This window comes from Mastigoproctus giganteus, chromosome 12 (assembly GCF_048544385.1).
Source record: "Mastigoproctus giganteus isolate SK-2022 chromosome 12, ASM4854438v1, whole genome shotgun sequence".
Lineage (NCBI taxonomy): Eukaryota > Metazoa > Arthropoda > Arachnida > Uropygi > Thelyphonidae > Mastigoproctus > Mastigoproctus giganteus.
In genome coordinates this window covers 140,684,927-140,829,105 of record NC_143586.1, presented here as the reverse complement: position 1 = coordinate 140,829,105, position 144,179 = coordinate 140,684,927, and the positions used below count along the sequence as shown (strand labels likewise).

Genomic DNA, 144,179 nt, shown 5'->3' with positions numbered 1-144,179 from the left:
AAATCCGCAGAAGACTGTAATCATGGCGTACTCGCTCAAAAAATCGCCTACGCTCGTACACCCGAAACTTAATGGCAAATCTATCCCAGTTGTTGAGACGCGTAGAAATCTAGGAGTAACATTTGATACTAAACTTACGTTCAAGTCGCATATTGACCTGATTGTAAAGAAAATGAACTACTTACGTTGGACAACAAAACAGCACCTCTTGCACGTGAAACAGACTACAACAACCGCATGATATTTAAGAACCACAGTGTATTCGGCCATTTTGTATGGCGCCGAATTGTGGGCGTCAGCCACCCCTACCCACATTAGGAGAATATATGCGAGTGAATTCTGGCTGCTGAAGTGGGAAAACCATAAGCACCATCTCCCTCAACAGTTAAGGACCACGCAGCTCTCTGAACAGCTCCAGCGTTTACCAGACATCATTGCCTGGAAACGGTTAATAACCACAATCAAAATGATGACTGGCACGATATCATCACCATGCTTCTGGCAGCTTTGTGAGTGGCACATCCCGCCATCTGCATTAAGAGGCACCAAATCCTTGAGAATGAAGACCAACAGACTGAAGATGGCCGACAGGTCTATACCCGCCAGTGCGTTAGAATCAATTCAGTTCCTAATACAAATCGGAATTGACCGACTAAGGTTCATAGAAGATCGGAAATATAGGAAACAAACCGCAGTGTGGTTCGCTGAGGCTACTGTTGCCTAGTAGTTGTGTGAATTTCTGTCAATAACTGTGTGCACGCAATGGAATAGTATATATGATGTTAAGATGAACTTTTGTATTGCAATTTCCAGGACTCTAGACAGAAATGTAGTGATGAGTAATGTAGTTTATATTTCATCTTTTCGTGTATATTTAACCTTTCTTGTATATTTTAGACATTATTTTATTCACATTTTATAGTAATTCCCTGGCATTTTCTGCCGTGAAGGGAATTTGCTACTTACCAATGTACACCTGTATTTTTAAATTTGGTAGGACAAATAAAGACTTATCATTAAATATTCAATGTCTATCCAGTATAATCTCCATTTTCGTTATTAACTAATTTGCTTATTTTTTAACACCTATGTAGGGTATGGTGAGAACTTCATGAAACCACGCATCTAGAGTCTCGTGTTCATTACTCAAGCGGCTGGAGGGAGGGGGGCATCATGATATGGGGTATGTTCTGATGGGTCCGTTCATACCGTTAGAAGGTCAAGGTCGTGTTATCTCCAATGAATATTTATCCGTCGTGTCGGACCAACTTAACCCTGCAATGCTTCATCTTTACCAAGATTTCGATGGATTGCTTTAAGACGGCAACGCAACTATCCACCGTGTAAAAATTGTATCTGAATAGCTCGAGGAACATTCCCAAGATTTCCAACATCTACCCTGGCCGCCTAGTTCTCCAGAACTGAATCCAGTTGAGAATGTCTGAAATATGGTGTTAAGGGTAGTTCAGTTTTGCAGTGCTCTACCCACCATATAACAAATATCAGCAGATAACAAATATCCTGATTGAAGAATGAATAAATCTGGAGCTGAACTTTCTCAGACACCTAGTAAAATTCCATTCCACGACGTACAGGCTGTAATTCGGGCAAAAGGTGGCCTTAATAGATAAGGAGTAAAAGTTTCTAATTTTTTGGCCAGTGAGTGCATAAACACTGAAAATTTTAAATGAAATTAATAGAAATGGTTCTCTTATGTGTATATGTATGTGTAAATAGCATCGTGAAATATAGACGAAAAACATATCCCAACGCCATGCTAACTATCCACGCGAAACGATACATAACAAGTGAGTTAATGTACGAAGTGCGTTACATTTCAGACGCGTTATGAAATAGCAATAATTCATGATTTGAATATAATAAAAAAATGGCAAAAAGGAAAGACATGTGCGAATCGAGCACATTTCGTTTGTGCGAACCGCTACTAACATGTATGATATATTTTCATACATGGTACGTATGAAAAACAAATGAATAAATAACAGTTGCCGATATCTATTCATCCAATTTTAATTAAATTTAAGAGGCCGGACAAATCGATCTAAAAGAGTGAAATACAAAATTTTGAAAATCCATCTACTAGAAGTGGAGTTACTACATGCGGACGAACGGACAATGAAATAATAAGTACCAAATTTCAATTGATCCAATTTTAATGAACTATTTATCTTATTCATATTGACATATTTATCTTATCTTTCGACATATTTATCTTATCTTTCGACTTATTTATATTGTTAAGATAAATGATATAAAATAAGTTTTTTTTTTAATTCATCCACTGAGAGTCGAGTAAGGCATGAGAACGGAAAAAAATAATAACAACACTGGTCGGTTCGGCATCACTTTCCTCCTTGAAATAATTTCAACAGAATCTCGTAGGAAATATGTTCAAAAACTCAGATATGTCTTAAAAAGTTATCATCCTCAGTTTTAAAATATCGTAGGTTAACGACCGAAAACCAAGACTTGTAGTTGATTCAATCATTTTTTCTATCTATTTATTATTTATATTTTTTATTTTATTTATTTATTATTTTTTTTTTTTTTTTTAGATAGAACATTCGGGAGCTTTCTACAATGCTCGAGAATGTTCCGGAGTGTTCTAGGATTTTTTTTTTTAAGTGCAGAAGAAAGATTGAGACGTTTCTGGAAGGTTATAGAGCTTTCGACAGAGTTCTCTAGAAACTTCTCTACCGGTATATTAGCGGTTTCCGCACCAAGCAAGCATTTTCGTATTTCAAAAAAAGTGTGTTTCAGAGAGCGAGTGATGAACAAAGTGAACAAGTCTATGAAATGAATTTGTGTTTGTAAACAAGTGTTGTGTGCATTAGTGTAAATCGTGAACTGTCTTTAAATTAGAAATAAAAATCTACCTCAACCGTACATGAAATATATCGCGTTCTTGCCGAAAGAAGCCTGATAGCTTTTGATACATTTGCAGAAAAGTGGTATTGAAATCGCAGCAGAAGCCACTGTCACAACTCGTGAGAAAAGCCTGTGAACTCTATTTTGGATGTAAGGTCGAAGATCAAGATAAAGTATGGGCTCCAAAGATTTCCTGTAGCTCGCGTTTAAGGACATTAACAGGCTAGCTTAAAGGTAGTCATAAATCGATGCCTTTTGCTGTTCCGGTGATATAGAGGAAACCTCGAGACCACATAAACGATTGTTATTTTTGCTGACCAATATTTCCTGTTTTTCTGGAAAATCCAAGTATAAAGTAGAGTATCCCACCATACCTTCTGCTCTTTAAGGCCTGTCCAATTACTCTAAGGCTCAATTACTAGGATCACGGCTGCAGCAGTGGAATCTTCTTAAAAACGGTGTCAAGGTGTCTTTTCATAGGAAGAGGCAATCTAACATAACCATTGCTATTACTCCATGGATGGTGCTTTGGCTTATTATAACAATGTCCAGGAATTAATGAAAGAGTTACATCAGAAGCACGTCCCCGAGCAGTGGAGGCTTTTCATTGATTCATCCAAGGTCAGTTTGAAAGCAGTTTTACTCCATCATGGAAATAAGTATCCGTTTATACCATTGGCCGTGCATATTTGTATAAAAACATTATGGGAATCCTGCAGTTCACATGAAGGAAACGAAAGAGAATCTACAGGTTCTTTTACAAAAAATATGCTGTCAAGAATACAAATGGAATATCTGTGCCGACCTAAAAGTGGTAGCTTTGCTGACTGGGTTGCAAGGTGGATACACTAAATACCGCTGCTTTTAATGCGAGTGGGATAGCCGAGCGAAGGACTGCCACTACAGGATAAAAAAAAAAAAAAAATGGCCAGACAATTCATAAACTACACCAGGCCAGAAAAATGTAGCACATCCTCCTTTGGTGGATAAGTCAAAAATCTATTTACCTCCATTGCATATCAAGCTAGGTTTGATAAAAACATTTGTGTAAGCGATGGACAAAAAAGGGAAAGGATTTTCCTGTTTGAGTCAAAAGTTTCTTCGAACCAGTGAGGAGGCTAAGATAAAAAGGGGAATTTTTGTGGATCCTCTAATCAAACTGCTATTCCAAGATGAGGAATTCACTAAAAAATTAAATGCTACAGAAATAAGAGCCTGGAAGGCATTCGAGAAAACGACTGCAGAATTTTTTAGGCAATGAGAAATCACGAAATTACACTGAAATTGTGGATGAGCTAATTTGAGCGTACAGCGATGCAACATGTTGTTAAAGCTCTCCAATCAACACGGGGAAAGGTTTCAACGAGATATTTCTAAAATAGAAAAAAAAAAAAAAAGACACCAGGGGAAATGGAGTCCAAATATGTCGGCAGACTACTGTTGGAAGCTAGTACGGGAGACACCAATGGACGATTATAAACGGCAAAAAAACGACAAAATAAGTGTTTTGTTATGAGATACATTTTTGTAAATCGAATAAGGTTAATAGACCCATTGTTCAATATTTAATACTATATGTAACATTTTCTTAAAATATACGAAATCTCTTTTACTAGAAACTTAAGTTTTTGACTTTAATCCCTTATCCCTTAAAATTGGTGGGTGTTACAGCTATATGGGTGCCATATTTGAATTCAGCAATGTAAAATCTAAAAGAATAACCCTAAATTTTAAAAGGGTCCTATTGGTCCGATCTTAATGAAATCTGTGATGGCTGGACAAATTTTCCTAAACGAACTAAACATTTTTTTTTTTTTTTGGAAATCCATCCATTAGGAATCGAGTTGTTACATGAGGACGGACGGACGGATGTAGTGAAGACAATAAGTGCATATATGCTAACACACCTAAAAATCGAATATTACTAAAAACATTATTTATTTATTGTACTATGCGGTCCCAGCAACCCCCGCAATCTATTTACAATGCCATACCAGTAACAATGTTGATGTACAATTATCTCAGATTCCCTAGTAGAGGGACATTTCATTCTCAATGACATTTCACAAATAAAATACCATGAAGGTATCTGACACTATAAAGTTTCAACTTTTAAAGATTCAAAATGAAAAGTCTAATCCAGGAAGTAGATGTCTAAACCAAGAATTATGGTCACAACGAAGAAGTCAACTTTTCCTCAAACCTGAACGTTCCCAACAGCACAGCAGTTAACAGTAAAGAGGAATACCTCAATCAGTCTCCACATAGAGTCCCTGGAACTACAATAATATCACAGGTCATCCATCGAGGACGTAACCACAATGCCATCCAGAAAGCTCAGAAGTTAATGTGAAACTGTTTTTTTGACAAGCTAGTTTTAAAATGTTATGCAATTATAACTGTGACAGAATACAAACAAGACACGCGTGCGTGCGTATTTTTGTATAAAACAGTCTAAACAGCAACCTTTTCACAATCAGCCTGTTTTAAGTCATTGACATTATATAAAAACATTATGGGAATCCTGTTGTCTCGAAAGTTTACTAGACATGTTGGACAGACAACTTATGTGATCGAGACCCGCTATAATTCGTAAAATCGGATAGATGCTAAACTACTGTGAATACAAATACAAATGGAATATTTTCTCTTGTCTGAGTCTTCATTTTGAATTTAAATCAATGTTTTTGAATTTTCAGTTTCGAAATTTGTGAAATTTAAATTTCAAAAACATTGATTTAAATTCAAAATGAGGACTCAGATTCTCTACAAGAGAAAATCACAATAGTTTAGCATCTGTCCGATTTTATGAATAATAGCGGGTCTCGATCACATAAGTTGTCTGTCCAACATAACCAGTTTAAGTGTGACAGAAGGCAACGGTATACTACCATCGATTCTGTTAAATCACCAGTAAAAAAAGATATTTCACAACACGCGCATATAAACACCCTTCGCAGGTGATTTCCTAATCTCACAAGTCATCCCTTGCATTTATTTATTTACGTTACTGATGAATAGATATGGTGATTCAACTACATAATAAGGCGTTGGAAATTACAGTCCCACAATTTTTTCTCCTATGAATAGATCTCTTAACCTTGTCTTGATACACCCCTGAACTCCATCCACTTCCGCAAAAAAAAATAAAACTAATATATAAATAAATGTAACCTGCACTGTTCCGTGTTATTTAATAGAGAAAAACAAATTACACAAAGTGGTTAATTGAATGTAACAGCAAGGTCAACCCAACCAACAATCATCAATAGACACGATATGATGTACGTGTTGACAGTTACGTCATCACCTTCAGCCGATGTCATGGCTGTAGAACTGAATAGGCTACTTTTCATTTTCAAGGTTCCGTGCCTTCCAGCTTGCTTTGGTTATCATTCCACTTTATTTAAAATTTATGGATATCGGTAACAGCAGAGGGAAGAAACGATTGTACTTAAGGCTTCAAACGGAAGGCTGCGGTCGAAGGGCAATGTACGTGAGAGAAAGCACGTTGAAGGAACGAGTCCGTATTCTACCACAAAAGAAATGCACCACCCACTGTATAATTTTTATAACTGGAGTACGGAATTTCATTGGAGTTTCTTCACTGCAGTTACAATAAAATTCTGAACTCCTCTAGCAGCAATAACTAAAATGCAAATTTATGTAAAGTAATGAAATTTATTCTCACAATACATTCTTTCAATTGACCTTGGTTTATGCAAGACTTGTCAAACCGCGACTGGTGAGCCCATAGGCGCACTTATGGAGGAGGACAGAACATCTAAGCCCCTTCCCGGCAAAGAACATCTTTTATATTAAGGAGTTTATTTATGCATGGGTAATGCACACATCATTTCTACTACCAATGTAGTTTAAATGCATCGCTTTAATTACATCTCATATTGCATGAGATATAATTGAAGCATTACTTGTTCGAATTAGTGCAATACCATGGAAACTCGTTGTGAAGGTATTCACAATATGAGATATAATTAAAACGATGTATTAAAACTACCTTGGTAGTAGAAATGATGCGTGTCCATTACCCATGCATAAACAAACTCCTTACTCTTAGGTATTAGCCAAGAAATATCTTTGAGGTCATATATGATTAAGTTTGCAAATGCTACCAATGTGAACATATAAGCCTCCCATCACTGTGTGAGCCGGAATGGCATTAAAGAATATGTTCTGAAACTAGAACTAGAACTTCATGGATTCATTCCAGGAGATTTTTATTTTTTTGATTTTTTATGGAAAATGGTGGGTCCAGGATGAGGGCTATCGTTCCCAATTGCCCTCCCCAGAGCCTAAGCAATGTCATAAAACACACATTTCATGATATTAATTTGTATGATCCTCCATGACAGCATAGTGGTTTCATCACTCGTTTGGAAATATCTGGGTTCAATTGTCTTCGATTACAGTAGGAATTTTTAAAGTTCTCTTCAATCGAGGCTATAGTAAACCAATCTAGAATTCGTACAACATGCAAATCGGCTCGTGAACACACTTCTCAAGACATACTTGTAAGACACCTGGGATCCGTTAACTTAATAATTACTGTCATTGTATTTTATGTGTATTATATAAAAGCTGGTTAAAAATTCAAGCTTAATTTTCAATTACTGTGAGTCACATACAGGGTATTTCATAACATGTAAGCCATACTTCAAGAATCTGAAAACAAAGCCGCTCCTCTGACCATGTAGTCATCCTGGAGTATAAACAGAAAATTCAAATTCAATTCAAGCAAAAAAAAAAAACATGCCATATAAGCAAGCGTCCGATTCCGAACGTTTATTGAGCTATGGCTGTCTGAATTTTAAAAAATAGTTTTAAAAAAAACAATTGAGTGGGCAAAATTTAAATTCAGAAATCGTAATATCTAAACGGCAATACTTAGTCTGATTTTAATATCAATTTCAAAAACTTCGGCCCAAATGACATAAAAGCCTAAACCTAAAAGTAAGCGAGACAGACTGGTACCTTTTAAATTACGCACCCTGTATAATTAATTATTTAGTAATTTTAAATGTTACAGGTTTCGCTATCGTCTTTATACAAATGGCACCTACCATACAACTGAACTTCCTCAATCCGGCACTACTTATTTTTCGGATAATACAGTATATTGTAAGTATTTTAATAATAAATGGAATAAATAATAATAATAGATTGCGAATAATGTTGTACGTAATAATAATGATACATATAATATAATAATGCAGCGTCTGGAGACTAGGCACCTGCGAGGTGATCTAATTGAGATATATAAGACCTTGAATGGTTTGAGCAAGCTCAATGCTGACGGGATTCTTCCTCTTGCTCAGATTACACACCTGAGGGGACATAAATTCAAATTGAGGAAAGACAGTTGTAGAATAGATGTGCGGAAATTTGCCTTTAGCCAGCAGGTGGTTGATTGCTGGAACAAACTTCCATCTGTCGTGGAAGTTGACAGCTAAAATAAATTCAAGGCAGAACTAGACAAACTTTTGGAGTGAACGGCTGGGTGAAATGGGAAGGGGTTTTTTTGACTGATGCTGTATAAACTTGCTTTCTTACATCGTATGCCTCTACTAATGCTAATGCATAGGGCTCGTCACCAGAAGCTCATCGTATCTATACAGATATTAATTCCAGAGAACTTAGGAATTCTGGTAAAGGTGGCAGGCAACTTTACTGGAATAATTTATTGCTCAAAAAAAAAAAAAAAAACTATTCATAACAAAAAATGGGTAGGGGAAGCCCCCACAATAACATAAAACTCGCGAACAGAAACTGAATGTCTACTGATTTTAACATCCAATTATATTTCAACAAATTCACGCTGTCTAAAGCATTAGTGATGCAGCATTTCTTAAAAGAGTTCTCGTCTCCCGGATTTTCTTCCAAGCCGCTGAAACCCATTCTGCAAGCTTTAATGCCGGCGCTTTCTTTATCTTACTAGAAGGTGTCAGCGGAAGGTTTCACTCAACAACTAGGGCTCATATTCCTTTCTTAAATAGTCCTTAAATGATTTGTCAACTGAAACGTCGAGGGGGTTACATTTGGCTAGTCGTGCCACTAGGAATAGCAACCAAGTCACTACATTATTTGGCCAGCTTATTCTTTAACTGTACAGATTTGTGGACAGAAATGTCCACGAAACGCATCAAGAACTAACATACTAGGTGGGTTACGTAGAGCACTCGGACGTCTATTCCAGACGACATTTAGCTAGTAGTCCATCAGCTCAGTCAACATCCACCCTTTTTTTTTTTTTTTTAGTCCAGGCACAATAACATCTTTGGGGAAGATTTCATTCTTCAGAATCGGTCACTCTTGTTTCTTTGAAATTTTTTCATCTATTCCGAGAAATCGGCAATTTCTCTGCTTTCAGTTGCATTGCTTGGCGTGTAATAGGCAATCCTTTTGCTGTCCTTTTGACAGCAGAAGGCAAATGTTTTAATTGTATCTCGGTAACAAAATGTAATACAGCTTCATCTATTTGTGGATATCTTTCTTTCTCAGGTCCCGTGAAGAACTTAGTTGTTGTTTTGCAAGAAAATATGAAGTTGTCATTTCACCAAAGACGAATATTTGCTTCACTAATATCAAATTTACACAAGTTTTCCCTGCAATGCGGCATCATGGTGAAATCTTTTTGAAGACATTTAAACGGCTATCAGGGGACTAAATTTTAGTTACACGTGTACTAGCACCAATGAACATAACTCAACTGAAGTGACAACAAGATGAACAGATATGCATGAGCTTGCGCAGGCACTCCTGCATTCCTGGCGATCTCCCTCTCACAACTTTCTTTTGACCGCAATTGTAAGGTGTCATCGATTATAAGACGCACCCCAATTTCAGGGACGTTAAAAGGCGAAAAAATGTGCCTCTCGGAATCGATGAAATACGGTATTTATCAATTAAAACTGACAATGGAGTGCGAAAATGACATTGTAAAGAATTAAATAACCTTCTACTGTAGCAGCAATATCAGAAGAGACAGCAAAAGTGCATCAGTAATTTGCTATTTAACGATGCTATGCCCTTGTCCTGCATCATTATATTATACCAGGGGTCGAGATCTTTACACGAACAAAGAGCCAAATAAAAAAAACCCAAGTGTACCCAATACGCACGAAAGATGTTTTATGTGAAAACATCCTTTTCACATAAAACCTTTGCTTGGAAGAGGTTGGCGAAATTCATTTATAGAATAGTATTTTTTGACATCGAGACTACATCGGTTCAATCATAAGGAGAGTCATAGTTACTCCTGCCGTTTAAAAATTAAATAATTTTTAATTCTTTTTTTTAATTGTGTTCAATTACTTTTTTAATCGTTTAATTTATTTTAATTATTTTGCGGTAATATTTTATTCGTTTTAATTTCTGACGTTAATTTCGAATTCGTTAATTCCTGGTGTTTCACGATGAAAGGACGACCAGAATACGGTACAAACAGCACGAGTCTATCGACCCATCCTTCTAGGTGTCAATGCAGACTGGACTGGTGGTGGCGATGCAGTGGTATTGGAAAGCTTTGGTGGTGCTCACTGGGCCCTTTGAAACCAGTTTAGTAACATTTAGATGCCACAGGTTTTCTGGAAATTGTTTCCGACAAGCACATCCCTTCATGGCTGCAGTGTAGCCATCTGCGAATGGGTTCTTCTAACAGGATAATGTACGTGTCACAAGGCCAGAACTATACAGGACTAGTTCCAGAACACGAGAGTAAATTCAGCCTACTGAGGTGGCCTTCCCAATCATCACGAGAACTTAATCGAATTGAGCACCTCTGAGATGAGGTGGATGGAGTTCTTTGGAGTAGAGATCCAACAATTTGCAGAAAAGCATCTCTTCTAACACCTCGTTCAGTCCATGCCACGAAGAATCTAGGTTGTTCTGAGAGCTAAAGAGGACACGTACTCTGTTAATGTACCTAATGAAGTGGTAATCGATAAAAACTGTTTTGTTTTTCCATTCACATTAGACAGCATCCGAATGTTTGTTGTTCATAGGACTCATTTCGCTTTACAAAGGAAATAAACGGGCTATCAACACTTGTATCATTTTTCTCCATACTTTTTATCCGATATTGCACTGTATCGATTTATTACATCAACTGACATCTCTCTCTCTTTCCCCCTTTATTTTCACTGCATATATATTTTAAAAGTTAACTGTATTTGTTCCATTATTTCTTTGTCAGTTTTTGTTTTTTGTTTTTTTCGCTCTCTTGCATTCTGTAAAAAATGCAACATTAACTTAAATAGTATATACATAGTTGCGTACCAAATACAAGGTTGCCTAACTTGGAAACATCGCTCTGCACAGTAACGCTACAAGTAATTCAAACTGCCTAATTCAAGGTGTGATCCTGGTTTTTAAAAGCAGATCCCACTCTTTAAATGCTAAATGATAAGAAGCTTAAGCTAATTCCTACACACATCCGGATAATGGACACAAATGAATTCACATACACACATCCGACCTTACTGCATATCACATGCATAACCATGATTTCTCTAAGTCAGTAAGGTCTTTGTGTCGGGAGCATTTCTCTTGGCAAAGAGTAAATTGAGTATTCATAACCGATACTTATTTGAAACCTAACTGCATATGGATTCACGAGTATTCTAAGGCTGTTAAATTGGTTTCTCAGAAAAATAAAACTACCGCAAATTTTTAAACTTCTTTTCCCATTACGCGTATTGCTTGTTGAATTTATAATAGACATCTTTTCATCTTCTTGGTCTTTCTCTATTTCGTGTGCCGACGGGTTTCCAGTTCTTTAATATTTTTTGCCAACCATTCATTTTCCATCTTATGTTTTCTCCATTTCTTCCCTATTATATATCCACTCATTAATTGTATTTTACATAGTTTTCTGATTTTCTCACTTGTATCACTTAGTATTGAATAAAATTGCCAGGCCTAAAATTCTTCTTCATAGCATCAACAGAAGAAAACTCAAATTTTTGGATACATAGCAAGGAGAGAAAACTTGCTGTTGAAGAATATAATGGAAGGAAAAATCGAGGGGAAGAGGAAGACCTGCAACTAGGTGGAAGGATGGGATCAGTGAACTTCTAGGGCATGAAAGTTTGTGATACCGTTCGTAGTACACAAGATCGATGCAGTTGGAGGCCACAACAGCTCTTCAGGTAGCTACGTGACTGGAAGATCTCTTACTGTTTTATTATTTATTTTCCATAATGTTTTTATTTCTATAATTTCATTTAGTTGTTTTATTTTTGATGATATAGCTCTTGATGCATATGTTATTAATAATAATAAAAAAAAACTTGTCATATTAGGGCCATTCGAAAACTAATTCATCTGCCCATGTGCAATATATCCATAAATTGGAGTGTTCTATGGTCGATTTGCCTGTTTTGCTGGACGAAAAACCCAAGTTTCCGAGGGTGAAGACCTTGCTATACACGCCTGAGAATAGACTAATGCAACCATAAGAGTTCCTTACGTTATTGACGGGATCCAAACCCGGGCCTTTTCCACCCGTTGTAGGGAGAATGGCGATTATAACCACTGTACTCGGGCAGAAGTTTTTATATTTTTTTAACTTTAGAGTCCTGATTAATGCGTCAACTTTTTTCAAATTATTTAAATCTCCCCGCCGATATTGTACTCGCTTTTAATGCTTGTTCCAATACTTCTCTTGAGTTATTCCTAAAATAGTCCTATATAGTTCCACTTCATTACTTTCCTACTTCATCTTTCCTCATCCTCCTTCTTTTGCCTACTTTGACTCCACCACTTGTTATTTTCCCTTCTAATTTATATCTCTGTGGTTTTTTTTTTTTTTTTTTTTGTTAGGCCGAGGATAACCGTTGATACAATGGAGAAACCCAAGAAGAAGGCTTTGTTTTCCTCATGGATATTTCTGTATTTTTTCTTTTTAGTAAAATTATTTAGCATTCTTTGAAAAACGTTTCCACTTTCAGTCATTTCATCACTGCATAGCTGATTATATTATTTTACCTATACGTGCACTCTTCCTATTTTTTCTTTAATTTCTTTTATAATATTTGCTGCCTTCGCTGTATATATATATATTTTTTAAAATAATTTCCCACGTAACTGAATCTGTTATCAAACTAAGAAGATTGTTCGATCTAAAGATACTGACGCCAATTAAGGCAAACCAAGACCCTCACCAAATCTCAGAACAGCTAACCTCCACTCTCTCCTCAATATGTATCTACCTCAAACAATTTGGTCTGCATATCACTCCTGAGAAGTCAGAAATCATGGTCTCTCGTTAAAGCAACAGCCAACAAAAATCTATCCAGCCCTCAATAGAGCCTCCATCCCGCTTGTCCAATATCACTTAGGAATCAGATTCGACCCAAAGCTTCTTTTCGGCCAGCATGTAGACGTACTCCTCAAAAAAGCCGCCAGACTGAGATGGATATGCAAGCAACATCTGCACCATATAACAGACAAATCCACTATGGTGAGATACACTTCGACAATAGTGTATCCGCCACTTCTCTATGCTACAGAGATTTGGGCATCTGCATCTCCCTCTACCACCAAACCAATTTTCTCATCCGAGTATTGGCTTCTCAAGTGGGCGTGCCTAAACTTAGCCTGCCTCCCCAGCTCCGGAACATCGCTTTGGCCAACGCACTTAACATCCCAAGGCTCAGGTCGCTTATTAATGAAAGGAGGCTCGTCGCAGCAGTCAAACTCATGACCGGTCTCATCTCCTCCCCTCCTTCTGGGACAACTATGCATGGAGGATCCCAGTGGCAAGTCTACAAGCAATTCCGCAGCTATGCCCTCTGCAAAGACGCCTTCACCTATCGGACCGGTTTCTTCCGCAGCAGATGCTACCTCGTGTACAGGACTTAGATGTCGACTTCAACAAGTTCTGCCAAGATCGACAATATGGGAAAATAATACTCAGTGGGATGGCAAGGCTACTACTATTATAATATGAGTCTTGAGCAATGTATATTCTTAACCCAACCAACTACCAACTATGTACATATTTATGCACTCCAATGTACATCCTTATAGTATGTATTTTGAAACCAATGGTTGTACGCTCACTTAATGTTCTATATATGTAGTATAGTCAAGTCATTTCTCCATTTTCCTGTACTTTATTTCAATTATTTATTATTCATGTATTTCTGGCATATTGAGGCAATAATGTCTCTGTAGTACATTGTTAACCCCTGGCCACTGTGCCGTGACGGGCCGTTGCAACTACTATTATGTAAATTATCATTCTAAACGTTGCAATAAAGATTCTTCTAATTAAACTCAATGAACAATCTTATTCAAATTCACTGATGCGATCACTATCAAAACACTGGTGAATCGCCAGTTGCATTTCTGTGAATGCTCATTTTTCCAGCTCTGTAAAACTTGTTTGTGGAGATCTGCTGGAGATTAGTGGAAATCTCGTTGAAAATTGGTGTTGGCTGGAACATTTGATCGATGCATCCCATGGCGCTATATCTGAATGGAAGTTATTGGTTGTTTCTTGTAAATAGTGCATTGTTTCGAATCAAGGACTGCGAACCAGTTCAAAGAGCAGATGGTTGCGTCCATTTAATGGGTGATAAGGTCGGCCAGGATATGTACATTTCTGGAAGTAATGATAAAGTGCCATGGAGGAATGTTGAGTGTGGCGTGGAGACTCTTGAGGACATAAATGACTGTCTTGTCACTTTTTTCAAACACCCCAAGTTATAGAGACATTTAGTTGCATAAGGAGTAGTTAAATTATGTTCTATGATTTATTTGGCTCCTATTAGATGGCCGAGAGGGAAATTAATTTTAATTGTGATAGCATTACAGTGCTTTAAGAAGTTTAGTGCATAGTCCCAAATTACTCAAATCGCAGTGAGAAGGGGTTTCTTTTGGATGACCTTGCCTTGAACCCATTCCAATCCTGATGATTGGAATGAGTTTCTTAACGAACGCCTACTCCCAAACAGTTCCAAGTATTCTAACCAATCTTGTGTTGCAAGTAAAAATATTTCAGCTTATTTTGTTTGAATTAAGAGTGAGTATTGGAGGTAAGAATTAAGGCTTGTGATAATATTGGCGTTGTCTGCGTACAAAGTGAGATTGTCGTGGGCATTGACAAAGGGTTTCAGGGCGACGGCAAACAGTATACTCGAGAGAATGAACCGTGTGGTGCTCCTTCGTTGAAACTGTCATGATAGTGCTAATGTTACCTCAAACAGATAATTCAAGAATATAGATATTTTAACGGTTTTTTTAGCATATATACGAAAAAAAAAAAAAAACATTAATCGTATTGTGTAACGCTACAAACCAGTCTCATGTACTTATATAATAAATCGAGCAACCGCTCTCGTGGGTAGCACAGTTTGTATAATCACTGTCCTCCCCACACCAGGTGGAAAAGACCTGAGTTCGAAACCCATCAGCGACGTGAGGAATTTTTAGGTATTTTTCACAACGTGGCTGAGTTAGTCGGTTTCAGGTGAGTGTAGCATGATCTTTTAGACTCGTGTTTTTCGTCCAGCAAACGGCAAATCAGTCACAGAACACACGCAATTTACAGACATTATATACGGCGCAATGTGGCCTAAGTTACTGATGCGCCAAAATCCCTACAACAACCCAAACGCGCACCATCAGAATAGCCGAAATCTGTCCATATTCATGTATCAGTCGAGTTTTACGAGCGCACGCACACACTGCGAATTTCTTTCGTTTTATGTATTCTTACTTTGTACTGCATCCATTATATTACTCTTACAGCTAAATATTCTAACAGTTTTGGGATGCAGGTGTTGGTGGTTTTGTGTCGCATTAGCATCTTAGCCCATAGCATGCCAGTATATTATAGTAGACAGAATTTCTAAGGCGAGTCAAAGTCATTTATTGACTATTCCACTCCTCATCAACAGTCTCTACTTACATAAGCAGTGCATACCACGAACTAGGTGAGTGAAAGGTATACGGAATGAGAGAGACGAGGGCAGCTAGCGAATGACCTTCAACCGCCTCTAGCATTTCTCTCCACTAAAATCTGCAGGAGTGTGCAATTAACCGCCGATTTACACGATGCACTCCGACAAATATGAAATAATTCATGGGGAGAACCCACTCTCTAATAGTTCCAAGGATTCGCACCAGTCTTGTGTTTGAAAGTACAAGCAGTTATTACTGTATTCAATACAGTTGCTACCTTTTCAAAATCTTTGAAAGACCATTTAAGAAATCATCTTCGGGTCAGAAACTTATGTAACTTTTATTACTTCAACTTTTTAATAAAAAATTAATTTTTTAGTTGTTCTTTCTTACAAAAAAAATGCTACAATGTTTTTTTAAAGCAGTCCATACCACGAATTAGGCCCTGCATAGTTTAAAATACTGTGGTACATTATACAGATCAATGTACCACAACGTATTTCTGAATGTGTGTGTGACTTACTTTTGTAAGTAGCGTACATTCTGAAATACGTATATTATAATAATGTACAATATTATCACATTCGCCTCAAAATGAAATAGAAATTTTATTTTTTCTTTACCATTCTATGCCTCGGAGAAACGAAAAGAAAACTTGGTATGATTCCTATCAAATATCTCACCTGTGCACTCTTTCTGCTCGTATATTTTGGGAGATCTTGAACAACTTTTGTTGAGCAGTCGACAACTTGGTAAAAAAATCAGCAAGACCTTTGAGTAATAGGAAAATATCAATAATAATTATGACCAAGCAACATCAAGGAAAAGTCAATGAAATTCAATACCTCATAAACGAACATGCACTCAAGAAGCAACATAAGCAGTACCCTCGATAATATAACGAAGAACAAGTAGAGGAGCGACAGTCAGTCTCTCTCTCTCTCTCTCTAGGAAACCGTATTGATTACATAAGCGACTGATAACCAAGTTGTCGATAACAATAACCAGTGGTTATAATAAAGTTTGGTGGCTTTATTGTATCATTTCAGAAAAAGTAAACATTAAAAATTTCTCATATAAAGATAGGCAATCAGTATCAAAAACTTTATCGTGTTTTAATTTACTTATTTATTATTTTTTTGGGAGGCAGTTAACTCAACTACTCTGAAATTCTTCCATTCATTTAGAATTTCGCAGGTTTTACAATGAAAGTGCGTGAAGGGAACTTTTTTTCTCAGTATTTATATATTTTATATTTGAGACTAGTATATTAAACAGATTTGTTAAGCCATAAGAAACTTCATTAAAATCGGCTGGACAGAAATCTGACTATTATTTCCTTGTCCGTCTGTCCGCATGTAATAACTCGACTCCCAGTATTGATTTTCATGAAATTTAATATTTGTGACGCTTTCAGAAAGATTTGTATACCCTACCCAAATTTAATTAAAATCAGACCAATAGAAATCCAGAAATTATTATTTATTACGTTTTTTTTTTTTCGTATACAGGCAGTTCTCGCTTTACGAATTTTTTTTCCCACCAAGTATCAACAAAATCGAAAATATGAACATTAATTGCAAAAAATGAATGTTAAACATTCATAAATACCGCATTCCAAACCACGTGCGTAGCTATACAATACAGTGTACCTCGCTTTACGATATTAATCAGTTCCAGAGACACCATAGTATCGTTAAAATACCGCAATGTGAACCCAATAACACATTATTTTTTGCTAATTCGTTTCAAGATCTCGAAGTTGAAATTTTCGCTGTAAAACTAAGCTATTTATCTCTCAAAAATGTCATTTTTAAGGTCACGAGCGTGGTTTGTAAATTATATTAGTTACCAATTCAAATCATTAAAATGCACTACACTTTCATGATTATCCTATGTTCCGTTTTAAGAATCAATTTTAAACGCCTTAGTGATATTTTCTAAAGCACATTTCTGGAGGTCACGACCATAAAACAATAAAAACAATTTGCACTTTCCGGTTTATTGAGATTTTCTGTTACTGCAAGCAATTATAAACTGGTAGTAAACTCGATGTTATTGCATTTGTGAAAATATCGATAGCTGGAATTGTGTGGTTTTTTAAGTTATTATGGTGAAATGTGTCCCCTTTACTGAAATCTTCAATCGTATAAAAAACATAAATACATTTTCAGAACCTTCTCTTCATTCCTTTTTTTTTAAGCTTCGCAAACTTGTTACTCCACGCGAATCGTGTTAGTTTCAATTTGTGTGTGTAGTTAAAAAATGCTTATGCATGCAATGGTGAAATTTATAATTAAAAGAGAAGATTATCTTGGAAACAAACGCCTCTTGAAGCATTTCTGAAGAAGACAACTCCTTGTGCAACAAACCAACGAGTGCCGAGCCAATAATGAGTGAACAACGAGTTTGCATTTAGTCTATGATGATGAAGAATAAACATTCTTCATCATCAATAAACAGTTGTAAGTCATAAATAATTTATTATTACAATTTGCTTGATTTTACAGGCTACGTTTCCATTTCTTTCGATAAATCAATCAGCTAACTAATTTCATTGTTGAGAACGTAACCCCTATTTTTAACCTTATGTCTATGAGAAATCAATTCCCGCTTTACGAGTTTTCGCTTTACGAGCGCGCACTAGGAACAAATTAACTCGTAAAGTTGAGAACTACTGTATATTAAATAAGCCAGGGGCGTCCAACCTTTTTAAGACAGGGACTAAAACAGATAAACTTCAGACGGTTGCAGCAAGCGAACTGCAGGTGCGAGACTAGATCCTTAAACTAATTATGCGTTTTTCGAAATAAATTTAATTTTTGTTATCTACATTTGTATTTAGTTTTTTCTATATTTAATTTTAAAAAATACGAAAATCTAACAATTATTATATAATACTAATATCATTCTATTATATGGATGAATAATAATTCATCCATATAATAGAATGATATTATAATATAATAATTGTGCTAAATTCTAAGAAAGATACACAAAACATAAGAAAGCAACCCCAGGGGCTCACGTTTGGTGAGTGTTGGCTTGGCACACCCAAGGTTCTGAGCTGAATATCATAATTCTTCTCTTTCTTGATGATTCCTCTCTCTCTCTCTCTCTCTCTCTCTCTCTCTCTCTCTCTCTCTCTCTCTCTCTCAGGATAACTCAGAAATTTTTTTTGGCTGGTACAGCATAAGCCTCAGGCTTTCTTGCACCATATGGCTAATAATAATAATAATAAATATTACTAAAAACGAATATTTTCCAAAGTGAAGCTATATTTTGTGACCCACTAGTTTTAAACTCGGGACATTTAAAATAATTCTGTTAATTTGATCCTTTCGTGCTAAAATTAACAATAATTCCAATGTAGATAGAATCCACCTTGAATAACACTTGAGGCTGCCTGCATGGATGCAGGCCACACAATGTGAAAGAGCAGACTGCAAGCGGAAAGCGGGTGGAACACCACCGACATAAGCCATCCATATACTGCAGCTGATGGATATTGCATTTCTTCAAATAGGCCTCAGGGGTTGGGAAAATAACACGTACCAAAAGCCACGATCCCGCTGGTATTATTTATGGATGAACGGTGACTATGAAGTTCTCCCGTTGACAAAGGAGGGTGTCGCCTTTGAAAGCTTCGTTGTTGTTTTTATCACTTTTAACTCCGTAATATTCATATATTTTTAATTTGGTCTATTTATTATTTTTAACCCTTCGAACTCCATATTATCAGTGTATTCTATTTATTTTTATATTAAATATACAGCCTTATCTTGTGTTTAATTTAATTTCTCGATTCACGCACAAAATTGCTTTTTTTGCTCTTTTTTCTTATAAATTTTGAATTATTACTATTTGCTAACGCGGCCGAGCCGACCGGGCTAGCCGGGTGGGTAAAGTGCCTGCCTGGCAGCCCAAAGGTCGCGGGTTCGAATCCCGCCTCGGGCTTGGATATCACGATGGTGCCGTACTATCTGGTTGGATCTTACGGACACTATACATGAAGGAAGCAGGAAGAAACTGGTTCCTTCGTGTATTGCTCACATCATTACCATAAAAAAAAAAAAAAAAAACGCGCCCGAAATGTAAGGCGCTGCATACGTTAACTAACTTTCTTTTTTTTCCATTCCCTGTTACCCAAAGTATTATTTTGAGACATGAATTTTTTCAGCTCATATTTCTCTGGGAACCCCAGTTCAAGTGTCAAAAAGCTGCGGTTTGGCCATCTATACTCTATTCACTTTGTCTTCCTCTCTGGCTACATAAAGAGGTGACACTGATACTATTTTTCTTTTTCAGACCCTGAGGATTCGCCTGGATCTAGTCCCCCTCCAGGCAGACCTGGTGGGTGGCACAGTTGATAAATCGCCGCTCTACCCACACCGGGTGGAAAAGACCCCAGTTCGAATCCCATCGATGACGAGAGGAATTTCTATGGGTCTTTTTCACAACGTGGCTGAATTAGTCAGTCTCTGGCGAGACTAGCGTGGTTTTTCCTTCCGGAAACTCGGAATTTTCGTCCGGCAAACAGAAAATCGACCTCAGAACGCACACAATTTACAAACAATATACACGGAGCAGTATGTTCTTAGTTGCCGGTGCTCCTAAAATCCAATAACAACAGCCTCCAGGCACCCATCTTTACCCTTTATAACGGTGCTCCCCAAACGTTCTATAACTGGAGATCGGTTTGGTTTGCTAAGGTCCGGTTTTTTCTAGTATCTTATTTGCTGCTCAAAAATATTAATGTATAAAAAATTAATATATTTTAATCCTTTATTTAATCTTATACAGTAAGTCATTTATTATGTATTAATTTCATGGCTTTTTAATATTTAAGAAGAGAATTAATGTGAACGATGATGTGTTGTTGAACATCACGTACAGAATCGACTCAAAGGATTGGGTGCCCACGCCTCCATTCCATATATGCCGAAAAAGATTTTTCAGTTCAAAAATAAAATAAATATTTTGATAATTTAATTGTTTATTGCGTTCAATATGAATTTAAATAATATAAAATTCAATATAAATTAAATAACTTTTGATAATTTTGTTTATTTCATTAAATTAATTTATTAAAATAAAAACATAACTTGCTAAACAAGTAGCATTAATTATGACATACTTGTTAAATTTTCTGTTTCAAGGATTAATCTTTCCAGCCTTAACAGCTATCCGGGTCTAAATCCTTCACGAAGGCATGTTCAATTGATAAGAGTATGAATCCATCAATCGCCCTTGTTGCTTTATGACGTAATGTGATTACGTCAGCTCTTTAAGATGAAAATTGTACATGTATAAATTTTAATTACAACATTTATGCATCAATTTTTGACATAGAGTTTACATTTCTCTCCTCAAAAGGGAGCAAAGTTAGCACATTTTTTAAAAGCGGGATAAACCAGTATCAAGGGTCGCATTGTATGACTTAGTATCATCCTTCACTTAAACTTAAGTTTCAGCCAACTACACTCATGTAGAACAGAAAATTCAAAAAGCTATGCGGATCATTGAACAACACATAGTAAGCATAAACCACAATAAAACAATCATCGCTCACGTGCAGCGCTACATCTACCCCATTGTAACACACACTCAGTGATCACTGAATTGTGTCCACCCCATTCGTAATGGACTATGCTGCATAGCTGGCAGTATAAAAACCCGAACAGCTCGGTACGCTGGAGCAGTGGTAATTTGCATTGGAATACGAAAGGTTATAAACATATCACGGAGCTTCAAAAGGGCATGACTGTGGAAGGTCGTACGTCGGGTGCTTCCATGTTGGAAACGGCAAATCTTCTCGGTTGCTCACGGTCCCGGTGTGGTTAAAGTGCACAAAGAATGGTGTTGAAAGGGTCAAAATACCTCTCGCCGACAGAAGTGCAAAGGATTACACAAGGTGGACTCAATGGCCGGTCAGTTGATATCGCGATAAAATATGGGGAATGCAAGAACAATATCCTAAATGACGATGCGCCGCACAGTGACGTACGGAGTTCCACAATAGACGACCCAAGAGACACCATCTCCTCACCTCTGATCATTGTCGACGGCGAATGCTGTGGTGTCAACAACACTCTGGTTGGAGGATTCCAAATAACTGGTGCAACATGCCCACGACTGACGCGAGCCGATGTACCCATTGTGTATGATGCCCACTAATCAGGCAGGTGGCAGTGGTTGCTTAATATGGGGCATGTTTTGCTAGCAAGAACTAGGAACCGTTGCGTGTATTGACCAATGTTTCACTGACGAGGTCTAAAAACTACTGGAAAGTAACTTTCAACTATCCATGTGTAATGTATCTGTAAATTGCGTGTGTTTGTTCTCTGGTCAATTTGCCTGCTTTGCTGGACGAAAAAAAAAACTTGCTATCTAAACCTGAGACTGACTAACTCGGCCACAGAGTGAAAAAAAGCCCTTAAAAGTTCCTCACGTCATCGACAGGATCCGAACCCGAGCCTTTTCCATCCGGTGTGGGGAGGACGGTAACGAAACCACTGTGCTACCGCGCAGACTACTGGCGAGGTCTACTGGCAGCTCTTTGGTCACCACCCTGCCATGTTGCATTTTTTCCACCGGACAGAAACAATTTTCTTCCAAGACGATAATGCGCTATATCATCAGGTCCGCACTATGCACGATTTTCAATGGCCACCAAATCCGCCTGAACTCAGTCCAAATGAACAACTGTACGATGTTTTGAAACAGAAGCGAGACGTATGGACACGAAATTGTAATCTCTTTCGACTGCGGAAGGCCTTGTATGTATGTATGTACGTATTTAACTGTCGAAGGGTGGCACCCGGATATACATCCATCTCCACCAATTTAGCATATAATACTATGTTCTCATAAATGGCCTGCTAGTGTAAGTGTGTGCACACGTGTGTGTAATGTGTTGTAATATGAAACAGGCTACTCTGCCACCAGGTGATAGTTCATTGGGCAATTACCACCTGGTGCCCATCCCTGGAACGAGGAGTTAGGAGTTAAGCCTGGGTCTATTCTCCGTAGCCGAGTGGTCAGGAGCAGGAGTGCAGTAGCACACGCTCTTTGAGTAGACCGGGATTCAAGCCCCTGACTGCTGAATACGGTCGATCTGCCAACCTGCACCGGACCAGCGTGGCAGATTATGGTCCATTTTCCCTCAGATGAATTGTTGAGGAGGCTGTGGGTTGATAATGGCTGCACTCACCTTTTTTTTTTTTTACCTATAACTCTGGCGGTGCATATTGCACATAGATCCCGCACCCTCCAGTAAGTGTGCAAGACTGATGAGTGCCAGCAGTCCCGCTCCTGGGCTGCCACTCTCGTGGGAGCATTTAATGTACCACTGCAAGCTTTATGAAGACCTCCGATGCCGACTAATTACAGAATTACATTATGTACCAGAGAATCAAGAGGAACGCTTACTGGAGGAGGAGCACAGCTACAAAGCACTGGCAAACTTTGCACAAGATCTTTTTGACAGAAGGCGTACTCTTCCACCCCCACAGCCACAATAGCGATTCTCAGGCCCACAATATATGACTTTGCAAACAACAACCATATAAGGTGCACGGACAGTCACCATCAAGACAATCCACAAAGGGATTGCATCCCAGGAAGAAACAGCAAAAAAAAAAAAAAAAAACACCAGGACTCGACAAACTCGGATCCAACAAATGGACGAGGATCCAATAACTAATGACCATGACTCCAGACAGATCAGAGACATAAGTAACCACATAAGGTAGGCGCCTCCGTAGCCAGGTGGGAAGGAGCAGCAGTGCGTAGCACACGCTTCTTGATTAGACCGGGGTTCGAGCCCGTCACCACCAAATACGGAGCATGCGGAAAGGTCAGGGAATGACCACCGCACCAGAGCAATATGGCCTTAGTTGCTAATGCTCCTAAAAACCAAATAACAACAACAACAACCACATAAGGTGCACGGACTAAATACCCACAACTACGGACCTGACTAAGGCACCTGTCCTGCTGCCAAGTGACAACCACAGACAGGAACCTACACACGAATGGGACAACTAGGACCAAACCAAGGACCTGACTCAAGCAGACATGCAGTCGCCAGGCCATACGGCGACCTGTGCCGGCTCCCTTGCCGGGCACACTTTCCTCCCTTCCCTGGCAGAGGGGGAGGCGACAGCCTTCTTGTTGCCTCCCCCCTGCCATCCCACATCTTTCTCTCTGGTGGGGCATGGGCATGCCCCACTGGCACATGCTGGGGTCGTCTACTCTATTGATCTCAGTCTTTCCTAGCTATCCCCCCCTAGCCTTCAGTCTCCTCCCCTCTCTATCTGTATGCCAGCGCAAGACCCACACCAAAATTCTAGCTTCTTTAAATTATTTCGCCCTCTCCTCGGCCATTAAATTCTCAAATGCAACCCCTTCAAACCGGGAAACATGTATGCGATCAACATACAACGTGCAAAATGTTTTTTTTTTTTTTTTTTTTGTAGGTCCTAGCCACTGAAATCTCAGGAAATTAGGTGGCAGGACCTGCCAGAGTAAATTAATTATAATACTGGTGTACCTGGTCTGCCTCCACGGGGCGAAAGTGGGGCAACGTTGGGCCTCAGTAGGGGTCCAGCGGCTAAATGACCAGATGAACAACGGTACACAACACTACATATGAACAATATCCATACACTTTTAAATCTCTGGCATTTCCAGCAAACTGGCACACCCATCACAATGTAAACAACGCGGAGATGGGGGAAACCCCTGGTGCCGTATGACCCTAAATACACTTTACACTCTCCCGCCGGGACAGCCTATTGACGACCCAAATCCGCACTCTCTTGAGCGGATCTTTCTTTCCAAACTCCTGGGAAAGAGAGGCTTGCCTCCCAAATTTTCTCACTCTGGTGGGGCACGGGCATGCCTCACTACCTTCAGGGGCCATCTACTCTGTCGGCCCCTTATTTCCAATTTCTTCCCCCCAGTCTTAATCCTCCCCCCAAACTTTTGTCTTGCACAGCGTTTAGCCCTACATTTCAAAATCAAAAGAGAACATCAAAATTCTTGCCCGAACAGCCCCACGTCGCATACTATTAATACTAACTTGTTAAGTATCAGTAATATCAACCTCGATTTTCTTCTTTTTTTTTTTTTTGGTCCTAGCCACTGAAATCCCAGAAAGTAAGTGGCAAGACCAGCCAGAGTACAAATATTGGTAACACACGGCCGGCCTCCCTGTAGCGGGTATTGGTAACGTCGGGTCTCACTAGGGGGCCAGCGGCTAACAGGCCGAACGAACAATGGGCACAACAAACTACATAGTACATATCCCACACACTTTTAAATCTCTGGCTTGCCCGATACAGAGAACATAAGCGGAGTTGGGAGAAATCCCAGGTGCCGGCGATTTCTCCCGTCAGACCCCGAACATACCTAATAATACCCAAGAGCCAGCAAAAAAAAAAAAAAAAAACAAAAAACACATGCATCTACTAGGAGAATACTTCTTACTAGTGAGTGCAACAATCCCGCCCCATGGTCATTCCACAAAGCCTGCAAGAAAAAAAAAAAAAAAAAAAGTTCCCCCACCAACACAGAATGCCTATCCATCTAGAGAAGGGGAGAGAGAGAGAGAGAGAGAGAGAGAGAGAGAGAGAGAGAGAGAGAGAGAGAGGGTACAGGTCTTTACTCAGTATTAGTAACCACAGGTATACGCCTCCTTTTATTAAATGTCAACCTGCAAACCGTAGAAATTCTACAAAATTCCTTTCATTAGACAGCCAAATTAATTCAGAATCCCTAATAAAATTAGGTACCAAATTAAATAAGTCTAATCTAAATTGCATTCATATAAGATATATCCCATATCTCAAACCTTCCACAAACACAGTAAGGATCTTCCACTAAGCCAAACTGATGCAACTTACTTTTAAGGAACCATGACCCGTAATCAAATATGAGCATTCTATACTTGGATAAAATACTAGATATAAATAAATAAGGTACCCTACCAGTACTACTGGAATCCCAACGGTCCTGCCATAATTTAATTAATTTCACCAAAATTTCTTTCTTCTGTTTGCTAATTGCAGAAGAAACTTCATTAGTAATCCCCATAAATGTAATTTGTTTTCCCCTACGTATAAAATAACAAAAAGCTCTATACACGACTGCTAAATACAAAGGCACCTGTAGAGCATTAGTCGAAACACTAAAAATAGTTAACATTATTCTTTGTATTGATAATAGTTTTTGTTTAAATTTTATACTGACAGTACGAACGTACCAGATTGATACAGCTTACGACACAATCGGAATAAAAATAGCTTTATGATATAGATACAAAATGCGTTTACCTAATCCCCAATCTTTTCTGGTAACCCTAACTATAGAGGCAGTGTAATTTTTTTATTTTCCTACTTAAATAATTCAAATAGTGTGAAAACAATAACTTATCATCTAAGATAACCCCTAAATATTTTACCTGGGAAACAAGAGAAATTTGTTTAGTGTTTACTAATAATCGAGATGGTCTGTTGTAGTCTAATTTTCCTTTTAATAACATCATGACAGTTTTAGTAGATGAAATTTTTGGTTTGTTTAATGTAGCCCAATTAGTCAAATCCTGAACAATAAACTCCATTCTACTTTCTAAGACTACTCTAGATCTCCCTGTCACGCACAAAACCAAATCATCGGCATTGTTCTACTTAACTACTGGTTTAAGACCAGATTCCATAAAACAGGACTCAACACAGATCCCTGTGGACAACCGGGATCAATAACTCTATTAAATGTTAGATGTTGGGATCTTATAATAATCTGTCTATCCATTAAATAACTTTTAATAATTTGGTATAACAAATCGGGACAATTTAATTCTCTTAATGAAAAAAGAACACTTTGATAACATACAGTATCGAATGCGCCTTCGAAATCTATGAATAATGCTAGCACATAATTCTCACCAAAATTTACACTGTGGAAAGCCTTGCAAGCAGCGTGGCTAGAGATCCCTACGAACGTCTTCAGACATCTAGTGGAGTCAAGGTGGAGTTGAACTAACGTTTAGGTGCGGCCGTACATAAGACACAACACATCTAGTGGAGTCAATGCATAGGCGAATAGCGGCTATTATCCGTGCGAACGGTGGCCCAACACGGTATAAGGTCAGTCATAAATCAGTGATCACCGAGTGTATGTCTGTGAGCTATGACCGGGTGCACTACAATCCTCATTCCAGAAATTCCTTTCCATAAAATAATGGATCTTCAGACGGCTCAATCGGAAACTCTGCTTTCCATTCACAATCTCCAGTGCCAATCTACAAAATAACCTCCATATTCAGCTACTAAGAATTAAGAAAGCCAACATCAGCCAGCTAGTAGCTCAGATAATCAATGCAAGAGATGTCAGCCAGATCACCACCAAAATTTCTATCAGAGAAAATTTATGCAGTCTCCTACTTTTAAAGAACAAATCTCACAAGAATCCACCAGATGGACAGGCTATTCCCCAACTACTCAGCACTACAACTAAATCACTTCAAAACTGACTGTTTCCAGTTTACTACAAAAAGAAATACTCAACGTTATAAACTGCTCGACAGATGAAGTTCTGACGTACAACGTCAGAACCAGTCGGAACTCGAAACGGGATAATCCAGCCCACCAAGCCAAGAATTAAGTTCTTGAGACCCCAAAGTCGGCTTAAATAACTGCTTTAGAGATAATATTTGCTGCCTCTAACCGTCACAGCCATTAAGGTCTCCTACCTTTATAGCAATCAAATGATTATTTATTTACAGGAAGAATTATTTTTTTACTTAAAATAAATCTTTAAGTATCTATTAATATATCTGGGGGCTGACATATTCAAAGTGAGTTTATAGACACTGTTTAGTACAATTGCATCATTACAACATTACTGAATTTTAATACAACCCGAAGTTGGTCGTTAGGCGTTTATTATTAGTTCATATTGCGAAATCCTTCACAACGAGTTGCTTTCCTCTTATACCTTAAATAAGTCTGTTGTTATTTATTCTCAGTTGAATACCACCACTCAGGCGGCACGCTTTCGAAGCTATTTGGCCTCTAACCGGTGGGTGGACAGGTACCCAGAAGTATAAGAGCTGGCGAGTAGACTTCTCTAATATGGAAATACGTATTACTTTATTCAAAGTATAAAAGGAAGGCAACTCGTTGTGAAAATTTTTACAATACGAGAAGTGATATGATGCTTAATGTACAAAAGTCTCCAAACGACTGTTTGCCAGTCGTTTGGAGAGGTCTGAGTTCTATTCGATCTGAGAAGAATTCTTTAGGCCTCTTCAATCGAGACTATAATTTTCTGATTTCAAGTGGAGGGAACAGAATTTTTCCGCCAAACATGCAAATCGACCGGTGAACTCACATACGTTGTACAGACATATGGCTCGTACTGAAATTAATTATTAATATGAAAAGGGAAAGTGAAGTGGAAAATAACTACAAAAAGAGGAGCAACTGTTTCCCCTAGAGACAGCTGGGATTGTGAGGTAATTGCATGTCAAATAAGAAATACTGATCTGCGATAATAATAATAATAATAATAAAATATTTAACAAATTACCATACATACGATGGTGGGGGAGTTTAAAAGTTCGTGGCACGAGCATGAAAGGGTAGTGATACAGCGTTAAAAATTTCTTAACTTAATGTATAACAATTCAAATAGTAACCAACCAAGTTTCAATAACTGTCGTTTTTTAATTACAGGTCCTGAGGTCAACAGTTCTGTGAGTGAGGAGAGATGGACAAACCCAGTTACCATTCAGTATCATCCAATATTTGGGAAAAGGGCCTAATACCAAAGGATATTTATGAGGATATGGTTAGAATGGTGGAGGACAACCCGTCCTATTTCATGGTTAAGGGCAGCAGAATTTAAACGAGAGAGGGAGAGCAGGAAATGACCCACGATGTGAAAGACCTACAATGTCCATCACTCCAGAAGATGACTGCGTGTGCAAGATCAGGTGATTAGTCATCCACGAGTGATACCATATCTGCAGATAGCGAAAAACGGTACATCAAAAGCAATTTGTCAAATTTTTTTTACTAAAGCGGAAGTGTTATACTTATTAAATGAAATAAAGCAAGGTGCCTTGGTGGGCTGAAAATTGACACCCCATGAATGACACTTCGGTACATTGCCATCGTCTTGGCATCTCATTTGATCGAGTGTACCACATAATAGAGGTTCCCGCTATGAAAAATGTGTCCGCACGATGGGTCCCAAAGTTGTTAGCAGATCAAAACGGCACAAGAGTTTAAGTCAAGTGAACATTTTCATTGTTTTTAAGTAGATCCAGCAAATTTCCTGGCATGTTTGACTATGGATGAGTCACAGAGAAACACTCCAAACGGTGGGGAAACAGTTCTTCTTCCCCTCCAGAGAAAGCTAAGTCGATTCCTTCTGTTGGCAAAGTGATGCGCATCGGTTTTTTTAGATGCTGATGGAGTGTTGCTAATAGATTATCCTCAGAAAGGCCAGGAAGTCACAGGGGCACCTTGTGCGGCGTTTGCGTGAAAACAAAGAAAAAGCCAAGGAAAACTCAGCAAAGGAGTCTTGTTCACCAGGAATTTACAAGTTTGTCATTGCCATGGCTGTACTGCACGAGTGCAGCTTTGAAATCATGGACCATCCCCATATTCAGCAGATCTTCCACCATCGGACTTTCACCTTTCCTAAATTTGAAAAATAGTTGTGTATGATGTTATCAATGAAATAAAAATTTATAAGCATTTAATGTAAAAATAATTCTGTTCAAGAATTTGTTAGCGCTTAACAGTTCCTGGTATATAAAACATTTTCAGACCATTTCCAAAGTACTGTACAATAAACATAGTGATATATATTATTTATTTATAATTTTTTTTAAAGTGCAGGTATAATCCTAGTGATGTTTTTTTTTCTTTTTTTTTGTTTATGTTCCTAGGATTATAACTGTTTAGAAAATGAACTAACTATAATACAACTATTATTCCACACAGTGGTGTTCCAGAAAGGGGGGGGGGGCGCTAAAGCAGTGTTCGGAAAATCATCATGTATTTTGATTATAGGAGGGCTGTAGCCCCTTTAGCTGGGACCACCACTGCTTCCACATATTATCATTGCAACCAATCATAAGCAACGTTTTAATACCAATAAATAACCCGGTGAGGTGGGGGAGCGTATCCATAATTTTCAGTAAGCGATGGAGAAAAAGCGCCAAAATTATCTTTCTCAGGAAGGTCCTAAAAAACGGCCAATAGGCCCAGCCTATTGTTAAGTGTTTGAGTTTTGTTTCCAAATAGTCTTTTTTTCCTGCAAAGCGCTTCCTCCCCTCATCACCAGGAAACACCTCTCTCTCTCTCTCTCTCTCTCTCTCTCTCTCTCTCTCTCTCGCTCTCTTCCTTCTTCGTTTCTCCACGCACGCACACAAACATATAAATTAAATAAAGATTTATTTACTCACTTGCAATCGGTAACACAACCGATAAGTTAATTTCCAATCAACTTATCAATTTAAAACATTCTGAGAATCCCTTATGTTCACTGAGGAATAACCTATAAGTCGTCTTTCGCATATTCCTAAATAGTGTCAAGTTCATTTCCAGGACACTCTTCTTTGAAGGAAGCAGACCTTCCACAGGTCACACATGTATTTTAGGTAGATTGGCGACACGAGACGTCCCCCGGTACCACATATTTACTCGTCATCATGTAGCATTCCCAAAAATTTACATAAATGATTCTGTCAGCACTACTCACTGCATTTAAAACATTCTTCACGTTGACCCATTCTGCTCGCAGTAAACAATTCTATTTTCCTTCTGTTATACTTCCTTAGTTCCTCTTCGAACATTACGTATTGAAGATCACTTAATTCATGTTTGAAGTACTTGCACAGCGTGGTATGCGCAATATGGGAATGATGAGGACAAAAACGAAACGGAATTTTATTTGTTCTTGCAGTATGGGAAAAAACTTGCATAGAACACACTTATCTATTTATTATAAAACACTATAATTGGGTAAAAATTAAGAATTTAAGATTCCAACATTCCAAGCCGCTTCTCTTTATTGCTAATATGAAAACCAGAAACAAGCATTGATCATCCCGCCATCTGGTATCCATTCTACAAATTGCAGAATAATAATAATACTGTACCATGTTGTTGTTGTTGAAAGAATGGGCACTATCGATAAACCACTCGACTGTTTTTATTCGGTTTTCAGAACGTATATAAATCACTCTGAATTGCTATTTTCAGTGGCAACGTAGCGAATCCAGAAACCCAGAGCGAGAAGGATTATCTAGGTTTCCCTTTTGGAATTGTATTTTGAGGGAAGCCCTTCAGAAAAACCTCACAGCTATCGATTTCACATATGAGTAACTTCCGGTTCCGTTTAACAGCAACTTCCGGTTTAGCTTCAATTGTTAGAAAGTAAATAAATAAACAAATAAATTTTCTGTTTATACTCCAGGACGACCAACACGGTCAGAGGAGTAGAGTTGCTGGTGGTTGTTTCCATAAAAATACCGAATTCGGTAAGAAAACTAATTTAGATTCGTATTTCTTACTAGTCAGAAATACTAATCTAATCTAAAATATAATTAAACTAAACTGAAAGTTTATTAAAAATAAATTAGAATTCACGATTTAATTTTTATTTCAACTAATATAATTTTTTTGAGAAAGCTTCTTTCGCATCCAATCGAGATTAAAAATAACCAAAAAACAGTCACTTCTCAGAACTTCAACGTACAACTTGTTATGTTCAACTTCCACAGAAAAAATTGGATGTTACATTTGAAACTTTATTATTATTATTATTATTATTATTATTATTATTATTATTATTATTATTAGCCGTATGGCGCAAGAAAGCCTGAAGCTTATGCTGCACCAGCCAAAAAAAAAAAAAAAATTCCCGAGTTACCCTGAGAGCATTAGCTAAAGGCACATGATCCAAGAAAGCAAGTTAGAATCTATTTAAGCTATCAACTTCTACAATGACAGATGGAAGTGATAGCCTGAAAGTGATAAAGCTCAAGAAACCTACAGGTAAAAACAAATCCAAAGAAGAAAAAATTAGTCAAGAAACACTCGTCGTCCTTCAAAACGAGTTACCATGTATTGCACTACCGAAGACGACAAATGAAGAGCAAGATAAACACTGACAAGGATAAAATTGAGTATACCGAGTTATGCAAAGACATTAGAAAGAGACTCAGAGAGGACATAAGAAACGTATGTCTTAACACAAGAAAAGTAGAACAAGCATTGAGCGAAAACAAAGGACTTAAATCAGCAGCCATTAAATCAGTAATACAGAAAGACAAATGATACTGAAACCGAAGAATAGCGATGGCGTACTTATACTCTTGTGTGCAAAATTTAAGGACCAGTCAGGTTTTCCCTGTAGTTTCTCGTAGGAGTGGCCTGGATATGGGAAAAGCATACCAAAGGAACCTCGTGAGGTACAGAAATGATGAAGGAAACAACACGGACACAACAACCGAAACAAAACTGTACAGAGGAACTTTATTCAAAAATGGCAACATAGCACTGGCTGCCATGATACAGATGCATCACTGCCAAAGATGGAACAAAGGGAAGAGGTGGTCCTCAGTAGGAGATATGGTCACCCTTAATGTCGATGCAAGCTTTTCACCGCCTGTCCATACTTAGAACAATGTTGTTGATAACCGCAGGGACTCACATCTGGTGAGTATGGGCTTGGCACACCCAGGGCCCTGAGCTGGATATCATCATTCTTCTCTTTCTTGGTGATTCCCTTCTACTTTCTCTATATCTCTCTCGGGGTAATTAAGAAATTTTTTTTTTGGCTGGTGCAGCATAAGCCTCAGGCTTCTTTGCACCATATAGCTAATGTACACGTGTATAGTATCTTCTGTACAGCGGCCCCAGGAACATAAGTTCATCTCCGCCGTGTTACTCTGTGATGATACAAAACTCTGCAGAACGGCCAGAAACGTGTAGTGTTATGTTTGCGTATATTATGTGTTGCTATGTTGTATAGTTGTTTCTGGCCTCTTTGCCACAGGGCAGGTGATCTCCTGGAAAGCGTTCCCAGTGCCCGTCTATACCACGAGGTGGGCCACAACTAGATATATCCTTAGCCAAGTGGAGATAGACCATTACAATCTTTGCCTGCCCTGAAGAGGGCGAAGTCCCACACCCACCGGAGGTAGTGCTATACCAGTGGGTGCAACCATATAGCTAATAATAATAATAACAAAAGGAGCACAATGGCCCAGTGGTTAAGACACTGGACTACCAGCCTGATGGATTCTGGTTCGAATCCCGCATTGGTGGAAGCGAACGTGGCTCTATTACGTATTACGCTGGCAGGCCGATATAATAATAATATTAAATGATAAAAAAAACATCGCGAAAGTTATCCCATTGGACTTACCCTCCCCTAGGTTGGAGTGACGGCTGGGTAGATAGTGGCGCCATCTGATGATCGCGAGAACTAAATAAATAAATAAACCACTGGACATAAGCCGATGCTAAACAAGTCCACCTCCATACAGTCTTTTATGTGCAACAATATCAAAAGCTGTCCTAAAATCCGAGTATATTATATGAAAATTATTTTTTTCATCCAGTTCATTTGACCACATCATGGCATCCAATCAAATTTGTCAGACAAGATTGTCCCTTCACAAACCCATGCTGTGTCTGAAGTATAATTGCAGCCTTGTCTAGATGATCCTGCATTACTTCTTTAACCAATGACTCCATTATTTTCCCTGGAACAGATGTTAAATTAACAGGTCAGTGATTATCCCTTCGCTTTCTGACCCCCTTTGGGAATGCATTCGCATATCTCCAGTTCGTGGGGATGTTCCCTGAATCCAAACAGGCTCTCATAATTATGGCTAGGAGTTTGCTTATTTCCTTTGCTGCCTTCCTTAATATTATTGGATAGATCCGATCCATTCGAATTGGCGCTTTCTTATGTTTAACTTCAACAATTTCTCTTTCAGTTTCCTCTCAGTTATTACAAAATCATTTAGCTCCCTGTCAGCATTTGATAATCTTCCGGTATTCACTTTCCTAAAGAATTCCATATGTATGAATATCCTTCGCAAAAGATTTTTCGTAATCTGCCTTCGTTTGCCTGACCTCTTTTGTGACTTGATTACAGACTAGTTTATATCTACCATAGGCGTCTGTCGCCCGATAATAATCTGCGCCGGTAGCACAGTGGTATCGTCACCATCCTCCCCACACCGCGTGGAAAATGCCCGGGTTCGAATCCCGTCGACGACGCGAGGAACTTTAATGGCCTTTTTTCATTCCGTGGCTGAGTTAGTCGGTCTCAGGCGTAGATAGCAAGTTGTTTTTTTCCTCTAGAAACTGGGGTTTTTTCGTCCAGCAAAACATGAAAATCCACCAGAGGACCCGCGCGATTTACAGACACAAATACGGGTTAATGTGATTTATTACAGGTAACCATAATACAATAATCTAATCTGAATGTCGCTCGATGATTTATAGGCATCACATGCATTTTTCTTCTCTGCTAGGATATTCATCATTAAGCCTATATTTTGAGTATTTCCTCAAGGTGGCCTTGACGAAATACTCTTCAGTGGATGGTTGATTGCTGGAACAAACTTCCATCTGTTGTTGTGGAAGCTGATAACTTAAATAAATTCAAGGAAAGACTAGACGAATTATTGTAAGGAATGAATGGGTGAAATAGGAGGTGTCGTTTTTTCTTTTTTTTTTTTATTCAGGGCTGATGAACTGAGCAGCATGCCAGTGATACCAGGCACGTGGAGAAAACACTGTTCCACTCCATAAAAAATATTATTCTCCAACGCCATACCAGAAAAGGATAAGAGAATGATTTGGTTTGCTATAGGTAAAAGAACAGTGTGGGATCCAGGCATATTGCTTTCCCAGCCATCATATAACTCACTGGCTTCCAGAGACGGGCCAGATTAGGTACAAAGAGGGGAAAGACTCTGGCTAAATTAGCCATTCTTCCCTCCGTGTATCAAAAGCTATGAACTCATCCGAACAGAAGCCCTTCTTAGTATCACTTCTCAGACCGCAGGCATTTAACTAATCGGATAACACTCCCAAAGCGTCCGATAACAAACAAAAATTTAAAAATCTAGGTCACCAGTATTAAGGTGAAAGAGCTGATGCAGAAACAAATGACTGTAGTGCACATGTCAGCCAGTAGTTTGTTAGTTTTCCACTACGGTTAAACATCTCGAAAAAGAAACCGTCACGTGTGGTTATGTTGTAGCCCAAAATTTTGTTTTATCGTGCACTAGTGGGCTTCGCCCCCTGCTCGTTACACTCGCTTCTTCTGATGAAATAAAACAAAATACTTACGGAAGCTTTCGACTCTGTGTGTGTCTGTTCCTCAGCTATGAATACATAAATATGTTACTATATCTATATAATATCGGTGTACATACACCATAGACAACTCTTAAAGGGAAAACTATGATCGCAGTGTGAAAGACAATTTCCTCTGTATCACTGTATCTCATAGTGTGCTCATCCTTCACAACAAGTTAGCATGTATTGCACTACCTCGAATAAGTAACGCTTCATAGAGAAGACTATTATCACTTATTCTCGGTGGGCATCACCACCCAGACAGCACTGTTTAAAAGTTAGTTGGCTTTTCATCGGTGCCTTTCACACTACTTTAAGAGTTGTCTATGGTGTATCTACACCGATGTATAGATATAGAATCTTAAACCATTAAAATATTATGCCTTGTTGCATTTAGTTTATCTAAAATATGTTACATATGGAAATCAAGAATATTACCGCGTGGTCATATCAGATAAACATAGCACGTGATCATGCTTAAACAGAAGCTTGTTTTACCACAGTAAAACAAGCTTGTTACGTATTAGCAGTTATCCCGCATCTCTCTTCTCCCATTGGCTGAATAAATATCATTAAGAGGAAAATTATTTTAATGTATAGAAAGATATTTAGATCACTGAATTTAATAAATTATTAACATAACAGAATAAAATATTGCCATATCTTCAGAGCCGGTGAACAATCACTGTTTTTATGTTCTCTGTATAAAGTTTCCTAGAATAAACAAAGCCTTTTGGACAGCTACACGGAAAGAAAAAAGAAAAAAAAAATGGAGGGTTAAATCTAATGACCTGAACTAGAAATCGTTAGGGCCATGACGTATGATTCATTTGTTAATCAATCGTTTATTAAGAATGATGAATGCAAGCACCATTCTAGATGCCGATCTCAAACTTCAACTTTGGGCAAAGTAAATTCTAATAACATTAATAAATATAGCTTTACTCTGGGATTACTGCTTCCCATATGTAGTACGTTATATTTGTCAATGAAAAACTTCATTTGCGCCTCTCAGCCCATATGCTCAACTTTTCTAGGTCCTGTTGCAGTAGTGTACTGTCATCAGTGTGATTAACAACCCTGCCAACCTTCGTATCGTCTGCAAACATGGACATTAAGCCTGATATACCATCATCAATATCATTTATAAATACAGAAAACAACAATGGACCCAGCACTGAACCCTGAGGGACTCCACTAATAACATTAGTTCACGAAGAGCAGTGTCCATTGATTACCACTCTCTGTCTTCTCCCACTCAACCATCCCTTTATCCATAGCAGCAATTTGCCTCCAATGCCACACTGCTCCAATCTATTCAGCAATCTTCCATGTGCAACAGTATCAAGGGCTTTTCTAAGATCCAAATATATGATATCAAAGTTATTCTTTGCATCCAGTTCCTTTGTGACTAAATCATAGTATCCAATCGAATTAGTCAGACAAGACTTCCCCTTAACAAACCCATGCTATGTCAGAGCTATAACTGAAGTCTTGTGTAGATGATCCTGCAATGCTTCTTTGACCAGTGCCTCCATTAATTTCCCTGGAACATAAGTTAAGCTAATAGGTCTGAAATTACTTGTGTCTCCCTTTGATCCTCCTTTGCGGATAGCAGTCACATTTGCACATCTCCAGTCCATGGGTATCTCCCCTGAGTCCAGGGAAGCTCTCATAATTATGGCTTAGGATTTGCTTACTTCCTTTGCCGCCTCTTTTAATATAACTGGATAGATTCCATCCACCTCATATGCCTTTCTTGTGTTTATCTTAAACAATTTCTCCTCCACTTTACGCTCAGTTATTACAAGATTATCTAGCTTACTACCAGAGTTCTCTGCCATTCCCCATCGACATTCACACTCATCATGCGTGAATGTCGATGCAAAATATTCATTTAGTTTGTTGGCTACCTGAGCAGGATCATCAACAGTTGAATCATCGATATCAAATCGATCAATCTGATTCATCCCCTTCCTTCTAGAGTTTACATAAGTAAAGAACTCTTTGCATCCTTTGCCAAAGATTTCTCGTAATCTGCCTTCGCCTAACCTTTTTTGTAACTTGGTTGCAGACCAGCTTATATCTATCATAGACTTCTGTGTCACGTGTTAATTTGTATGTATCCCATGCATTTTTCTTCTCTGTCACATGTCTAATTAGTTCATCTGACATACATTTAGGCCTAAATCTTGAACGATATTTCTTTGTTGGTATGAAAAGCCTAGTAGCTTCCAAGATTAATTCTTTGAATGCTTCCCCTTTTGAATTTGCTGTTGGTAACATCATCAGTTGGTTCCACTGTATAGAATTTAAATACTGTGTCAGACCACCGTAGTGACTTTTACGAAAGCAAAAACCCTTCCCTTTACCCTTGATGTATCCCATCCCTATAGAAGCAGTCTCTCCTGTTAATAAGCATAGATCAGGCTGAAAAAAATTCTACCCCTTGAGCCTTGCACAATCTCTTCAGGGCCTAATTGGCCGACAAGGCTCTCATCATATACTCCCTCCTATCGTGTCTGGGCAGAATTGCAAACACTTTCAAATTCAGCTCTAACTCACGGCTTTTTTTCAGCATTGTCTTGTACTCGTTAAGTAATTCTGCCGGTCTCCTACTCTTAATATAATTAGTGCCAGCGTGTACAACAATATCACCCTTTGTGCCCTTAAAGGTTGATATCTGCCCTAAACGTCATCAACCTTTGCCCCTGGCAGATACTCTGGTATTGCCCTCCTTGTTGCCCTTCTCTGTACACGCTCTAGCAAATCTACATCCTTCCTAAAATGAGGCTTCCAGACCTGTAGCAGCACTGAGGCGTGGCCTGACCATTGCCTTATACAAAGCGATAATCACCTCCTTTTCCTTGCTAGCAAAATTCCTGTATATCAATGACAAAACCCCATGAGCTACTCTGGTAGCCTGTCTGCACTGTTCTGAAACTTCATATCTGATGGCACAATTACCCCCACGTATTTTTCTTTCTCCATTACACTGAGTGTAGTACTGTACAGTTGGTATTTAACTCTGGGGTTACTGCTACCCATATGTAGTACTTTGCATTTGTCAATGTTAAACTTCAATTGCCACCTCTCAGCCCATCTTCCCAACTTTTCCAGATTCTGTTGCAGCACCATATCATCGTTACTATCATTAACCAGCCTGCCAACCAACCTCGTCATCTGCAAACTTGAAAATTAAGCCTCATATGCCTTCATGAATATCATTGATATGTATGGAAAACAACAATGGGTACAACAACAAATACTAGGGAACTCCACTAAAAACATTAGTCCACAACGAGCAACGTCTATTGATTACTATTCTGTCTTCTTCCACTCAGTCATCCTTTTATCCACAGCAGCAACTTTCCCTTAATGCCATACTGCTCCAATTTGTACAGCAGCCGTTAATATGCAACTATCAAAAACTTTCCTGAAATCCAAATACAGTATATGATATCAACATTATTTTTTAAATTCAGTTCCTTTGTGACTCATCACTGTATGCAATCAAATTGGTCAGACAACGCATGCTGCCTGGATTATTACTGCAATCTTGTCTAATCCTGCAATGCTTCTTTGACCAGTGAAGTTAAATTAACAGGTCTGTAAATACTCGTGTGTCACCCTTTGATCCTCTTTGTGAACTGGGAAGACATTTGCACATCTCCATTCTATGCAGATCTCCTGAGTCCAAGGATGCTGTCATATTCATGACTAAGAGTTTGCTGCCTCATTTAATACAACTCGATAGATCCCACGACCCCAGGTGCTTTACGTTTAACTTGAATACTCGTGTTAACGTTTAGCGTTTAAACGTTAACACGAGTATTCAAGTTAAACGTTAAACGAGTATTCAAGTTAAAAATAAATTTCTCCTCAACTTTGCTCTGTTATTACAAAATCATTTAGCTCCCTGTTAGTTTGATGAACTTCTATCCTCCAGTTCCCTGCAGAATTCATCATGTGTGAATGTAGATGAAAAATACTCATTCAGTTTGTTGGCTACCTGAGTAGAATCATCAACAGTGGAACTATCGATATCAAGTGGACCAATCTGATTCCTCCTCTTCCTTCTAGTTTGCGTAACTAAAGAAGTCTTTGCATCCTTTACGAAAGATTTCTTGTAATCTGCCCTTTCCTGCCTAATCTTCTTTGTGACTTGATTACATACTAGCTTATATCTAATTTTTCTTATATCTATTATACATGTCCATTGCTTGTGAAAAACTGCCTCAAGACCATAAGATTTCATTGGGCAAATATTATTTTTGCACAGCTGGAGGTTTTACCAGGTGCATATACACCGATGAGCCAAAACACTATGACCAGTGAGTCGTTATGCAAATCGAAGCAACTGCAGATGAACTGCGGCGGCGTGCACAGGTCGGGACATTGTATAAAAAACACCTGATACTGAGCTCCGTTAATGAGTGTTACTCTTGTTCTTCAGATGTGAAAGGCAGCGGACTGAAGCAAGTTTGACAAAAGCCAAATTGTAATGATCAGACTGGGTCAGAGCACATCTTCATCTTCATGTTCATCTTTGTTTCTGTTCTATGGTGGCCCCAACACTCTCGTCCAAATCCACCTAGAACTATAATCAAACATGTACTCTATGAATATTACAGGTGGCCTGAACATTATATTCATACCACCTCACCACTAGGAAGCAGTCACTCCTGGGCAGTTTATTCCTGGTGCCCGCCCCAGGCACACTTTCCAACCTGGGTCTTCTAAAATTCTCATTGTGCGAACTGGCACCAATCCCGCACCCACCTGAGGTAGTGCTATGCAGGTGAGTACGAATACCCCGCACCAAGGCCGCCCAATCCCGAGTGCCAGCAAAAAAAAAAATAAAAAATAAAATAAAATAATATAATAAAATAAATAAATAAAATAAATAAATAAAATAATTAAAAATAAAATAAAAATAATTAAAAATAAAATAAAATTAAAAATAAAATTAAAAAATTAAAATAAAATAAAAATAATAATTTTAAAAATTTTCAATTAAAATTTCTCCCCACATAGCCAAAGTAAGCCAGGGAAAAAATAATAATAAATAAATAAATGAAACAACCTGCCATTCCATTTATGGAAAAACACATTGCAATCCCTCACCAAGTAGTCAATACTAATTATACTGGTGCCAGCATCCCGCATTCTAGTAACTCACTAGATTGCCAGCAAAAAAAAAACATATATATAATAAAAATAAGTAAATAACAATAAAAAAAATTAAAAAATAATAATAAAATAAAAATCCTCCCGCTCCACAAGGCCAAATTAAGCCAAGGAGGAAAAAAAAAAGTAAGCATTTATGAACTGTAAGCAACAGTAAAGAGAGTTCTCCTCTTCTTAAAAACTAATCGTGTAAAATTTTTTAAGGCTCGAAAGACTTCTTTATCATCTAAACATACGTACTCTTGTCCTCTGACAAGGTGTGGCACAACAAGCATTAACTCCCTCCTGTAGTCCTCATATATGGGGCAATCGAATAAAATATGATCCCACGATTCCGGCAGTGTGCATGTACAATTAGGATGAGTTTCTAACCCGAAAAAAAAACAATTTTTGGTTCAAAGACCCATGCCCCGTAATTAAATAGGACGTTTCCATATTTGGATAAAAACATTTCTTATTTTTGTCATTGTGATTAAACCGCACACTGGGAATAAATAATCTGATAACTTCTCCCGTTAAACTCTGCTTCCAACAATATTGCCACATCTCTACTAATCTTACATCCATACAAGTAATATTTATCCCCCAAAAGCTTTTTCTTACCCTTTTTCTCAAGAAACAAAACGCTCTATAAATTGTATAAAAAGTTAAAGGCAATACCCCTCCAATTACCTGTAAGGCATTTGTTCAAACGGTCTTGCATGCTCTTATAAAAGCCAACATTATTACTCTCTGTAGGGATAATAACTTTTGTCTAAAATTAACAATATTTACACGCTTAAACCATATAGAGACAGCGTATACTACGACTGGGAGAAATACCGCCTTATAATATAAACTCAAGTCCCTTTTCCCAAGTCCCCAATCAGTTTTTGTTACTCTAATAATTGCTGATGTAAATTTTTTAATCTTATTTCTTAAATAATCAAGATGCGGGAAAAATGGAAAAATAACAATTTGTCATCTAGTAAAATTCCTAAGTATTTAACTTGACACCTCAAAGGTATTTGCTTTCCATTAATTATTAATTTCGGTGGCCTTCCATAATCTAACTTGCCTTTCAGCTACTGTCTTACTATCTAAGGTCTTAAGTTTATTTACACCTGCCCACATACTCAGATGGTCAGAGCACATCTGAAATGGCACGGATGGTAGGGTGCTCACCGTCAGCCATGGTTAATACCTACCGAAAGTGGCCTGAGGAGGGAAAACCCACGAACCGCCGACGAGGTGTTGGACAACCGTGGCTCATCAATGCTTGAGGTGAGCAAAGGCTCTCCCGGATGGTACGTGGCAACAGAAAGGCGACTGTGGTGCAACTCGCAGGTAACTGGAATGTTGGTGAAAGGAGTAATGTGCCACACCACACAGTACATCGAACCCTGCTGAAAATGAGGCTGCGTAGCCGCAGGCCGCTCCAAGTGCCCATGTTAACCACAGTTCACCGGCGACAGCGCCTACAATGGGCACGCGAGCATCGAAACTGGACCTTGAGTGATTGGAAGGTCGTCTGGTCTGATGAATCATGTTTCCTGTTGCACCATGTGGACAGCCAGGTACGTGTGCGTCGCTTACCTGGGGAAGTGATGGCACCTGGATGCACTGTGGGACGAAAGCAAGCGGGTGGCGGCAGTGTCATGCATGTGGCGGTGTTCTGTTTGAATATACTGGGTCATCATCCATGCACCGGGCACTCTGACATCTTCCACCTAGACCGGCATCAGTGAGGGGTAACAAAACTAATCACAGAAGCGGCAGATATAGCCATCAAGAAGAAGAAGATGCCTTCCCTCAAAGCCGTTCCTTGGTGGCTCACAGATCTCCGGAAAAGGGTAAATAGTGCCCGCAAGGCATTTCAGAGGGCGCGTAGAGCCTGGATACAATCAGAGGTCGATGTACTACGTCAACAGTACTGTGAGGTCAGAAATGACTATAGAGCTAAAATAAAGAAAGAGAAAGAAAGCCTCATGGGAAAACCTAGTAAATACAGAAGGATATGCTGACCCCTGGGGAGTGGTGTATCGGGTCACCACAAACAAACTCCCCAGAGGGGAAGTCGTAACGGCAACCGAGACAGCTCAAGGAACCTATATAAGAACATGAAAATCTTCTACAGACAATATCTTGGACCATATCTTCCTTCCTGCAACCGAGCCTCAAACCCAGGAACAAAGAAAACTATATGAGGACAATAACTCATACGCAACAACAGCTGTTGAACCTATCCTCTCACCAATGGAGCTCAGCATAGCAGCAGCAGAAAGGATGAAAAATCGAAAAACCCCTGGTATAGATCAAATTGAGGCCAAGATGCTCAAGATGGTGGTAGAAACTATACCGAACACAATATTGGGGACTCCTCAACCGATGTCTCTCGGTGGGCTACTTCCCATCCTCGTGGAAAACGGCACAAATAAAACTCATTTAAAAAATCCGACGAAACCACAAGGAACGCCAGGGTCGTATAGGCCTTCTCTACCAAAGAATCGAGAACCACTTCCAAGAATCAAACCTCATGTCGCTGAATCAATATGGCTTTAAGAAGGGGCGCTCGGCTATAGAGGTTCTAGAAAATATTGAAACAGATAAAAACTTCAACACAAAATACTTCTTCCTAATATCGATTGACTTTGCAGGAGCCTTTGATTCTCTCTGGTGGCCTGATGTTCTGGCCAGGCTCCTGAAGGCTCATATCACAGGAGACATATCGATGCCTCAAATCCTATCTTGAAAACAGGCGAATCACTGTTACCACTCCATATGCCTCTGTTACTAGGCCGGTCTACAGGAGCTGCCCTCAGGGTTCTATCCTGGGGCCGCTCTCGTGGAACTTGGTCCTTGACGAGTTCCTTAATTTGGATGTTCCAAATGTTAAAACCAAGGAATATGCAGATTACCTGGTTCTGATGCTGCAGGCTGACAGCTGGGCATGACTGGAGACCATAGCAAACCGGGCCACTAGCGACTTGCAAAATTGGGTTAGCACAAATCTCCTTACTCTCCTCAGATAAAACAAGTTCAATACTTCTCAAAGGATTCCTTTACCCTAGAAGACCTCCACAGATTAAGATAAACGGGAAAACCATAAAGTTGCCAACAGAAATAAAATACCTCGGCGTGATACTTAACAGAAACCTTAGCTTCACGCCACATCTCTACTACCTGAGAACAAAAATAAGATATGCGAGCCTACTGGCCAGAGTCACTAGGAAAGACTGGGGCCTGAAGAAGAGGGCCCTTGGCGTCCTCTATAAGGCATTCTTTATCCCGGCACTAGCCTATGGAGTTGGGGCCTGGTACACAGACTAGCACAGCTGTCAACAAAAAAACCTGGAGATGACCCACCGATCGATATTACTCATAACGACAAGAGCTTGCTGAACTGTGAGCGCCCACGTGCTCCAGGTCCTGGCGGCTATGGGTTGCTGTACCAACATTCCAAAGGAAAAATAGTTTCCCGTATAGGATTCATCACGGACCCAGCAAACACCAAAACCATGGAGAACAGATGGATTTTACAACACGTGAAATCACTATGGAAAAATCGCTGGAACCTCACTAACAAATCCTCTTTTACTAACAGGTTTATACCAGATGTCGGACAAGTTTATACACTCTCTCCAGCCTGGTTTCCGCCCAGACTCCAAACCATCTACCTATTTACCGGACATGCCTCATTTACAAAGAGGCTATATGACTTTGGAATCTCAGCTACTCTGCGGTGCTCCTGTGGACAGGAGGAGTTCTGGGAGAATCTGGTTTACAAGTGTGACCACTACGAGGATATCAGATGTGAACTATAGACTAAGATTCACTCGCTTCTTCGAAACCAGGAGGACATCGTCTGCAAGAGGAAGAGACCAACAAAGCTTTGACACTTTTTGCACAAAATCTGTTCACAAGATAACAGACCCTATCCTCCTCTTGAGTGGAGGTATCCCAAAATTTCACAAATCAACGAATAGGCCAATATCAATCACGAGACAACAGCCATCCCTCAATGGACCAGAGTAATGGAAACACCACTAAGACTGTGACTCAACTCGGTCAAAGACACCACAGAAGAACCTCATCTTGCCTTGTTGGGTACCTAGACTAAAGGACATCCAAGGTGGTCATATGACTCAACATATGCTGTTTCTCTCTTAAACGGTGCTTTCTTTCCCCTCCGGTGGGGAAAGAAGGCTTTTCCCCACTCCTCCTCTTTCCCAAATCTCTTCCATCTGGTGGAGCACGGCCCTGCTCCATTGCAATCGCGGAGCCATCCTCTCTATCGGCCCCTTACTTCCTTTTCTTCCCTCCAATCTTCAGTCTTCACATCCCCTTTACTGTGGACTTTCACAGCGTTTTCAGCCCTACGTGTCCAAATTTAACGACATCAAAATTTCTTCCCCAACCCATTAGGGACATAGAAAATATTTTTCAGCATATAGCCCCTCGCAAGCTTCTAAATTATTCTAACAAACGCTAATAACTAACAGCGAGCAGCACTTTTTTTTTTTTAGGTTCTAGCCACTGAAATTCCACGAAAGGTGGCTGGGCCCGCCAGAGTACTATATAGGTAACACCATCTGTGCAGGGGGCACAGTGCTATTGTCACCGTCCTCCCCACACTGGGTGAAAAGGACCGGGTTCGAATCCCGTCGATAACACGAGGAACTTTAATGGTCTTTTTTTCACTCCATGGCTGAATTAGTCGGTCTCAGGCATAAATAGCAAGGTTTCCCCCGCCTAAGAATCTGGGGTTTTTCGTCCAGCAAAGCAGGTAAATCGACCAGAGAACACACGCAATTTACAGAAAAAAAAAAATATGGGTAGATGTAATCATTTACGGGCGACCCTAATATAATTTAATTTTTTTTATATAGGTAACACTTGGCCGGCCTCCCCGCGCCGAGGTATGGTAACGTCGGGTCCTATAATGGGCCTAACGGCTAACAGGCCAGATCAACAAGGGCACAATATGCTACATACCACATGACCCATATATTTTAAATCACTGGCTTGTCAGATAGTGTACGTACACTATTGGACAAGCCAGGTTTTTGATATTGGCACAGACATTCTCTCAGATATACCAGACAAGCCGCACTTGCTACCTGGGACTCTAAAACGCTGATGGAACTGATATTCGGGTGACATTCAAGTCAAGTGGACCCAATTTCGGCGAAGTCCGGACGGTACATGACAACCAAATCCTCTGCTTGCACCTTCACGATGGTGGGAACAATTATAATCTCTAGGCACAAGCACATGGTGGGTGACTACCCAGGTGTGAACCAACGTAAGCAGGGGTCAACGTGTGGCGCCCACACCACATGAAGGAATGCCGCCACTCTGTGTTACCAGGCAGTATTAGGTGGTACATGACTCTCATCAACCGGTGCAATTCCACCACTTTGCTTATTGGTGGCTTAAAGTGGTGGAACCCATGTTTAGTCTCCAGAGCTAAGTTCCAGCCAACCCTTTTCCATCTCTTCCATCATGCAGTATGATTGATGACTTTTTCAGGTTTTGATGAACATCGTGGCGAGATCCAATCTTCTTTACATTTCGAGAGTGCAGCTCTAAAACGGTGTTCGCAGGCCGGCCGTAGTTAGTACACCAGACCGAACCCATTGGTAAATCTCTAGGAGGCTTCCGGATCAGTTAGAGTATAATCTTGCAACATCTACTCTGCCAGATAGTGATTGCAGGAAGTCCGAGTAATATGTATAGAGGGGGCATTGTTGAGGCCACGGTATGTCAAGGATCTGGGTATATTCTTACCATGGGTATACCTTAACCAAAAATTTCATTACTTCATACAGCATGTCCAATCCACTTTTTCTTACTATTTAATACACCATGAATTGTCGAACTAATAGAGTAAGCTTATCTGTGAAAAGATTAAACCTCCTAAACACTTCTTAATTCATTTCACGAATATGCGTCGTCTCAATTCTAATCTCAGTAATGTCCATTTCCAATTGCAGGCTGACAAATCCCATGTACGTTTTCGGACGGAATCTCAGTTATCGGTTCAGTCAACTACTGCTCATCTCAGTTGCCCAAATTATTTGCTGTATGATTCCTTTCGCCTCAAAGGTGGTACTTGTGCATATGTCCGTTCCGATATTCCCTGTCAGAGACTTGGTAATTTGGAATCTCTTCTTTACGAACTTCTCTGACTTAAAATCTCTCCATCTCATTGTGTCAAATACATCTGTTGTCTCTACTGTCCTCCCAACTTCACAAATCACTTGGAACTCTTTAACTTCCTCTCTTTTTAACTTGACTTTCTCCATTCCAACTTTCCCTACATTGAGTAATTTTCCTTGGTGATTTTAATGTTCACAACTCCAGCTGGCTTCCGTTTTCCAGTCACACCCACCCAGCTGGTCGAGATGCTGAGGCTTATGCAACTACTAATGACCTTGCACAGATTGTTCATTTACCTACAACAATACCAGACAATCCCAAACATACAGCCAACACGCTTCATATTTTTCTTACAAACAACCCTTCTAAGTACACGGTCGAAGTGAGAGATCCTTTAGGCACCTCAGATCACAACTCGGTGATTGACTCTTCTACACTGGAGCCTTTATCTAATGGCTATTCCCAACCTCTTATTGTTCGTCATTACAAGAATGAAAAATGGGATGACCTGGGAGATTTGATTTCTTCTTTTCCTTGGTCGGATTACTGTTTCAAAACTTCTGATGTCAACGTTTGCTCAGATCGTGTCGGTGAAATTATTCTTGCAGGAATGGAATCCTTTATCACACACTCCACTTTAAAATCTCGTCCTTTATCTAAACCTTGGTTTTCCAATAAATGTGCTAAGGCTCTTCAAGAGAAGAACGTAACATATCGTACATGTAATTGGCTTATTTCTAATTATTCAGTTTCATTTTCTACCTACACCAAGGCTCAGAACAATTGTAAAGCAGTTATTAATCAGTCCAAACTAGAGTTTGAACAGGCAAAGAGCAGAAAACTTGCTTCTTGCCCTAATGGTAGCCGAGCATTCTGGTCTCCTGCCAAAGCTAGTGGCAGAAAATTTTTTCCATCTCTGCTCCCACCTCTGTCCAAACCAGGTGGTTCTGCTGTCACTTCAGCCAAGGATAAAGCTGACGTGCTAGCATCCCATTTTTCTTCCAACTCGTGTATTAATGATCTTGGTAAAACACTTTCCACCATTCCCAACATGCTCCATTCAATGCCTCCTATGGTCTTCCATCAAAAGGATGTCAGAAGGATTTTGACGATTCTTGATGCTAAGAAAGCTCCAGGTCCTGATGATATTTCTCCACTTGTTCACAAAACCTGTGCTCCTGAACTTACTGCTATTCTTTGCCACCTTTTTTCACTTTCTTATTCCAAAGGTGTTTTTCATTCTGCTGGGAAATTTGCTCATATCCAGTCAGTTCCTAAAAAGGGTAACAAATCCCTCCCATCCAATTATCGTCCCATTGCAGTTTCTTCTACTCTTTCTAAAGTAATGGAGAAATCAATTAATCGCCAACTGTAAAATTACCTAGAAACCTTCCGTCTGATCAACGATCGCCAACGTGGAGTCCGTCAGTGTCAATCCACTAGTGATATTCTTGCTTATGTTACCCATTTATGGATTAATTCCCTGGACCAAAGTTTAGTGAAACACAAGCAGTTGCTCTTGACACCTCAAAGGCTTTTGATCGTGACTGGTATAAAGATCTTCTAAACAAGCTTCCATCTTATGGTTTGCCAACTGTTTTTTGTAATTAGTTATCGTTCTCTCTAATCGATCACTGAGAGTGATGGTAGGTGGCTATCTTCTAACTTCTCCACTAATGCCGGTGGCCCCCAAGGTTCAGTTCTATTCCCCACCACTCTTTTCCTCTTGTATATTAATTACGTTCTTCCATTGACTGGAAATCGTATCCAGTTTTGCCGATGATAGCATATTGCATTCCACTTTCCATTTTGAGAAACCTTGCCCTACTCAATCAGCTTCAACTTTTTGAAAATCTGCTACCAATTCTTTAAATGGCGATCTCTTGGTAATTCTCCAGTGGGGCAAAGACAACTTTGCTGATTTCAATCCTTCTATAACTCAGTTTTGTCTTATATCTCACAAAAAGGATTGTTGTGCTCCTATGCTTATCTTTGGTGACACTCCGATTTCTAGGCAAAATGATATATCTCTTTTGGGGATTACCCTGACTTCTAATCTCTCTTGGCACAAGCACATTACAAATACTGCTTCCTTCGCATCTAAAAAACTTGGTTTTCTCTTTCGCTCTCGACATTACTTTTCTTCCAAACAGCTGTTCACTCTGTACAAATCACAAATCTGCCCTACCATGGAATATTGTTCCCACATCTGGGGTGGTGCCCCCAAAACTTCCCTCAGGCTTCTTGATTCCATTCAGAAGAGGGCAGTTAGGTTAATTAATGATTCATCTCACTGAGTCTCTCCACTCGCTGTCTCATAGAACTACTGTTTCTGCTGCATGCCTCTTCTACAGATATTTCCATGGGCACTGTTCTTCTGAATTGTCTTTTATAATACCTGCTCTCTCTTTCGAAACAGTCCGAACACGTGCCGCCACCAGCCAACATCCATTTACTATCCAACTTCAAACTCACAGAACCAACTTTTCATCATCCTCGTTTATTCATTCAACTGCCGTTTTCTGGAACAACCCTCCTTCATACGTATTTCCTGAAAATTAGAGTCTACAGAAGTTCAAGGCCAATGTCAAGAAATATCTTCTTTCGTCTTCTCAATCTCCAACCCAAGCACCGTACTAAGTCCTATAGGTTCTAATACCTCTCATGTTTGGGGTTTACATAAAAAAAAAAAAAAAAACGCGATGGGAGAAATCGCAGGAGCCGTTAGACCCAAATATACCTTAAACTCATTGCTGACCAGGTACTCCCTTTCATGGCAACGGCCTTCACCTCTGGCAGTGCCGTCTTTCAGCAGGATAATGTGCCATGCCATACCGCCCGGACTGTTCAAGACTGGTTAGCAGAACATGAGGGAGACTTCCAGGTATTGCCTTGGCCTCCAAATTCCCCAGACATCAATCCCATTGAGCCTCTGTGGTTTATGTTTGAACAGCAACTCCGATATGCAACGTCTCAACCCGAGACCGTACAGGAGTTAAAAGAACTGCCGGTTACGTGTTGGTACCAGATACAAGACACATTTAGAAATCTTGTAGCATCCATGCCTCACCGGGTACGAGCTGTTTTGACTGCACGTGGAGGACCAACATCATATTAAGTAGGTGGTCATAATGTTTTGGCTCATTGGTGTATGTGTACTCGTATCAGAGCCACTTCTTTAAGTGCCTCACAAAATTTTTTTAAGTGCAAACTTTATATTCTGAATCCTTCATTCTACTTATGAAGTTTGGGTTATTTTTATGAGGTTTGGGTAATATATATATATTTAGGTATTAATGACCCGCAATAGTGCTCTTACAACTGTAAGTGTACTGTATGTGCAGAAGTGCGTATTCGTGGACCGATTATTTGCATGTCATGATGGCTGAAAAAATCGCAATGACTCGGGATAACTCCTACTCTACCTAAGACCGGCGAACTGCAGCCTTGAATGAAGAGAACCTTAGAAATTCTATAACGAAGTGTATAGTCAGATAACTAAGTGTATTAGAAATTAATACACTTAGTTATCTGACAGTATGTTTGAAAGGAAAGAGTCGAAAATGTTTAGGTCCTCTGATAACTCACATTTGAATGGTCTTAATAAGTTTTACTACAAGAATGGTATCTTGATTTGCATGTTTGTGTACTAATGTAATTCCTTCAAATAGGCCTCAGGGGTTGGGAATAATTCCTATTCATAATAACTGCACAATCCTGCACCACCATTATTAAAAATAAATAAATGGTGTTGTGTTAAAATAATGATATAAGGAAATGAAATAAATAGAATGATATATTCCACCGGATAAAACTGATAAAAAAAATGTGTGTTCAATAAAACATGAAATTTTAAACTGCAATGAATAAATTACAATAAAACACAGGATGATAAAAGTGCTAAAATACCGTAGCTTTCAGAGGCATCCGCCTCCTTTCTCAACAGTGAGGTTTATCGTACGGCACATCCTTAAATATCAGCAGACTCACGATTCTCAGCACGTGTTTTTACGGGGGCATGGGCAGCATTCTACCCATGTGCACTGGAACCGGAATTGGCTCGGGAACATGCTAGGCAGAACCGCTCATCCCGTCCAAGAACCACCGCCTCGAAGAGGGTATGAATGCGGATTAAAAATTTATTTATTTTTGATAATGGTTGGTGTAGGATTGTGCAGTTATTATGATTAATGTAATTCCTGTTAATAAATTAGAACTTTGAGTACTGCTGTGCATGCTAAATCAACAAATTACAAGCAAATAGTGATATTGGAAACATTGTATCATTTTGATATACTGGAATTTGAAACATGAATATTGTTAGTACAATGTATAAAGAAAAACAGGATTGGTAAGGGGATGATGAGTTTAGTTCAGAAAAGGATGGAGATTCAAGAAGAGTGTACTGCATGAAACCATCAAAATAACACTGGCTTGGTGTGATATTGTCAATCAAAACCAAGAGTTAGCATGCCTGTTTTAAACAGTGTACTATAGATAAGACAGGTGCATTGAGAATGGCTGGTTACACTGAGTTGGCTTTGCATTAGCAACACTCTCTTGTGAAGGCTCAAAATCAAGGATGCCTGTTTTAAGATTCCAGTTTGCATTTGGTAATCAATTGTCTACAAGAAAGAAAATGGCTCAGTACTGTGATCTTTCTATCTTTATAAATTCGACATTGAAAGATGGTGGGGCAATGGATGCAGTTGCCAGTATTTTGACAATAGGCAATATGATTTTGAGTTGTCACGATTCTACCATGAGTGGCTAAAGTTTTTTTTTTTTTTTTTATGAAAACCCCAAACACGAAAGGTATCAAAACCTATAGTACTTAGTACCGTGCATGGGTTGAAGGAGAGGGATGCCGGAAACTTTGCTCTAGAGACTAAACATGGGTTTCACCACATCAAGCCTCCAATAAGCAAAGTGGTGGTATTTCACCGGTTGATGAAAGTCATCTACCACCTGTGTGTGTCAAACGAGCCATAGGTCACGCATTGGGTGGCTGTGTGGTTAGCATTAGTAGAAGCATATGATGCAAGAAAGCGAGCTTTTGCAGAGCATCAGCAAAAATAAAAAAAAGTTCCCATTTCACCCTTCTGTTCGTTCCAAGTACCTGTCCAGCTCAGCCTTAAATTTATTTAGGCTATCAACTTCCACAAAAAAGGATAGAAGTCTGTTCCACCAACCAACCATTCGCTGGCTAAAGGCAAACTTCCGCACATCTATCCTACATCAATCTTTCCTCAATTTGAATTTATGCCCTCTCAAATGATTATTCTGAGCAAGAGAAAGAATTCCATCAGCATTGAGCATGCTCAAACCATTCAAGGCTTTATACACCTCAATCAGATCACCTCGCAGGTGCCTAGTCTCCAGACATGTAATTTGCAAAATTTAAGCCTCTCAACATAAGAGCAACCCTTTGTTCCATCCACTAATCTTGTTGTCCTTCTCTGTACTCGTTCCAACAGATCTACATCCTTCTTAAAATGAGGCCTCCAGACCTGTATACAGTACTCAAGGTGTGGCCTGACATTGCCTTATACAAGGGGATAATCACCTCCTTATCCCTGCTAGAAAAATTTCTGTATGTCACTGACAAGACACCATGAGCTACTCTTGCAGACAGTCTGCACTGCTCAGAAAACTTCATATCTGCCTGCACAATTACCCCCAGGTCCTTTTTATTCTCTGCCATTGTCAGTGTGGTACGATAGAGTTGATACGTTACTCTGGGATTACTGCTTCCCATATGTAGTACTTTACATTTGCCAATGTTAAACTTCATTTGTGGAGGAATTTATTGTAGCTTAAACACAGAGCGTACAGATAAAGCAGAAATATATGAGCTTTCGGCTATATGGTAGCCTTCGTCAGAATTAAAATACATGAATGGCAGTTGGAATGAAGATGTGCACTGCCAGGTGCGTGAGACGCGAGGTTTAATTGTTTGTTGACGTCTGTGGCTGTGACGCATGATGACGTGGCCAGCGCTTGTCCAATGACAGAACTACTGACTCTGTGATCGGGTTGACTTGGCAACCACTGTTCCTGTTTAAGGATTTATCCGAAGATTTTATATTTAATGATTCCAACCAGGTACGCTTTAGGTAATGGTGGGATCTGTCTACCACCACGACATCGCGGTGTGGGTCGATGTCGTGGTGGGTTGTCCAGACATGTTCGGCGATAGCTGAGTGTTCTATATCCGCTATTCTTGGCCAACCAGCATACGACATGGTCGTGAGACTACAGAAAGATTTTATCTTCATAGCCCGTAGTAGACAACACCTGAGGTTTGCGCATAGGTGCAAAGCTAACGAGATTATACCGAAAGGGTTTCGCTACAAACAACCGTTTTCTAATGAGCGCATGAGACGTGCCTGTCGGAACTTCGGCCTCAAAACCCTACGTATATGGATCGGCTGCCTCCATCATGACATACGTGCTTCAGCGAGCAAGGCAACCCTACTAGCCAACCTTAAGACTCTGATTCCCGATCCCGTTTACACTGATGTGGTCAACACTTTGTCACCAGGGCATCAGAGAATCAGATCTTTATTGTACCCGACAGAAACGTAAGTTTTGTAATTTGATAAATGAATCCCGTCAATTGCGCAGCCAATGTAATACCCCTCTCACTAATTCCACGGACTTCGTATTGAACCTAAGCAGCAAACAGTTATCTGCGGACCAAGTAAACTTATTGACTCTTGGCATGACGTTTGCCGTTCTTCCTAAGCACCCGCCGATCACCGACATCGCCTTAGGTGTGGAAGCCAGCTTATCACGCCTCCCAGAAGATGTAGCCAACACAATCCGCTTGAAGACTGCAGCAGTTCTACACCGTGCTCGCCCCGTCTCTTCTAACCTCAACCGTACACAGTTCTCTGCCCTCAAGGCATTGAAACAGGATTCGTCCATCGTCATTCTACCGGCAGACAAAGGCCGCCGTACGGTTGTAATGGATCACACTGATTACATGGCGAAAGCGCTACTACTTTTACGGGATACTACTGTATACAAACCCCTGACCATCAACCCCAACAGAGTTTTAGAACGATGGGAATCAGAGGTGAATATCCTCGTCAACAGTTGGCTGAAACAAGGGAAGATCACACAGTCAACCCGTAATCACCTCCGTGCTTCCGGATGTCAGATCCCACGGTTTTACGGCCTACCGAAAGTGCACAAAGAAGACACACCACTGAGACCAATTGTATCCTGCTGTGGATCACCGACTTACGAGCTGTCTAAATTTGTCTCGAGACTTCTTTCTCCTCTGGTTGGCAAGACCACCCACACCGTTTCCAACAGTGTTGAATTCATAAAGAGGATTCACACTGTATCCATCTCGCAGAATCAAGTTATGGCATCGTTCGACGTCATATCGCTCTTTACCTCCATCCCTGTGGAACTTGCCATTTCTTGTGCAAAACAACTCTTGGACAATGATAGAACCCTCAACGAAAGAACTGGTCTCACACCCGATGACATTTCCACCGCCCTCAGACTGTGCTTAACAGGGGGTGCGATCATATTTAATGACTCAGTCTACCAGCAGATACATGGCACGGCCATGGGTTCCCCGGTCAGCTCAATCACAGCAAACATCGTGATGGAGGAGTTAGAGGGACGTGCGTTTGCCACGCACCTGATCACATCGCCTTTTGGTGTCGCTATGTTGACGATGTGTTCGTGGTCATCCCTAGAGACTCAGGTCAGCGACTTCTATCATACCTCAACTCACTATCGCCCTTCATAAAATTCACGATTGAGCTGGAGTCGAACAACTCTTTACCATACTTAGACACACTTGTCCGACGTGAAGGCACATACCTGAGGACTACAGTTTATCGTAAGCCCATGTGTGCTGGCCAGTTTACCAACTTCCGGTCAGCACACGCGCGAGGCCACCTCCTCTCCACGGCCCGAACCTTGCTTACTCGCGCCTGGACACACTCCAGCTCCGCTGATGAAAGACGCAAAGAGGTCACTAGGGTCAAAGTAGACCTTACGAGGTGTGGCTACCCCATTGACGTCCTCGACAGGTGTGATCTACAGACACGTCACATCGTGACGACCAGCTACAACACCAACAGTGACGAGCCATCCACAAGGGCATTCATCCCATACTACCCCAACCTGTCACAACAGATCGGCAGAATCCTGAGAACACATGGAATAAAGTGCATCCAGCTCCCAGGCAGGAAACTGCGTTCTTTCATTTCCAACGTGAAAACACCTGTCCCCACCCTTCTGCAGAGCGGTTTAGTCTACCGCATCTCTTGCCGTGACTGCACTAGCTGCTACTTCGGAGAGACTGGACGTCGACTCGAGAAACGTCTCTCGGAGCACAAAAGAGCGATCCGTTTAGCGGATATAGAACACTCAGCTATCGCCGAACATGTCTGGACAACCCACCACGACATCGACCCACACCGCGATGTCGTGGTGGTAGACAGATCCCACCATTACCTAAAGCGTACCTGGTTGGAATCATTAAATATAAAATCTTCGGATAAATCCTTAAACAGGAACAGTGGTTGCCAAGTCAACCCGATCACAGAGTCAGTAGTTCTGTCATTGGACAAGCGCTGGCCACGTCATCATGCGTCACAGCCACAGACGTCAACAAACAATTAAACCTCGCGTCTCACGCACCTGGCAGTGCACATCTTCATTCCAACTGCCATTCATGTATTTTAATTCTGACGAAGGCTACCATATAGCCGAAAGCTCATATATTTCTGCTTTATCTGCACGCTCTGTGTTTAAGCTACAATAAATTCCTCAATGAATCCAGAGCGCGTAGGCCTGTTTCGTTACTTCATTTGTCACCTCTCAGCCCATCTGCTCAACTTTTCTAGATCCTGTTGCAGTAGTGTACTGTCATCAGTCATTAACAACCCTGCCAACCTTCATATTGTCTGCAAACTTGAACATTAAGCCTGATATACCATCATCAATATCATTTATAAATACAGAAAACAACAATGGACAAAACACTGATCCCTCAGGGACTCCACTAATAACATTAGTCTGCAAAGAGCAGTGTCCATTGATTACCACTGTCTTCTCCCACTCAACTATCCCTCTATCCATAGCAGCAATTTGCCTCTAATGCCACTCTGCTCCAATTTGTGCAGCAGTCTTCCATGTGCAACAGTATCAAAAGCCTTTCTAAGATCCAAATATATGATATCAAAGTTATTCCCTGCATCCAGTTCCTTTGTGATCACATAGTATCCAATCAAATTGGTCAGGCAAGACTTCCCCTTAACAAAAGCATGCTGTGTCTGAGCTATAACTGAAGTCTTGTCTAGATGATCCTGCAGTGCTTCTTTCTGGAACAGAAGTTAAACTAACAGGTCTATAATTACTTGTTGCCCTTTGATCCTCCTTTGTAAATTGGTGTCACATTTTCACATCTCCAGTCCATGGGTACCTCCCCTGAGTCCAAAGAAGCTCTCATTATTATGGCTAAGGATTTGCTTACTTCCTTTGCTGCCTCCTTTAATATAACTGGATAGATCCCGTCCACGCGGGATGCTATGTTTATCTTCAACAATTTCTCGTCCACTTTCCTCTCTGTTATTACAAAATCATCCAACTCACTGCCAGAGTTGAATACACCTCTGGCATTCCCCTCGCTGAATAACAACTCATGTGTGAATGTAGATGCAAAATACTCATTTAGTTTGTTAGCCACCTGAGCAGGATCATCAACAGTTGAACCATCAATATCCAGTGGACCAATTTGATTCATCCCTTTACTTCTAGAGTTTACATAAGTAAAGAACTCTTAGAACTCTTTGTTTTTCTTTGCATCATTTGCCAAGGATTTCTCATAATCTGCCTTTTCCTGCCTAATCTCCTTTGTAACTTGGTTACAGACCAGTTTATATCTATCATAGGCTTTCAATGTCACCCATTAATTTATATGTATCCCATGCATTTTTCTTCTCTGCCACATGTCTCATTAGTTCATCTGACATCCATTTAGGCCTAAACCTTGAACAATATTTCTTAGTTGGTATGTAAAGCCTAGTAGCTTCCAAGATAAATTCTTTGAATGCTTTCCATTTTGAATTTGCTGTTGGTAACATCATCAGTTGGTCCCACTGTATGGAATTTAAACACTGTCTCGGACCACAGTAGTCGCCTTTACGAAAGCAAAAACCCTTCCCTTTACCCCTGATGGTAGTTACCTCTTTGAGTAAATCCCACTTCAGCACACTGTGATCACTGCCACCTAGTGGTTCCTTTATCTGCAGATTCTTAATGTATGAAGAATCACTACTAATAATCAGATCATGAGCATTACTCCCTCTAGTTGCCTCCCGAACATGCTGATGTAGAAAACAATCATCCAATAAATCCACAAAAGCCTTGCTAATGTGTGAATGACCAACCCACAAATTCCAGTCAACATCAGAAAAGTATTAGTTAAGTTACAGAAAAGTATTAGTTAAATTCTTTTCCGACAAATTCCACATTATATTCTTAAAGAAATATCTCACGTATGACATAATCCCCGATTTCGCTCTTATCTGCGCCAAAAACAGTTAAAAAATACCCTTTTATCATACACTTTCCACCAGCTAAGCGGATTACTATGAGGAGAGTGCTGAAAATTAAGCTAAGCTATACATGCGATCTAGTCTGTACAGTTCCTTATTATTCTCAGAGTTATTAGGCTCATAACACATCAAATTATCAAACACACTCCTACTCTCAATTTTGATTTCCCAATGCTTCACACCAAACTGACTCGACACTTCATTGTCCAGCGATGGCGACTGGTTTCACTTCCTTGGATTTTGTGTTTCTTAACTAATAATATAAACCCTCCTCCCTTCCTATACACATTGTACTCCCCAAATTCCAGTTCTGCACTGCTTATATCTGTGTGACACCACGTCTCTGATATCCCAACAATATCTGCCTTTGATGCCTTGATTAGCACTTCGAATTCATCATATTTATTTACTATTCTTCTAGCATTGGTGTACGTGCAAGTATACATGCACGTTTTTACTCTTAGTTACCCTAACACAGCCCATATATTTACTTTTCTGTGATGACTCCCAGTAGCTCTCAAGATCCACAGCAACTTGCTCTCTAGGCTGCTGTTCATTACAATAGAAGCAGTGCAACAATCTTTCGCCTCTGCCTGTGGCTACTGTTAATCTTTTAGTCTGTGACTCTTCCCAAGCTAGAAGTTTTCCAATCCACCTAACACTGCCTCGATAGTATCAGTAAATATTCTTGCACCCTTTCTATTTAAGTACAACCCATCCCTGTACAAGTAGTCTCTCCTGTTGGCAAGCACAGACCATGCTGAAAAAACATTCTACCCTGTCAGTCATGCACAATCTCTCCAAGGTCGAATTATTATTATTATTAGCCATATGGTGCAAGGAAAACTGGGGCTTATGTTGCACAAGCCAAAAAAAAAAATTCTTGATTGACAAGGCTCTCATCATATAATCCCTCCTGTCATGTCTTGGGCAGAATTGCAGACACTTTCAAATTTAACCCTAACTTGACTTTTTCAGCATTGACCTGTACTTGTTAAGTAAATGTACAGATCTCTTACTCTTAAGGTCATTAGTGTCCAAGTGTACAACAAAATCACCTTTTGTGCCCTTAAAAAATGATATCTGCCCTACAACGTAATCAACTTTTGGCCAGGCAGACATACCCTGGTCCTGTTCCACCTATCCTTTTTGCATAATATATTCCCAGACTCCCTGACAATAGAGTCACCAACAGTAACTACTTCTTGTGGGACCAGTGCATTCTACCTTGGAGATTGCTGCTGTGATGCCTGATGCACAGGAGTGAGCTCTGGCATTGAGCTGGGCAGCTGAGAGCTTGATAGGTCCCTCATTATCTTCTTCGAGGGCATATACCCTACACCTCAAACTCTCATAGACACCCATCAGAATGCTGAGTTGTCACCTAATTTCTTCACAGTCTCTGCACCTAGCACATACAAAGAAATCCTCCTTGGCTAGATCATGTCCTGTTCTAGACAGGTCTACAAACATTTCGCATTTTGCACATTTTTTTTAGATTGTGATGCATTGGAGAACCGCCCCTTCGGTTCTCCCGCAAACCACACTACTACTGCTACTTTGTGCTCATCGCTTGCTGCTCTTGTCTGGGTCATGATTCCATTTAAGTATAATTTAATTAACAATGAATTTAATAAGATTAATAAATTTTACTGATTAACTGATATTATTATACTAATCTAACATATTTCTAATACAGTGCCATGTATTTCGCTATTTAGTTTTAAGTTAAACCTTACCCTATGAAGTTCAGGATTTACATTACGCTATTCCGCATTATATAACAATGGCAGCAAGTTACGGACGGTAAGATCTATGGACACTAAGTATTAACTTTCGAAATCGCTATCTAAATTCAAATAAACAAAGGAGCTTGACTAGGACTATAAAGTTCCTTATAGAAAATAATTTAGAATAACAATTAAGTCAATAAAACAACTAAATATATATAAAAACTTGAGTGTTCACTGGAGCTGCAAAAATCTTGGCCAACACAGTAATAACCTCGAACATGTCTTTTATAATCCTATAAATAATACAATAAAATAAGTAAAACAATTAGAGTTCCATTTTCTGAATATGATGATATAAATAAACAGAATTATTTATTCATCTATTCTTGTATGCTCATTCGTGCTCTCTCTCTCTTGTTTAAGATTTGCTTCAAACAAGCCAAAAGTAAAATTTTCTGAGAGATAAATAGTCTGTCAAGCAAAAATCAAGATAATTCGTTATTTTTAAAAATTACAAATATAATATTTATATTTTGATATATTAACAATATTTTCTTAAAGACTTCTCCACAACTAAGAATTTGCTGCACTTTCAAATTGTATTTGGTATCAGCTGTTCGAAGCCATCAGTATTCTTTTGTGTCAGGTTACATTTTGTTGAGGAAAACTCTTCAAATTGCTTTACTGTTTTTATCCTGTTGAAAATTAATTAATCAGTGTACTAAAATATGGGGATGAGCATAACATTAAAAGAAAAGAAATTAAGCTCTTGAATTCAGTGTCCTCAAATGCTTTAACTGCAGCTTTATCACTTAGATTCATTAATGAAAACAATTTTAAAATTAATCAAATCTACTCTTTTTGTTAAAAATATTCTAATAAAAATGCTTTTGTAAAAGCAAATTAATTAATACATATCTAGTCTCAAAATATCTATTCACAACAGTAGCTTTCATATAAACTTTTAAAACATGAAATAACTTCCACGTTTTATAAGTATATAATTCGAGCAACCCCCCTCCCAACATGCCTGGAAATTTTGTTATTATGTATGTCTTAATTAATAGTAATAAATTCTGACTGGATCAGTAAAAAAAAAAAAAAAAACACACACACACACACAGAACAATGCTGTTAATACACAGTATTTTTTTTTTTACCAAAACAATTCTCTGATGTATTCGTTATATACAATGATATTATATTACCAATCTTCTAGCTTCAGAATATAAAAAACAAAACAACAAAAAAAAGACTCAGACATATAGAAATCTTCTGATAAAAATTGAATAGCAAATTATAATTTATACACATATATATATTTATATATATACACTTTAAAATCATCTTTTCGTTTTTTTCTTCTTTCTCAATTTTTCTTCATGTTCTTTTCTTATATCTTCCAGGTCCTCTTTTAATCCAAATTTGGCACTATAAAAATTAATTTTCAATGTTAATTATTTTGAAAAAACTGCTGACTAAACTAAAACTCATTCAAAATATGATACTGTAAAATACTATTTTTATATATATTTTATTATTAAAATTCCAGACTATGTATGAAAGTATTCTGTACCGTTACATTTGATGTAATAGTAATCTCTCAATATTATCCATGGTGCTGACTATCTGCAACAAGCACTCTCATAAACTGTACTATACAGTAAAGTCACAGGATCCTATGCAGTGGGGGGGGGGTTGAGGCAAAACATTGTGGTTGCTACCAACTATGCACTTTCACATCGCTGCTTCTGACTGTGAGAACCAGGCCAATAACATTTGAGCCCCTTGTTCTCTCTATGACATACTGGAATAAATAAGTCATCCAGTTGGTTAAAAAAGGTTGAAACAACTGGGAGACTTATTTATTGGGGTTGGGGTTTATAGTCTAATTTTGATACTGCAACAGCAGAGCACTCAAAGTTGACAGTGCAGACAGTAAGAGATCATGTTTCTGAGCCTCATTATAAAAAAAAATATAATTACCCATAATTACCCATTATAAAAAAAAAAAAATATATATATATATATATATATTTCATATAGATACATATACCCCAATGAGCCAAAACATTATAATTAGCGAGTTGTTATGCAAATTGAAGCAACTGCAGGTGGACTACAGCATGTGCGCGGGTCAGGACACAGTATAAAAAACACCTGATACTGAGCTCCGTTAATCAGTGTTACTCTTGTTCTTCAGATGGGAAAGGCAGCAGACTTAGGCAAGTTTGACAAAGGCCAAATTGTAATGGCCAGATGACTGGGTCAGATCATATCTGAAACAGCATGGCTGGTGGGATGCTCACGGTCAGCCTTGGTTAGTACCTACTGAAAGTGGTCTGAGGAGGGAAAACCCAAGAACAGCCAGCGAGGTGTTGGACGACAACAGCTCATCGATGCTCGAGGTGAGCGAAGGCTCTCCCGGATGGTACGTGGCAACAGAAAGGCGACTGTGGTGCAACTTGCTGGTAATTGGAATGCTGGTGATGGGAGCAATGTGTCACAACACACAGTACATCGAACACTGCTGAAAATGGGGCCACATAGCCGGAGGCCGCTCTGAGTACCCATTCTAACCATGGTTCACTGGCAACAGCGCCTACAATGGGCATGCAAACATTGAAACTGGACATTGGGTGATTGGAAGAAGATCGTCTGGTCCGATGATACACGTTTCCTGTTGCACCATGTGGACAGCCGGGTACGTATACGTCGTTTACCTGGGGAAGTGATGGCACCTGGATGCACCGTGGGACGAAAACAAGCCGGTGGTGGTGGTGTCATGCTTTGGACAATGTTCTGCTGGGATACCCTGGGTCCAGTCATCCATGTGCTGGGCACTCTGACGTCTACCACTTACCTAAAATATCAAAAACAGGAAAGTCCCTGGAGATGATTGGATTGAACCAGAGATGCTCAAAAAGGCAGTAGAGAAGATACCAGACGTCATTCTAAATCTCTTCAATCGCTGTCTTTCAGAAGGCTACCCTAATAAGTGGAAAACAGCAAGAATAAGACTTATACTTATGAATCCCACCAACCCCAGGATAAGCCAACATCGTATAGACCCATAGCTTTGCTTTCTACCTTGAGCAAACTTTCTGAGCAGCTTTTATAACAGAGATTAGAGACTCACTTCCAGGAATCGAACATGATGTCGCCGAACCATTTCGGCTTCAGATGATGTTCAGTGGCAAACGCTTTGGAAAACATAATTGAGGCAGCAAAAAACTGCGACATGCAGTATTTTCTCCTCATATCAATAGACTTGGCTGGCACTTTTGATTCTCTCTGCTGGCCTGAAATCATGGCCAGACTTCGGCACGCCCAAATTCCAGGCAACCTGTTGTGGTGCCTTAGATCATACTTGAATGACAGAAGGATTACAAAGCACCAGATGAGTGGTGGAGGTGCATGAGGGCAGTTGGAGGGAATGTCACGATGAGTGGTGGAGCCGCATGAGGGCAGTTGGAGGGAATCTCACCATGTGTGACAGTTGCACTGTCAACTTTGAGTGCTCGGGCTGTTGCTGAGCATTGCTGGGTCGAGCAACATGATCCCCGTCACGACACTGAAACCGTCGACTACTAACGTGAATACTGCCAGCGCTCGTGGCTTGAGGCACTCCGCATTGCAAATGTACTATGAATCGCAAGAGGACAGTTGATATGATCCCATTAGGGAGTTTACCATTCTATATTGAGATGAGTGCTGGCATGCATTACGTATGCATGATGCTGCGTTGGGGGTTGTGATCATGCCCAGTCTTCTTTTATAATTACCAGTGTGCATATACTCGGTGCACCATGCACTGCCTGGCTGGTGGGGGGATACCTCTCTCCAAAAGCTACTATTTATTCCTTTATTTTAGCGCGTTTATCCTTTTTCATGTCTGGTTTAATGCTTTGTTTATATATGTAATTCATATTGTATTTTATTTAATTTATTTGAATGAAGTTGTTGATTGTGAAAAGTAATGTGGAGAAATGTAGAGGAGGTGCAGTTGCTGTTTTATATATATCGAAGTTGCTGTGTTATAAGTCGCTATTAGACTTTATTGAATGACACTCTCGGAGGAGAGTGCTGTTGCTCAATTTTTTTGTGTTGTGTTTTTTTTTTTTTTTTATTTTATATTGCACCACTCTATTACTTGTGATATGTTTTTTAGTTTTTTAGTAGTAGGGTCTAAGTATCACAAAATTTTCTTTTCACAATTTACTAAGTTAAGTCAGACTTCATTAAGATAAAATACAATATTATATACATGAAGCATTAAAATAGACATAAAAAGAGATAAAAGCATTGAGAAGGAACAAAATGGTGGCTTTTGGGGTGGGGTGTCCCTTCATCGGCTACTTGGTGTGCGTTGCACTTAGTATGTACACACTGGTTAAAATAACAAAGACTGGGCATGATCGTGGAGTCGTGGCTCCGGACGCAGCATTGCACCTGCGTAATGCTGCATTACTCATAATGGGGTGCATGTGTACCGTTTGCAATTCTAGCAATGTGGACTGCCTCAAGTTACAAGCATTGACAGTTTTAGTTTTAGCAATGGCCACATGGTGCAAGGAAGCCTATGGCTTATGCTGCACTAGCCAAAAAAAAAAATAATAAATAAATAAATAATAAGAAAATTTTAAAAAATAAATAATTAAAAAGAGAAAAGGAAACAGACAATCTATGCATTTCCTTCCTCCTGTAGGTAATTATCCAGCTGACCTTTGAATTTCCCCAAATGTCAGCCTCTAACTCTACCACCCATGTAGGTAACTTATTCCAGTAATTTATAACTCACTGGCTAAAATAAAACTTCTTGCAATCAGTCTAAACTTGAAATTATGGACCCTAGTTCTAGCATCATTTATAACTGTGAAAATTTCGTCCTCATTCATTTTACTTATGCCTCTCAGAGCCTTAAACACTTCAATCAAGTCTCTTCTAAGGTGCCTAGTTTCAAAGTTCTGTAACCCACACATTCGAAGTCTTTCCTCATATGGACATCCTTGTGCTGATCTCACCTGGCAAGTTACCAGTCTTTGGACCATTCAAGAAGCACAATGTCTTTCTTTAGATGCAGTATCCATACCTGAACACAGTATTTCAAGCATGGTTTAACAATAGCCTCATATAATGGGATTATGTCATCCTTAACTCTACTAGCAATTGTTCGATATGATGCCATGGGCCTTGCTTGCAACCTGTCTACAATGCTCAGAGAACTTCATGTCTGACCATATCGTAACATCCAAGTCCCTTTCTTCCACTACCGGCTTTAGTTCAACTCCACCAAGTGTATAAGTTATTTTGGAGTTACTGTTCCTCAGGTGTAATACCTTACACTTTGCTGGATTAAAGCATAGTTGCCATTTTTCTGACCATCCCTGAAGTCCATCTAGGTCACTTTGAAGAAGCTCTGCTTGGCAGTGATCATCAACTGCAAATTTATACATCACACCATCTACCCCTTCATCAATGCCATTTATGGAAATCAAAAACAACAGTGGTCCTAATACTGATCCTTGGGGAACCCCACTTCTTACATCAACTCAATCTGAGGAATAACCATTTATCACAACCCCCTGCCAATTGCCCCTGAAGCCATTCAGCTATCCATCTAAGGATTTTCCTGTGATTCCAACCTGTTCCATCTTATAAAGTAACTGTTCATGCGGGACTGAGTCAAATGCTTTGCTGAAATCCAAATAAAAATGTCGAAATTATTTCCTAAGTCCAGATCTTGAGTGACCCTGTCAAAATAGCTAAACCAGATTAGTTAAACATGATTTTCCCTTTACAAAACCATGCAGAGTAACCTTCAGAATTCCATTTCTATATAAATGATCCTGAATTCCACCCTTGATTGTCTCCGTGATTTTCCTTACTACTGAAGTTAGACCGACTTACCGGTAATTTCCCACTTCACTCTTAGAACCACGCTTATGTATTGGAGATCCATTGGTGCTTTTCCAATTCAACAGAATCACTTCCGAGTCCAGTGATGCTCTCATAATTAGCCTCAATAGTTCAATGCACTCACTTGCTGCCTCCCTTAAGATTATAGGGTATATGCCATCAATGCCAGGAGCCTTACTGGCTGTAGGCTCCAAAGTTTTTTCATTAAATAAACATGTGCCATTTCAACATCATTAATCACATTATTTTCAACTTCACTCCCATAATTTCTCATTGACACAAAGGGTTTTTCTTCTGTAAATATCGATGCAAAGTAACTGTTGAATTCATCTGCAACTTCAGCTGGGGTATATATTTTAGTACCATATATATCTTTATACAGAAGTGAAACTTGTCAATATGTGTACCACTTAATTAATTTAAATTTTTTTTAAAACAAGAATAGAAGATAAAATTAACCTTACAGAAAGTAAATAGTCCCCCCCGTCCCGTCCAAACATCTCGCTCACATGATCAGAGACAAAATTTTAAATTTTACTCATGGGAGTGTCTGCGTGGGTAGCACAGTGGTATCGTCACCATCCTCCCAACACCGGGTGGAAAAGGCCCGGGTTCAAATCCCGTCGATGATGCGAGGAACTTTAGTGAGCTTTTTCACTCCATGGCTGAGTTAGTCAGTCTCAGACATAGATCGCAAGGCTTCTCCCCCCAGAAACTGGGGTTTATTCGTCCAGCAAAACAGGCAAATCGACCAGAGAACACATGCAATTTACAGACACGAATACGGGTTAATGTAATCATATGCGGGTAACCCTAATATAATAATAATATATATGTCTCCAGGCAGGTCCACAGAGGCTGTCCCCAGGGATCAGTTCTGGGGCCCCTTCTGTGGACTCTTGTGCTGGATGAGTTCCTCAATATGGAAATCCCTAATATAAGAAAGCAGGCATATGCCGATAATCTCATACTGATGCTGCAGGCTAATAGCAGGACACAGCTGGAGACCCATGAAAATCATGCCATTTCTGTTCTGTAAGGATGAGCAAATGGAAACCTACTGAACATCTCACTGGAAAAAGCACATTCAATACACCTCAAGGGCTCCACTGATCCCAGGAGGCCTCCCCAGATCAAGATAAATGGAACAACCATTAAACTCCAAACAGAAGTCAAATATCTTAGCGTTATCCTCGATAGATACCTCAACGTCACACCGCATCTTAGTTACCTCAGAGTAAAATTCAGGAAATATTCCACCCTATTCCGTAGAGTTACATGCAGACACTGGGGTCTGAAGAAGAGGGTGCTCGCTATCCTCTACAAGGCATTCTTCATCCCGGCACTGGCTTATGCAGCTGGAGCTTGGTACACTAAGGCAAGCACTGCTGTTAACAGAAGGAAATTGGAAACCATCCATTGAATAATTCTGCTGATAACAACCAGAGCATGCTGCACGGTGAGTATCCACGCTCTCCAGGTCCTTGCGGGATGTCTCCCTCTGGACTTGGAGATTGTCAGCCGTGGGCTGTTTGTTTGTTATTTGGTTTTTAGGAGCATTAGCAACTAAGGCCATATTGCTCCGAGCCGTGGGCTGACAATCTCCAAGTCCAGAGGGAGAAACTTGGGAGCACCTGCTCTACGAATGTAATATCTATGAAGACCTCCATGTCCTGCTATTTATCAAACTATGCTCCATCCTTAGAAATCAGGAGGACATAGTGCTGCAGGAAGAAGAAAATTATAAGGCTTTCATGCTTTTTGCTCAATATCTCTTCGCGAGGCAAAGAGTACTTCCTCCACCCTGAAACAAATTTCAGACTTTGGACCACCGAATAGACACAAAGAACACAACTGGCCATTGACAACCAGCTGAGTGATTTGGTTTGGTTTTTTTTTTTTTTTAGGAGCATTAGCAACTAAGGCCATATTGGTCCGGGGATATGCAGTGGTCATTCCCTGACCTTTCCGCATCCTCCGTATTTGGTGGTCACGGGCTCAAACCTCAGTCGGATCAAGAAGCGTGTGCTACGCACTGCTGCTCCTGCTCACCTGGCTACGGAGGCAGCCCCCAGCTGAGTGACTACAGGACTTGAACACAAGAGGCAATGACAACCTACAGCAACTGAAAGACAACTGAGTCCTTACTGGATACGACCAAACACTGGGACCTAGACGTAGCTGGCCTGTCACGTGCAGGTGACGCATCATGGCCTCTGTCAAGACTAAGTACACCACCTGGAGAGTCAAAGTGAACGACTTAGATTGCAGCCTTGCTGCCAACTAGCCAAATGGCAACACAGGTCCGACACCTTGCAGGGCCTGCTTTATCTCCTTTTCCCGATGGGGAGGGGAGACACCCCTGTCTCCTCCTCTCCCTGCCAAACCCACTTTCCCTCTGGTGTGGAATGGGCATGCCCACTGAACATTTGGGGGCCACCATCTCTATCGGTCCCTTTCTTCTTTTTCTATCCTCCAGCCTTCCTTCTTCCCCCACACAAATCTGTCTACCTTCACAGCACACAGCCCCACAGGTTACAAAATTGTAACTACACCAAAATTGCTTGCCCGACCCTTTTCAGCCAAAAATAAAACTCATGCAGCGTACAATACCAAACAAAAGCATCAGTAGCGATTAAAGCAATATTTTTTTTTTTTTTTTTTTATAGGTCCTAGCCACTGAAATCTGAGGAAAGTAGGTGGCAGGACCTGCCAGAGTACTGATTCCTTACTAGTTTGTTTGTTTGTTATTTGGTTTTTAGGAGCATTAGCAACTAAGGCCATATTGCTCTGGGGATATGCGGTGGTCATTCCCTGACCTTTCTGCATCCTCCGTATTTGGTGGTCATGGACTTGAACCCCAGTCTAATCAAGAAGAGTGTGCTATGCACTGCTGCTCCTGCCCACCTGACTACGGAGGCACCTCCTTACTGGTAACACCTGGCTAGCCTCCACGTGGTGTGGTATGGGCAACGTCGAGTCCCATCAGGGGGCCCGATGGCCAATAAGCCAGATGAACAATGGGCACAACAGATTACACAATACACGATCCACACACTTTAAATCTCTGGCTTGACAGGGTACTGTCACTCGATACAGAGAACACCGTGGAGAATGGAGAAATCCAAGGAGCCGCTTCACCAGTGGTTTTCAACTGGGGTGCCCCAACAACATTCTTTGGGTGTTGTGTAATTTGGGTTTAATTTACTTAAAAAAAAGTTATTATTTTTTTTAAAATTTGTATATTTATTTCATTATAAAAAGGTGTACGGCATCCATTGTACAATATCTTTTTAATTTTGTGGTCATCTATAATTGATCTTTATTTAGTACCTCTATATAAAGAATAAAATTATTATATAGGTATATATTAAAAGGTCGAAAACCACTGTGCTAGGTATTTCTTTTGGCCTAGGGGTGCCGTGAAAAGATTACCGGGGCACTAAGGGTGCCGTGCATCGAGAAAGCTTGGGAACCTCTGCACTAGACCCTCAACATACCAAATACCTAAACATCATTGCTGATCATTTACACCCTACCATGACAACTTCTTCCCCTTCGGCAGTGCCATCTTTTCAGCAGGATAATGTGCCATGCTACACCACCTGGATTGTTCAAGACTGGTTCATGGAACATAAGGAGGACTTCCAGGTATTGCCCTGGCCTCCAAACTCCCCAGACATCAATCCCATCGAGCATCTGTGGTTTGTGTTGGAACAACAACTCCAATCTGCGGCCTCTCAACCACGGACCTTACAGTAGTTAAAGGATCTGCTGGTTACGTGTTGGTACCAGACACCACAAGACACATCTATAAATCTTGTAGTGTCCATGCCTTGTCGGGTACAAGCTGTTTTGGCGGCACGTGGAGGACCAACATCATATTGGGTAGGTGGTCAAAACTTTTTGGCTCACCCATATATGTTTTCTTACTGTGTTTATAGCTTATTTTGGTTCGTATCTGTACATTCTCCAACAGTAACCATCCCCTCCCCTTCCTTGGTCACTAAAACAGACTTAACAATAACTGATACAGTATAATGTATTAGTTATTATTTAATGTTAGAGCTCCAATGCATCTTTGACAACATGAAGACATTTTTGTTTCACTTGGCTGTTAAAAAAAGACGTGCTGCTAGTATACAGCATTTGCCATTCCTGTGGTTCCACGTTCCTATCTCCTAGAATTCTTCCTACAACCTTGTCATTGCACATTTGGAGCACACTAAAGAATCTGCTGACCTCTACATGTGGTCAACCCATCTCTATCCTTCCAATGCCTCTCACTGAAAATCATCCAAATGCTATCTCTTACCATGTTGTACAATCCTGTGAAAGAAACCCATCAGATATGTCTTGCTTAGGTGGAATAAAACTGAAATTGCCTATTTTCAAAAGAGGTAAGAAATTGACACATTTATTCAAATTTTACATACATTTACTGAAAGAGCACATATACTGTAAATAGCATGCATTTCTTCAGTTTTAAATATACTCAAACAGTGGAAAATGTGCAACTTTTTAACTTTTGCACATTACAATAATATCCAGGAATGCCATTAAACTTCTGAAAAGAACAATCTTTCTGTGTAGCTTTCAAGAAAATAAAGATTAATGCTTCAAAACCATCTTCACAGCACAAGGAGAGTCCTTAATGTATCTACTTGATTACCTTCCTCTCCTTCTGATGTCCAAGAATGTTTTGATCATGTTTGTTGCTGTGAGCATAATATTGGCTCTCCTAGTAGCCTTATTGAAATTATCAATTATAATTAACAACAGACATAGTTGTCAAGGTAATTAATTTTCTCTTTTTCTTTTTCATATACCACAGCCTCTGCGGGGCCTATCTTTGGAGTATTTGGGCCCTAGGCAAAATATTTTTGAGGACTCCCATACCCTACTTTAATAATAATAAAAAAAAAAATAAAAAAAATGCATATATTTCTAAGAGTAAAAAATTAAGAATAAAATACACATACGTATTCTAATAAAACATTTATTTTTGGTATCAAAATCAGGTACAAGTATAAATATAAATACCACGATAATTTTATTTGCACATTTTACAAGGAACACGAGTGCTCATGCTCATCGTTAAGCTACTGGAAATCAATGATTTTGGCTGTGTCCATTGCCATTTACGGGCCCTAGGCACATGCCTGGTTTGCCTAGGCCTAAGGTAGGCTCTGAGCCTCTGACTACTTCAATGTTTTTTGTTTATTATACAATGAAAAGTATTCAGACACTAATCAACAAATATTGTGTACCATGTCAGAAGTTCTTTGTGCATGTGTATTGGATCAGAATACCAATATAAAACTCATAGGTCTGCCTGTATAGCAACAGTACATGAGAAGTCAGGATACACCTTGGATCAGAACTGAGAGAATTTCATGGTAGCAGGTGCCACATCAGTAACCTTTCTGTGTTCACAACTGCAACTCTCTGAACCTCCAAAAATTCATTGCCACAGATTTTGCTCAAGGACTATAGCCACAGATTTTGCTCAAAGACTCTTATGAAAAAAAAAAAAAAAGGTCAAGATGGCCTCACAGAACAGGTTACACGAACCACAAAGGGAACAGCTTGAGCCTTACACATCTGTGAAAAACATCATAAGGCAGATCCAAGAGAATCAGAATACCCACATGTATGTCAACCATTCATAGGAAGCTGCACAGTCTTGGATTCAAAGAAAGGACAGGTGTGCATAAGCCCAATATTACAATCACCAACATGAGGCTACATTTGGAGTGTTGTCGTTTTCAATGTTTGTGGACTCTAGAATAGTGGTAGGTGTTATGGAGTGATGAATTTTCTTACACAATGTTTCTCTCTGATGGGCATATCTGGGTATGGAAATTTCTCAGTGAGTGCTTTCTGTTGGAGTGTATTGTCTCAACTATGAAGTTTGGTGGAGGTAGTTTGATGATATGGAGCTATTTCAACTAATTCACACTTGTTTGACTGGTGGTAGTGCTTGAAACCATGAAATTCATCTACTTGGAAGTTCTGAACAATTATGCTCTACCTAGAGTGTAGCAGTACTACAGAAATGAGCCCCTATTGGTATCAACACCACAATGTTCCATGTCATACATCAAGGATTACACAGATCTGGTTTGTGGACAATCACTACTCAGATCAAAGCCTGGAGCTTAACCTTACTGAACATCTATGGGATGATCTGGAATAGGCTATGCTCAAAACAGCCCCTTCCAAACCAGCTCTGGTAATTTCTTTTCAGGAGGAATGGAAACAAATTCCAGCTGCTGATACCTTTTGGCTGTATAATAGCCTGAACTTTCTGGGGATGCTTTCTACCAATTTCCAGAAGGCATCAGCCATTTCTACCAATTACCAAACGTTAAAATACATATAATGTATAATACAATATATAATATACCTTATATAATATAATAAAATATAATATAATGTATTATTATTATTTATTTATTTTTTGGTAGTTGTTGGCACATAGGCTTCTGTGGCCGTAATGCACCTCTCAAGGTTTTTTTTGCAGTACTTTGATCCAAGCCCGAGGTGGGAATCGAACCCGCGACCTTTGGGTTGCCAGGCAGGCACTTTACCCACCCAGCTAGCCCGGTCGGCATATAATGTATACAAATAATTTAAGCATAAAGTACATATAATGTATTTTAATCTTTCTGGAGTGAATTTAAAGAAAATGCGTTAGTCCTTAGTTGAGAAATTTATGCTAGCTGCTGGCTCTGTGGAATCAGTTTTTCGTAGAGGTAATTTTGCAAAATTTAAAACTTTGTAAATACAATAAACTAAATTTTATGGACCTAAATTTAATAGACTTCAGATTTAACAGACAAAATAAGTACTATATAGGTTCTAATACCTCTCATTTTTGGGATTTTGGAAAAAAAAATATTGTTGCCATAGTTTCATACTCCAAGTTTCTTCTTGTTCTTGTGATCATCAGCCCACAAGATAAATTAACACCCATTTTATCCCAATGATTTTGAAACAGGAGAGTTTTTAAGCATTTTGTATGATAACAATTTCCTAGTACCATTTAAGACAAAAAGAAAGAACATCTAGTGAAATATATGGAAAGTAGGAAAACACTTTGGAAGTGGCCAGGAGGAAAGATATTTTGTTTTATAACTGCTACAATATGAAACAAAAATTAAACACTTCTAAATTGTTGTTGATTACCATTAAAGCAGTAAAATACATACCTCCTAACTTCTTCTTGCATCTGTTCAGCAAAACTAGATTCCACAACTTCATCTTCATAACTATTATCATCAATATACCTTAAAAATGAAAATAGTCCCATTAACATTGCCAATATTCAATATAGATTCATAATGTTATAATATTAGTAAACCTTTGGTCTTAACAGAATTTTTTATTAAATCTGGTCAACTTTTTATATAATAAATAGGTTGTTCAATACTTATATTAGGAGGTAAAAAGACATTTTAGTTTAAATTTTAAATTCCCCTTATATATTATTATTTTCAGCCTTAGGTATTTGCCATGCAACCAGTGGGGTACTTTTATGCAGTCGTTGACCCGCTCAGAAAAGTAATAAGACTAATATATGACTACTGGAGAAACCTGCCTGGCTTGAATAATTTCACTCCAAAGATTTTACCTCTTGCATCAAAGTAAAAGTGAAGTATTGCATTTGTACATTACATCTATTGCAGTTAATCTACACAGAAGTGTATCTTATCAAGTATTTTTCTATTACATGATACAATACTAAAATACCTTTTTGCGTAATGATTCTACATGAATATATTTTTTAAAAGTTCTGTGGCCTGACAGAAATTTAAAAATTTTTTAGTGCTCCATTTTAGCGTGCTGTATGTTTGCTAAGTAAATGTTTTAATACATTAAATATCTCTTCATTCTTTTTACCGATCCCAGGAGGTACTCATGAAATTCCACATATCACAAGATTCCACATAAGTAATATGGTTTACCATATTACTTGTATGGAGAAGTTTGGATTTATATCTCATTGGAGACTATGGGAATTCCTAAGGGCCTCTTTAGTCAAGAGGTATGGTTAGCTAATTACAGCAGAGGGTGCAAAGTTTTCCCTTGTGAATTATTCTGAGTTTCTAAATCCCATAAACATTCAGATCAGCCCGCAAACAAACTTGTGCAGACACAAAGCACAGTAAAATATATGAACTGGAGTGCTATGACTAACAAACTACCAATGCCAGTTTTCTAGGATCTTTCTGTTTCAATTGAGTTATTGCAGGCAATTTTAGAGAGAAAACTAGCAGACCTGGGCTTCACAGTGGCACAACACTGGTGCAGCAATAGGAATGCTGATTTTTCCCTATCAAGCTGCGATCATTGACTTCATATCCATGAGGTAAAAACAAATTTCCTGCAATGTATTTTTACTTTCTACAATATACTCATAATAATCCATTGGTGGATTAACTGAGATCTATATTCCTAATTAATCCTACTTCATCTCATGTGGTGCCTATTGACTACATCTCATGTGGTGCCTATTGACTATGTGGAACAATAAGGAGATTTCAATCTCGTCAAAGTGTCATCTTGTTTTACTGAAAAGATGATCCCTTGATATTTAACGAATACTATTTGCAGGAAGGCCAATAAAGAGAAAAGCAAGCTTCAATATTATTATTATTATTTTTAAAATATGTATATATTAAATTTTATTTCAAATCTTTCCATGTTGTATCATATACATGTATATAAATTCATATTTTAGTCATATTTAGAGTTTTACTTTTAGTTTTGGATTATGCAGAAAAATTTATTTCTCAACCACCCTTTTAATCACAAGACTACTGTATATAGTACTCATATTTAGTAGCTATTCCACACTCAAAGAAGTTGCCTTATGATCTGACAGTCGAACCAGCAATTCTGATTTGTTGGAAATATCTGTGGATGTCATAGGTTTTGAACTTTGCAATCTGCCATCATTCTTGAATTGCAATTATGTTGTCAGATCTCCTCCCCTTCAATGCAAGCTTAAGTTTTGAAGGGAAAAAAAGTGTTACATTGTGCCAGATCTAGTATGTTACAGAATGGGAGGCAACTATCACACAGTGTATAGCCCGAAATCAATTGAAATTTATATTCTTTGCTGCATTCAATTTTCAATCACTGGGATCATTTTGCTCCCACCAAAAACTGAGGTAATTACTTGGTGCAAAAGTGTGAGCTGATGTTCAACTTTGAGACAAATACCATTATCCAGGGGTTGGCAACCTTTTTTGAGTGAAGAGCCATTTTTGATCTAATTAAAAAAAAGGAATCCGAAGAGCTGCACCTCAGCTCAAGCTGGGGGAAGGGGGGACTTTTTTAAGAAATAGAATAGGATGGGAAGGTGTTTTATTAAAAAAAAATATATATTTTTTGAAATATTATTTACTGGTCCTTGAGGTTGTCATAGACATTCTCTCAGATATGCCAGACAAGCTGTACTTGCCTACCTGGGAGTCTAAAACGCTGATGAAACTGATATTCGGGTGACACTCAAGTCAAGTGGACCCAATTTCGGCAAAGTCCGGACAATCTGTGACAGCCAAATCTTCTGCTTGCACCTTCACAATGGTGGGACTGTTAGTAATCGTGGGTATAGCCTCCATGCACAAGTACATGGTGGGTGACTACCCAGGTGTGAACCAACGTAAGCAGGGGTCGAGGTGTGGTGCCCACACCACATGGAGGAATGCCGCCCCTCTATGTTACCAGGCAGTACTAGGTGGTAGATGACTCTCATCAACAGGTGAAATACCACCACTTTTCTTATTGGAGGCTTGAAGTGGTGGAACCCATGTTTAGTCTCCAGAGCTAAGTTCCGGTCAATCCTTCCCTATCTCTTCCATCATGCAGATTGATGCCTTTTGCGGTTATGATGAACATCGTGGCGAGATCCAATATTCCTTACATTTTGAGGGTTTACTACACCGGACCGAACCTATTGGTAACTCACTAGGAGGCTTGCGGATCAGCTAGTGTATAATCTTGCTACCTCTACTCTGCCAGATAGTGATTGGAGGGAGTCCGAGTAGTGTATGCGGGGAGCATTGTCAAGGCCACGTTATGTCAAGGATCTGGGTATATTCTTATCACGTGTACGCCATATCCAAAAATTTCATTACTTCATACAGCATGTCCACCCACTTTTTCTTACTATTGAATACACCATGAATTGTCAAACTAATAGAGAAAGCTTGTCTGCGAAAAGATCTAAACCTCCCAAGCACTTCCTAATTCATTTCACAAATATACGTGGTCTCAATTCTAATCTCAACGATGTCCATTTCCACTTGAAGTCTGCCAAACCCCATGTACTTTTTCTGACAGAAACTCAGTTATCGGTTGATTCAACTACTGCTCATTTCAGATGCCCAAATTATATGCTGTATGATTCCTTTCGCCTCAAAGGTGGTACTTGTGCATATGTCCGTTTTGATATTCCCTGTCAAAGACTTCGCAATTTGGAATCTCCTCTCTTTGATCTTCTCTGGCTTAAAATCTCTCTACCTCACTGTGTCAAATTCATCTGTTGTCTCTACCGTTCTCCCAACTATACTAATCATTTGGAGCTCTTTGACTTCCTCTCTTTGCAACTTCATTTTCTCCAGTCCAACTTTCCTAACAGTGAGGTAATTTTCCTTGGTGATTTTAATGTTCACAACTCCAGCTGGCTTCCGTTTTCTAGTACACCGACCCAGCAGGTCGAGATGCTGAGGCTTTTGCAATTACTACTGACCTAGCACAGGTTGTTCATTTAACAACAAGAATACCAGACAATCCTAATCATACAGCCAATATGCTTGATCTTTTTCTCACAAACAACCCTTCTAAGTACACGGACGAAGTGAGAGGTCCTTTAGGCACTTCAGATCACAACTTGGTGATTGTCTCTTCTCCAATGCAACCTTTATCTCATGGCTATTCCCAACCTCATGTTGTTTGGCATTACAAGAATGCAAAATGGGATGACCTGCGAGACGTCTTTTCTTTGGTCGGATTACTGTTTCAAAACTTCTGATGTCAACGTTTGCTCAGATCGTGTCAGTGCGATTATTCTTGCAGGAATGGAATCCTTTATCCCACACTCCACTTTAAAATCTCGTCCTTTATCTAAACTTTGGTTTTCCAATAAATGTGTTAAGGCTGTTCAAGAGAAGAATGTTGCATATCGTAATTGGCTTGTTTCTAATTCTTCAGTTTCATTTTCTGCCTACACCAAAGCTTGCAACAATTGTAAACCAGTTAATAATCAGTCCAAACTAGAGTTTGAACAGGCTAAGAGTAGAAAACTTGCTTCTTGCCCTAATGGTAGCCAAGCATTCTGGTCTCTTGCCAAAGCTATTGGCCGCAACTTTTGCCCATCTCTGCTCCCACCTCTGTCCAAACCAGATGGTTCAGTTGTCACTTCAGCCAAGGATAAAGCTGACCTGCTAGCATCCCATTTTTCTTCCAGCTCATGTATTAATGATCTTGGTGAAACACCCCCCCACCATTCCCAACATGCTCCATTCAATGCCTCCTGTGGTCTTCCGTCAAAAGGATATCAGAAGAATTTTGATGAATCTTGATGCTAAGAAAGCTCCAGGTCCTGATGGTATTTCTCCACTTGTTCTCAAAACCTGTGCTCCTGAACTTACTCCTATTCTTTGCCACCTTTTTTCACTTTCTTATTCCAAGGGTGTTTTTCCTTCTGCTTGAAAATTTGCTCACATCCAGCCAGTTCCTAAAAAGGGTGACAAATCCCTCCCATCCAATTATCGTCCCATTGCAATTACTTCTACTCTTTCTAAAGTAATGGAGAAATCAACTAACCGCCAACTCTTAAACTACCTAGAAACCTTCCGTCTGATCAACGATCACCAGTATGGATTCCGTCAGTGTCGATCCACTGGTGATGTTCTGGCTTATGTTACCCATTTATGGACTAATTCAATGGAAAGGTTCGGTGAAACACAAGTAGTTGCTCTTGACATCTCTAAGGCTTTTGATCGTGTTTGGCATAAAGGTCTTCTAAACAAGCTTCCATCTTATGGTTTTCCAACTGTTTTTAGTAATTGGTTATCCAGTTTTCTCTCTGATCGCTCACTGAAGGTGATGGTAGATGGCTCTCTGTCTTCTAATTTCTCCCACTAATGCCGGTGTCCCCCAAGGTTCAGTTCTTTCCTCCGCTCTTTTCCTCTTGTATATTAATGACCTTCTTCCATTGACTGGAAATCCTATCCATAGTTTTGCCGATGATAGCACATTGCATTCCACTTTCCATTTTGAGAAACCTTGTCCTGCTCAATCAGCTTCAACTTCTCGAAAATCTGCTACCAATTCCTTAAATGCCGATCTTCGGGTAATTCTCCAGTGGGACAAAGACAACTTAGTTGATTTCAGCCCTTCTAAAGGGTTCGAGCCCGTCACCACCAAATGACCACCGCATATCCCGGAGCAATATGGCCTTAGTTGCTAATGCTCCTAAAAACCAAATAACAACAACCCTTCTAAAACTCAGTCTTGTCTTATATCTCGTAAAAAAGGATTCTTCTGCTCTTATGCTTATCTTTAGTGACACTCTGATTTCTAGGCAAAATGATATATCTCTTTTGGGGATTACCCTGACTTCTAATCTCTCTTGGCACATGCACATTACAAATATTGCTTCTTCTGCATCTAAAAAACTTGGTTTTCTCTTTTGCTCTCGACATTACTTTCTTTCCAAACAACTGCTCATTCTGTATAAATCGCAAATCTGCCCTGCCATGGAATATTGTTCCCACATCTGTGGTGGTGCCCCCAAAACCTCTCAGGCTTCTTGATTCCATTCAGAAGAGAGCAGTTAGGTTAATTAATGATTCATCTCTAACAGAGTCTCTCCACTCGCTGTCTCATAGACGTAGTTTCTGCTGCATGCCTCTTCTACAGATACTTCCATGGGCACTGTTCTTCTGAATTGGCTTCTATAATTCCCGCTCTCTCTCTCTCTCTCTCTCTTTAAAAACAGTCCGAACACGTGCCGCCACCAGCCAACATCCATTTACTGTCCAACTTCAAACTCACAGAACCAACTTTTCATCTTCCTTATTTATTCATTCAACTGCCGTTTTCTGGAACAACCTTCCTTCATGCGTATTTCCTGAAAATTACAATCCACAGAAGTTCAAGTCCAATGTCAACAAATATCTTCTTTTATCTTCTGAACCTCCAACCCAAGCACGGTACTAAGTACTATAGGTTCTAATACCTCTCGTGTTTGGGGTTGACATAAACAAAAAAAAAAAAAAAAAAACCTAATACTGAAAAAACGTAATAAACATCCAAATAGGTACAAATTAATGTGACTTTTGCTGCTGAACTTCTTGAGCGAGTCTCTCAAGATCAGGCAAGTATGCCGTAATTTTCATCTTTACACATGCTGAGAGACTCTCATTGTTCAGACGGTTTCTTGATTAATATTTTCCCGCAGAAATACGTTGAACCAAAAATTGAGAGAAGTCCAAACACAAATATTTTCAAACTTATATACATGTCTGGTAAGATACTCCACACATCGAACACAATTTGGTCTTGCTTTTTCAATGCATCTATCGCCGTCCATTTGTGTAGAATTGCAAGGGCAGCCTTTTGCCTCTCTAAATCCTCAATTTCAGGTTTAAGATATGTCTTGCACTCCACACGTCCTTGATTTTTAAGTCTTCTATCTCCTTTCAAATTGTGCTTCATGTGGGCTAAAAGTTAGTCACAATTACATGTTCAAAGAGCTGCATGCGACTTGCGAGCCAAAGGTTGCTAACCCCTGCCATTATCCATTATTCTGCATAAGTTGCTAATATCATTTTAAATGGTAGCATCACCAAAAAAGGCAAATCTGCCACACATTTACATAAGCACTGATGTTTCACGGTTATGACACTGCTCAACAAAATTAACAGAACATGTAGAAAACATGGTGTAACTCATGCAACTTGCGATGAAGTGGGGAAGAATTTTGTATAGTGGTGTACCATAGAATAACAATGAAATGAGGAGACAGCAAGAAACTTTGGACAGGTATAAGATACATTTTAGGACAGGTATAAGAATTACCAAAAAGGTCACATTACAGAAGTTGATACAAGATGCTAAAAAATATGGTCATATGACATCAGTACAATGTATGATACACTCCAATAGCTAAACAGGCTGACAAGTGGTGAACCATGCTCAATATAAGGATGTCTATAAGATTCTGTGACAACAAATCCCATTCTTCCACCAAGGCAGACCAAGTGACCAAGGTGTTGGCTGTTCGCGTGCATTATGACGCCCTTAGGTATCACACACATGTTCAGTCGGATTTAAGTCTAGTGATCATGCTGGCCATGTCAGTTGTTGGATATCTTCAGTTTCAAGATATTCCTCTACAACTTGAGCTTTATGTGCAGTGGTGTTGCACATGAAAAGAAAATCTGGGCCAACCACACTCCTTAAAAAGTCACACATAGGGTTCAAGGATCTGTTCTTGGTACCGCTGGAGAGTTACAGTAACCCTATCAAAAACATAAAGAGGGGTGTGGCTGTTGATCATTACTCTGCTCAACATGACAACACCACCTCCACAGTAAGTGTCCCTTTTTCTGATTTTGGAGAGATGGTACAGCATTCTTCATTGTCTCCAGATGAAATAGCATCTAGAATCTGTTTGTAGGCTAAAACGTGACTCATCAGAGAACAGAACTGTACCCCATTTGTCAGGGCTCCAAGTCACATGTTCACAGCACCAGTTTCGATGAGCTCTGCAGTGGTTTGGGGTTAATGGGATAAAAACCATTGGCTTCCTTGCATAGAGTCCACTTGAATTGGGCCTTCTTAACAGACTGGTTGGAAATGTTTTCACCGCTTGCCACAGCAACCTCAAGAGACAGTTCATGACAGGACATCATAGGGTTCCATCTTGCTATAACAGCCAAACAGCAGTCTGTTCTGGTTGATGCAGCCCTCAGGTGACCTTGGCCATCTCTTCTTGTAATGATTTCTGTCTCCTGAAACTGCTTCCATAGTGCCGAGATAATACTGCATAACACATTAAGCCAACGTGCCACCTCCACCGGTGACCGACCAGCTTCAAGTCATAACAGCCCACCATCTCAAAGAGTCATCTAAACCAGTGTTTCTCAATCTTTTTACTCTCGTGGCACATTTTCCAAAGAAGAAAAATTTCGCGGCACACCTACGTAGTCATAGAAGAAGAAATTCCTAAATTTCGCGGCACACTTGGAAAATTTTGCGGCACACTAATGTGACGCGGCACACCCTTTGAGAAACACTGATCTAAACGATGATGACCTGTCATTCTGAGTACTGGATGATAAGGCTATTCCACTGATCAAGCCAAAAAACACAATTGGAATGATGTGGTTGCAACATGTGTTTTATAAACACGAAAATTTGCATAATGTGCAGCTCTGTAAGGTGGTAGATCGATTTCTATTGAATACTTGAAATTTGTATGCCAGGATGCCTATTATGTCAAGTATTTGACTTTGGCAACATTGTTCACAATAAAATGTTCATGAGAAACATTTTGTTCTGTTAATTTTGTTGAGCAGTGTATTTCAGTGCATGCATTAAATTATACAGTCTCTCCCCCCCACAAAAAAAAGCCAATTTGAATATATGAATATTTTTAAATGAAAATTATATAAATATATGAATACTTACATGCAAAATTATATAAATATATGAATACTTACATGCAAAATTAAAACAACATGAATATTATAAGAAAAATATAAATATGTGAATATTTATATATTTGGCATAAATATGGCAAAAAAAAAGAAAAAAAAAGTAGATGACAAACCAGCTAAACCTAAAAATAAATGGAATAGAGAAGAAGACTTTAAACTGCAACATCTTGTATGTAAGTTAACAGAAATGAATGAAAGTAAAATACTAGTCAATTCTCCAACTGGGTGGTTACTATTATAGAAGGAAATAGCCAGAATACCGGTGATATCAAAGGGGTTAAATGATCTTAAAAAAAAAAAAAAAAAAAAAAAAGCATGCTTCAGAAACATTACTTTGGTGTAAAACACTTTGGAAAAATATGGCGATCTCTGTTTAAATTCAACTTAAAAACAGCACCCACACTATAAAAAAATGTTGCTCATCAATGGCTTAGAAAATGTTTGTGCTTAATCTTCAATTTGAACAATCAGGAATTTAGTGAAAGTAAATTAAATTAAATTAGCATATGATTAAGTGACAATACCTTGATTTATCATAACCAAATATTTCTTTTATGTAATGGGAGTAATCCTCATCCCCATCATCATATGTCCCATCATCAATGAAATCTGCCATATCATCATCATCTTCTTCTTCATCATCACTTTCAATTCGTTGTCGACCTGGAATTTCTAATAATTATAAAAACAAATATCAAGTTCTGAAAAAAATAAAATAAAATAAATTCTACATATATAGCTAGCCAAAAATATACATAAAGAAATTCCACAGAGACTTCAGAGATATATTTTACTCAAAAAGGGATATTAGTATTGTAGTAGTGTCAAATGATGTAAGAAAGCAAGCTTACATATACATCAGCAAAAAAAAAAAAAGAACCCTACCAACTCATCTCTTTTGGGGGGATACAAGGACTAATAGATTAACAGTAGCCACTGGCAGAGGTGAAAGTGATTCTTGCATTGCTTCTATTGGAATGAGCAGCAGCTTGGAAAATAAGATGCAGGATATTTCAGAGACTGCTGGGTGTCATTGGGGTACAAGTAAACACAAGGGTTGTGTTAGAGTAACTAAGAAAAAGAACAGGTGCATGTATACTTGCGTGTACACCAATGCTAGGAGTTTGGTAAATAAATTTGATGAATTTGAGGTATTGCTCAAAGCATCAAAGGCGGATATTGTTGGGATATCAGAGACGTGGTGTCACACAGATATAAGGAATGCAGAACTGGAATTTGGTGAGTACAACATCTACAAAAAGGATAGACAGGATAGGAAGGGAGGAGGGGTTATGCTATTAGTTAAGAAACACAAAATCCAAGGAAGTGAAGCCAGTCGACATCGCTGGACAGTGCAGTGTCGAGTCAGTTTGGTGTGACATAAGCATTGGGAGATCAAAATTGAGAGTAGGAGTGTGTTATAGGCCTAATGAATCTGATGAGTATAATAAGAAACTGTACAGGGAAATAGAGTGGGCCAGTAAATCAGAGTCTTATAATGGGGGATTTTAATTTCCCAGATATTGACTGGAATTTGTGGGTTGGTCACTCACACACTAGCAAGGCTTTTGTGGATTTATTGGATAATTGTTTTCTAAATCAGCATGTTCGGGAGGCAACTAGAGGGAGCAATACTCTTGATTTGATTATCAGTAGTGATTCTTCATGCATTAAGAATCTGCAGATACAGGAACCAGTAGATGGCAGTGATCACAGTGTGCTGAAGTGGGATTTACTCAAGGAGGTAACTACCATCAGGGGTAAAGGGAAGGGTTATTGCTTTCGTAAAGGCGACTACGATGGTCTGAAACAGTATTTAAATTCTATACAGTGGGACCATCTGATGATGTTACCAACAGCAAACTCAAAATGGGAAGCAGTCAAAGAACTTATCTTGGAAGCTACTAGGCTTTACATACCAACTAAGAAATATTGTTCAAGGTTTAGGCCTATGTGGATGTCAGATGAACTAATGAGACATAGGGCAGAGAAGAAAAATGCATGGGATACATATAAATTAACATGTGACACAGAAGCCTATGATAGATATAAGTTGATCTGTAACTAAGTTACAAAGGAGGTTAGGCAGGCGAAGGCAGATTAAGAGAAATCTTTGGCAAGGGATGCAAAGAAAAACAGCAAGGAGTTCTTTACTTATGTAAACTCAAGAAGGATGGGGATGAATCAGATTGGTCCACTTGATATCGATGGTTCAACTGTTCATGATCCTGCTCAGGTGGCTAACAAACTAAATGAGTATTTTGCATCTACATTCACACATGAGGAGTTATTCAGGAAGGGGAATGCCATAGGTGAAGTAAACACTGGCAGTGAGCTAGATGATCTTGTAATAATTGAGAGTAAAGTGGAGGAGAAATTGTTGAAGATAAATACAAGAAAGGCACCTGGGGTGGATGGGATCTATCCAGTTATATTAAAGGAGGCAGCAATGGAAGTAAGCAATCCGTTAGCCATAATTATGAGAGCTTCCTTGGACTCAGGGGAGGTACCCACAGACTGGAGATGTGCAAATGTAACCCCAATTCACAAAGGAGGATCAAAGGCTGACACTAGTAATTATAGACCTGTGAGTTTAACTTCGGTTCCAGGAAAATTAATGGAAGCACTGCAGGATCATCTTGACAAGAATTCAGTTATAGCTCAGACACAGCATGGTTTTGTTAAGGGAAGGTCTTGCCTGACCAATTTGATTGGATACTATGATGTAGTCACAAAAGAATTGGATGCAGGGAATAACTTTGATATTATATATTTGGATCTTAGAAAGGCTTTTGATACCGTTGCACATGAAAGACTGATGCACAAATTGGGGCCGTGTGGCATTGGCGGCAAATTGTTGCTAGGGATAAAGGGATGGTTAAGTGGCAGAAGACAGAGAATGGTAATTAATGGACACTGCTCATCGTGGACTAATGTTATTAGTGGAATCCCTCAGGGTTCAGTGTTGGGTCCATTGTTGTTTTCTGTATTTATAAATAATATTGATGATGGTATATATCAAGCTTAATGTCCACGTTTACAGATGATACAAAGGTTGGCAGGGTTGTTAAGGACGCTACTGACACTATGCTGCTCAACAGGATCTGGAAAGGTTGAGCAGATGGGCTGAAAGGTGGCAAATGAAGTTTAACATTGACAAATGTAAAATACTACATATGGGAAACAGCAACCCCAGAGCAACGTATCAACTCTGTGGTACTACACTGACAGTGGTAGAGAATGAAAAGGACCTGGGGGTAATTGTGCAGGCAGATATGAAGTTCTCTGAGCAGTGCAGACGGGCTGCAAGAGTAGCTCATGGTGTCTTATCAAAGATATATAGGAATTTTTCTAGCAGGTGTAGGGAGGTGATTATTCCCTTGTATAAGGGAATGGTCAGGATACACCTAGAGTACTGTATACAGGTCTGGAGGCCTCATTTCAAGAAGGATGTACAGCTGTTGGAACGAGTACAGAGACGGGCAACAAGGTTAGTGAACGGAATGAAGGGTTGCTCTTACAAAGAAAGGCTTAAGTTTTGCAAATTACCGTGTCTGGAGACTAGGCACCGGCGAGGTGATCTGATAGAGGTGTACAAAGCCTTGAATGGTTTGAGCATGCTCAATGCTGATGGGATACTGCCTCTTGCTCAGAATAATCACCTGAGAGGGCATAAATTCAAATTGAGGAAAGACAAATGCAGGATAGATGTGCGGAAATTCGCCTTTAGCCAGCGGGTAGTTGGTTGGTGGAACAGACTTCCATCTGTTGTTGTGGAAGTTGATAGCCTAAATAAATTTAAGGCTCAGCTGGACAGGTATTTCGAACGAACAGAGAGGTGAAGTGGAAGGGGTTTTTTTTTTTTTTTTGGCTGATGCTGCATAAGCTTGCTTTCTTGCATCATATGCCTCTACTAACATCGTTGAGATTAGAATTGACACCCGTATATTTGTAAAATGAACTAGGAAGTGACTGGGAGGTTTAGATCTTTTCACCGATAAGCTTACTCTATTAGTTTGACAATTCATGGTGTATTCAATAGTAAGAAAAAGTGGGTGGGGGACATGCTGTATGAAGTAATGAAATTTTTGGATATGGCTTACACATGGTAACAATATGCCCAGATCCTTGACATAACATTGTTTGCTTTTTAGGAGCATTAGCAACTAAGGCCATATTGCTCCGGGGATATGCGGTGGCGATTCCCTGATCTTTCCACATCCTCCGTATTTGGTGGTATGGGCTCAAACCCCGGTCTAATCAAGAAGTGTGTGCTACACACTGCTGCTCCTGCCCACGGCTTTAGTTGTTATCACCAACACACATAAAGGGGAGGCACAAATTTAAACTGAGGAAAGATGGTCGTGTGATAAGTGTGTGAAAATTTGCTTTCAGCCACTGGGTAACATTCTTAGAACAAACTCTATCTGGGTGTTGTGAAAGTTGGTATTCTGAATAAATTTAAGGAAGAATTAGACAAACTACTGGACTGGAGAGGATGAAGAGATGGTGTTTTTTTTTTTTGGGGGGAGGGGGGATGATGTTGTATAAGCTTGCTTCCTTGCATCATTTTCCACTACTAACATCTGGAGATCATTTGAGGAACTTGTGATGGATATTGAGAGGTGAGACTATTCATGTAAGGAAAGGTTTCCCAAACTGGGGGGGGTAGAATTCTTGCTATAATGTTCTGTACTAATACAAACATTTATTTTATATTACAGCATCTAACAGATCTTGCAACAGAAGCTTTGCTCAGTCTTAAAGTTTAATATTCTTTTGATTTATTTTTCAATTAGGTAGCAAATAACTTCGAAGCATATAACTTGTTTTAGGTTATTCTGCAGTTCTCTTCCTTTTAATTTTTAGGTTTAGATCTCAAACCATACTTCACAGATGCAGTTCTCATAACATAGGAACCACAGCTGTTCAATCACAGCCTGAATGCTGGGTTTAAGAGTTATCAAAATACTATCTATATCCTTTCATTAACTGATTCACCGTAGTTTTTTAATGAGCTAACACATCAGTGGCTGAAATCATTTTATTAAATTAAGCTCCAATGTGGTTCATTTGGGTTTAAGCTTTTGGCAGGATTTTCATAATAAACCAAATGTGGGTGCGTGCTTCAAGAGTTAGGAATTGAAAAGAAGATAAAACTGAGGAGAGCTTCTTTTCCAAGACCAGCTGATAGAAAAGATGAGTTAATTTCAACAGGTGCATACTGTGTTTTCATTTATGGGCATTTTCAAAGTTCTTCAATATCTGTTTAACAAAGAGTAGTGTTGTACCAGAAATTCATTCACTATTGTAAATATCCAAATTTGCTATTAAATACATATTCGCACAGCAAAGCATGTAATTTATCGGATTTAAGGGTATGTTCTATTTCAAACTGCATACATTTGTATTTGTACTTATAGTTCTCAAATGTATATAAAGAAATGCCATAATTTGCTGGTTCATGTTGTATTTAATAATCATAGCCATACTTGGATAACTGTTTTCTTATATCAGTGTGCCATGTGTATGTGTGTGTGTGTAAAAGTTAATGGATTTAAGCATATATCAAACCATTAATTTTTGATGGCAAAAATATTTGTTACATAGGAAAATGCATTTCTCAAAACAAAAAACTTTTCATAAACATAAATAGAAATGCAATATAAAAAACATGCTATTTTAAAAAAATAATGATTGGTTTCATATTATAATAAAGATACTTACTTGGTGATGGTCTACTCCTGTCAAGATTTCTTGTTCTTTCATAATATGACCGAGATAATTCTCTTTTTCTTTGTTCCTCTAAAGACATTTGTTTCTTATTCTGTAGCATTCTTTTCTGCATTTCATTTTTGTCTTGCTTCAGCAGCCTGTTCCTCTCACTTGGTAATGGCAGCTTATTCCTCTCACTTAATGATGTTATTTTCTTATCTGAGTTTGGATGTGATGGCGGTAGTTTGCTTTTGTTTACAGTTGTTGGCAATGTGTTCCTATCAACTGGGTGTGGTGGCATTCTGCTCCTTTCAGATTGGACTGATGGCATCCTATTTCTTTCAGTATAAGGTGGTGGCACTCTGCTCCTATCGATTTGTGGTGGTGGCGGTGGCGGCGGCGGCATCCTGTTCCTATCAGTTTGAGGTGGTAGTGGCATTCTGTTCCTTTCAGCATGAGGCTGTGGCATTCTGTTCCTTTCAGCATGAGGCTGTGGCATTCTGTTCCTTTCAGTTTGATGTTGTGGTGGTAATCTGTTCCTCTCGGTTTGATATGATGGTGGTAATCTGTTCCTTTCCGTTTGATATGATGGTGGTAATCTGTTCTTTTCAGTTTGATATGATGGTGGTAATCTGTTCTTTTCAGTTTGATATGATGGTGGTAATCTGTTCTTTTCAGTTTGATATGATGGTGGTAATCTGTTCCTTTCAGTTTGATGTAATTGTGGTAATCTGTTCCTTTCAGTTTGAGGGGGTGGCATTTTATTTCTCTCAGAAAGCGTGGATTGTCTGTTCTCTGCTGAATGCCGTAGTCTGTTCCTCTCAGACTGTGATGACTGCCTGTCCTTCTCACTTGAGATTAGCATCTTGTTCCTCGCTGATGAAGGTGAAGGCTTATTTTTATCAGCTAAAGGCAGAGCTCTCTTCTTTTCTATGGATGGATGCCTATCTTCATCCAATGGAAATGACCTACTCTTTTTGGGCGATGGTGGCACTCTTTCAAATTGAGCTGTCCTTTTCTCTTCAGCAGGTAATGGCATTTTTTTTCTTTCAGATGGTAATCTGTTATGAATTGACAAAGATTTGCTATCTTTTCTAACTTCAATTTCTATTAACCTATCAGATCCACCACCTGATAATCTTTGATTTGGCATATTAGTACTTGATGAGAATTTCTTTCCATTAGAAATATTATTTGGCAACTGAGATTTACTTTTAAAAGGTTTTTCTGAAGATTTAACATAACTACCACTATCTAGTGATCTTTGCTTAGAACTTGGATTCTTGATATTTGTGTTTTCTTTAAGGGTTCTGTTTCTATCATTGGAAAGTGTATCTCTTCCCCCTCCATGAGTTATCATTTTACTAGCAGTTTGCTTATAAGATGGATTTCTTTCATTCATATGTGAGTTCTTTGTTATACTTCTCTCAGCTGAACTCAAATTTACTTTATTTGTAATTCTTGAGTCTCTTTCAGACCTGCCCATTGTCACTTTGGTGTACTTTTCAGGAATATTTAACGTGCGTCTCTGCAGGAAATTAGGAGTATCACAATCATTTTCTCCATCACCAGAATCAAAATCATCATCGTCATTACCATAATTATCTTTATCACTAATGCTACCATTATCATAGTCATCAACATCATCTAGTTTTCTTTTGTTTTTACTACCCACTGAATACCTTTCATTTCTTGTTATTTCTTCTTCTTCCTCCTCCTCATCCTCCTGCTGCTCTTCTTCTTCTTCTTCTTCCTCCTCCTCCTCCTCCTCCTCCTCCTCCATATACTCATTTTCTCTTTTATTATCAAATTTCCTACTTGAAAAAGCTGAACTGTTTTTCTTAGAAAAGTCAGAATTTTTTAAGGATTTCATATGTTCCTGTTCAGGTTTCATTCGAGGACAAGAATTATTATCACGTGTAACAGCAATCTGATCATTATTTTTTTGTGAAAGTTTTAGTCTTCTATCCCATGGATTTAAAGACTTTTTTTGTAACTCTGAACGTAAAATACTAGAATTTTTCTGTTTCATTTGTGTATTATTATTATGTTCTATTTTTGAAATTTTAGATTTTGTTTCTTTGGAACTAAATTCACCATTTGATTCAGCAATTGCTCTAGAATTAATTAAATATGCTCTATTTTTTATATTATTTACATAACATTTATTTGAAGTTCCTTGAGAATTTTTTGCCTTCTCTGTTGTTGATGACGAACACCTTTGTTTTCTCAATTTTTCTTCCAGCTTCATTTGTTTTTCTTTTTTTGTCAATGGCCGATCATCCTCATCCTCATCATCATTATCTGGCATTTCAACAGGTTCATGCTGCTTTTGTGCAGCCACCTTCAGAAGATCATTAAAGCTCATACTAGGGGCATTTCTTTGTTTTGAACTTTTAAGTTTTTTTTTTCCAGAGTTATTTTCTTTCTTTGAAAGAGAATAGACTGAGTCAATTCTACTAGGGATAAATATTCTTCTTCATCACTATTTATCATTTGTTCATCATAGTCATTCTCCTCCTCATCCTCCACACCTCTGCTGGCATCTTCAGTAACCTTGAGCTTTCTTTTCCTTTTACGTGGCAACAATTTTTCTGCTTCTTCCAATTCAATTCTAGCCTTCATTCGCTCTACTTTATCAGTAAGCATCCTTCGCTGCAGTTCTGATTCAGTCTTCCTTTTAGATTCCAGCTCATCCTCAGTCAGCTTTATTTTACTGAAATCATTATCTTTAGTTCTAGATGCCATTACTTTTGCTGCCTTGTTGCTCTTAGTATTCTGTGCTCTAAGTTTAAGAAGATTGTCTTTCTTTCTTTTGTCAGCTATTTCTGTAAATAAATTGATTTATTTAATAAGCTGTGAATACATACAGATTATCAATATTTAAACAACTACATATTTAAAACAACTACATACTGAAATGTGACATTCAGTATATGTACATTATACAGTTGTCTTCCCATCCTACTCACTACAGCCCAGTTCACTCAGTGCTGGTTTGCTATAGGGCTGAATATTTTTAATCCCCCCCCTCCCCAAGAATTTCACTCTGTTTCCCTAGAACAATGGTAGTCACTCCTTGGGAGAAGTTACCCATTACTAGGTGTTTGAGTTCCTGACAGGGCCTATCACAAACTTTTCAATGAACTTCAATTCAATTTTCCAGTTAACTAATTCACATTGTTTGTCTTCAAAGGTGTGTTCTATAATTAAACTGACTTTTAATTGATACTACAATTAACAAGAAAATAGCTGAATTGCTGGCCAAACTGGAAATGCTACATTCATGAAAGCATTTCCAAATCATGACAAGAAGAAATTTTGAAAGTTTGTTTATTGCTCCAGAAGTTATTTTTCATGTATGTCAGTTTTTTGTAGCTGTCAGTACTAGCACAAGTTCCCTGTGTGCACAGCTGCAAAATGCTATTCAGTGCTATAGGAAAAAAATATATTGAAGCTGTCTCTGCACCATTTCTTGCATATTACAAAAATATACACTTTATATAACCTCCTACCCAGCAGTATTAAAGGGAGTGCCCACTTGTAGGTTCTAATTAACTAAAGTTTACTGAAGTTTTATTTACAAAAACTTCTCTTTAGGAAACATTTCTTGACAGAGAGTTTGCTTTTAGCTCCATACTGCTCAGTACTGATGCTTTTAATTTAATTTTTGTTTTCAGTCAGTTTTGATTAACATACTGATCATGTATGTTAATACATGATCAGTATGTTAATACGTTAATCACTTGGTGTGCCCAAGTGATTGACTTTAGTTTAGTTTACCATGAAAGTAGTTTCAAATTTTCTCTCTCTCTTTTTTTTTAAATAGCCTCAAAGAGATCAAGTGAGTGAGCTAAAACTAACAATGGGAAAAAGACAAAACGCTATTGGAAAAAGCTGTCATAAACTAAACTGGACATTCTACAAAAAGATTGGACTTGGGAGAGCATCAGATTTATACTATATTTAGTGGTCTTGAGTGATCTCAAAATTAACAGTACTGCAAGCTGTTATTGTAAATAATATTAAACAATATATATATATACTGTATATATATATATATATATATATATATATATATCCAATATTTTAAATTAAATAAATTAAACATAAGCCAGTAGTATGGCAAAAACTGTAGAGCGAAAATTAACATGAAAATAACCCAAATAAACAATCGAACGAAAGAAGAATAGATATAAATAGTAACCCAGAAACCCTTGTATAATTTCGATCTTTAAATCCAATTAACAAAAACTATACAAAATTTAGGATAATGCCAATTATTTATTAATTTAGTGGTACCCCCCCAGAGGTACCAGTTCCGAAAGACGTGAAATATCACAAAAAAGAAGGAACTACCAAACGATAGCAAAATCAAAATAAATTAAATTAAAATAAAATAGACTGACCATCATGCCCCATCTCGACAGAGGACCACGAGGCCAATAATGGTCATGGAATCGCTGCATTTCAATCGCTATACAAATCATCGCCATGGTGAAAAGATCGAAGTACCAATTCACCCTCCTTCCTCCGATCGATCGATCCACCAATGCAGAGGATTTGCACGGCGGTGGTCCTTATGCAGCGAAAAATAAAATATAGAACAGACAGCACTCTAGAGCAGAGCCACACCACTGACATACTGTAAGCTGAATCAGCTTATATAGAAGAAAAAGGAAAATAGATAGCGGCACAGGCGTTGCTAAATTAGCATATCGACCCGTTACTATTGAATTATATTAAATGTTAATGAAAATTATAATAAAATAAATAATGAATTAAGCATTTCAGCTTACAGTATGTCAGTGGTGTGGCTCTGCTCTAGAGTGCTGTCTGTTCTATATTTTATTTTTCGCTGCATAAGGACCACCGCCGTGCAAATCCTCTGCATTGGTGGATCGATCGGAGGAAGGAGGGTGAATTGGTACTTCGATCTTTTCACCATGGCGATGATTTGTATAGCGATTGAAATGCAGCGATTCCATGACCATTATTGGCCTCGTGGTCCTCTGTCGAGATGGGGCATGATGGTCAGTCTAAATTAATAAATAATTGGCATTATCCTAAATTTTGTATAGTTTTTGTTAATTGGATTTAAAGATCGAAATTATACAAGGGTTTCTGGGCTACTATTTATATCTATTCTTCTTTCATTCGATTGTTTATTTGGGTTATTTTTATGTTAATTTTCGCTCTACAGTTTTTGCCATACTACTGGCTTATGTTTAATTTATTTAATTTAAAATATTGGATGTATTTCAGCTTCATATGGAGGAATTGCATGTCGCTGCCTCTAATGAATGCTTAAGGATTTATTTATTTATACATTTCATTATAATTTAACTTTATTTAATATAATTCAATGATAATATATATATATATATATATATATATATATCTCTGATAATTAAAATAAATCTGGTATTTAAAATAAAATAATCAGCCAGTAGTACGGCAAAAATGTAGAGCGAAACGCAACGTAAAATAATAAAAAAATAAACAAACAGGGAAGGGAAAGTAAAGATAATAAGACAAAAAGTAGTCGATAATCCCCTGTATAATTTAGCACATTAAACCCAATTAATAAATACAATGTAAATTTAAAATAATGCCAATTATAAATAATTTAGCGGTACCCCCCTCGAAGGTACCTGTTCCAAAAGACGTGAAATATCACCAAAAAGGGAAAAAGGAACTACAAAAAACTAAAATATCAAAATGATAGACTGACCATTATGCCCCATATCGACAGAGGACCACAAGGCCAATAATGGTCATGGAATCGCTGCTAGTTTTTTGTAGTTCCTTTTTCCCTTTTTGGTGATATTTCACGTCTTTTGGAACAGGTACCTTAGAGGGGGGTACCGCTAAATTATTTATAATTGGCATTATTTTAAATTTACATCGTATTTATTAATTGGGTTTAATGTGCTAAATTATACAGGGGATTATCGACTACTTTTTGTCTTATTATCTTTACTTTCCCTTCCCTGTTTGTTTATTTTTTATTATTTTACGTTGAGTTTTGCTCTACATTTTTGCCGTACTACTGGCTGATTATTTTATTTTAAATATCAGATTTATTTTAATTATCAGAAATATTTGGGCTTCATGTGGAGGATGTGCATTTGCTGCCTCTAATGATAGCTTCATATCGATATTTATTTATTTTTATTACTTTTGCCTAACTTTTACATTACATTATATATATATATATATATATATATATATATATATATATATATATATATATATATATATATATATAATCTATTATGAAATATAAGAATAGATGTAAAATGTATACATCTATGTATCAAATTAATCAAACATAACGTACTACATACATCCTCAGAAATGCTTGCCACTCAGAGAGCTTTTCTTGTAATCCATTTTGCTTTCCCTGTTAAGAAACCAGCAATAATTTCCCATTGTGGCAGTACCCCAGCAACACTGGTATCACTTTACAATAATTGATATGTCCTGAAGAGAGCATTCCCCCTTGCTTATCAGTTACACTTCTCACATTTTCAGGGTAAAAACTGAGAAGGGAATGAAGAAAATGAATTTAAGATATAAAGCAGTGTATTATGTTGTGTATATTGCAGTAAAGTTTATACCAGAAATTTATAGTTTTCTTTTCTTCTTCCAAGAAAATCCATGAACTGCTTTAAGTAACCAAGCTGCTAAATCAAGAGTAACCAACTAAAACTAAGAGTAACCAAGCTGCTAAATCAAGCATCCTGTTGGCTATGTTTGAAATACATCATCTTGGGCACCTCCATAGCCAGGTGGGCAGGAGCAGCAGTGTGTAGCACACGCTTCTTGATTAGACTGGGGTTCGAGCCCGTGACCACCAAATACAGAGGATGCGGAAAGATCAGGGAATGTGGCCTTAGTTGCTAATGCTCCTAAAAACCAAACTAACAAATAACATCATCTTTAAGGGGGGTTTCTTAATTTGACGCCCAATGAAAATTCCTTCTGTTAGTTTTGCATCTGTTAAATTAGGAAACACTTCTCTTATGTAGCAAAATCCGCTTCCTTCTTTAACGACACCCTTAACAAAATTTTTCATTAATCTAAGCTTTATATACAAAGGTGAAAGAATCGTTTTGGTTTAACCAGAGGAACATAATTTATATTACTTCTTCTGGTAAAAATTGCTCTCTTATTTCCCACTGCTGCAAAATATGTTTTTTGTTGTACAACTGTCCCACAAATATAGAAACAAAAGTATTTTTGAAACCCATCCTTAGAACATTAGGTTATTCCATGATCCCACAGACATTCCAAGCAATGTCGTCGTACTTTATTGCACTCAGGATCGTGAACATACTAACATATGAAGTAGAGAAATTGATGGAAATGCATTTCAACTATGCAGCAAAATGCTTTTAAACTTAATTTTGAGTTATTTATGATTAATGCCCAGTTTGTTCAGAAGACCACCAATATCTTTAGAGAAACAGTCTTCCAGAACAAAATATTTTGTTAAGAAAATTTTCAATAACTGTAATTTTAGTTCCTGCTTCAATAATTTACACATTGTAACTTAGATAAAGGAGTTCTACTTAATTTTTAACTATGTTTAAATCACAAACTAAGTCATTTGACTCTTCTTGCTTAATTAATTAAGTGCATTATAATTTTCTGATTGGTAGTCCATATCTGCTGAAGTAAACATTCCAGCAATTTTCAAAATAAGGATCCCCGCTACATTCATCACTGCTTGCTTTATCCCATTATTTTGGATGATCTTGTATCAGCAGGTCTTTATCTTGTGGAACAGGCCTTAAAATTGCAGATGATACATTAGGATGTATGCTGGCTATGCTTGCTTTTTCCTGGCTAACTCTGATATTTATGTCATGCAAAAATAGCAAATATCAACATGGTTGCACAACTATCGTCACACCACACACACACAGCCAAAAGTTACAGATTTAATTTTCCAGGTTAGCCACACCCACAGATATGTGGTGCACGTAGAACAGTACATATACAAAGCCCACATTTTGTACCGATCCTCAAAATCTCAATAAAATTATAAAGAATATGCACATTTAGTAATACTGTAGGTTTCCTTCCTTTGTTGTAAACTATTCACACACACATAGCAGAAACTGTCAGGGCGATTCAGACCCTTTCTTTGCTTCTGCTTATATATTTTAACAATACAATGTTATGCAAAACACAAAATGCAATGGATGTGCAAATAAACTGCACACATATTGACACTATAACTGTCTTTCCATTACTGAAAGAGAGAGAGAGAAGTAGGAGTCAGACAGACAAGGAATCCTCCTCAACATTACTACAATATATGAGTCCATGCCAACATTATTATTTGCAGGTAATACAACAGATCAGGGTCATATCTACTTCCCTCATTTATAGTAAGATGTATGTATTATAGGTAAATACATATATACTTGTACATGCATCAACACGGTTGGTTGGTCTGCAGTACCCCCTCTTTGTGCTCAAGGCTCTAGAGTTTCAACAGACACTTCCCAAATGTGACTTTGAACACTCTCAACATCAACTTGGACCTATGTTCGATTGACAAGTCATATCGAGATGACATCTTGAGCTATCTTACTGTATGTACGTAAAGGGCAGGTGTGCAAGTGCCGGTCCTAGTATGCCGATGTCATTTTATATTATGCTTAATTTGTAGTCTTGTTTTTTATTAAGATTAATTCCCTGTTCAGATATTTTGTCTTTAATGGTTACTTTGTAGCTGAACTTTGTATTTTTGTGATTGGTCACTTGTATACTGAATGTTTTGTAAGATTCTTCTGGTTGTCTGTGCAGGGAATCAAAAATGTATACCAGTTAATTTATTAAAGAATTTTATTATTAATTATAGTAAGACAGTGTTCTCTCCAGGACCTATCGAATGGGCACACTGCCGGGTGAATTTAATTGACTGCCTGGCTAAAATTTAAGCGATTCTTGTGGTACCGTATGGTACTGCTCACTGATCTCGATCGATTTTAATTCGAACATACTATGCGATCTAGGTCAATGCAACAGGAGCATATAATGTTAAGTTATGCAATTAATTTTTTCTCTGGATCACTTAAGTCACATTTATAAAAGTACAAGTTAGTGCAATTGCATCATTTTTGCAATGTACAAAAATGATGCAATTGCACTAACTTGTACATTAGTTAAACTCTTAACGTAACCTGAGGCTTTAGCCCTAAACTATATCGTAATCTAAGTCACATTTATAAATAACAGAAAATTTTATAATATCGCAAAGTATTACACTTCCCCGCCCGGCTACTTCATAATGCCACATGGCTGGCAAAATTTTCTGGGGAGAACACTAGTGAGATATATGTATTATGGGTAAACACAAATACTTGCATTCATTACAGTACTTGTACATGTAGAAATTGTGACATGTCAAAGTTTAAGAATTATTTTCAAAATCTATACATAAAAATTGACTACAAACAGTTGATTGATATCAGGAAAGAGAAAATCATGCTGTCCAGTGCATTTAATTAAGAAGATAAATCCTCCACAGCAGAAAACACTGTTCTCACACAAAGTAGCTATTGTCAGTGATGCCACTGTCAGTGAAATGGGAAACATTTAAAAAAAAAAAAACTGGTGAACAGGACCAGGGTATTCTGCCAGGGTCCAAAGCTGATGACATAATACACAACTATCAAAGCATAAAAGGTGATACTGTTGTACCCATTGGCATTAATGATATCAATAATAAGAAATCTGAGGATTTACTTAATAGATAGAGGATAATATAGAGAAAATTTCACAAGTTAGGATTCAAATTTGAAAGTGTTTGCAAACTTGCCCAGACATGACAGGAGAGAATACACAAGATGGGAGTTTTGTCAATCAATTCTGCCCTGGAGAGACAATGCAATACTCATGGGATAGATAGAATTTTTCTTAGCACAGCGTGAAATTGTCAACAGGAGTGAGTATGTTGTTACAGGAATGGGATGCACATAAATAGGCAATGAATACTTGCTGATGCTAACAAGGGAGTGTTGGATGGGTTGGAAAACTGATAAGGGGGGGGGGAACAAACTAACAGATTACCAGTAGCTGCAGGCAGAGATGAAAATGATTCTTGCACTGCTTCAATGGGGACATGGAGCAGCCTGGAAAGCAAAGTGTCAGGGATTATAAGAACTGACGAGAGTCCTCATGGGACAAGTAAATACATGGGCTGTGTTATGTTTACTAAGATTAAAAAGCATGTGCATGTACTGCATCTTTTTGTCCTTAGTAACCCTAACACAGTCCATGTATTACTTGTCTAGAATTAATGCTATTCTAACCATGTATTACTTGTCTAAAACTAATTCTAGAAAAACAGCAAACAAATCTGTTGAATTTGAAGTACTGGTTAGGTTATCAAATGCAGACATTGTGTAGAACTATCAGAAGAGATGTAGTGCCACTCAGATAAGGGATGTGGGAAACAACGCATGCAGAAAGGACAAACAAGAGGGGGAGGGGCTGAATTTAGGCTCTTGGTTAAGAAGCACAAAATCTAAGGAAGTGCCTCCAGTTGACGTGGGTAGCCAATGCAATGTTGAGTCAATTTAGTGTGACAAAAAACTGAGAAAACAAAAATGAGAACAGAAATGTGCTGATAGGTCAACGACAGTGAGAGTATAACAAAAAACTACACAGACAAACAGATTAGTCCAGTATATCAGAATGTCTTATAATGAGTGATTTTAACTTTACAGATATTGACTAGAAACTGTGGGCTGGTTGCTCACAGTAGTAAGACTTTTCTGGATTTATTGGATGACCGTTTTCTAAACAAGCATATTAAAGACGCAATATGAGAAAGCAATACTCTTGATCTGATTATCAGCAGTGACTCCTCATGCATTAAAATCCAGATAAAGGAAACACTAGGTGGTAGTGATCACAATGTATTAATATGAGATTTATGTAAAAACATTACTATTGTCAAGCGTAAAGGAAAGGGATTTTGCTTTCATTAAGTTAACTATAATGGACTTAGCCAGTTTTTAATGTTTTTTCAGTGGAACCAACTGATGACATTGCCAACTTTAAATTCTAATGAGAAGTATTCTGGCAAGTAATCATAGAAGCTTTTTATACCAAATAAGAAATACTGGTCAAGGTTTAGACCTAAGTGGATGTCAAATGAACAACTAATGAGATTAGTAGCAGAGAAACAAAATGGATGGGATGATTACAAATTAGCAGGGAACAAAGCAGCCTACAGTACATATAAACTAGTCTGCAATCAAGTCACTAAGGGAATTAGACAAGCTAAGGCAGATTATGAGGTCTTTGGGTAAGAATACAAAGAAAAGTAGTAAAGAATTCTGTGATTATGTTAATATTAGAAAGAAAGAGATGAAACAAGTTGGGCCACTAGATCAGTGTTTCTCAAACTTTTTTGGATCACTGCTCCCCCTAAAAAAAAAATCCTCGCCAGGACTTTTTTTAGCCCACCAGTATAAAGTGCAGCTAAATAACTGAAATGAATATTTGTCTGTTTGCCTCCAAAAACATAAATGCAGCTCTGCATGTATGTGTATGAATTATAAAGAAAACTATTTACTGCACTTTATTCCTTCTTCGTAAAAAATTACAACTACATAAATAAAGTCAGTTATAGTCACTTAAATTAAGTCATAAAAATTAAAGTTAATTACATAAATAAGTCATATTAATGGAAATAGTTAATTATATTTTAATATTTAATGCGATGGATGAGCTTGGTGGAGATTTATTAGCTTATCAATATTAGGTTTAATATCTGTAAGTAGAAGTCGTAAATCGCCAAGTTTAACAACATCCAGACAATTTCTCTGTTTTGTCAGCAATTGAGATACAGCACTGAAACTGGTTTCGACTAGATATAATGTTGGAAAAGAAATAAGTAATTTTTTTACAATTCCCCACAATGCAGGATAATGGTCAAGGATTTTCTTTTGTAACCAAAATTCCTGATATGAATTTTGAAATTTTGGCTTCAGTTCAACTTCATTTTGTAACTCAATCAATTCTTCTTCTACAAAACGTTCACCATCGTCATTATTTAAAAAAGGATTTATAACTCAATCTGGAATTTTCAAATTAAGGCGATCTTCGAGCCTTTCCTGCATATCTCCGTGCAACATTTCTAGATGATTACAAAAAGTTAGTAGAGTTTCATCAGCTATTTTTTCTTTTTTCTCTATTTCCAACAGATTTGGAAATTGATACAATTCACGTCGTCCTACGTTGCACATAAAAAGCTTTAATTTTGAAATAAATGCTGAAATTTGAGTTTTTGCCTTAATAAGAGTTACATCTTGTCCTTGTAATGCAAGTTCATTGAGCTGAATCTAGTAAATAAATCTGCAAGATAAGCAATATCAGTTTTCATTTTCTTGAGGTCATTACTAAGGTCATTGTTCCTATCTTCAAAAAACTCAACAACAGTATCAAAGAGTTCATAAAATCTGTTGAGACAGTTGCCTTTTGACAGCCACCAAACTTTGGAGTGAAGTAGCAATCATTCAAAATCTTCACTTTTGATCACAAAGCTTTCGAAATATACGATCATTCAAAGAATGTGCTTTAATTTTGTTTATAGCAGTAATAACAGTTTGTAGAGAATTGTGCAGTTGATCATTAAGTTTTTTTGCAACTAAATACTGACGGTGAATGACACAACGAACAGTAATGATATTTGGCACAGCATTTTTTAAACAAGCCATAAAACCCTTGTAATGGCCAATCATTGATGGTGCTCCATCCGCCCCCTGTCGGCCCCTTTTCATGCCTAACTTCCCCATGGATAATTTAAATGCCCCCAGGGGGCGATATTACCCACTTTGAGAAGCACTGCACTGGATGCAAAGAAATCATGAATGGGAATATATAACTGGGGGCAAAATGATTTTGTAATAATTGAGAAAAAAAAGTGGAAGAAAAATTACTGAAGCTAAAAGTAAATGAGGACTGAAGCTGATGAAACCTATCCATTTGTATTAAACAAAGCAGCAAAAGAAGTAAGCAAATCTTCAGCCATAATTATGAGAGCAACCACAGATTCAGGGGAGGTCCCAATGGATCGGAGATGTGCAAATGTCTTGTCTACATAATTCAAAAAAGCAGGCAAAAGGGTGAAATGAGTAATTACAGATGTGTGCAAGCCTGACTTCTGTTAGTAAAAATAGTCACTGGTTAAAAAAGTAATGCAGGACCACCTAGACAAGAATACAATTATACAGCAGTCACAGCATAGATTTGTTAATTTGGCTACTATGATGTAGTAACAAAGGAAATGGATGCAAAAACTAAATTTGACATCATACATTTAGATTTCAGAAAAGCTTTTGATACTGTTCTACATGAAAAACTGTTATACAAACTGGAGCTGTGTGGCATTAGGGGCAATCTACTGATATGGATAAAGAGAAGATTGAGTGGGAGAAAACAGAGTTGTTATCAATGGGCATTATTCTTTTTGAACTAATGTTATTAGTGCAGTCCCCCAGGATTCAGTGCTGGGTCCATTGTTATTTTCTACATTTATCAATGATATTGATAAAGGCATATCAGGTTTAATGTCTACGTTTGTAGATGACACAAAGATTGGGAAGGTGGTTAATGACAATAATCAGGATATGCTACTACATCAAGATCTAGAAAAATTAAGGAGATAGGCTGAAAGTGGTAACTGAAATTTAATACTGACAAATGCAAGGTAGCTGTTGTTTGTTTGGGCTTAATGGTGCAAGGGCAATTGAGCCACAATGCACCTAATCTGTGATGAAAAGTAGCATATAGTTTCCTGAAAGGTTTTTGACTAGAATTTATTGTGCATCACGTCATCAAATCTGTTTGAAGACAAATATTTTGGCTATATTCGATGTATCTGCTAACAGTCAGGCTAACATGAGAGGCATACTTATGGTAGAGAATGAGTCATGGGTTGCTTGTTGATCTCTGTTGTGTATGGGACAGTCTATATATTGAATTGTGAGCTGTGAGCTATTACAGTTTGGACATTCTGCAGCAGGGGTCCCCAAACTATGGTTCACAGGCCAGATCCAGCCCACAAAAGAATTTTATCCAGCCCACTGATATTTCAATTAGATTACAATAAAATTTATGAAAAACACATTTTACAGATTATTTTACCATTCGTCGGTTGATTAACAGTGTTGACACCTCTGTGTCATCAGCTTAGTCTTTTTAGATATTAATTCTGTTATTTCCACTCAAAGCTATCCTTTGAAACGTCATTAAAATAATCTGTTAATCTTGACCCTGTCATTAAATAGCAATAGGCATTAGAGACAGTGTTGGGGATTTCCTAATCCCTCACCAGCCTGCACAGCAATCCTAATGTCTACAGCATGGGAGCAAAGGTTACCCTAGGCTTCCACTACACAAGAATCCCGAATCCCGGATAAAATCTGGCACCAGCAGCATGGTCTGATGATTGGTATCAATAAGATCCTGAACCAGCCTGCACATGAATCCTGATGTTCAGAGTATTGGGAGCAAAAGTCACCCCTGGCTTCTACTATACAAGAACCCTGAATTCAGAATAAAAACATGACACTATCCTATTGGTTAATGAAGTCAGTCCCTCTGCTATAAATTAACTGCTGGCAGCCTGTATGCACATTAAGTTTCTGGTAGCATCGGCAAGAGGAGGCTGTTGATAGGTATGAATTTAATCTCTTTGTATTACCTTAGCTTTCCTGTTTTCTATTGTAACAGCAATTCAAAACTTAATTCTTTAGAATTGTAATTTGCAAATTATATTGGTAATTACAATTTATATTATTGGTAATTGTAACTGTAATATCCTAAAATATTCAAATTTGTAGACCTTTCTGTTCTCCCCATAGCATGGTCTGATGATTGGTATCTGTAAGATACCCTAAATTTCACCTTATTAAACTATATTATTAATTTCACGTGGTATAAGAGCCATATGAATATAATAATAACCTTTATGTTAAAATATTTCATAAAATTTTAAGACATGTCAGTGCTTACTTCAAAATTCGTGAGTATTTTTTTTTTTATTCCAGTGACCCCATAAAAATCATGTCGAAGTTGATGTCGAAAAAAAGGAAAGTTGATGCTGAGTATCTTGTTTTTAATGAGCAGTGGCCAATTAATTACTGTTTTGCACAGCTCAATGATACTTGCACATGTATGATCTGCAATGAAACCTTGTCGGTGTTCAAGAAATATAATATGAAATGTCACTACACCACAAAACATGCCTCAAATTGGGATAAATTTCAAGGAGCTTTGCGGCAGATAAAACTCCAAGAACTAACCCAAACTTTTCAAAGTCAACAACAGAAGATTAGAACTTTTACTCAGCAAAATTTATCTGCAGTTAGAGCTAGTTTTCAAGCCTCCCAAGTCATTGCCGAAGAAGGAAGGGCCTTTATGGATGGAGAATTTGTAAAACAAATTTGTTCAGCAATTGCAGAAGTATGTCCTGAGAAAGTAAAGAATTTTGCATCTGTAAATTTATTTTCATCAAATTTAATGAGAAGAATAGAAGATTTGGAAGCCGATGTTCAAAATCAACTCATAGAAAAAGTTTGTGAATTCACATATTTTTCAATAGCAATTGATGAGAGTGAAGATACAGTTCAGTACAGTAGCCACATACAGTTCAATTACTAATTCATATCCGAGATGTAAATCAAAATTTTGCAGTAACTGAAGAGCTAGTTGCATTAGAAAGCTTGAAAGATACAAAAGGTGAAAATATATTTTTGAGTATGTCAGAAGCAATTGAATTGGGATTTGCTATCAGCGGTTATGACAGATGGCACTAAAAATATGGCCAGTATTAAAACTGGGCTCATGGGCTTCATAAATATCTTGAGAATAAAAAATATTTAAAAAATCAATGCAATTTCATTGTATAATTCACCACCAGTCTGTGTGCAGAAAATTTTTGGGCATAGATTCAGTGATGTCAACTGTTAATATCAACAGTAAATTTTATTTACAAGACTGGTCTGAATCATCGGCAATTCAAAAATTTTCTTGAAACTATTGAGGCTGAATACAGTGATTTGTCGTTGTTGTTATTTGGTTTTTAGGAGCATTAACAACTTAGGCCATATTGCTCTGTTGATATGTGGGGGTCATTCCTTGACCTTTCCGCATCCTCCGTATTTGGTGGTCACAGGCTCGAACCCCAGTCTAATCAAGAAGCGTGTGCTACGCACTGCTGCTCCTGCCCACCTGGCTACGGAGGCACCGTGATTTGTCATATTACACTGAAGTACGATGGTTGAGTCACAGTAACGTGTTGAAGCAATTTTTTGAACTTAGGATCGAAATAGATCTATTTATGAACGAAAAATTTAAACCTGTTCTGGAACTGTCAGATCTCAAATGGTTGTGGAATCTTGCCTTTTTAACAGATATATGTGAACACCTGAATTTTCTTAATATGAAATTACAAGTATGAGACAAACTTGTCAATGAATTGTATTATAATGTCAAAGCATTTGAAACAAAACTGGAGTTATTTAAAAGTCAACTACTATGGAATAATTTTTCACATTTTCCATGTTGCAATAATTTATCTAAAAAATATGCCTAGTTGCAATTTTCCACTGAAAATTTTGTTCAAAACATTAGTTTGTTGCAGGAAAATTTTGAGGCTAGGTTTTCTGATTTTAAAAATAATTCAAAGGTGCTTGAACTTTTTCAAAATCCATTTGATGATGAGAATTTACAATTAGATTTAGGATCTTCAATCTAATGATGCACTGAAAACAATATTTAAAAATGAAAATCTAATTCAATTTTATTCAACATTATCCAAGTCAGATTAGATTATCCAAAAATTAAAAAATTTTGCAAGAAAGGTTACATCAATTTTCGGAAGTACATATATATGTGAGCAAACCTTTTTCAAAAATGAAATATGTAAAATCAAAAATACGATCATATCTAACTGACCTGCATTTACATGACTTTTTAAGAATTGGAACTAGTACTTTAAAACCCGATATTACGAAACTTAGGAAGGACGGTTACAGGACACAGATGTAGAAATTTGTTTTCAGCCACAAGGTAGTTTATTGCTGGCATAAACTTCTATCTGATGTTGTGTAAGTGAGTAGTCTGAATAAATTTAAGAAGGAACTTGACATATTATTATAGGGGGTGGGCAGGTGATATGGGAAGTGCTTTTGTTTTATTTTAATTTATTATAATTTTTGGCTGATGCTGTATAAGCTTGCTTACTTGCAATCACTCATTTATTTAGAATAAATGAGTGATTTCTTATTTAGAATAAGTTCTAAAATGTGTTATCTGAGTGATAGAGAGAGAGACCACAATAAATATTAACTTTTTGTAATTAAAAAACCATTTAACAGTAGATATCAATCTTACCTATACAAGAAATAAAATAAGTCAATTATGTCACATGCACAGTTAGTATTCCAAGAACATTTAGAATTGTTTAATTCCTTTTTAATCACACTGTATATTAGAGAGAACATATTAGTTGCATTACAGAGCTATTATGTATATGGTGTATTACAGCAATAAGACAAAATTAAAACCTTTATAAATAATTAAATAATTTTTTTTCCTTTCCTGTACTATAAAACAGGTACCTACCCTCTTGTGTACTTTAGATATTAAATAAATACATAAATTTAAATAATTTACCTTTTGCAATTTCATCTTTCTGCTGCTTTTCCAAAAATGCCCTCACTGCTTTAGAAGCCACTCCCTTTTTTGGCTCCTTTTTGGCTGGGGCTAAAGATGTACTATATCTTTTAACACCTGACTGAAAAAATAAATTATTTAAATTAAAATTTAAAAAATAAAATTAAATTAATTGAAGATTACGATTTATCAAGCAATAAATTTCTTCAAAAAAAATCTATAAATTCAGTTAAAAAGGATAATTATTAACCCAACAATAGCATCGCATCCCCTCCAATTAACAATTCAGTCGATTCTTTTTGTACCTGCCTAATAGTATATCTATTCTTGCATGTGTTGTGCTTTTTTTATCCATTTATATTGTTTTTTACTTCATGAAAGACAGGTATCCCTGAGAGGGCAGATATGTTACTCCATTATGTCCAGCCAAATACAGCTTTTCATGTAGCAAAACACAGTTTTTCATCATAATGGCATATTTTTTACTAACCAAAAGCTTTCCGACATTCACTACTCATCTCTGTGAGAATTTATCACAGAAAACATGAGCAATTCCAGTAGTTTTTTTTTTAATGAAAACCCCAAAAACAAAAGGTATTAGAAACTATAGTACTTAGTACCATGCTTGGGTTGAAGGTTGAGAAGATACTTGTTGATATTAGACTTCAATTTCTGTAGATTGCAATTTTCAGGAAATACAGGGTGTCCAGAAAAAAAAATGTATACACACTTTGATAATTTTATAATTTAATTTTATAATTTTATAATGAAGAAAAAATGTGAGAAAAAAATATGCATTAACGCAAGTGTTTAAATTGTCCTCCATTCCCAAGCATTGACATCGTCAAGAAACTGAATTCCATACATCATGTAAGATATTAAGATATCTCTTGATATTGCAGCACATTCTGCTTCAATATCTTGCCATAATTCAGTGATTGTTGCTGGTTTTGTGGCATAAACTTTATCTTTGAGGTATCCCCATAAATAAAAATCCAATAGCATTAGATAGAGAACGCAGGGAGAACTCAACACTGCCTCCTCATCTAATCCATCTGTTTGGGAAAGTTTCATCCAGATAAGCCTTAACATTGCGATGAAAATGAGGAGGTGCCCCATCGTGTTGATAATAAAATTCATCATCATCCTCAAATAGCTCACGAATGTGTGGGACAATTGATTCCTGAAGCAAGTTGAGTTAAACAGCACCAGTAACAGTTGCATCAAAAAAAGAATGGTCCAATGAAACCCAAGGATGATAATCCATACCCAACTGTAATGCCCAGTAAATTCAAACGTTGTTTCTCAGTAACATGTGGATTCTCGGTTGCCCAGTGTGAACAATTATGGCAATTAATTGTACCATTCAACTTGAATGTTGCCTCATTACTCCAAACAATCTTATTGGTAAACAGAGCGTCCTCTGCAGATTTTCTTAAAAACCACTCGAAAAATATAACCCTACGATCAGAATCATCTTTGTTCAGGGCCTGCACTAATCTTGGAATGTAACTTTTCCATTTTGCACACTGTATTTGGGGATCACCGTTTCACGAGCAGTTTGTCGGACAGATTTCCTTGGTTTTTCGGAAAAGTTCCAGCCCTCTTGTGATCTCGTGGATGTGCGAGGTCTTCCTGATCGTTGCCTGTGTACATTTTGTACAGTGCCATATGCTTCAAACTTATCCCGAATACATGACATTGTGAGATGCATTGGTGGTTCAGTATGGTATTCACTCCTAAACTGTCTCTGGACTTTGTTGATATTTTCTGACTTCCAATACCACTTCAACACAAATTTCCATTGTTCAAACGTAAGCCTGGTCTTCTCCATTATTACCACCAACTTGCAACTGAAAAAGAAAAAAGGTTACTGAGTTATGGGCTGATAAAATTGTATAAATTTTTTCTGGATACCCTGTATATGTGAAGGGAGATTGTTCCAGAAAACTGAAATTGAAGGAATAAATAAGTAGAAATGTTGGTTCTGTGAGTTTGAAGTTGGACAGCAAAAAGTTGCCGACTGGTTGCAACATGTGTTTGGACTGGTTTGGAAGAGAGAAGAGAAGATAAAGTCAATTCAGAAGAAGAGTGCCTGTGAAGGATCTACAGAAAAGGCATGCAGTAGAAACAGAATGTCTAAGAGACAGAGCGTGGAGAGACTTTGTAAGAGATGGATCATTCATTTATCAAACTGCCCTCTTCTGAATGAATTTGACAGATTTGAGATTTGTACAGAGTGAGTAGCTGTTTAGATGAAAAGTAACGCCAGGAGCAAACGAGAAAATCCAATTTGTAAGATGCAAAGAAAGCAATATTTGAGATGTGCTTATATGCAAGTTGGTAATGACCAACATAGATATGTGATCTTGTCTAGAAATCTGAGTACCACTGAAGATAAGCACAGAAGCAGAAGAAACCTTTTTGCAAGATATAAGACACAACTGAGTTTTAGAAGGATTTAAATTTACTAAGTTATCTTTGCCTTACTGAAGAATTACCTGGAGATCGGCATTTAAGAAATTGGTAGTGGATATTCAAGAAGTTAAACCTGTTTGTGCAGAGCAAGGTTTTCCAAACTGGAAGGTGGAATGCAACATGCTATCATCAGATAAACTATAGATAGGATTTCCATTCAATGGTAAAAACCAAACTGGAAGGTGGAATGCAAACTTTTTACAAACTGGAAGGTGGAATGCAACATGCTATCAACTGGAAATCCTATCAGATAAACTATAGATAGGATTTCCAGTCAATGGTAAAAGGCCACTAATATACAAGAGGAAAAGGGCTGGAGAGACAGAACTGAAGCTCAGGAAACACCTGCATTAGTGCAGAAGTTAGAAAACAGAGCCATCTACAATCACCTGCAGTAAGCAGTCAAAGAAAAACCTGGATAATCAAATTACAAAAAAAGAGTTCACAATATATTAAGATGGAATATTATTTAGATCTTTATGCCAAACACAATCAACACCTTTGAAATATAAAGATCAACTGCTTCAGTTTCACTAAACCTTTTCCAATGAATTGGTCCACAGATCAGTAAGTTAAGCCAGTAATGATCAACATAGATATGTGATATATGTGTAGTAATGGCCTTCTCCATTACTACAGTTCTGAAAATCTGTGCTCCTTCAGGAGCACAGGTTTTCAGAACAAGTGGAGAAATACCATTTGGACCTGGAGCTTTCTTGACATCAATATTGTTTAAAAAATCCTTTTGATGGAAGTTAAACTGGGAATGGTATGGAAGATAGACCTGTTGGTCTATCTTCCATACCATTCCCAGTACACTCCACTAAATGTAGTTTATCAGGAATGGTAGTAGGTGGTTTACTAAGATATCAATACAAGAATTTAAAGAAATGTAGGATGCTAGCAGGTCAGCTTTATCATTAGGTGGCAATAGAACTATCGAGTTTTAAAAGAGGTGAGAGTACAGATGGGCGTCAGTCGTGGCCAATAATTCTGGCAAGAGACCAGTATGACTTGTTCGACTACTGTTTGGATTAAAAGCAAGTTTTCTACTCTTAGCTTGTTCAAAATCTAGTTTGGACTGATTAATAACTAATTTACAATTGTTGCAAGCTTTGACAGAAAATGAATCTGGAAAATTAGATGGAAGCCGATTGTGATATACAACATTCTTATCTTGAAGAGCCTTAGCACATTTATTGAAAAACCAAGGTTTAGATAAATGATGAGATTTTAAGGTAGTGTAATGACCTCCCATGGATTGATCATTTCAGACCTACAAGAATAATTTCACTGACATGATCTGAGCAAACACTAACATCAGATTTAAAACAGTAATCCAACCAAGGAAAGGAAGAATAGAAATCGCACAGCTCATCCCATTTTGCATTCTTGTAAAGCCAAACAATACAAGGCTGAGAATGGACAGGAGAAAAAGACTCCAATGGAGAAGAGACCATCACCAAATTGTGATCCGAGGTGACTAGAGGGCCATTCACCTCAACATTAAAATCACCATGGAAAACTACTTCACCATTAAGAAAGTTGGACTAGAGAAAGTCAACTTTCAAAGATAGGAAATCAAAATAGTTCTTCCAAGTGATTAGTAGAGTTGAGAGAAAACGATGGAGGCAACAAGAATTTGACAAAATAGGGTAGAGTGATTTTAAGCTAGAGAAGATTTCAAAATAGGAAGTCTCTGACAAGAAATATCAGAGAAAACATATATACAAGAACCAACTCTGAACGGAAAGGAATCATAGAGTGAATAATCACGGCAACTGAGATTAATAGTGGTTGAGACAACTGATAACTAGAATTCTGTCAGAAAAAGTAAGTGGGTCTTGACAGATTGTAGCTGGAAATGGACATCATTGAGGTTGTAACTAAATGAACGAGGAAGTGTTTGGGAGGGTTAAATATTTTTGCAGATAAATTTACTCTATTAGTTTGACTATTCATGATTTGAATGAAATAAAGAATATACCCTGCTCCTTGACATAACATGGTCTTAACAATGCCCCCGCATACACACTACTCAGACTCACTCTACTCTAGTCACTATCCGGCAGAGTAGAGGCAGCAGCAGCAGCATTATTATATGCTAGCTAATCTGGATGCCTCCTACAGAGTTATCAATGGGTTTGGTCCAATAGACACTCTAACGTGCCTGAACACTCTGTTTTAGATCTGTAGCCTCAAAATGTAAAGATGAGTGGATCTTGCCATGATGCTCATACTGCATGGTGGAAGAGAGAAGGGTTGCTGGAGCTTTGCATTGGAGACTAAACATGGGTTCTGCCACTTCAAGCCTCCAATAAGCAAAGTGGTAGTACTTCACTACCACTTTGCTTACTACTAATATTGCCTGGTATTGACGACACAATTGTGTGGCATTCCTCTGTGCTTTGGACACCACATCTCAACCCCTGCTTACATTGGTTCACACATAGGTGTCATATTTCAGAACTTGCACACAAGGATTATATCCAAGGTTACTAATAGGCCCACCATCATAAGCAGAGGATTTGGCTGTCACAGAACAACTGTACTTTGCTGTAATCCAGTCCCCTTGACTCAAGTATCACCTGAATATCGGTTCCATCAGCATTTTAGACTCCAGGCAGCAATCCCAGCTTGTCATACCTGAGAGAATGTCTATGACAGCTTCAATGATCAAGTTTGTGGCCATGAGCAGTAAATCAGCTAACCTCACTATATTTGAGGATAAATGGGCCATAGGATGATAAATGATGATTAGGTGTTTAGCCAGTAAAATAATATCTTTAATACAAATAGATACTAAATATCTTTAATTACAAATAAATGTACATACACTCCATCTTAGATTTTATTTTGGTTTTTTTTTTTAGGAGCATTAGCAACTAAGGCCATATTGCTCCGGGATATGCGGTGGTCATTCGCTGACCTTTCCGCATCCTCCATATTTGGTGGTGACGGGCTCGAACCCCGGACTAATCAAGAAGCATGTGCTATGCACTGCTGCTCCTTCCCACCTGGCTACAGAGGCGCCTCCCTCTTAGAGACAACCGTTTTAGGTCTAGACAAGCGCTGGAGAAAAACTACACATGTCCATGCAGCAACAATAAACACCAGTTTAATGATTGAATGACCTACCTCATGCCCTCACATGCACAACTGTGTCCGTTAGAATAATTTTATCTCTAAAGTTTCCATTTTCTATTGAAGAAGAGGCACAATTTGTCTCAAAAGCTACAGTATCTATTTGTATTAAAGATATTATTTTACTGGCTAAACACCTAATCATCATTTATCTCACTATATTTGCATCCTATATTACCTAAAAGGCCAGAACATTATTCTAACAGGTAGTGCGCATCATGGCAGCAAAATTGATGCTTCAACCGAAGATAAAAAAAAAAAAAAAAAACATATTGTTATATTTTATAATTCTATAAAGAGGAGGAGTAGAGACTGACACAGTTGCATGCTATCACATCAACTAAAATACCCTGTTCCATGGCGATATTTTCTTCTCTAATGAATTTAGAAGGCATCAATTTGCAAGTGGCATCAAACGAAGGATATTCATAAGGGAAATAAAAATAATGTGCACACAAAACAACATACTGCAATTTTTTTTTTTGTACTTCAGCCCTTCAGAATTTTCATGTAGTGAATGTTCAAGAGCCTTGGAAAAAAAAGATATGAATGATTTCATGTTACTATTTCATGTTTATAATACTTGTCACACATGGAAGCAAAATTAGCACAAATTTATTAATTTTTTTCATTGAAATATGTTAATTTCAATTTTTTATAAATTGAAATTATTGACTTGAAATTATTTACAAAAAGCATTTTTTATAAATATTGACTTCATTTTTTGGAGTAATACCAAAGTTTTATGCAATTAATGCCTCCACAAACTTAAATTTGGCAGATATTACATGTTTCAATTTTATATTACCAATATATTTCTGAAAATTTAAGTATAATTAATAAACTTTCTATGTCATTAAAACTAATGAATATTTTTTATAGACAAAAAACACATTTGAAAAATTTTTCAGATTTTCAAATTTTTATTATTAAAAAAATGAACACTGTAATCTAATAAAATTTGAAGCATTAGTACACTAAAAGCACAATTCATCAAAAGCCAGATGATTTTTTAAAATATTCAAGTTAAAATCTGGGGCCCTGTCAGGGGACCAATATCACTTGTGTTACAAAAGGGGTCAATACTACAGCCAGGTTTAAACTATGATCACTGCTGGTAATTTTATTAATAATGTATTTTAAATTAGAATATAATATGAACTTTTTTAATTAATTTATTAGAACTTTTTAACTACCTAAGTATGCATTATGAAGACACTGGTTCTTAATATACTGTATTTATCCAGTCATACTTATATCTGCAGTACAAGGAAAAAACCATCTTCAAATCTGCAAATAATGCATCCTTTTCATAAAAACATTGCCGATGGCATTTGTACTCTTGCTCAGACTACACACGAGGGGACACGAATTCAAACTGAGGAAGGATGGTTGCAGAATAGACGTGCAGAGGTTTGCTTTCAGCCAGTGGGTGGGTGATTGTTTGAACAAACTTCCATCTCTTGTTGTGTAAATGGGCAGTGTGAATAATTTCAGGGAAGAACTAGACAAATCATTGGAGGGGATAAATGGTGATGTAAGAGGGTTTTTTTTGGGCTGATGCTTCATAAATTTGCTTTCTTGCATCATATGCCACTACTACTATATAAATAATCTTCTAAGATAATTTTTATTATCAAGTCTCTGTACATCTCACTGACTTGGTATTTCCTTTTGCTGTTAATTTTTTTTGCATTTGTTTTTGCATTGATCTACTATCTCTAACCCAGGGCACAATAAAATTCCAAAAACACTATTTATACAGCAGATAATGTCTGGAATTAATCTAACACTCAAATGAGTTTATATTCCTTGCCTTGTCTCCACTTTTCTGAAAGTGCAATTACTATAGTAGGGAGAAAAACAACAAACAGAAAGTCACTCATTATACCTTCTCTTCCATAACGTTAGTACAGAATGTGAAGTCAAGTGAATGGCCTTCAGCTGCCCATTATTTATTGTCCTACTATAAATATTTCAACCAATCAATAATTCAATGATCTTCCTCATACCTTCTTCACTATGCTTAGCAAAATATCCTGATTTGTACACTGCAACCCTAATGGTAAGCAATTAAAGTGAAAGGGGAATTAAAGAGGGGGACCCATCAAGCACTCAGCTATCTGACTTAACACCAGACCTACTCGCATGAATCAGGTAACAGCAAGTTAACCAAACATAGAAGGTGCTGATAGCATTAGTAAAGGCATATGATGCAAGAAAGCAGGCTTATACAGCATCAGCCAAAAAAAAAAAAAAAAAAAAAAAGAAAGAAAGAGAGAAAAAAAAGAAAATCTTCTCATTTCACCCATCCACTTGCTCCAAATGTTTGTCTAGTTCTGCCTTGAATCTATTTAAGCTATCAACTACTACAATGACAGATGGAGTTTTGTTCCAGCAATCAACCACCCACTGGCTAAATGCAAACTTACAAACATCTATCCTACAACTGTCTTTCCTCAATTTGAATTTATGCCCTCTCAGGCGATTATTCTGAGCAAGAGAAAGAATCCCATCAACATTGAGCATGCTCAAATCATTCAAGGCCTTATACACTTCAATCAGATCACCTCACAGGTGCCTAGTCTCCAGACACTGTAATTTGCAAAACTTAAGCCTTTCTTCATAAGAGCAACCCTTTGTTCCATTCACTAATCTTGTTGCTCTTCTCTGTACTCATTCCAGCAGCTCTACATCCTTCTTAAAATGAGGCCTCCAGACCTGTATACAGTATTCAAGGTAGGTAAAGCCTGACCATTGCCTTATACAAGGGGATAATCACATCCTTATCCCTGCTAGAAAAATTCCTGTGTTTTTTTTTTTTTTTTTTTTGATTTGGTAGTTGTTGGCGCATCGGCTTCTGTGGCCATATTGCACCTCCCAAGGTTTTTGCAGTACTTTGATCCAAGCCCGAGGCGGGAATCGAACCCGCGACCTTTGGGTTGCCGGGCAGGTACTTTACCCACTCGGCTAGCCCGGTCGGCAATTCCTGTGTATCATTGACAAGACACCATGAGCTACTCTTGCAGACTGTCTGCACTGCTCAGAAAACTTCATATCTGACTGCACAATTACCCCCAGGTCCTTTTCATTCTCTACCACAATCAGTGTAGTACCACACAGTTGATACATTACTCTGGGGTTACTGCTTCCCATATACAGTACTTTACATTTGTCAGTGTTAAAACTTCAGTTGCCACCTATCAGCCCATCTGCTCAACTTTTCTAGATCCTCTTGCAGTAGCATACTGTCAACCTTCATATTGTCTGCAAATCTAGACATTAAGCCTGATATATCATCATCAATACATTAATAAATACAGAAAACAATGATGTAGAACAGTTATTTTTAAGGCATAAAAAGTAACATCATTGTACAATGATACTAATAATATTAAACAAAAGCAATTGGTCAATTTTCTTCAAAGATATGAGGTAATGTTGAGAAAAAGTCACAAGTCGGGGCTAAATTAGAAAGTTTCTGCAATTATTTCCAGCCATGACAGGAAGGAGTATATACTGAGAGCTTTGTTATTTAATTTACCTGAGACACTGCATAAGGTTTAGGGATTAGGATTTTTCTCAGCATGATCTATGCTTATAAAGAGGTAAGGCTGTTTTTACAGGGATGGGATACACTTAAATAGAAGAGGTACAAGAATATTTGGTGATGCTATCGAGGCAGTGTTAGGTGGGTCAGAAAACTGACAATTTTGGGGACAGGGATACACAGACTAACAGTTTAATGGCAGCTGTAAGCAGAAGTGAAACTGATTCCTCCTGTGATGCTTCTTTTAGCACATGCATTAGCCTGGAAAGCAAGCTATGGGAAATTACAAGACCTACAAGGGGTTCTCATAGGATAAGCAAGTTAAGCAAGTAAATGGGCATGTTAGGGTTACTAAGAGCACAAAGAGACACTAATATTTGCTTATAAACAAATGGTAAGAGCACAGTAATAAACTGGATGAATTCAAAGCCATGGAAATGCGTACATCACAGAGATAATCAGAAACATGGTGCCACTGATTTAGCAGATACTGAATATGGCAAGTACATGTATTGAAAGGCCATGAGGGGAAGGAGTTATTCCCTTCATTAAGAAGCACACAGATTCTAAAACAGTACACATAACTGACACAAACTGCTTGTGTAATGTCACATCAGTCTAATAACATAAATGACGATGTAATATCAATACTGAGTAAACAAAAATGGGAGTAGGAGTATGTTACAGGCCAAACCGAACACTATTTATTAGTATAATGAACTTTTTATTATAGACAAGTAAAGTGTGCCACTAATCAGAATGTCTTATTTTAACTCTCCAGATAGTGACTGATCATTAGTCCAGTATTAGAACTTTTCTGGATTTAGTGGACGACAGTCTTCTATCCAACATGTTAGACAAAAAACAACAGAAAATAATACTCTCAATTTTTTGGTTATCCTAACATTACTGTCAAAGGTAAAGGGAAGGGATTTTGCTTTTGGAGAGATGACTCCAATGGTCTTAAAAAAATTTTAAATTCTTTTCAGGGAGCAGCTGATGTTGTCAACAAATGCAAATTGCAATTGTTTTGGAGATCAATCACAGAAGCTACAAAACTTTTTATATCAACTAACAAATACTGTTCCGTATTTAGGCCTAAATGTATGTCATATGAACTGATAAGTTTATAATGATTACAAATGCTAAGAAACCTACTTAGCATTTGTAATCATTATAAACTTATCAGTTAATATAAACTAGTCTGAAATAAAGCTATTGGGTGGGAGGGATTAGAATGTTAAGACATATTATAATTGGTAAGAGCTACACACTTTTTCTATGCCAGACAAAAAAAAAAAATAAAAAATAAAATAATAATAATAATGAAAAACATCATAATAAAAAATAATAATTTTAAACAAATAATAAAAAATGATAATAATAATAAATTAATCAAAAACAACAATAAAAATATAAAGAAAGAAAAAAAATAAAATAAAAAATATAAAAAGAAGACAGGAAAATAGACTAATTATGTGCTTTCCCCCCTCACATTGGTTCATACACTGGACCTTTGAACTTCTTTATGCGGTCAGCCTCACTACCCACAGAGGTTACCTCTGTGGGTAGTTTGCACTAATCAACAACTTTGGCTAACAGAACACTTCCTGCCATCTGGTCTAAACTTTTTTCTCCATTTCAAATTATGTTTTGAAATGGAGAAAATTAGATCAATTAGCTCCCCCCCCCCTCTAAGGTGTCAGCTTGTCAATATCTGTAACCCGCATAATCAGTCGTTTCTATCCTCATACAGTTGACCTTCGAGAATCTCAAAGGTAAACTGATAATAAGTCTTTTGGCTAAGAAATCTTTGCTTATGTTAACACTATGGAAAAGGATGAAACACATTGATCCACTGCACATGAATGACATCCCATATAGGTTGATGATAAATTGAATAAATATTTTTCACCTACATATATACATGAAGTATTTAGGGATGGGGATAGCAGAAGTATTTCTTCTCATTTACCATATGATGATAAATGAGAAGAAAATGAAAAAGAAATTGTTAAAGCAAAAAGTTCACCTGGGACTGATAGAATCTATCCAATATTAAAAGCAGCAGCAAAAGAGGTAAACAAACCTTTGGCCACTATTATGGCCACCAGTTTGCTTACACAAATCCAAGGACAGCATCCATGGATTCACAAAAGGGTCCTATAGGTTGGAAATGTGAAAATGCCTCTCCTACTTACAAAGGGTTATCCAATGGTAATTATAGACCTGGAAGCTTGACTTTGGTTCCAGAGAAAATAATGGAATGAGTGGTTAAACAAATAATGCAGGATTATCTTGACAATACAGAAATCACAGCATAAATCTGTTTAAGGGAAGATCCCATCTAATAATTTAGATGGATTCTGATTAGCTACTATGAAGTAATCACAATGGAATTGTATGCGAAAAATAATTTTGACATCATATACTTATATTTCAGTAGAGCTTTTGATAATAAATAAATCTTTATTTGTCGTACCAAATTTAAATATAGGTTTACATTGGTAAATGACAAATTCCCTTCACGGCAGAAAATGCCAGGGGATTACCATAAAATGTGAATAAAAGAATGTCTAAAATATACAAGAAAGGGCAACAAATATACACGAAAAGATGACATATAAATTGCATTACTCTTCACTACATTTCTGTCTAGAGTCCTGGCAATTGTAATACAAAAGTTCATCTTGACATCGCATCCACTGATCAACTTGTGAGAGATATACATTGTTCAATTGCACACGCACAGTTCTTGACAGAAATTCACACAACTGCTAGGCAACAGTAGCCTCAGCGAACCACACTGCGGTTTGTTTTCTATATTTTAGATCTTCTGTGAGCCTTAGTAGGTCAATTCCTATACGTGTTAGGCACTTAATTGATTCTAACGCACTAGCGGGTATAAACCTGTCGGCCATCTTCAGTCTGTTGGTCTTCATTCTCAAGGATTTTGTACCTCTTAATGCAGATGGCGGGATGTGCCACTCACAAAGCTGCCAGAAGCATGGTGATGATATCGTGCCAGTCATCATTTTGATTGCGGTTATTAATCGTTTCCAGGCAATGATGTCTGGTAAACGCTGCAGTTTAAGCTGTTCAGAGAGCTGCGTGGTCCTTAACTGTTGAGGGAGATGGTGCTTATGGTTTGCCCACTTCAGCAGCCAGAATTCACTCGCATATATTCTCCTAATGTCGGTAGGGGTGGCTGACGCCCACAATTCTGCGCCATACAAAATGACCGAATACACCGTGGTTCTTAAATATCGTGCGGTTGTTGCAGTCTGTTTCACGTGCAAGAGGTGCTGTTTTGTTGCCCAACGTAAGTAGTTCATTTTCTTTATAATCAGGTCAATATGAGACTTGAACGTAAGTTTCGTATCAAATGTTACTCCCAGATCTCTATGCGTCTCAACAACTGGGATAGGTTTGCCATTAAGTTTCGGGTGTACGAGCGTAGGGGATTTTTTGAGCGAGTACACCATAATTACAGTCTTCTGCGGATTTAGGGCCAAGCCAAATTTGTCTAAGTACACGAATAAGTTCAGAAGCTTATAATTAATCTGTTCACACAATTCACTATTGGTCATGGACGGTTGGATGGGTTAATGTTAATATGAATAACGTCTGTATAATTGAAGCAAGATGCTGTTACAGATAATGGGATGGCTGAGTGGCAAGAGACACAGTAGTTATTAGCCCATCAACAATATCACTTTGTTTTGTAATAGAAGTGATATCATCACACAGCCTAACAGGCTCCAGATTTTAACTTTAATATTTGAAAAAAGTATTTGGTTTTTTGAATTGTACTTGGTGTTCTAATGTTTGACCATTTATCACTACATTTCAATGCTTATTAATTTTTTAATAATAATTGAAAATTTTGCAATTGTGTTTTTTTGGCCACTAAAAATACTAATTAATTTTCATTTAAAAAATGTTTATTGATTATATTTAAATTTTCATAACATAAAACAGAAATGTAAAACAATTAATCTCTGCCAAATTTAAGCTATTGAAGCATTAATTGCACAAAACTTTGTCATTACTCCAACACAATGAAGTAAGCAAATATTTATGGAAAACACTTTGAAATTAATGTATTTCAATAAAAAAAAAAAAAAAAGAAATTCCATTAATTCTGCCTGTGTATGTAAAAACAAAATGTTATAATCAAGAATCATTGTTGTTATTTGGTTTTTTAGGAGCATTAGCAACTAAGGCCATATTGCTCCAGGGATATGCGGTGGTCATTCCCTGACCTTTCCGCATCCTCCATATTTGGTGGTGACAGGCTCGAACCCCAGTCTAATCAAGAAGCGTGTGCTATGCACTGCTGCTCCTGCCCACCTGGCTACCGAGGCACCTAAGAATCATTGATATGATTTTATGTCACAAGCAAGCATCTCATGACACTCACATGAAAATTCTGTATGACAGAAACAAAAATAATGGTACTACATCAATTCACGTGCCCATCTTTATTGCGACCATTTTTTTTTTTTTTTTCCCCATAAATAGCTTTCTTCACATATTACCATCTGCATGTGTACTGTTACTAAGAAATGTCACTTACAAAGCAACACCTGCTAAATTCATTAGGGAAGAAAGAAGTTGCCATCGCCTATTCTGGTTGATATTGTAAGCAGTCCACAGCTCATCCAACTATGCCAATTATCTCCACCTATCCTTTGGGAGAAATGTAAAAGGTGATGATCAGTGGCTTTTTCCCTCCAGTATCAATTTTACCACAATGATGCACACTACATGTCAGAATAACATTCTAGCCTTTTTTTTTTTTTTTGTGTTAACACAGGATACTATTGTGACACATTCCTGGATTGCAAAATACACTGGGGTTAGCTGACTTACACAAATTTTTGGGCAGTTTCTCTTTTTCACCATTCCACACAGGTGAACTTTGAGAAACTTTTGAATTATTCAAAATAAGCCAATGTGATGAAAAGTAGCATTTCACTATCTGGCACAATGCAGAAATATTAACAATATTGTGCAGACTCACAGGCATCCCTTCAGCTTAAACAAACTGAACAAACAAAAAAAAAAAGCAGCTAAAACAAAACTAAAGACACTATTAAGAACATACAAAAAGTAATAACTACTAATCCTCAACCATTGCATTACCAGGATTAAATCTTTCTGAAGGATTCAGTGATAAAAACACTTACTGTTTTAAATATTAATAATAGATTTGAAAGCATATCAAGTCTGATGTCTAAGTTTAATGATGATACAAAGATGTAGAGAGGGTGGTTAATGAGGGTAATCAGAGTATGTTACTCTAACAAATCCTGATTAAATTAGGTAGTGGACTGAAGAGAGGAAGTTGACATTTGACACTGATAAATGGAAGGTACTAGATTTGGGCAGCAATAATCCCAGAACATACCAACTGGGTGGTACTACACTTTATTTAGTTTTGGCGTAACTATACAGTACAACACGTTCTCTGAATATTGTAGCCAGGCTAGTGGGAGAGCTCATGGAATTCTGTCATTGATATAGAGGAATTCTGCCAGCAACAATGATCAGATCTTTCCTGATTACAGCAATCATTCTTAATAAATGTAATCCAGAAATGAAATCCAATTATTAACTACTTTTAATGAAATTGTTTTAAATAATAAATTCGAGGGAATGATTTAGAATAAAAATATATATGGTCAACATTTGCAATATGTTCACAAAAACGCATTTTTGATGCAACTAATTGAATCATACTGATTCATGATTAATTGGAAAAGCTTAAGAAAAATTTTACTAGGAAACCTAATAAACTGATTCTCGTATTTGTGGTCGATTCATTCCGATTTTTAATTTCATATTACTGCTATGAATTCCATATGGCCCATCTTGCATATAAATAAATGAAACAAGAATTCATACTGCAAAATTTTATTTAACAAGAAAAAAAAATTTATTTCGGTTATGTAAGGTATATAACTAAATAAGAAGCCAATGTCGGAGTGATATGTGGCAGTACATTTGGAAATTTAGGATGGATAACTAAAACAAAGTAAATCAGTACACAGCGCTGAAGTTTCGTAAACAGGACAGCAGCGCTATATTTAGAACTTAAAAATTTAATTTGGGTCCATGTTTTATTAACTCAATTAATATATTTACCTCCTGTACAGCATCTTCTTTATTTTTCTGGGCCAAGTCTAACAAGTAATTAAAATCCATCTTCGGGGATTTTGAAATAATGGCAGGAATGATGATGCAGGCAGATTCAGTATTGAAATTGGATGTTTAACATCCAAAGGCACTAATGATATAAAATATAAACTTTACTAAGTTTCTCTCTGTCCTTAATCAATATCTTTTTCAAAAGATACAAAAATTTCCAAGGGAAGCACTCTATAAACAATTGTTTCCGAGGCCACATATGCATGCTTTAAATGGGCACTTCAGAACAGATGACTGCGATAATACATCCACGGAGACGAGCATACGTAAGTGGATATATGAAATTGCCCTGCATCAGCGTCACCTGTTGGACAAAATGCTGTACTATACGTAAAGTTTAATTGGTCTAAACAACAGATTCACAAACTTCTATACTGTACCTCGCGTTGCTCTAAAAACATTTAATAAATTTCACACCCTTAAAATACGTAAAAAAAGGCCTACATACCCAGGATTAAAATAACAATATTACATTAAACATTAAAATATTTCATAATTTTCACATCCCTTTAAAAGTTCAATAATTCCACGCCCTTAAAAGATTTCGTAAATTTCGCATCCCTATCTTCAAGAGAAAGTTCCAATTGACAAGTGCAGATTTGACATAAAATTTACCTGTAATGAGTAAACATACTTTTATAAATTAATATATATGTCGGGGTTGTTGCTCGGTTTTATAGGCGCATCAGTAACTTAGGCCATATTGAGCCGTATATGCTGTCTGTAAACTGCGTGTGTTCTTGGTCGATTTGTCTGTTTGCGGGATGAAAACCATGCTACCTACCCATGCCTGAGACCAACTAACTCAGCCACGTGGTGTTTTAAAAGGCCCATAAAAATTCCTAATGTGATTGTCGGGACTCAAACTGAGGTGTTTTCCACCTGGTGTGAGGAGGACGGCGATTCTACCAACTGTGCTACCCACGAGGGCAATTTATGTATACGTTAATACATTCAACCTCAAAGATGAAGTAAAATGCGCATCATAATTGAAGTTTCATAAAATAGTGCTTCATAAAAAGAAATACACGTTACGATAAAAGGCTCTTTTTTTTTTTCAGCCTTAAAAAATTTGTATGAGAGATTTTGTACACAACAAAAAAAAAATACTGAAGTTAAAGGAGATCATAGCTAAAGGGGAGAATGGTATATATTCAGTTATAATTTAAAAAGTCGCATACAAGTGCCTCTCCAGTGTGCAAAGATGGTAAAAAAAAAGGAGTTTGGTAATTATTGGCCACTGAGTTTGACTTCCGTAGAAGAGACGATCATGAAGCCCGTTGTTAAGGATACAATTCAGGGCCATTTCGACAAGAATGGTACCTTGAATACATCCCAGTTAAGGAGAGATCATATCTGACAAATTCAAATTATTATATTAGAGTCACCCGTAATCTCTTACATATACCCATATATGTATTAAGACTTTAAATTGCGTGAGTTCTCTGGTCGATTTGCCTCTTTTGCTGGACCAAAAAACTACAGTTTCTTGGGGGGGAAACCTTGCTATCTACGCCTGAGACCGGCTAACTCAGCCACGGAGTGAAAAAATGCCACTAAATTTCCTCGCGTCATTGACGGGATTCGAACCCGGCCTTTTCCACCCAGTGTGGGGAGGACGGTGACGATACCACTGTGCTACACACGCAGACTATATCTGACCAATCTGGTAAATTACTGTTATACATTCATCAAACAGTTAAATGCAGGTATCAATATCTAGGCTTTTGTAAGGCTCTTTTTACTGCCCGCCGTGGAAGGCTGCTATATAAACTGGACGAAATTGGAGTTAGCGGTAACATCTTATGCGGGATCGCGGGCAGGCGATCCCGCATAAGGTATACTATATGGAAAGGGTACTTTCATCATAAACAGTCAGCCTTCAGAGTGGAGTAGTTTAACAATCAGCTCTGACCTCGTGGATGCCACTGAGCCTAATGTTCTAAATTTTAACACGAATGGTCCTGACAAATCTTAGTAAACTGGTAAGTGTGTATGTGGGGGGGGGGGAGGAATGGTGTCACGATTCCTTATTGCCTAACAAACCATTAAGGAAAAGAACTTGCCAATGGAGCGGGTCTTGGTTTGAACTGGTTCTAGTCTTTTTCCCTATACGTAAAATTTCGCTAACGCCGAGGGAATAAACAGGACTGGCTTTTAACAGTGTTAAACTTTTGGAATTAAGAGAATCGTAAGAAAATCGGTGACTGTGGAACTGACTTGGTGGCTTCAGACGGACTCTGACAACAATCTCTTCAACAACCTGAACGATGAACTCGATCAACTGGATCCTTGGGTATACCATCAACATCTGCTAGAACTGAGAAATCTGTCCCTCCGCCCGCATTTACTTTTATACAACTGTGCCAGCACAAAGAAACTCCCGATTGGAAATGAAAATTTCTGGGGAGACCTTTCGATCCAATAGAAATTATGGACTGGGGAATACATCACCAACCTTTTGGCAAGGCTCTTCCAAGGTCTTGACGCACACACCTACAAACAAGCTATAGCAACTTTTCTTCAATTGGAGGTTTGCGGCTTCGTTGTTATTGCATCTTTGTTTCTATTCGTTGTTATTGCATCCGTTACCACTCAAGAATTCGACGAAGAACTCACCATATCGGTCGCTGCAGACTCAAGGGCATCTCTTGAAGCCATCATAAATCACGTATTCCGATCTTGCAGGATTGGGCCGAGCTACATAAGCTTCATATCTCCCCACAGAACACGCCGTTCATACTCCTTAAGGGATCCCTGCAGACAACAGGAACTCTACATATTAAAATCCAAGGAGCTATCATCAAACCGGTCACTGGATTTAAACACCTGGACATCATCTTGTACTCCAAGCTTACCGTTTACCGCACCTTTCACATCTCCATACCAAGGTCAGGAACTGTACAGCTCTTCTTGTTCTTGTTAGCCGGTCAAACTGGGCATTAAAACTCCACACGCTTAATTTGTTCTACAAATCTTTCTACCAATCATTACAAATGGCTGCAGGGTCTGGTTTCTCCGAGCTACATTTAACTGCAACCTGTGCAAACTAGAAACTATCCAGCGATGTATCCTACTAACTGCCGGTGGAGAAGACAGAGTGGTAATCAATGGACACTGCTCTTCGTGGACTAATATTATTAATGGAGTCCTTCAGAGTTCAGTATTAGGTCCATTGTTGTTTTCTGTATTTATTAATGATATTGATACTGGTATATCAAGTTTAATGTCCAAGTTTGCAAACGATACGAGGGTTCGCAGGGTTGTTAATGACACTAATGACAGTACACTGCTGCAACAGGATCTAGAAAAGTTGAGCAGATGGGCTGAGAGGTGGAAAATGAAGTTTAACATTGACAAACGTAAAGTACTACATACGGGAAGCAGTAATCCCAGAGTAATGTATCAACTCTGTGGTCCAACACTGACAAAGTGTAAAGAGTAAAGTGTTCATTGTCGAAAGGCCCCAGGGGTTTTCCCCATCTCCATGTTGTGTACTCTGTTTGTGAAACACAGAACACTGTGAAGGCCAAAGATTTTAAAAAGTGTAAGGTACATGTTTATGTTGTGTAGTGTCATGTTGTGTTGTTCTTCTGTCCTTTTAGCCGTTGGGCCCCTAGTGGGACCCCCCCCCCGTTGCCCACACTTAGCCCCGAGTAGGCAGGTCAGGCATAGAGGGATCGCATTAGAAGTAAGTACTCTGGCAGGCCCTGCCACCTAATTTCCTAAAATTTCAGTGGCAAGGGCTTAAAAAAAAATAATAAAATAAATAAATAAATAAAAAATAATAATAAAAAAAAAATAATAATAATAAAATAATAAAAAAATAAATTTAAAAAATAATTAAATAATAAAAAATAAATAAATAAAAAATAATAATAAAAAAATAATTAAATAATAAAAAATAAAAAAATAAAAAAGATAAGAATTAAAAATAAATAAAAAAGATAAAAATTTAAAAAAAAATAAGACAAAAAAATAAATAAATAAAATAAAATAAAATAAAAATAATAATAAAATAAAAAATAATAGTAATACATAATAATAATAAAAAATAATAATAAATAAAGTAAAAAATAAAAGAAAAAAAATAAAATGAAAAATAAAAAAGTAGTAATAATAATAATAATAATAATAATTAAATAAATAAATAAAGTAAAAAAATAATAAATAAAAATAATAATAATAAAATAAATAAATAAATAAAGTAAAAAAAATAATAATAATAATAAAATAAAAAATAAAAAAAATAATAATAATAAATAAAAATAATAATAATAAAAAATAAAAAATAAATAAAGTGCATATTTAGTTAGAATAGGGGTGAAGGCTGAGGAAGGGGGGGACAGATAGAAATGCGGGGATGATAGGGAAGGCAACCCCAGAAAGGTCAATGGGGACTGACCCCACCAGGAGAAAAAAGGGGGTGGCAGGGGGGAGACAGAAACCCATCCCTTCCCTCTCCCTACCAGGGGAGGGGGAGATTAAAGTGAACCAAGTTAGGGTACCCGGTTCGGAATGCTAGTTGGCCAAGAAATGCAGTTGACATCTAATGGCACGCTGGTGGTGTTGTGTCTTTATCTAGAATATTGTCTTATTGGTCACATCCGTGAGAGTCAAGTCCAGAAGTATAGGAACCTTTTGTCTTTCTTAGATTGTCTTAATTTGTGGGTTGTCTCTATTCAAAGGTAGTTACTTGGTAGTTATCTTTGGTGGGTGACATCTTTGGAGAATGTATGATAGTTCACACCAATGATGCTGGTCAAGTTTAGCTGCCTTGTTCCAGTACCATCAGAGTCCCTGGGTTCATTTAGTAGAGGGTTATCATGTTGCTGCGATTAGTTGTCTTCTCCTCAAGAAAAGCTGCTGCGCGTAGTTGGTGAGAGCTTGATATTCTTCCTTAGTATCCAGTAGGTGAATTTCTTTGCCTTTTTGGTATATAAGTTAGCTTTTTGATAAGCTGGCAGCGGAGGTCATCATAGAGGGGGCACTCGTGCATGAGGTGATCCCAGTCCTCATTTCCTCCACAGGAGCATGTTGGGTCCTCTTCTAGGCCAAAGGTTGTAAGTTTTGCCTTTATTGAAGCATGGCCAGTAAGCAAATACGTGGTATACAGGCCTGGAGAAAAAAACATTGGGGATTTTGGATAGACTCTGCTAACATGTGGGATGAATCTCCTGGTGATTTCCACCTTGGTTGAATTTGTCCAGCGGTCCTGCCACACCCGATGCATGTGTGCTTGAAGTCTCCTCTTCCCAAAATTTTGGTTGTTGGTAAGATTCAGTTCAAATCCCAAGCAGGTCTGAGACAAGTCCTTAGAAAGATGATACAACATTCCAGTTCTCACCACCTCCAGGTTGAGGGGGGGAGGAAGGGGAGGGCCTCACCAGGACCTGGAGGGCATGAGTACACAGAGTGCAGCAGGCACAAGAGATGGAGAGCAGGACCGTTTGTTGAGTGGAATCCAGGATTCGTCTGTTTACTGCAGTCGTAGCCTTGCCAAACCAAATTCCAGCTGCATACGTAATCACAGGGATGAAGATAGCCTTGTAATACAACGAGAGGGTTCGCTTGCTGAGACCCCAGTCCCGACAGGATATCCTAGCAACCATGGCAGTATAGTTTCTTACTTTGGTTCTGATGTATTTGAGATGAGCTTGTAAGGAGAGTTTTCTGTCTAGTACTATGCCAAGATATTTCAGTTGCTCTGACAACTTTATGGTCTTGTTTCGAATTTTATTTTGTGGTGGTCTTATAATACAGAGAGTTCCTTTAAGAAGCAGAGCATTTGTTTTTGATGGTGATATGGTCAAGCAGTGTGTTTTGGCCCAGTCCTGGAGGATTTGGAGTGCATGGTTTGCCAAGGTCTCAAGCTGGGCCCTGGAATCTGCAGCCACCATCAGGATGAGGTCATCAGCAAAGGCTTGTGAACGTACCTCCCCGAGATCAAGGCATAAAAATTCGTCCATCACCATGTTCCATAAGGTCGGCCCCAGGACCGAGCCCTGGGGGCAGCCACGGTGTATCCGTCTTGTGTTTCTGATAAGGTGCATTTACTGTGATCACCCTATTTGAGAGGTAGCTTTTCATGATATTGAACAAATTGTCCGGTATATTAGATTGCCTGAGTCTGCGGAGGACGCTCGGCCACCAAAGGGTGTCGAACGCTCCCGTGAAATCAATTGTAATCATCAGGAAGTATTTCCTGTCTGTTTGGCGGGCCTCAGTGAGCAGTGCCTGTAGAGCATCAACCGTGGAATGCCCCAGTCTGAAACCATATTGGTTTGGTGATACTAGGTCTGCTTTCTCATAGTGGCTTTGGATCCGTACATGGAGGAGACGCTCTAGGGGCTTGCTGCATATGGACAATAGGGCTATGGCCTGTATGAACTTGGTAGATGTGGTGGTTTTGTCGGATTTTTAAGGATCAGTTTCATATTTGCAACCTTCCAGTCATCCGGGAAGGTGCTAGAGTGTTGGCAGAGATTGAATAGGTGCAGCAATTGCTCCGGGGCATGCTCCACAACCTTCTTCACAATCTCAGGCTAGAACAAGTCAGGCCCCGGACATCTTTTCCCTTCGATCAGAGCTGCTGCGGCTTGGAGTTCTTCCTGTGTGAACTGCGGTTCAACTTGTCCAGTCCAATAGGTTTCATTTTCTCTGCAGATCTCATGCTGTTCAATTGTTGTTGGATTAATGTTTGGATGAAAAACGTTGTTTAAGATATTTGAGACTGAGTCCCTCCAGTTCGTGGTTAGGTTTCTCTGTGGGGTTTCCGTAGCGGTGTTCACTTCCCCCCTGGGGAGTTTGTTTGTGGTGATTTTGTACACCAACCCCCCCCCCAGGGGTCAGAATTTCCCGTGTAAGAGACAAGTCGCTCCCAGGATTGCTGCTTTGATTTCTTTATTCTTTCCGTATACGCGTTTCTTGCTCTTTGATATACTTGTTTAAGTTCTTCGACCTCCACATCAGGCCAAGATCTTCTCACCCTTTGGAACGCTTTCCGTTTGGCTTGTACCTACTTTCTCATCCTTCGAAGCTCCTCGTTCCACCAGGGCACTGCTCCCGGAGAAGGTTTTTTTCCTTTTAATTGTGGCATTGCAGACTTGTGTTAATAGGGTGGTAATCTCTTTTTGAAAAAGGTTTGGATTTTGAGTTTGCCTGAGTTTCTGCTGCTGTTGTCCCACTATTTCCAGCAGGGCACCCATGAAGGTGTCCCAGTTTGTTTTTTCTATTGCATATCTATGTTGCATTACTCTGGAAATAGGTTGTCTATTACGGTTTTTTGTGATCCTGAATGTAATGACTCGGTGGTCCGAGGTCATCCAATAATCTTGGACTTTCCAGTCGGAGATATAGCAGGCTGTGTTTCTTGTAGCAAGAGAGATGTCAATGGTGGCTTCCCAAAGGGTGCTGCTGAAAGTGGGGAGGTTGTTTGGCTGATTGAGGATTCCGAAAGGGGAGTTACCCAGGTAGTCCTCCAGTCTTTGGCCGTTTGTTGCTCCTCGATAGTCTGGTGTTGTGCTGTACCACGCAGGAGACCTGCAGTTTACATCTGCCGCGACAATAATTCGCCCTCCTGGAAGAGTGTTTAGTACACTTTGAAGATATCTTATAGCCCCGATAATATCTTCGCCTGGACGGCAATATAGGGCGACGACATAAAAGTTTCCAAGTGCTGTAATAATGTGGGCACATACGGCCCAGGCTGTGCAAAGTTGGGTTATCTTTGTGGCTGTGATGTCAGGGTTTCTTATGGCTATTGCTGCCCAGGGGGTTTCCCCTTCCACCTGGATGACTTTGTAGGTCAAAGGATAGCAGCCTCTGACCTGGTTCTTATGGGCGTACGGCTCTTGCAGGATAAGTACATCCGTGTTGTCCTCGTCTGCCCGAATCCTGATTTGGCTGAGCACAGCCCGAGCCCGTTGTGCGTTAACTTGCATTATTTTTACTTCTTCGAAGTTAAATTTTTTAAGGTGTCTCCCCATAATCGATCCGTTGTTGGTGTTTACCCTTGGCTTTTATATATGTTGGGCATATTCTGTCTCTGATGGAATGTGCTGAGTCCATTTTGAAACTTTAACAGTTCATACAAATAGGATCTTTGGTTTTGTTAGGACAGCTGTTGCCTTTTTCGTGGCCCTTTTCAGCACAATGGCCGCACGTTGGCACTGTCTGGATACAAGTGTGTGAGGTGTGACCGAACCTGCAACACTTGAAGCATTTAAGCACAGCCACGTGTTCGCGAAAGCGGTGGCTGCCCCAGTTTATGTACACCTTTGCTTGATTGTTAAGGACCTTCCAGGCGATTGGGTTGAGTTGCACAATTCAGTTTTTGCCTCCTCCTCCTTTGACTTTTTTTTTTTGAGTATTTAGGTGTGATTAAGGCATCTTCCTCTAAGTCTGGGAAGTACTCCTGCAAGTTCCTACAGTATAGTTCCTCAGTGAGTTGCTGTGTGGTCAGGTTGTCACTGAGGTCAAAAATGATGATAGAGGGACACAACTTTTTGACGCCTCTGTCTTTAACCCCATTGTCGTTATTTTTGCATTGGTCATAATTTTGTTAGCTTCTTTTTTAGTTTCCGTTTCGATCACTATGCCTGTATTTCTAGTTTTTCTTATTGCTTTTATTTTCGTAGTTTTGAGATCATCTTTCAACTCTGTCATTTTGGTCTTCATTTGTTCACTTGTATGTGATTTGTTGGATTTAATGGGTCTGATAACCACCAGATTCTGCTGTTTTATCAGGGTTCTCTTTCTTATATGCTGGGGGTTTTGTCGACTGGTCTGTGGCGGATGCCCTTGGATGGAGGCACCCAGTTTTGAGGTTGGAAGGTTCTTAAGTACAGCACCGGCATAAGAGGGCACTGTAGATGATTCAGGTTCTGTGGTTAGGCCCAGTTACCGCTCGGGTGAAGACTGGGGAAGCTTAGCACAGACGTCTAAGGCCTTTTCCAGTATTGTAGACCTTGTCTTGGTTTCTTCGTTGACAGCTTTTACCTTCTCATTCTCGATTAGAAGAGCTGTTGTGATTGTTTGTAGACTTGTCCAAAGCTCCTGGACATAGTTTCCAGTGGCTTTGGTGAATCTTATGGAGTCTTGGTTGAGGAGTGCCAACAAGTTCCTGTGTAAGACTGAGATGATCTGATGGAGTTAGGTGGTGTCTCCCTCATTAAAGGGGCCAGCCAGAACAGGTGGTGCAGGAATGGTAAGCATTCTGGATGGTGGGATCCCAGAGGAGACCACTTGGTCCACAGCAGACGGTAGTTGTGTAGCCAAGAAGTCTGCTGGGGCAGTTTGAAGTGGCAGAGCTGATGGAATTTGGTGAGCACCTGAGGAGACTCGCATCTCAGGAGCAGCAGCCACAGGAGTGTTTGGAGCTGCAGGTAAGGCTGCAGTTGAGGTGGAGATTGCCATCGATTCGAGGATGAAGGCAGCTATTGGTGTAGAGATTCTTTGGTCCAAGGTGGAAGCTGAGTAATTATGGTCTATGAAAGGTGATATACAAATATTATTCGTCTGTGCAGGAAGAGGAGAGCAAGAGGAGTGCAGAGGATGAGCTGTGAACCTTCTCTTGGACTTCTTTCTCTTTGAGGAGACTTTGCCAGGTACTCTAAGAAGCAGAGAATTGGAAGTCTCCGATTCGTCTCTCTTAGACGTGCTAACCTCATCCTGTGAACTTTCAGCATTTTCATTATTTTCAACCATCTTACTGTGCCGGGATGAAATATTTAAGTACAAGGTGTGAATGGTTCTACTGAATTTTAGTCAAATCTCCAGAAATGGCTAGTGAAGAATTTAAATAATTAACAAAAAAGAAGAGTTTCAAACTCTTGTCGGTAGGGTGGGCTGAAAGAGATGCGAACAAATTTGCACATTGTATTCTTGGGCGACAGAGGACTGCTGACGTTATCCGAGGACCAGTAGTCAGATGTATCAATGCACAATAAAAGAAACTACACTGACAGTGGTAGAGAATGAAAAGGACCTGGGAATAATTGTGCAGGCAGATGGTCTGCAAGAGTAGCTCATGGTATCTTGTCAATGATATACAGGAATTTTTCTAGCAGGGATAAGGAAGTGATTATTCCCTTGTATAAGGCAATGGTCAGGCCACACCTTGAGTACTGTATACAGGTCTCAAGGCCTCAGTTTAAGAAGGATGTAGAGTTGTTGGAACGAGTACAGAAAAGGGCAACAAGATTAGTTGCCCTTTTCTGTAAGAGCAACCCTTTGTTCTATTGAATGGAACAAAGGCTTGCTCTTACGAAGAAAGGCTAAAGTTTTGCAAATTACAGTGTCTGGAGACTAGGCACCTGCGAGGTGTATAAAGCCTTGAACGGTTTGAGCATGCTCAATGCTGATGGGATTCTTCCTCTTGCTCAGAATAATCGCCTGAGAGGGCATAAATTCAAATTGAGGAAAGACAGTTGTAGGATAGATGTGCAGAAGTTTGCGTTTAGCCAGCGTGTGGTTTATTATTGGAACAAATTTCCATCTAACGTTGTAGATGTTGATAGCTTAAATGGATTCAAGGCAGAACCTGACAAACATTTGGAGTGAGTGGATAAATGAAATTAGAAGATTTGTTTTTTTTTTTATTTTTTTGGTTTTTGCTATATAAGCTTGCTTTCTTGCATCATGTGCCTTTACTAATGTTAATGCGATCTTCCACCAGGATCTGCTGCACGGTTAGTTCTCTGTCCCTCCAGGTCCTTGTGGGGTTTCTTCTGCTCGATCTAGTGTACTTCGAGGATTCTATTACTGCCTATCCAGGGGTATATCAACATCCAATCTTGGATATACCATCAACATCCTCAATGACAGTAAGCTTGAAAAGAAACTAATTGCAGCCAAGCTTCTACAGACCTGGCAGGCCAGATGGGCAGTCACTGATAAGGGTCTACTTAGGAAAAAAATTCTTATCGACGTTTCAGTCGTTTATCCCTAATGCTCCACCCTGGTTCTCCCAAGGTCTTTACACAACATATCCAATAATTGAACATGGTTCCACCAATCAAAATTTGACTTTGATGGGCATAATAGATAACCATATTGTTCTTTTGAACAGATGGAGGAATGGAACCATTTACTATACCTGTAACCACTCTGTGAGGACCTTCGTAGCATCTTTTACACTAGGCTCTAAGACGTACCATAGGGACAAGAACACTTGCTCATTACAGACGAACAGTACTATCATTCGTTCACTAAATTTTCCAAAAGATCTGTTCTCAAGATGGAAGACCCTATCGCATACCCATATTGGGAATCATGATGATGCCTAGACTTTAGCCAGCTGAATGCTTCAAAGGCTATATTCTGCCAATCAAACGTTCAATATATCTGCTAACCCCGATCTTATCGGAGTAGGATTTGCTAACCATCTCTCTTTGAACAGAGTAGGATTCTCCTGGTCTTCGACCACTACGATGCGGATTTTGGCAATTACCACTCGGCTCCTTGTTGTGTGACTTTCTTCCTTTCCCGGGACTTGTTCCCTTCCCTCCTTCTTTCGCCGGTGGAGTAACTTTGTTCCACAGAACGAGGGCGGCTATCTACAGCAGCTACACTTTCCTCCCAGATTTACTCCCTTCTTGCACTATATCACTGTGATCGACTATAATCTTAATCATTGCCTCTCTTCTGCTGCTTGGCCTACCTACACGTGGTGAGTCATGGGTCCAATAGGGGACCCACGTTTCCCGCAGAGAGCACTTACACATATACACATCATGGCCTCTACAGTGAACTGTATGTATCACAGTTATTACGCGGAGATTGGGCAGATCCACGGTAACGCTTGACATTGAATACCACAGAACTATATTGCATATTTTGTGAAGGCCACGTTTGCAAAAAATCATTTCCTTTCCTTTTACCAACTCGCAGCGTCCGCCACTGCTGGCTAATGCAGTACATACTGTTCTTTGTTACACTGTATTAGAGCCCCTTACCGGAAACCAGCAGCAACATAAAGCGGAAGCTTCTCACTGGCTAGGAACACACAGAAAGCAGTTGACCAGTGCAATTCTACCTGTAAGCACTTTCAGGGTGCTTACACGTAAAACGCAGGTAACCGCTTACCTGGAACCAGCAACGATGCAGGTGAAGCTTCTCACGGGCTATGAATACAATAGAAAGCAGTTGACCAGTGCAAAACTTTACCCCATCGCATACCAAGAAGTTGCACTGATCAACTGCTTTCTATATGTTCATAGCCAGTGTGAAGCTTCCGCTTTATGTCGCTGCTGGTTTCCGGTAAGTGGTTACCTGCGTTCTACGTGTACACAGAAAAAGGATGTGGTCGTGATCGGCGTCTTAAACTTTCTCTTTGATATTTTCTTTTCGAAATGAATTAATGTAGAACTTCCTTTATGGCAGAAATTTCCGTGTCTGAATAAACACATGGATAAATGAATAAACGCATGATGCTTTTAAGACTTTAATACAAACCAAAGGCCCAAATAATAAAATATCAGTAAGAACTATTATGAAAATTATGCCAGTATGTTCCCCTCTGCGTAAACCAATTTCTGTTTTTCCGACACCTAAACAGCATTCAGTTACGTTAGTCTTGATAACGACCAAGAAGTACTTTTTAATTCCTTGACATCTTCGTCTCATGGATGCTGCGCTAAAATACCCATCAAAAGCGGAAAGGATCATGACTTTCTCAGTTTCCTTAACATGTTTGTTTTCTTTGGTGCGAGTTTTGGCACAGTTGCTCTTTCCACTGGAAGTGCATTGCTTCAATTATAGTGAAGATTTATGTTAAACAAAAGACACAACTAGCTGCCCTCCCAGTGTCTCATAGTATTCTTTTTAAAACAGTTCGGTTTTGCAACGTTTTCTGTAGACAGCTTAAGTAACATTTTCTGTGAATAGTTTCATTCCGCTACGACTATGTTTTATTAAATGAAGGTTTAATAGTAGCACACCACCAGAACTCAACTAATTTCCTTTATAGAGGAAATGAGACATCAAAACCATTCACATCTAATTGTAAAGGAAGTTGATGGAAGCTGAAGAGGGAAGGAAGTGTGAATATATAGGTGGTAACGTGGATTTAATTTCAAGAGTTGCCAGGCCAATATGGGAAACAGCTAACCGAATTATAGCAATCTAAGCCCAAGTATGTTTGTTTGTTATTTGGTTTTTAGGAGCATTAGCAACTAAGGCCATATTGCTCCAGGGATATGCGGTGGTCATTCCCTGACCTTTCCGCATCCTCCGTATTTGGTTGTCACGGGCTCGAACCCCGGTCTAATCAAGAAGCGTGTGCTATGCACTGCTGCTCCTGCCCACCTGACTACGGATGTTTGTTTGTTTGGTTGAGTTTTATTGGCGCATCAGCATCTATGGCTATAATGCGCCAAAGCCTGGTCATAAAAAGTAAAAAATTTTCAGTGACCTACTGAATTAGGTCACTACGTCAGGTTATAAAAACAAGTATATAACTGTAACAGACAAATATCAGTAAACAAGTAACAATAAAAAATCTTAAAATAATATTGTTTAAATATGATTAAAAAGGTTTACTGATTTTAGGAAATTAAAAATAGGAGACACATGGTCATTGTCGGATAAAATCTGTCTGAGTGTATACGGCTCAGTCAGATGGTTAAAAGCGGTAAAACGAGCATTTCTAAAACTGGTACAGTCAACTAAAATGTGTCTGATTGTTAAAATAGTACCACAGGACTCACACATAGGAGGGTCATCAGCCCTCAGCAAAAAAGAATGAGTTAAATGACTGTGTCCTATGCGGGTCCGGGCAAGAACAACTTCCTCCTTACGATTCCTGCGCAGACTAGACTGCCACGGTTCAATAACAGGCTTTATACGATATAATTTATTCGCAGTCTGTCTATTCCACGAATCCTGCCATTGGGAATGTACCTTTTGATGTACTATTTGCCTGTAGTCTGTATAGGGGACTAACAGGCAGCGGTTATTATTGGGAATTGCTGATTTGGCTGCGGCGTCAGCCAAATCATTTCCCCTAATCCCAATGTGGCTGGGAAACCAGCAGAAGCGGATGTCATATTCGCGTTCATGGAGAACGTGAATCTTCTGCTGAATGCTAGACAGGACTGGATGAGGATTATACCTCACAGATATTAAAGCCTGTAACATGCTAAGAGAGTCGGAATATAAAATGAACCGTTGGTATTGGCATTTACTAATGTGTTCCAAGGCTAACTCTACAGCGTGCAGCTCTGCAGTAAATATGCTGCAATCAGAGGGAATCTGCTCTGATATAGTGCTGTCTGTGAAGACAGCAGCAGATCCCACATATGATTCTGACTTCGAACCGTCTGTGTAGACTGGCGCGAAGTCGGAATATTCAGTTCGGTGTGCTGAATGAAGCTGCAGGTAGACACATGATGGCGTGTCCGACTTTCCCCAGTTTCTAAGCGACAAGTCGCATGCCGGGACACGAGCATGCCAGGGTGGAAAGGGTTGCTTTGATGTTTGGGCAACCTTGTCTACCTTGATATTAAGTTCTTTGAGTAGCTCTTGGAAACGAATACCAAAAGGACGATTGGCAGTCTTACGAGTATTGTATAAATTTTCCCATCGTGGCTCAAAAACGAATGGCCACGTAGGATGGTCTGGCAGGGATTTCAGTTTTAAAGCATACTTTAAAGACAACTGCTTACGTCGAAGCGATAACGGTGGTTCGTTTGCTTCGACGTATAAGCTCTGGACAGGAGATGTGCGATATGCTCCAGTAGCAATACGTAGGGCCTGATGATGGACGGGGTCCAGCCATCGCAGGACACTGTCTCTGGCTGAGGAATATACCTGGGACCCATAATCTAATTTGGATCGCACAAGTGCATGGTAAAGCCGTAGAAGGGTGCATCGGTCTGCACCCCAAGATAAGGAGGAGAGCGAGCGGAGCATATTAAGTCCACGTGTGCACTTGGTGCGGAGTTGACGAATGTGATCCAAAAAAGTTAGTTTTTTATCGAATATGAGTCCCAAGAATTTTGTGTTTGCTGCTAGTGGAATAGCATTTTGTCCGAGCCTTAATTCGGGTTCAGGATGAAGATTACGCTTGCGACAAAAGTGTACGCAAACGGTCTTCTCCGGCGAGAACCTGAAGCCATTTGCAAGTGCCCAGGAATTCAAACTATCAATGGCTTTCCCTGACTACGGAGGCACCTAAGCCCAAATATGTCAATGACCTAGAACTGAGAATACCATGACGCACTTCCCAACTTGTGCTTCCATTGGATAATAGTACTATTTTTATATATATTCATTCTCTAACAAGAGGGGGGGTGTTGCTTTCTTGCACCATCATCTCGTCTTCGCTCCATTCTTTTCTCTCTATCTCCAATCAGTCTGCACTTCAAAAATTTCACCCAGCTGAGCAGTATCGGCCTTGATGCCACCTTGTGAGAGCCCTTGCAGTACAGTTGGTAGTCACCATCCTCCCTACACAGGGTGTAAAAGACATGAGTTCGAACCCCGTCGATGACGTCAGTAATTTTTATGGACCTTTTTCACAATGTGGCTGAGTTAGTCTCCAGCCAGGAAAGTACTATTTTTTTCTCACCGAAATTTTGGTTTTTCGTCCAGTAAATAGAAAATCGCCCATAGAACACATGCAATTAACAGACAATATTTACTGTGCAATAGGACCTTAGTCACTGATGCCTAAAATTCTACAACAAAAAATCTTTTAGGTAAGCGGTTTTTAATGCTATGTTCTTTTTTTCTTTTGTCTGCATGGTAGTGCAGTGGAATCATCACAGTCGTTCCCACACAGGATGGAAAAGGCTCGGGTTCGAATCCCATCAATGAAGCAAGGAACTTTTATGGGCTTTATTCATTCCATGGCTGAGATAGTCGGTTTCAGTCCTAGATAGCAACGTTTCCCTTCCCCCCAGCACTACTGCTGATAGCTCACCTTGATGACTCAACTACTGTTGAATAGACTGTCCCATGTAATTATTTTCAAACCAAAAGCTCCGATAGGCATGAGTTACATCCCTTGTCAGTGTTCTACCTTTGATATATTCCTACAATTCTTTTTTGTTGATGTACCCCTACCACTATTCTCAGTCATACCCATTACATTTTTTGTCATAAATATGTCCCCTAATTATCTTTGTTCAAGGTAAAACCTGATTCAAAAAAGATTTGTATGCACCCAGATGTAGTTGACATTTTTTATTTTAATACCTTGAAATCTCTATAGGAACCACACAAAGTTTGGTTTCGATCTGACAATTCATTTTTTCTTTGCATCATTGAATATTCTCACAGTGGAATATACACTGAGTGATCACGGAATTATGACCACCCCTATGGAAACTGAATGCGACCCATTGACCACGAGGTACAAGAGTGCAGTTAGTCGACCTACATAGCATAGATAAGGTGTACGTGGTTCAGTAGGTAGTAAAATTCCTAGCGTGATGGGTAAAAGGAAGAATTTATCGAACTTTTATAAGGTACAGATTGTGGGTGCTCGATGAACTGGTGCCTCGATTTCACAAACAGCTGAACTGGTGGGGTGTTCGTGAGCCACCATAATTAGTGTACCAGGACTGGCTTCAAAATGGTCAAACGACCCGACAGCAAAACTGCAAAGGTCAGCGAAAGGTTGATGTTAGAGGTGAGCACCGGGTCCACTGACCCGTACAAGCGAACAAGCGCAGTTCTGTTGAAGAGTTGACTTCCCAATATAACATGGGCCAACCCAGAACAATATCTGGCATGACCATGCGTCGCATGCTCATACTATGGGCTATACCAGCAGACACCCACGGCATCCTCTCCTAACCAAGGTTCACTGGCATAAAACTCACCTGGTGCAAAGAGCTTGGAAGTTAGAAGACTAGGTGTGCTGGTCGGATGAGCACGTTATTTACTCCACACTGTGGATGGTCATGTGTGGATTTGGCGTCAACATGAGGCTCTTGATCCATCATGCATGGTATCAAAAGTGCAGGCAGTTGTATGGTGTACGGCATGTTTCACTGGCAGGAGCTTGGATTCCTGGCGCATGTGGAACGTATCAGTGGTCTCTGCTATCAACTGCTTGCTGTGTACTGTTGTTACACTTTTTCCCGAATGGTGGTGGTGTCTTCCAAGATGACAATGCGCCGAAACATCGGGCACTTGCTGAGGAATGGTTTGAGGAACACAGTTCTGACTTCCAGCATATCGATTGGCCTCTGAACTCCTCTGATATCAATCCCATTGGGCACTTGTGGAACACTATGGAAAGGCATATCAGGCGTCTGGATACACCAATCACCTCCATTTCTGGGCGCATTACACACAGCTTGGTTGGCCATACCTCCCGAACGCTTCCGACATCTTGAATCAATACGTCGGATAGCTGCTGTACTGAGGGCAAAAGGACCTACGGAGTATTAGGTAGGTGGTCATAATTCAGTGATCACTCAGTGTAGATGTGATTTGGCTCCTCTTCCTGCAAGGGAAAACACCCAAAACCATACACGAAGAAATGGTCACTGTTTATGGGGAAGACCGCCCAGGTTAGTGTTGTTGCCCACTGGTATAAATAATTCAAATGTGGAAGAATCTCAGCATATGATGAAAAAATCCCAGGATACCAAGCAACCATGTAACAGAAGAGCATTGCAGAAATTGAGGCATTAATCCTGGAAGTTTGCTGTATTAGCATCAAAGAACTATCTGCAAAGTTCCAAATTAATGTAGTGTCTGTGGAGAACATCATCCACCAACAAACAGTTACATATTAGTGTCTGCTGGTCAGTTCCCAGACTTCTGACCTCTTAGAACAGAAACGGCACATGAAATGCTGTCAATGTGCCAGGAAAGACAAATATTGCCACATCCCGCTTATTCCACCGTCCTTGTACACCCAGATTTCTTCCCTTCTTGCTCCGAAGTCTTCTTCGTGGAAGACATTTTGCAGCTGATGATATGGTTCTGCTGCCAAGTCGTAGTTTGAAGTCAGAAGACTTCTACAAAGCATTTCACATAAGTTCCACAGTGCCTTTAAAACAATTCATAAGTTTCATTCCCCTTAAAAGATTTCATAAATTTCACACCATCTTGCAAAACATTATTGTCGTTGTAGGAGCATCAAAGACTAAGGCCATATTCAGTGGTGGGAATCAAAAATTTTAAAAACCGTTTCTCTATCACCTTACTCCCCCTTTTCAAGGTAAAAAAGAAAAACCAAACATAGACCAAAAGTAGCATAGCTCACATACAGTTTGGAGTGAAACGGCCTTTAGGGACCGGTTCGGAGAACTCTGGAAATTCTAGGAACAGGTTCGAGTAAACCGGCTGAATCCAACCACTAGCCATATTGCTTGATGTATACTGTCTGTAAATTGTGTTCTATGGTTGATTTTTCTGTTTGCTCAACAAAAAATACCAATGATCACACAGAGAGTTCTTGCATGTCAGGATCTTTGTTATTGTGGTTAGGACCCTTGTCTGAGACCAACTGAGCCACATTGTGAAAAAGGCACATAAATTCCTCATCATATCATCAACAGGATTCAAAGTCTGGTCTTTTGTGCCTGGTGTGATTCCACCAACTGTGCTACCCATGAAGGTCATGCAAATGGTTTAATCTAACAAACATTCATATGTTACCAAATGCTGAAGGGTGTGTCCAAGCCCTAGAATCAAAACATTATGTGAAATATTGGCAAAATATTAAAAAATTATATATCATACTATTGTACAATGACATTACCTGTCTACATGCAGAATTAAACAAAGCAAATTTGCTACTAAGTGCATCATTGTGGAGACCCCCTCACCACAATTTGCCATAGTTTTATTTAAAGCATTGCTCCAATTAAGAGGTGTACTGCAATTCAAAATGGATGCCATTCCCCATATGTTTTCAAATTCTTTTTGAGTCTCAACATTTGGGAAGTAACATTGTAAATGAATAGCTATTTGGACGAATTCCTTCTTAGTCTCCTTAACATTGTATATACTGATTATATAGCTTCAACTTCTGGGAACATTCCTAATAGACTTCTTTTGGAATTGCTAATAGTTTCTGTGATGCATTCTGAATATTTTTGTCAGTTGTTGCAAATCTGACCTTTCAAAGGATCTTTAAGCTTAGGAAACAAAAAAAAAGTCACAGGTAGCTAAATATGGTGAGGATAGAGGACAACAGAATGGAGTACTTTACAAGCAGTTCTTAAATAGAAAGTGCCAAGTGTGCAGAGGCACTGTCATGATGCAAGTGCCAATTCTCTGAAGCCCACTTCTCCAGTCATTTTCCCAAAACAGCATCATGCAACAGCTGTAGATCTGTTTCACAGTATTCGTGGTTCACTCATCATGCAAGGCAATTCATAACGAATAATAACTAGTGGGTCAAAAATATAATAGGCTTGATCTTTACATTTGACCAAGATTGTCTTATTCTTTTTGGGACTTCGAGAAACTGAAGCCTTTCAGTGAGAGGATAAGGCCTTCGTTTCCAGGTCATAGCCATATACATCCACGATTTGTCACCAGTAATAATGGAAGAAACAAAATGTGAGTCCACAGCAGCACATTGACAAAGATCTGACATGCAAGAACTCGCTGCTCTCTGTGATCATTGGTAAGGATGAGAGTCTGAAATGTGCCACATACCCAAATCTTGTGTTAAAATTGACATGTACTATAAAAAATATCAATTTCACTAGTAACTTTACAGATAGCTAAACAATGATCATTCCTGATCATATCATAAACATAATCAAATGAAAAATTGGTTTCTGAAGCTGAAGGGGTAGTCAGAGTGAGAAACATCTGATGGATGTTTAAACTTTAAACCCCTCTTTAAACTTTGCAAACCACTAAAAAGTCTTCTTGAATAGAAAGTGCCAAGTGTGCAGAGGCACTGTCATGATGCAAGTGCCAATTCTCTGAAGCCCACTTCTCCAGTAATTTTCCCAAAACAGCATCATGCAACAGCTGTAGATCTGTTTCACAGTATTCATGGTTCACTCATCATGCAAGGCAATTCATAACGATTCATAATGTTCTTTATTTGATCTTCTATATAAAAAGATGATAGCCATTCCATCTCTTCCAATTCTGTGTCTTGATCTAATGGATTTTGCCACACTTTCAGTTTTTCCTGCTATGAAAGTTGTTTTTATTCTCTGCATTCTTTCCAATTCTTGGCGTTGCCTCATGAAGATACATATAGCATCTTCAGAAAAAGCTGTTTTTAACATTGTAGGTTTCTACTGAACTTTTCTTCTGATTTGAAACAAAATTTGATGCAAATTATGGGTATTATGTTTGTATTAGTGTGTGTGTGTGTGTGTGTGCGCTGATGGCCAATTTGTATGTTGCACAGGTCAAAAACGTAGGATAACTCCAGGTAGGGGATCCACTCCCTCTCCATGAAACTGGCTAATTATAGCCACGACTGAAGCTCAGTAAATCACTCATTTAAAAAATAAAATATGACAAAACATATATTATGCCTTCTATTCAACACCTATTTCAGACTGACTGCAGATAAATAGGTCATTTATGCATTATGTCCCGATGAATATTGCACCAAGTTGCAACTCACTACAACACAGGAATTTCAAGATAAAGTCAGTCCCCAAACTTTTTGAAAATGCTTTGTGTGGGAAATTTTAAAATTACAACCAAAACATTTATTAATCATTTATTTGTTTATCAAATGAAAAAATAAATCATTTGCAATGGCAAACAGTAATTTCAGTGAAATTTAAACTACAAATAAACTGACAAACTTTTGAATCATTGCAAATATTAAATGAATTGTTGGCTAAATCTAATGTAAGACAGAAAAGATATTACATTGTGTTATCATTTATGCAGTGCATTAGCATCTAAATGGCACATTGCACTCAGTGTATTATGTTTGTATTAATGTGTGTGTGTGCCGATAGCCAATTTGTATGTTGTGCAGGTCAAAAACCTGGGATAACTCAAGGGAGGGGATCCACTCCCTCTGCATGAAATTGGCTAATTACAGCCATGAAATTCCTCCAGTCTGATAGAATTTAAACCCAGATCTCTCCGAACAAGTGCAAATCACCGTACTGCCCAAGGACCAATTTTTTATGAGCAAATACACTAATTCTGTGATATTTAAAAATTTAACTTTATTGTTTTAAAGTAAAGGTACATATTCATGGTAAAAAGTGGGCTGACAGTTCAGTAATTTTAACTCTAAATCTGATATCCCACAGAATACTGTTTCAAGCCTATATCAGTGGGATCAGAGTAACAAAACCCATGTTTTTATTATAGTACCCATGATTCTAAGATTTATTAGAAACTTAGATAATAGATAGGGTAGAGAGTGAATGAATTCATAACAATCATTTTAGCTTTTAAAATCAAGGAAGACAGAATTTTTAATATATTTTCATTGATTGCAAGGTAGTTTAAAGCTACAAATATCCATTCCATACAACTTTTACTTTACATTTAAAGTAATATCAGAATTGTAAGATAGAAAAAAAAAAAAAAAAACTTGTATGTGTGAAAATATTCTTTCACAATTATTACAATTAATAAATTTATTCATATTTCTTATTTACATATGAAGATATATACTGGAAGATACATACATAAATAGTCTTAAATTATATATTTGGTATTTAGAATACAGTTGTGCCCGAGTATCCGCTGATTCAGTTCACTGCAGTTAACCAGGGCAAAAAAATTCTTTTTCCGCAGTGAAAAAAAAACAAAAAAAAAAAAAAAAAAAAAAATTGGGAAAATTCCAGAAAATAAAAACGTTTCAAACCGCCTGCCAAGCGAGTACAGTCAGTCCTCGTATAGTACAATAGTGGTGTTTGTAGAAACCCTCGTGCAATATAAATAACAGGCCCTATGGGAAAAATAGGGTTATGTGCCGACCATCCAAGATTGAACATACATTTGTAACCAAAACATTACCAAACACAATAAATAACCGTAATAAAATACATATTTTATTACGACTATTACATAATAAAATATTTCTAATGCTTTTGCTTCTATCGTAAGCAAACTTGTTCTTTGTTTGATCTTCTATCCAAACAGATGACAGCCGTTCCATCTCTTCCAATTCTTTGTCTTGATCTAATGGATTTTGCTACACCTTCAGTTTTTCTTGCTATGAAAGTTGTTTTTATTTTCTCTGCATTCTTTCTAATTCTCGGCATTGCCCCATTTATGACTGTAGCATGTGTAATATCACATGGTCTTTCATTTCACTCACAGCGTTTCACAATTTCATATTTTTTCTCTATCGACAGAGGCAGACTGGCCACAGGCCTTGCGGGGGAAACACCAGTGGGCCGAAGGAGCCAGTGTGATTTTTGCCATAAACGCTAGTATGAGGTCGCTACAAATTTTCCCAGGCAAGAATTTTTGACCCAGTCTGCCTCTGTCTATCGATATTGCTTTTCATTTTCTCTCTAAATCTGTAGTGTCTTCACCAGGATGCTTCCTTTTCACACTTAAGTATTTTACTCATTTTAGGGAAAAAAAACAATTACAAAATAAGGAGGCACGCTTGATACACATAAAGCTGCGCACGTGTAGCAACCGAATAAACAACACTGTAAAGGCAGAAAAACACTATTAACACCTCACTAGCTCATCTTTTACTAAAGCACATTTCTGGAGGTCACTACCATAAAACAATTTCCAGTTGCGTTTCTGCTAGTGGAATCTGTTATAAACTGATAGTAAACTTGATCTATTATTAAGGTATTTAATGTTGGTAATGCCTTACTGTGTGTTTAATTTATCAATTAAAAACTTTACTATATGTATGTATGTATGAACAAGAAAATCATGTTATATATGGGGTCAGCAGGTGTTCGCTTATATCCGCAGTTTCAGCTATCCACAGTAGATCTTGGAACATATTCCACGCATATACGGGGGTCTTGCTGTATATATATTTGGAATATAAAGTACAGTTGAAGTTCTTTATAGCAACCCTCTTTTTAATGTCCCAGTACCTTATAATGACTATAAACCTAATTTTTCATAAGCCTAATGCTATTTTATGTTTCTTATCAAATTTCCACCATTCTATCTTGTTTTTTATTTTATTACAATACAGTAAACCCCCCACTATTCGCGGTATCTGTATTCGCAGTCACTGATTTAATATAAAATGAAACCTAAAAAAAATGTGAATTTTAAAGCGCCGTGAACGTTTTCCGCTATAAAAATACATGGGCGTGGCTAAAATTATCTTTCCCAGTCAAAACAGCGCTCAGTGGGTAGGGGGGAGGGGTGACAAAATCGCGAGCGTGGATGTTTCTCGCTAATCCTTGTTCGGTATGTGTTACACACTTGTCATGGAAGGTTTCGTCGTTTGCTTTTAATTTATATGCTTATAAATTGAATAAATTTATCAATTTATAAATTGATATGCTTACAAAAGTGATAAATCTACAGTTTTGCAGTGTAAAACACTTTTTCGAGTGTGTTAACGGAAGAAAGTGACTTTATTGTGGGCAAGTTCTTTCTAACCGGTACAAAAATATGGCTACGAATAACAAGGGCAATGTGAAAAGATCAAAGAAGGTGGTGATGACATTAGCAAATAAAATTGAGTTATTAGACAAAATTTCTAATGGTGAAAGTGTCTCCTCAGTGGCAAAACATTATAAAATCAATGAGTCAACGGTACGATCAATCAAGAAATTGGAAGAAAAAATCCGCCGTAGTGTCCGTGAAAATGCGCTAATTGCTTCAAAAATTTGCTCTGTAACTCGTGATGTTAAATTAGAAAAAAATGGAAAAAGCTTTAAATCTGTGGATAGAAGACCGAACTCAAAATAAAATTCCGTTAAATTCACTCATCATTCATGAAAAGGCAAAACTCCTTTATCAACACTTTAGCGAAACTGGTGATAGCACTGGCGGGATAAGTTAGCAAAGGCGCTGGTTTGAAATTTCTAATAAATATTACATTTGATATTAAATTGTTTCTTATTTTCATTTCGATGCCATATGCTTGCATTTCACTATGTACTGTCTATGTAAATAGTCATATTATGAAGGTACATATAATACATACGTAGACAAAATTTTAGACTAGTTTTTCTTATATATTTCATACTTTGGAACGGAACCCCTTTATTATTATGGGAGCCATAACTCAGTATTCGCGGCATTTCTCAGGAATGTAACCCCCGCAAATAGCGGGGTTTTACTGTATTCACATTTCAAAATGAAAAAATAACAATAACAACTGAAGGCTAACAATAAGCTTGCAGGCTGACCTTGAGAAATCACTTGGTAATTTCTCACATTTGTCAGCATAATGAAATTAACTTCAGCTAGAAGTTCATTTAATTTTACTATACAGTATGTAGAGACTAGGTTTATTGGTATAGCTCCTACAAAGTGAGTAGCTTTGACAATCACAGACAAAATTAAGATTTTACAAGCTGTAGATAATGGTGCATGCTCTAAGACTGATATTGTTAAAGAGTTCAGTATTCCTAAGAGTATTTTCTGAATATTTGAGAATGGTCAGTACTGTTGACCATTCTGAAAGATCGAAAAAAAGATTGAAAGGTTAGAGAAATCTGCTACACCAGGTAAAAATCAATCAAAACATGAAAGGTGAAGTATCTGAACTTGAAAAGTATTCTTGGAATGGCTAATGACGATGCATGCAAAAAGTGTTCCCATAGATGGAAATCATTTAAAAACTAAGGCATTTGTGGATCGAGATATTTAAGACTCATAAGATGTCTTTCAAAAAAATGTATGGCAAAAGTGCAGCCACTGACACTGAAGCTATAAAAGAATGGAAGGAGATTCGTTTAAAAAATGTTTTGTTGACACATGACCAG

The 144,179-nt window shown here is 38.4% G+C and overlaps 2 protein-coding genes across 2 annotated transcripts; both read right to left on the bottom strand.

Moving 5' to 3' along the window:
- Positions 1-60,215: 60,215 nt before the first annotated feature.
- Positions 60,216-88,278, bottom strand: LOC150077469 (uncharacterized). Its single transcript, XM_090385912.1, has 4 exons — positions 86,259-88,278; positions 81,056-81,203; positions 72,006-72,083; positions 60,216-60,303 (listed from the first exon to the last, which is right to left on the bottom strand). The coding sequence occupies exons 1-4, from the start codon at positions 88,276-88,278 to the stop codon at positions 60,216-60,218; spliced, it is 2,334 nt and encodes a 777-aa protein (XP_090242038.1).
- Positions 88,279-88,346: 68 nt separating this feature from the next.
- LOC150077468 (uncharacterized) lies at positions 88,347-119,575 on the bottom strand. Its single transcript, XM_090386326.1, has 3 exons — positions 119,278-119,575; positions 103,956-104,076; positions 88,347-89,074 (listed from the first exon to the last, which is right to left on the bottom strand). The coding sequence occupies exons 1-3, from the start codon at positions 119,335-119,337 to the stop codon at positions 88,611-88,613; spliced, it is 645 nt and encodes a 214-aa protein (XP_090242452.1). The 5' UTR covers positions 119,338-119,575; the 3' UTR covers positions 88,347-88,610.
- Between the last annotated feature and the right edge of the window lie 24,604 nt (positions 119,576-144,179).

Coding starts and splice junctions, on each gene's coding strand:
- LOC150077469 (XM_090385912.1), bottom strand. CDS start 88,278: ATGAAACAGAAAAATTCTAGTATTTTACGTTCAGAGTTACAAAAAAAG. Junction 81,204..86,258: donor CAGGAGTAGACCATCACCAA/GTAAGTATCTTT, acceptor TATAATTATTAG/AAATTCCAGGTCGACAACGA. Junction 72,084..81,055: donor TTTGGTTATGATAAATCAAG/GTATTGTCACTT, acceptor TTCATTTTTAAG/GTATATTGATGATAATAGTT.
- LOC150077468 (XM_090386326.1), bottom strand. CDS start 119,337: ATGGATTTTAATTACTTGTTAGACTTGGCCCAGAAAAATAAAGAAGAT. Junction 104,077..119,277: donor AAGAAGATGCTGTACAGGAG/GTAAATATATTA, acceptor TTATTTTTTCAG/TCAGGTGTTAAAAGATATAG. Junction 89,075..103,955: donor GAAAGATGAAATTGCAAAAG/GTAAATTATTTA, acceptor ATTTATTTACAG/AAATAGCTGACAAAAGAAAG.